Source organism: Tauraco erythrolophus, chromosome 1, assembly GCF_009769465.1.
Source record: "Tauraco erythrolophus isolate bTauEry1 chromosome 1, bTauEry1.pri, whole genome shotgun sequence".
NCBI classification, from domain to species: domain Eukaryota; kingdom Metazoa; phylum Chordata; class Aves; order Musophagiformes; family Musophagidae; genus Tauraco; species Tauraco erythrolophus.
The window spans coordinates 13,182,234-13,326,412 of record NC_141465.1 but is presented as its reverse complement, the minus strand read 5'-3'; the positions used below and the strand labels follow the sequence as shown (position 1 = coordinate 13,326,412).

The window sequence follows — 144,179 nt, the reverse complement described above, 5'->3', positions numbered from 1 at the left end:
AATTTGCTTTTAGCCAAGATTTCTATCCCTCTCTTCCCACTGTAGGGCAGCCTAAAGTGCCTACTTCTGCTTTGACTGATCCAAGGTGTTTAAGAAGAATAACGGTCTTTAGAATACCTGGCATCAGAAGCAAATGTAAATGTAAATACGTTTGAGAGCTCTAGGGTAATTATTGATGCTCTAAGGCAGAAAACTGGCAGCAGATACAAATTTAAATGCAAAAGACTTCATCGATTTAGTGTCTCAAAAGTGGCAATTAAGTTTTGAAGGGCTTATGTACAGTTCTTTTCACAGACTCTGCTTTGTCGGGGGAAATACTTAAAACTTTTAGTAAATGTAAAAGTTAAACAGATCTTTTCAAAACTCGGTTTGTGATTAACAAGCTGAAAGCACTCACTCCCTTCCTGTCTCCAGATAGCCAGCCTTTGTACGCAGTCTTCCAGTGGGGGAAAAAAAAATAAAAAGCAGAACACCACAGCAGACTCAATGGCACCTTGCACCTCTTGTTCACAGCTCTGATCTTTTTGCTAGCCAAGCAACCCACTCATCTTACCACGTGCTGCACATTCTGTGCCACGGAGAGGAATTCTTTCGACTCCTTCTGCCTGTATTCTGGGAGAAACTCTATGTTGGCAACACGAAACAGTCCAACAAAATACAATGCATCTTTGTTTTCTGCCTGAACTGCAAAGAAATAAAGATGACAGTTAGCCTCCAATTACTTTTTTTTTTTTTTAAATGACAGTGAGGATTTTTCCAATTAAATTCTAAACCAAATTAATCTATTCAGCTTTACAGTGGAAAGGACTACCAATGAACACTACATTTTCACAGCCAAACTGTGCTAGATGAGTACCACAATATGGAGGTTAATTAAGCACCTGAGATATCACTGTACAAATGAACCAGTATAACAAAGGCAATATCAACACCCAGATTCTGGAGCATCCCTGAGGAATCTTAGGCAATATTAGCATTGAGGGTTTGAAGAGGAGAACATAGCTTTTGCTGCTCACTTAGACACTTCAAGCAAGAAGGAAACACTCCACAGAAGTGGCAATTTCTTGTCCTGTCCAGTGTTTTTACAGGTCTTAAAATAAATATTTGCTGTCTATATTTTATTCCCCTTTAATTTCTTTAAGTCTATTCTGCATGAGACACGAAGAACTTGCCTGGCCTTCAGCAGGCCAAGAAACACAGTTGAAGACAAACTTTAAGGAATTAAGTTCCTACAAACTGTCAGGTCTGCGCAATTAACTAGCACATGTGAAAAATGTTTTGCATAACACTTAAAATAAAAAGTCACACTCCCTAAAGCAAGTAGCTATGCCTGCTCTTATAACTACTTATAATGGTAGGCCTCATTTAAGTAAGTTTCATGTTTATTTTAGAAACAGCCTTCAGTACAAGTGAGATCCTAAATCCAACTGAAAGAGCTATTGGGGATAGTGATGTATGAAATTCGCATGAGCTTCCAGCAACTCACCAATAAAGAGCCACAGTAATGTCCAGGTTACAACTCCTAAAATAAATAGAATGAGGGTGAAGATAATTATTTTGTTTTGAAAATTCCACAGCAACTTATCTTTTTTCTTCAGTTTCAATTTGCCATGTTTTTTCCTTGCCAGAATCCTCTTCGCCAACTTATCTTCTGCAGCTACCATTTGGACTGAAATGTTGGCTACCTAAAATAAGGTGAAAGACAACAAAAGACGTGGTACATTTCTAACAGCAATTGACTAACCAGCGACTAGAACAGATTCCCACACATATTTGTTTGTTACTGAATATATACAACTATAATTACTTTTGTAGCAGTTTAAAACCCTAGTCAGAAAGTAAAGTCCTTTTTTTTTTTCCAGACACTTGCTGATATAACACAGAGTCAGCCCCTGTTGCATCAGGCTGTAAAAACACAATGTACATTAGGATAACAGTTCACCATGCAATAGCCACTCAGCATTAACCATCGGAATAAACGCTAATATTCTTGTGCGTCCCTCATTAGTGCAAGTTAGCTCTCTTTAGTCCAAAGGGTAGACAACGCTGAATTGCCTTGCACTGTCTGCAGCTGAGAGGTTTACGCAGACAAGTACTGCAGAACAGCAGCTTGGTAACATAACCTAGCAAGGTGTCTCATGACCCAAATAGTTGCTATGCTTATGCAAGTTTGGTGCGGAAGCAGGCACACATTCAGCCATTCATTCCCTTTGTGTGAAATGGGAAGGTTAGCAGGGTATTCAAATAGTCAATCCTTTGCCAATACTACGACTAGTCATTTCCCTGCTAAAGAACCAAGAGACAGGCACATGCACACTATCGATTTTCCCTCTCAGCTCCTGGTCAAGATGTCACTGCTGTTCAAAGAAAAGCCGCTTTCTTCTCAGACCAGAACTATCCAAGTACAACTGGGAGCAACCCATTAATTTATCAGAAAAAAGTCTCTGCTTCCTTTCAAGATGAGAAACAGTGGGTATAGACATCCTCCGCCTGCATATCCAGCTCCCTCTAAGAAATACTCTCCAGTGATCAGGAGGACACAGCACAGGTCTTGCTGGGACAAGATCTGAACAAGGTCATCACTTGGATATCCAGCCCCTTGACAGTTTATTTTGAACTACAGTCCCAGATTTTCTGCAGCTACATTCAAAATAACTCCTGACCATCTTATCTAGGTACAAAAGACTACTGTGTGACTATTTCTGCATTTGCAGGAGCAGTTTCTACTTCCTATAAGTGTCTTATGTATCTACGTCTACTTATGTATCTGTAAGTGTCTTATGTATTTTCTGTTCTGGAAAATCTGTTTGTACCAGACACTCCCCAAGGCATTTTCGTCTGCAGAAGATAATCGACACATTTAAGCATACAAATAATGTCTATCAGTTGCTGCAGAACAGCAAAAGCTGTCTGAGAAAATCTCTGGGACTTCATAAAATTCCCACTTGGTGAGCTCCTGTGTCAGTCAAACACTTCTTGTGAGATCAATAATAGGTTCAATCACCTTTTCTCAAGCCAATTCATTGTCTCATCTATGCAGAGGTTAGCTGGTGAGTTCCTGGACCACTCAGGGTATTAATGACCAAGTGCACCGGGTATGAACACAGGCATAGCTGTGATATCCAGCTGCATCAGAATTAGAACTATAAAAACCCTTGAATTTCCTCCTTTTATCCCAACGATAACAGAAGTTACATAATATTGCCACATCGATGAGGAACACGCAGGAAAAATATTCCAAAACCATGTTGATATGAGTGAGAGGGAAGCTGTCCAAAGGCTGCCTTAGGAAGTTATGGGTTCTCCATGACTGGGGGTGTGGACAAACACCAGTCAGCAATCAGCAGCAAGAGTTTTAGTGAGAAGTCTTCTATGAAGCACAAAATAGCCTTTGAGACAAAAAGACCTGACCCAGGAGCTCATACATACAGACATGGAACTGAACTTTGCCATTCTAAAGATGAAGACCAGACCAAAAAATATCTTCTTCCCTGTCTTTGGAATAGTCAATTCATTTTCAGGGCATTTTCAGAGTGGGTCTCCCCCATCTCACAGCTGATTTTACGCCATTTGTGGGAAACATACTCAGAGGTATATCACCTCTCAGGAAAGCAAATCGAGAATCCCTGACAAAGACCAATGATAACCAGTCTATGACTTGCTCAAAGAAAAGACAGCCTCACTCTGCCAAGGGACAACCCCTCTCCCATCACCTATTTCCTTCTACACCCACACAGAAACACACCGAGGAATTCACAATCGCGCTAGAACAGATGCACATACAACAGCACATACAACGTCTGCCCCCGACTCGGGCAGATCTGGTTGTTCCCAATGATCAATAGACCCTTCTTAGTCTCTGCAGAGCTACAAGGGGTAGGTAGCAAGGAGAAAGGCTGCAACAAGCTGCCAGGCTGTTTGCCATCATTTCATTCTTCGAAGCCTCTCAGAAGGCACACTGCAAGAGCGTGGCCTATCGTAGACTAAAAGCTGTGGGCACAAGGCTCATTTTTCATCCCTACTAACAATATCTCAGTTGAGGAAGGAGAAGACTATGAAAGTTTGGAGTACCCAGCTAAGAACTGCACTCCAAAATATCAATGTGGCATGCTAAGTTTAAGACAGTGGCTACAAAATCTATGTGTTGATGGAGCTTGACACCCAGGAAATGCCAAGCATAGCTAGTAGACGTTTGCAGAAGCAATACTGTGAAATAATCTACAATAAGTAGTTGTTTCCTTCTGCCCAACACTAGTAGGAGCCACATCTGAAGTACTGTGTCCTGTTTTGGACCCATCAGTATTACAGAGGTGTTGATAAACAAGTGATTTCAGGGGAGGCCCACCAAGAGGTGAGGGGCTGGAGAACGTGATGTACAGCAAAAATCTGAGAGCCCTGGGATTGTTTAGCTGAGACAAGGAGGTGAAGTCAGTGTGAGTAAATCTAATTATAGATGTCCCTACCTAAAGTGGGTTATGGAGAAAACAGCCACATTTTTCTCACTGATGCACAGTCAAGAGTCACACGTGGCAGCCAGGAAAAGTCCAGCTGGACATACTGGGGGGCGATGGGGAAAAGAGGGGAAGAGAAAAGTATTTCACTGTGAGGGTCATGCACCTGAGTCATGCCCAGAGAGGTCAGGGAACCTCCATCCTGGAGATATTCAAAACTCAGAGGGACAAGGCACCAAGAAACTGTTCTGGCTTTGACATTAGCTCTGTTTTTAAACAATGGTTGGTAGATCACATTGGTGGGGACTTCTGAAAGTAAGTTTTTCTATGATTCTCTGACATTATGCCCTAGTAACGCTTTCAATAAGAGCTCTGCATATCCTCACAGAGAGAGAAAAAGCAACATCATCACAACTATCCTGCCAGTCTCATAGCCAAATACAATGGCTAGCAACCTTTGACCTCAGAGTTGAGGATGTTCAAATATGACAAAAAAAACCACCAGTAATAAGTAATAATGAGTAGAGTAATAAGACCTGGTAGTACAGTTTACAATTTCCTCAAACAAAACATGAAAGCATTGAACTGGAAGGTTTTAGACTCATATCTTCTTATGTGCATTTGTTTTGCGTGTTCTCAAGAAGGACTCAACTTGCCTGTCTTCCATATTTGTCAAAAACCTTATTGAGTATAATTCTGTTTAAGGATAAAAATCAAATTGCCCATCTCTTTGTTTAAAGCTCTGCTCTGTCACGTAAAGTTCCATTATACTCTCAGGTTTTCAGTAGGACAGCTGACACAGCTGAATGAATGCTCAATTCTGACATCTGAAATTCAGGCCACTTTCATCAAAGTTCCCCCAGGAATATTTTATATTTAAGTGTTCCCATGTCGTACTTTTTTGTAACTGTAGATCTAACCACACAGATTTATTCTTAAAAATTAGATACAAAGTTCCTGTCAAGGATCCTTAAAGATTGCTCAAGATTGACATCACTGGACTGTAAATATGCACTTGAAACAGCTAATGCTTTCATTGCATTCACCACAATTCTAATCTTATTTTTAAAAATGTACTTCTTGTATCAAGGCTTGCATGGGAAAGCTCTCTGTTACACAGGATTCATAGGAATGTTGAATGCTATAGACTACATTTTAAATATTTCTCTATATTGTATTAATTTACCATAAACAATCTATAATAAGAAAAACAAAGGCAGTGTTAAGATGTTCCCTTTCCCCAGTAAGGATCACAACTTTTAATTCAGCTTTCCTCTCCACTGCAACTTAGTTGTTGTATTGTAGAATTGGTTTCTAGCTAAAATTGCAATTTGACTATCCCCGTACACTGAATAATTTAACTGCTTCTTTGTCACGAGCTAACATTCATGCAGTAATCCCTTCCTGTATCTTCTCAGGGAAAAGCAAAATGCATTATCTAGTTTAATGTTGCCTTTCTCACCTAGAAATTGATTTATTTTTGGAAAAACGTGCTGCCATGACACCAATATAAGCTTCTCCTATTTTTCACTGGCATTTTCATTATTTCAGTGGCCTGAAAATACATGTTACTAGCAATCTGAAGGTATACAACATATGCTGGCATTTTCGGATTGAGTTATAAAACAGAAAGTTAAAAGAAATCTAACCGGGATGTGAAGTTTAATACTTGAGAATTAGATCATAAGAGATCTAATAGTGTCAAGTAGGGTATGAAATCAAGAATGCTCAAGTCACCTACTTACACTTAGTTCTTCTTCAGGTTTAGCTGCTGAGTGGTCGTTTTTGTCATCCATTCCAGCAGAATTAATTTTATCGCTTGTCCCAGTTGAAAAAGAGCCTTGCATCTTTTCTCAGGCACCACTTCTTCTGAAGCTGAAGACAGCTAACGGCAACGTCCAGGACCAAGAGAGGCATCAATTTACTTTGATGAGTTTCCAGTTGTAATCTCATCTGCCCTGTTGCTCTTTTGTGAATATCAGAAGGATGCTATCAAGTAACTTTAAACATCAAAGTTGGACTGAATAAATAGACTTTTTGTAGTCTTTTCAAGCTGAAATAGACTCCAATGTGTTAAAACAAAACCAGAGTGCTAAAATCTATATGTCATTAAAACTTCGAAAAACTAGTTGCCATAAACAAGAAAATTAGCAAGTAAAATGTAAATATGAGAGCAAAATCATGAAAGTAAAAGAAGGAAAATAAAGTTAAGCACTTTGAGTAAGAGTGTTGCAAATAGCAGATAATCATTGCAAACCAAGAAGAGCATTTTAACTCTCTTCAGAATGTTGTAATGTGCCTTTGAACATTCAAATTTGGTTATTTTATTATAACTGAGAAATAAGCTGCTACAGGCAACATATTGTATATGGCAAAAATAAATCAAGCTTCGAACTGAGAATCCTTTTTGTAATCAGATGCAGGAAGTCACTTGTACCATAACAGTTCCATCCTATTTTCTTTGATAATTAAATATTTATGGAGGATGTAAAACAGTACTTTCCTCAATGGATGCTAATTATAGAGCTACCTTTACTTTTAAGTGATTAACAATCTCAATGCCTTCCTTGGGTTAGCTTCAGAACTGGCACTGGAGAAATGCCAACCTTTTATAAAAAAAACCCACACATTCTATCAATTTATCTTTTAAGATATAAAACGTAGAGTAACTATCATAAAAGCTTTAACACCACAGTAGTGTAGAGGCATAGAATAGAAAAGATGTATCCAGACCTCGCAACAGGTGACCACCAGATGTGATCTACACTCCATTGGTGTAACCTGCAATAGATGACTTCAATTACAAAGCAGGACATCCTACAGTTAGGTAATATACTTTTAAACTAAAATATTTCTTGTCTGTGTGTTAGTCTTTGGCTTATGTCCTGAAGCACAATATTTATGTCCTCGATTGTTGTTTGTTATTTGTTCTAGAATTGCAACATATTTTAACCCTGTGAAGAAATACTTTAAATTTTGGGCCTTATTAATGCTTTAGTAGCATAGGAGAATCTAATAATTTATTTCATATTATGATACATAATTGCTTCCAACTGCCACTTTTTATTTTTAATTACACTTAATTTTGGGGGGACGACCATGGTCTCTGAAAGTATTTGTGTAATTCCCAAAAGCCTTCCACTATCCTGTGCACAGGGAATTACTATGATACAAACGGTACTTCAGAAGCTGATCCACAGATTAAAAGAGCTTTTTACAGGAAAATACTTTGTCAGTATCAAAGTCTTTTGCCTGTTTATTAAGTCCTTTACACTCTGAGGAAGCAGGGTTATCTCCAGATTTCACTTTTCTTCAGCCATTTAACTTCACATATTTTATCCTGAGAAGATAAAAATAACCATGGTGTTTGTTACTGAAGTAGCAACAAGAGCCAATCAAAAGATATAGCATTAAACGTGTGCTTTAAACCTAGTGTGACAATTATATGCCATTTTCTCTAGATTACACAGAAAGGCTCAGGTGGAAGTTATTTTAATTCCTTCAGTGAGATAAATAACATTATTATGCACCTTTCACATACCAAAGGTGTATATGGGCCGCTTAAATGAAATAAATAAATGAAGCACAAAATAAAATTATGAAGATGGAGGAAGAAGTCCTCCAGGTGTCAGAGCAGAGATCCTTGCTGCAGCCTGTGGAGGAGACCATGCTAGAGCAGATGGATATTCCCAAAGGACTGCAGCACATGGAAAGACCATGCTGGAGCAGAGGAAAACAATGAGAAAGAAGGAACAGCAGAGAGAAACCACTGTATAGTGACCATAGCCCCCCATCCTCACTGCGCTGCTCAGACTTTGGGAGGTGGAGAGAAATGGACAAGTAGAGGAGCCGTGAGGGAATAAATGAAGTTGAGACCGGGAAAGAGGGGAGAGACAGTGTTGCTTCAGTGTTTGCTTTGTTCTTTCCCACTACTCAAATTAGTAGTTACATTTTTATTTTAATTGGCAATAAATTATGTCAGTTTCCCCCCAAGTTGAGTCTGTTTTGCCTGCAACAGTGATTGGCAAGTAATCTTCCTGTCTTCATCTCAGAGCACTATTTTTCTCTCCTTCCTGTTCTTCCTATTTTCAATCCCCATCTTGCTGAAGAGGGGAGGGAGGTACTGAGCAGCTGGGTGGGATGTTGTCTGATGGCCATGACTAACCCACAACAGTGTTGCAGTGCCTGATACTCACTTCCCCTTCTCCTCCTTTTAAAAAGCAAAACTAGGGTTTGAGTATTTTTCAAGATAAGTACATTCTGTTTCCAAGTAAAGCAAAGAATGAAGAGGCTGGCAAACTGAAATAAAATATGAAATACATTAGAAATAAAAAATCTGATGAAAGTGTTTCATTCTGTTTCATTAATTGCAGGTTCCCTATACAAAAAAAGCCTGAAGATTAAAAAAAATCTGAAGCCAATGCAAACCATAGGCTTAGTCTCTCATTTTCACCTGACAGATACCAGTGATTTTACATCAGCTTGAAAAGTTAGTGTGAGTCAATTACACCCCTTCTGAGAAACATACTTTCACACAGGTCCACCTGAAAGGGCCATTGGCTTTAAGCCATTACTTGGTGTCCATGAACTGGTATTGAGCAGCTTAATTTTATCTCCTGCAAGTAATGCATATCAAAACACGCCTCTTACCTCTTTCTGACCCAAATCAACGTGATGCATTGATTAGTTTCAGAAGCATCCTTTTTTCTTGCCCTTGTCATGGCTTCCAGACCAGTTCCACCTCCTCATGCTTTCCTAATACTACAAAACCCACTGTTACAAATCACAGACTTCTCAGTTTATTCACACAATGACAGTGACACTTGGTTTTACTTGTGTTGTTCTCTCTTAGGGCTGTGGTTTCCTCATGCACATCTGTTTGGCAGCCTGATTTTCTATTCCCTCTCTCTCCAAGACCCAGACATAACCAGGGGCACCCTGTTAGTCTAACCTGTGACCACACCCCAGCCCACTGAGTCTCTTGTTAAGGGAAAGGCTGCAGCAGATCTGTGCAAGGGCCTCAAGCCACAGCTGAGATGTCTGCCTGTACTACACAGATATTGTGGAGGAAGCTGGGACACCAACAATTCCGCTCTTTAGGAGAAAAGACTTGTCTTGCACTGCACAAACCTAGTGCTACGGTAGGAGAGAGGGTTCATCTCACCTGACTCAGACTGTCTAGAAGGTAGGCACATAAATCCAAGGTTGTTTTCTAGAGTCAGTCCATACCCACTGGTAAAAGAGAAGCATTGAAGACAGAGAAGAAGAATCACACTTTCACCACTGAGTACAGATAGAAAAGAGGCAATTATCTTAGACTCGAACAAACTTATCATCCACAAAATCCACTCTGTACAATAGAAGCCTTTCCCTTCTGACCAAAGCTTCCCTCATGATCAGTTCAGAAGCAGTCTTTCTTGCTCCTTTAACCGATCGGAGCCTAGAACCAGCTTGGCAGATCAGCCCACTAACATATCAGGGTGCTCTAGGGAGCTACTAACCTCACCATGTCATTTTTTTTCTTAAACTGAACATCAAAAGTGACAGTTTGTTTGTGTTTCAGAATCTCCTTTTGCTAATCAGTGATGTCTAACAAGCTGCACAAAAATGTGGGAGGAAGAATAGTCCATACACCATGCAAAGTTAGTTCTACCAAAAGCTGGCTTTGGTACCTATAAGAATTCTCTAGCGTGTTGGTTGTACCAGTTTTTCTTCAATCAAAACTCAGGCAAAGCACAGGTCTTAACATGTCTGTGAAAACTAAAGAAGGATTTAAATGATGATTTATAATAACATTTGATAAGGCATTCACAAAGCTTAAGTCAATCAATTTTCACCAGAGCTGACACTCTGGTGAAATCAACACTGTACAATTGCACGTTTTGTCCCTTGAATAATTTCTTCAAATTACAACCAAGATCACGTCTAACAAAAGCAGAAAGTTTTGGCTGTCCTTCCTAACAACACAGCTGAATTTGTAATTCAGCTTCAGTTTGAACCTAGGTGTAGGTATTTGACCTTCTCTTCCGTAGACACGTACTAATAATGACTGGTATAGCATTAATAGCCTGCAGAGACTGCATGCACACAGGCAAGTCATTAACATTTTGGATACATCTCTTCCATCACAGGAGACACAATCAGCACAGAGTAGCTGTTTCTTTAATTTTTTTTGAAGTTGAAATTGTGAGCAAGTTGAAATGAGGCTTTTATGAAAGTATGGAAGTGGGCGGCAATTTATTACTAAATGCTAAATTATTAATAGTTTACTACTAATTTATGTTTCAGTATCAACTTTGAACCTCTTTCTACTCCCTCATTGAATGAATACCATACTACCTGCCTTCAATATCTTTGTCATCTGGAGATGCAGCTTCAAATCACAGTGCTCATATGTATTTTTTCTTCTCCTGAGCTCTTACCTAATTTCTGATTCCTGACAATGCTTGACTATGCACTACAGACCTCTGATGTAACAAAATACTTTCCAACAGCCAAAATCATCTTGGAAATTACAGGCAATTGGGCTGTCTTCAAAGACTCAGACACGACACGTAGCTGCCATTGACAGAGCATATCCGAAATGAAGCAGCTGCCCACCTTGTGTGTTAGCCTCCCTGGGCGCTAATAGAGCTGTTTTGCCTCACTTATGCCGAGTGAGAACAATGTCGTTATTTGTATCCCCATCAATTTAAATTGAAACAAAAAGGCTAAGGGAGCACATCTATTGGCCACAGTATCCATTCATCAGTCTGTGGCATTTTAAGGACAGACAAGCCCTGCTATTCCATCAGTTAATGGTCTCGCACCACTCGTCTCTTATTGAGGCCACTAGCTAATTTTAATCTCAATTTCTTTCTTGCTTATACGAAACTGGACAGCTATGTATGGTAGGGAGCAAGGCAAGTAGCGTTGACACAGCGTACACAAATCATCCTACTAGATTAAATATAACTTGTTAGGAGAATCAAAGTGCTATAGGAAGCCTGCTGGGTTTCAAATTAAACAATATTTTTAAAAAGATAGAGTTTCCACAATAATGAGGTGGACCCGGTTGAGCTAGCGCTGAAGTCACTGATAACACCCTCTACAGAAGTCAAGTCACAGCAGCACTTCAGCCAAGCAAAAGCAATGCTTGTGGCTTTTCAGGGGGTGAGATGTGCTGATGTGCAGACTCCCATCTATCGGAATGCTCAGTCACTTGCACTTGGATAGGTCAGGCCTGAGCAGAGTTTGACAAGCCAAACCAAAGCTCTTACTCTTACTGGTGAATGTGTCTGTGCTCCTCCTTGCAAATCACACTTCGGTAGGTGACCTAGTCCTTAACTGATTTCCCATTGAAAGCAAACAAAGATGAAGTTTATAAGCTCCTTAAGGCTTCATCTTACAAACAGTGCTGTGCGAAAGCGTTAGTCCATGAGGCTAAGGCACTCTGAAGCTGTTATGATTAACAGATACCCCATTCTCTATCATCAAACCCTACATGCCACGTGGAATGCAAACAGGAAAACATCTCTCTTCCCACACTCTCTGTCGTGGTTTTAGGCTGATCCAGCAACTAAAACTCACACAGTCTCTCCTTCTCCAGTAAAGTAGAGAGGAGAAGAAAAAAAAACCAAAGGGACTGAGGGTTGAGACAAGAACAGAGGGAGCACCCACCAACCATGGTCCTGGGCAAAACAGGCAGAGCTTTTCTCAAAGCAAAACAGTTTATTAATGATTACTTAGAAGGACAAAGGGAAACAAAAACCGATTACTTGAGAGGACAGAAAGAAACAAAACCAGATCTTAAAACCGACACCTTCCCCCCCCTTCCTTTTCCTCCCGGCTCTACCTCCTCCCCCCAGCAGCACAGGGGGCAGGGACTGGGGGGTGCAGGTCAGTTCATTCCGTGCTGTTACTGCTGCTTCTGTCTTAAAGGAGAAGGAGTCCTTACACCTTTTTCCCCTGCTCCAATGGATCCCCTACCCACGAGGAAAAAATCCACAAACTTCTCCAGCATGAGTCCAGCCCACTGGAAACAATCCTTCCCCACAGATTGCTCCGGTGTGGGCTTTACCACAGTCTCGGGTACTTAGGGAGCTGTAGCCACTCGCTCCGGCGTGGGTCGTCACGCAGACTCCAGATGCCTCTCTGCCGTGTCGTGCACCCCAACACGACCATCCTCGGGCTCAGGCATCTTCTCCCCACGGGCTGCGAGTGGGTCTCTGCTCCACCAAGGCCGTCCTGGTTGCAGGGGGGCCGCCTGCTATCTCACCATCAGCCGCAGGGGAACCTTGGCTCCGGCACACCTCCTCCCGCTCCATCCTCACTGACCTGCTGTCGATGCGGCTGTTTCTCTCAGATCTCAGTCCTCTCCAGGTGAACTCAGCCCAGTGGGCACCCCGGGAGTGGGGTGCCCCCGAGTTCCCCAGCTGGCTCTGCCGCTGCCATTCTCCGTGGGCGGCACCGGCCCGACACAGGCAGCCGCCCGGCCGGGAGCCAGGGAGCGGGGGCAGTGCCCTCCTCCCTTCTCTGCTCGATCCTGGGCAAAGCACCTTTTCCGGTCCCTTTGTCCTGACTTAAATAGGGCAATTCGCAGAGGCGCCCTATTGGCTCAACCCCGAGGGGGATGGCAGTCTGATCTGGTGGCCAGAACTAACCCTAATCCGGTTCCAAAACTGGGGAGGTCACAGGGACCAAAACCCCTCTCCTGCCACCAGAACCACCCCCCCCTCCACATCAAACCATGACACTCTCATAGCAGTCAGTTGCCATAATGGATGCCCAGCTGAAATGGGGCTGCTGTTTAGTGCAAGTGAACCAAAGATATCTCACTCCTGTACCCAGGACTGCAGTGTATCTCCCAGGAAACACCGTGCCCAAGGCCTCCACAAGCCTTGCGACAGCCTAGCCCCAGTGTTTGCCACAAATAAATTTCCCTATAAAATGCTAATGTAATATACTTGTCCTGCCTTTCTATGGTTGAATTTTCCTTGCGATTAAGCAGAGAATATCTTCAATACCCTGGAAGAAAACCAGCACTGGAAGTTTAACTCCTTGTCTTCCCTCTTCTGTCTTTCAAAAACCTGCACACGCTGCTTCCTTTCAGTCTGGACCTTTCATCTTATTTCTATTTCTCTGATCATTTTCTAAGTAGGAGGACAGAACAAAAAAGCTCGGAAAAAAAACCAACTTGCAACTTTTTCTGGCTTCACTACTTCCACCTAAAAGACTTCAGCAGGGCATTCAGGCCTGTGCCACTTTTATTCCCACTTTATCAGGTCTCAGAATCCTGTTGTGTCCATCCAGGCAGTGACAGACTACAGCAAGCACACACAGCTTTAAACTGTTAAGGAGCAGAACAGATTTTTATTTTTTTTTATTTTTGTTTTTAAAACAAGTAACTTGAATTAACCTACTATTAAACAGTTAAGTGCAAATAGTTTAAGAAGTGTTAAACATGGTGTTTCTCTCAGTCTGGTGAATTTGGTGTTTCAGTTTCTTTATTCAGGGGTTATGGGGCAGCTCAATATTCTAACCCCTAGAAATGACTGACGCTGCTGCTGTCATCCCTCAGCCACCAAAAGTTTTGATGAGTATCCAAAAGATCTACAGAGGTTAATTCGAGGACTGAAAAAACAGACTTGACAGCACAGTGAACCAGGAAGTCAGTGCAGTCAATTTGACAAGGAAAAGTTTAAAGCAAAGTATTTTTAGTGTTTGAATTACATATCTCTGTCATTGGCAGGCTCCTCACTAAGACAAAGAAAATGGTAAGTGCCACCAGAGGCAAGGCAGCACAACTAGATAACTTAAAGCAAATCTGGGGTTTAGAATAAAAACCACATGCAAGCACAGACAAACCAGTTGAGGTGAACCACTAGTGAGGGCTGTTAACCATGAATACATCTGACCAAGAATTGCACTGACTCTTGATCACCAAATTGCATGGTCCCCTGTTCAAACTTTGTTTTCAGAGATGCTCCTGATGTTCTAATCAGGGCATGGTAGTCCCCTCTGACCTTGACATCTTTGAGTAAGAGCAGTTGCCTGCAAGATCTCAGCTGCAGAGACCCTAATCTTCATCACCAGCTTGAATATCTGCTCGTGCCTTTGGGCTGAGTGCAGTGAAGTAACAGGCAGAAGTTAAGAGGATCTGGACTGATGAAAACTAAAATGAAAGTCTAAATACAAAACTTGTTACTGTGATCCCCATAAGTTGCATTTGTTTTTCACACCTGCTTCTAGGTTCTGCATTATAAACATCACTGTTTGCACGATGGTTAGAGCAACAGGACTTCAAAGGGCCGGATATGGTTGTGATCTGCATATGGCAGTGTCCTTACACATTCAGTGCCACATGATGAAATTGCAAGAACTAAAGAGCTATTAACAGGAAGGAGCTACAGCTCTGTCCGCTCTCTTTGCAACATCATCACAAGACCCAGATTAAAAAAGTGTTACCATAGTTTGAACTACAGCTGAGGAGGTTTTGTTTTGTTTTTACCATCCGTGTCTGCTGAGTGGAAGTTCAGCATAGAGAAGTACCCTCTCCAGCCCTTGGATCTCCATATAGACTCAACTCAGAGAGCTTGTGAACCTTCCTGCAGCACTGTTACGTTATCCAGCTCCATCAGTTGATATCTCACAGCAACATCACTTGAGCCAGCTCTGTGGACAAAAGCTCTATCTGAGATTTAAAGGCTGCATTTTTTCCACAAGCAAGCCCTGCTCCATATTCTTTCAAATAAACAGTCCTATCTCAGCAGGTTCGAAGGTCTCAGTATTAGAGCCAATCACCTCATAACAGGTAAAATGAAGCTAATCAAGACCATTGGGGAAATCAGTCTGATCAGCAATTTGCCAAACTGGGAAAGCCACCTGAGATTTGTTTAAGGATCAGTACTTGAGGATTAGGAGGATACCACAGCAAACAGAAGCTGATCACGCATATGTAAGTACGGTGCCTAGTAAGGACAGCTGCTCACATAAGCTGCACTCGCCTACTGCAGCAAAATTTCAGTATCCTTTGTTGTCTGGGAAGCACAGGCTAGGATGTCCATGCTAAATCTTTTGTGTACGATAATGTCAGAACTTGCCAAGAGTCTGCACTTCCTCAGTGTAACAGAGCAGAGCTGAACCTCTGTGTGCCTTGACCTTCAGACACAGGGAGCTTCCCGTATCCACTTCCATGTTGGCTGGTCATCTTCCTACCTTTTGCCTGTCCGGACTTGTACTGGATTTATTTTAACAGGTGAGACTGATCTCTCCTGGCATTTTGCTGAGTCAAAAGGAGGAGAGAGCTCATTTCAGATCATCTGAGATGCTGATAGAGCCACCCTCTTAAGAGTTTTTACTGCCATGGCCACATAACAATACAAACAAGACTAAAACACCTGCAGTTTTACATGGACAGCCTGGACCCCTCCTCACACAGCTTAGGATCTTGCGCAGCCTCATGGTGTCTTGTTTCTCAGTCTTTCAAGTGACATGTAGGGCTGTCAGTATTTCTCCTCCAGAGCCATTCCCAGGAGGTGGCTGTAAGGGCCCTGCTACCCTCACACACTTACGCTGAACCCGTCACATTGTCTGGATCCTGTTCGAGAGACCAAATTTCTGAACTCGGCTCAGCCTAATCATTTCTCAAACTTTTCTCTAATAACATTTTCAGAAATGGAACATTTACACTCCAAGTTCCCCATGTTTGTTTGGGGGGAGAGACTCTCTATGTATGACATGATTCGCATGGTTTAAATGGGTTACAGAAATTATCTTTTTCAATGATTCTTCATAATACATTGCATTTTCAGTGCTGCCCTCCTGAGGATTTTAAAGGACTCCCAGACACCATGATAAGTCTCAGAAGTGCTCTGCATTTGTGATGAATTCCAAGAGAGGAAACTGTATTCATCCTGTAAAACACTAAACAAACAGCAATAGCCACAGCCTTTATGGCAAAGGATGAAGTGTAGTTACAAGTGCCCAGCTCATAAGTAATGTTCTATACAGAGCTATTTTTGGAGTTAATTTTCTTCACTCCAAGGAGCAAAACAGTTTAAAAAAAAAAAAAGAATCCTGTTCTTTTGAAGGTCTTGGTTTCCTTTTGATGGATAGACTCTCATCCATCTCAGAATAAAAAGACTTCAGTAGGAACACTGTCTTTTGTTTCTTCAGACCAGTAGCTCCCGGCAGATATAGGAACAGCTTATCCCAGTGCAGCAGCTTTGCCTGTGCAGAGGTGAGGTTCTGGAGAAAGCATGTGCGTTTTGCTGTGTGTTCAGTCTTATTTTTAGACAGCCAAGTAAACAAGTGAATGCCAGTTCTCTTCAGTCAATGCACATTACCGGTCTCCGCTATGAGCAACTTCCCACTAATGTGAATAAAGATCCACCTTCCCTCATTCCCAGCCACGATGACAGGACATTCACCTCACTTGCTATATATAGGTTCTAAATTAGAAATATTAACTTAGAATATACAAAATTTGGTCAAAGGGACAACTAAAATTCGAGACCCTCAGTGACCCGTGGTGACAGAAAGAGTGGTACTGATGACATTAAGTCTGACTGTTTTATGTTTCCATTTATACAGCTCATTCATCGCCTTCTCCTCCCAAATGAGGAGGATCCTCCTTTTTCTAATAGAGCAGCTGATTCCTCTCTTAGGGATCCCCTCTGCTCAAGTCTTTTTTTTTGTTTCTCTGAAAACATATTTTATTCTGTCTATCTTTCCCTGTATTTCTCAGGTTATTTCAAGCCTGGTCACTGGAGAGACAACTTTAAATCCATCTGTTCTTCTCAATCATTTACTTTCTAATTTGCATTTTTTCCTAAAGACCCACCACACGTATAAAACAGGCAAGTCAGTAACAAGCAGAAAATGTTTCCTTTTAGTTTTTCTTTTCTATGAGACTGTATTTTCCCCTTCCCCATCACTCTTTCTAGGTTTAAATATGGAGTCCAAGAATTTAAAAAGTACCTTTCTTTTCTCTGCCCATTACAGGGTGTTGCATGAATCATCCCTCACTTACACCAGTCATGATCATCGCAGTTCAGTCCCTTGCAGACTTTGCTGACCACACAGTGCTCTGTTTGGGGCTCACCTCTCACCACCATGACACCGCAACTGAACAAAGAAATCCAGCTGTTTCCATCCTCCGTTTTCCCATTCTGATACTCTAAATATATCGCTGTAAGGAAAGGTTTTGAAGTTTAAAACGTGCTAACTGTTCTCAGCTGGCCTTAATCATGCATGTTATACCTACAGATTAAATGAACAATATCATTTTAAGAAGATCGTCCTAAATGCAAAGATAAATCGCTCCATTTATTTCAAAATTATTGTGAAGAAAGTAACATTTTCTGAAATTCATTGTCTTCAAAACCAAAGATTCATTCCAGATGAATGTTAAGGTTTATGATTCATCCCATTATAGCTAGCACACAGCCTCTTAAAGAAAGCAGACAGTGTTTGGAACTGAAACCTCCTTCCTCCATACCCCCACTTTTGAAAGATGCAGCATTTATGCTTAGTTGAAGGGCATGAGCATCATTGCTCCTTCAGTTAAGTGCTCCCTGGGCCCATTTATCTCCAGCTAATAATCCAATTTGCCTGGATGTACTTGACTCTAGTGGGAGTGCAATTCACAGAGCAACTGCAGAAGCTAGTTCTTAAGGGACTCATCATATTACACGGAGACAGACATTTTAAATACAGAACATATTCTGCCAAAAGGAGGTTCACGTGTGCAGCCTGCTTCAGTGACACTGCGTTACTATGGCTTGCTTTTGTTTCACAACTCCCACTTCAAAAGCAAACAGCATAAAAACTGTTTAATCATTCACGGATCTGTTTTACAGAGTACAAAGACTGCTGAATCTGGCTGTAAACAATAATTTTGCTTTTGATCCATATCCTACACCAAGTATATAAAAAGAAAGAGAAAAAGACAAAGAAGTAATAGAAAAAAAAAAAGAAAAATAGCAAATTACTACAAATGCACTACTTTTTTCTTCTACTTACTTTGACTTAACTGGAAACAGGTGTTTCACATGCAGAAAACATAGAAACTTACCACAGCAATCACCTTGACTCTTTGTATTCTATCTTGAAAGGTTATGGCAATAGCTTAACTTATTAACACAAAAAGAAATAAAATTGTATCTGTTCCAGCCATTGTATTTGGCACCTCATAAAAAACTTGGATTATGGCAATGCTTCTGGGGGAAGGATTCACATAATTAAACACTTCACAGCAGGAAAAGAAAATAACTTTTGCTTTTAAGTAAGACCTCCAGGGCTAAGTAAATCTCTTACAAAGCACACACTACGATTTCAGTGGGTCTGAAACCCAAGCAGAAATGCTTTTTAATTACACGAAGAAATCCTGAAGAGTAGATCTCCAATACAAAAGGTAGAGATCGAAACTGAACATACAGGAGTCTAAAAAATAATTTCCAGGACTAAGGAACTGCAGGTCAGTTCCTTAAAACTCACTATGTTGACCTTCACGGTGACAGTCAGCACATCTTAGCCACGAGCCTGTCCCAAGGGAGCGAGCTGTCCTCTGTCACCAGCAGCTCCTGCCAGGACCACGGCTGCTCCAGAGGCAGGTGCCTTCACACAGCCACACTCCTACATGGTTCACTTTCAGCTGTAGCCACGCTGCCCCTGGTTCATAACAGCTCCATCAACATCCAGCAATAAAACACACTTAATAGCAAACAGTCAAGAAGGATTAATAACTGCTTTGCTACATTCCCAGCAGCTCCTGCCAATGCTGAGCCACTTTAGGGATGCTGCCTCAGAGCAAAAGCTCCCACAACAGGAAAGCAAAGTAATCTTCATCTTATGCACATAAGTCTGAGCCTTATTTACCTACCTTATCTTTCCTCAGGCAAGGCCTGAACCTTTCACTGCAGTTCCTTCATGCAATCTAGCCACCAAATCCACCTGGCCATAGCTCAAACGCTTGCTTATCAGCAGCAGAACCTTCTCCAACTGCTACTTGTACGGGGACCCAGCTGTAGCCCATCTTCCCAAATACCCTTCTAACGCAGGGGGAATCCAAGAAACGCTGCTTTGATTTACCACCACCACCACCACCAGAACTATGGCACAACATTTGATTCATCTGAACTGTCGTGGCAGTTCAAGGAAAATGGTCTTTCCAGAGGATGCCAGGAGATGATATTTGCTCCTGGCACATGCACAGATTCCCTTGATATCCCACTTGCACCTTCCAAACCGCTGCCTGAAGTATTGATTTTCCCTGCTTGCATCAAGAGCTTTTCTATTCACTTGGAAAACCAATGTTGTCATGGTATCCAAGCACTTTAAAGCCAGATCTGCATTTATGTGACTGTTTTCCTGCAAGATGAGGAAGTATTTTTGTTCCCTGTTTACCAAGAGCTAAACTCACGAAGACCAGGTCCGGTGCTCAGCAGCTCTGGAGGTGCTAAGGCACATCCATGGGGGGAGGCACTCCAGCATCTTTAAGAACATGGCCAAAACATCTCTTGGGTTGCATGTGGGAAGCAGGTGGAAGCAGCAGAGTTACTTTTCCATCAACATTATGTGTGGGAGCTAGCACAAAGAAACTTAGTGTGAAGTGTTGACTCATAACAACACTAATGCAAAACCTGCTCCTAAAAACAATCCCTGCTCATTTTTGTCTTTTTTTTTCTCTGTGCCTTAACACGAAATGAAAGAAGCAGAGCACTTAGCTGATTTATGTGCAAACGCAAAAGCTTTTATCCATCTCACATCTTTATCGACAAGATGACGATGCCTACCCTTTCTTAAAATCCTGTTTGGAAACACCCAACAGTCATCGTTCTCAACTGTGCTGTGCTGCTCCGAGCCCCCCCACACCACGTGCCTGGGGGTACCTGCTCCTTCCCTCTAGCACTGCCTCTTCTCTCGCCAGGAGAGCCTGGCCCTGCACATCCTTGGACCAGAGCAGAGCCCGCTCCTGCGTTTCTTGACATCGCTTCTGCTGAACCTGGACATAAGCATGAACCCTGCCACGCGGTCTGCAGAGCACTCACTCATCAGAGCATGGGATTTACTCCTGCCCAATAATGAAGTAACATTTCTACCAAAGCGAGTCATTTAACAGAAATTTTATTAGGGAGAAAGGTCACCTGTCTAATTTCCTCTATAAATCCAATAGGACTACAGACAAATGTATTTCTGCATCTGAGAAATGGCATTATAACTTTGCTTGAATGTCACAGCATCATGCACTGTGCTGTCACAGGAACTGTGCAAGATGAGAACAGAAAAATTTCCTTCCATCCAAGGCTGTGATTTTCCCCCTATAGAAATAGTTAATCTCTTCGTTTTTTTTTTTTTTTTACTCCTCCTCTCCCATTTCACCTCATGGTTTTCTATTGCTTGACTGTAGTCACGGAACTGTGGTGGTTTTATTTTGGAGATTCAGGTGGGAAGAACAACCTGAGCAAAGTTTAAATAGGTACATCTGTTTGTTAGAGTGGGGACAGCGGCAGCCTGTGTGTGTTTTCTTAGCAGTCACTTGTGCTGTCTTCATGCCCATGTCATTCGCCTTTCTGCAGGACAGCAAGTCCCATAGAGAGGGAAAACAAATCTTTCCAGTCAAGAGCATACTATGCGAAAAACATGTGCTGACAAAATTGTCTGTTCTTCTCCCCGTCTATTTGGGGATCACCCTAAATTTAGGGTGTCACAAATAGTTCGCCTTAGTAGTATGTGCATTACAAAATCAGCTTTTACGTTTCTTCTTAAGTTTATAGAAGACAAAAGAGCTGGAGAGGAGGGTCTGTGTACACATGCTCACCTGCAGCCTTGGTGGCCTCTCCGCCCAAGACTCAGGAACTACCACAGCAGTCACAGAACAGGCTTACAGTAAATGGCTGAATTTCTTTCGTCTGAAGGTGTCACTTCCCTTCTCAAGCTATTTAAAGTTTATTTCTAGTCAGGAGACACTACCATATCACCGATCCTGTCAATGCCTGAGCTGACCAAGCCATCGCTATTAAGTGAGTATTACCCCTTTTTTCATAAAAGAGAAACAGATGGAGGAAATCCAAACAATGCAGCCAGAGCCAAATGCAATCGATTACAGACAAAAATGAACCTCTGAAGTCCTGAGTCCTCACCCTTCCTCCCTGGTGGCTCTGGTTTGGCCTCAGTGGTTAGAAAAACAAGTCAGCTTGGTTTGAATGCACTGGGGCTGGGGCACAAACAGCCCACGGGGGCAGCTGGCAGGTGGAAGGGAAGGGTCTGCTGGTGCCCCTTGCTGCCAGCAGCACCCTCTCCTCGCACCGCTGCTGAGCACAGGGGATGCTGTTCAAAGAGGCATGTTGCAAAGTGATGCTACGGACAAATTTACTGAAGCGCGATGCCTCTTCGTGCCGTTCGCCCTCATTAGCTTTTATTTAAAACACGTCATGTTACGTTAGCCTAATAGTCCTCAAGCTCCAACTGTATTGAACTGGCTGAACTTAATATTGACTTTCTGTGCATTGAGTTTCTTTATGCGCTCCTTATAAATGAGGATAAACTTAGATCCCGCACTCACGTATGTGGTTCTTCCACACTCATACGCCTACTGAGCATCCTTTCAGAAGGCCATTAGATGCCACCTTACTGATAAAAAAAAATTACTAAGCAATTGTTCATAATGAGGTCACGGTCTGAAAACCTTCATGAAGGCAGATAAGTGTCATTTACATTTCTACAGCAAACTGAAGCACAAGGGCTGCAATGTTTAAGGTGCTTCTGGTCCATCTTGCTATGATGGGGCTTTCTCTGCTACAGCTGTTGAGGGAGAGGGTATTTAAAGCACTTTCTCACAAAAATATTTCATTTTGGTTTTAAGGAGGGATAGCTGACCAAGTTACAATCAAGCTTCAAGAAGGGTTACAGGCAGCGTGTGAGGGGTCTTACCTTGGCTCATACTTATTGTCAAACCGAGTTCACAGCCTTAAGTGAGATGTTCATTGTCTGTGGAGAGGAACCTCCCCTAAGCATTAGAGAGCCCAGTATCTAAGTGAGGAAACACACCCACACCCCCTCCCAAGCACACACTTACGCCATACCCTTCAGTACCAAGCTGTGGTATGTCTCTGTTCAGATGTATATCGAGGCTTTTACTAGTGACAACGCAGGAGGTTGTCATAGAAATTAATTAGGCTTCTGGGAGATCTGCATAAGTGTTTTTGACACAGTAGAAGCAAGCTTACAATGGTTTATTGCTAATATAAGAAAAGTGATAATGTTTCCTGCTAACTTGGTTACTAAACTAGCCTGGTACTATGTTAGTTTACTTCTTAGCTTAAGATATTTGTAAACTTGTTAGTAAGGATATTTTCGTAGGAGGACATTAGCAGGCAAGAGTGTGTAAGTATCTAATTAATAATAACATAAATATTTCTATAATCATCATATGAGAACATGGAAAAATAAGGTTAATCCACAGAATAAAGTACACACTGAGCCATCTTCTGCCAGACATTAACAGCTAGATTAGTTCGATGGTTTAAGGTAATGAAAAATTGTGTTGCAAGCTTGGGGAGGGGTTAGCAAAGATAAAATCCTGGGGATTAGTCTTTCTTGTTGTTGCTCCAACACTAACCAGGATCTGTGTCTGCACAGGGTATAGATTTTCCTTCCTGGAGCACTGAGCTGCTGTTGCTAACATCGTTTGCTAAAATTACCACTGCTTTTTTTTTTTTGCTGTGCAAGCACACAACATGTCCTTCACATTCTAACTTCAACAAGGCTATTAGAATGCTAAACCTAATGAAAGCACGTTTACTTAGGGAACATACCTTTGAGGAAAGGAACATTTAACCGGGGCATGACCTTTCTGCTGGGATGCACCCCACTGTGACAGTCATGGATGCTTACAGAGAAGGGAGGGCAGGGACCACGCAAAGCGGCTGGGCCTCTCCAAGTAGCCTCTTCTTTCATCGCTGCCAGAGGCAGAGCACCGGGCTAGATGGACCGTAGGTCTGTCAGCTCTTCTGACTCAGCTGTGCCAGTGGCTAGGACCTGAGTTTGCCCAAGTCCCTTCTGCAGGCTGTAAGGTCAGGGAGAACATTTGGTAGAGAATGGGGGCAGGTGATGCCGCAGCATGGCATCAGGGGTAGAGGAAGTCAGTAACACACCCTGGGGATGCAGTTGGTACGTGGCGCTTAAAAATGGTGTCTCCAGAGAGTAGGACATACAGAATGGCAATTCTGCAGCCAAATGGAGGGGGCAGACCCAGGCCACCAAGCTCAGGCCCAGCTCTTGAGGGCTGTGTTCCCTGTGAGGGTGGTGTGGGGCAGAGGGGTCAGGCTGGGACCTCTCAGCCCTCTTACCTGCAAGACAGCTCTTCCAGCTCCTCTCCTTCTGCCATTTTGTCTGCTGTGGCTGTGACTTTCTGGTTTCTACTTGAGGAAGACGGCTGCCATTCACATTGACAGAGGTGAGATTTCTGGTGGCAGCCATTGGTCTTGCCGTCAGCCCAGATTTTCTCAATTAGCTTGTTTGCTTTTAGTAAGAAAAACTGCTATTCTCTTCACATTACACCTAATGTAATATCTAAGGGGAAGTTACGTGTTACATTTTGCATTGAGCTGATGCCCCACCACAGCTGAAAGGTGAGCTCCTACCCCAGAGGCACCATCTGGTGCGGTCATCTGAGCCTCTGCTGAGCTAATTCACCTCAGCAACAGAAAAACAGGCTTAAAGAGGTGGTAAACACAAAGAAGTGCTTGACAAGAGTGCAGTGGAGGAGCCAGGATGTCCTGGCATGTATAAGAGGAGCTACAAGTGGGGACAGGACCTTTTCAGTGGCAGATGCTTTGGGTTGCCTCAGCTATTTGCTTGCTGTTTTCCACAGCACTTCGGCAAAGCTTGGCTGAAGTGGGGAAGGTGTTATTCCCACCCTTCTCCTGACAAGGAGGATATTCATCTGAGCTGGGGGAATCATCCCTCCAGTTTACTCAGTGGTAGAAACTTTTGAAGCCACATCAACCTGTGTGTCGCTGGCTCCAGGGCTGCCTGGTGGACCATGAGCTGCCACCACGTGCCACGAGGTTCAGACATGGGCAGAAGTCACCCCTACCTATGCGTGTAGGCACTCAGACACCTGTCAGAACAGATTGCTCTTTGTTTGTCACCTGCCAGATATCAGGTTTTCAGGCCTTCTTGGAAGTCTGTCACGAATTAAACAAACAAAAAGCCCACAGAGTTCAAATATCACACTTCCCTGCCTACTTGCTTGTTGGGAAGGAGTGACTGGGCTTTGTGAGTGAAGCTGGCAGAGATGGTTAACAACAGGAAGAAAACCCTGCAGAGAAAATACACGTATGTGCCACAGAGGGTGAGGGGTATAATATCAGCTATCACAAGGCACAGCCTTGTTCTCACCTCTGACTGATAGATTGTCCTTTCATGGTGAAGAATACCCTGAGTTTGAAGACTCACCTGCTGCTGGCTGGGATGGAGTTGGCTTTCTCCCCAGCAACCTGTAGGGAGCTGTGCTTTGGATTTGTGACGAAGGCAGTCTTGGTAACACACTGGTGTGGTGGCTATTGCTAAACAATGTCCACACAGTGCCAAAATCTTCTCCCTTTCTCATTCTGCTCCCACAGCTGGGGGTGGGCAAGAAGTTGGGAGGGAACACAGCTGGGACAGCTGACTGTGATTGACCAAAGGGATACACCATACCATATGGTGTCATAGTCAGCAGCAAAAGCTCAGGGAAAAGGAGGAGAAAGGGAATATGTCTGTGGTAACAAGGAACCATCATGCATGCTGAGGCTCTGCTTTCCAGGAAGTGGCTAAATGCCCTTCTGCCAATGAGAAGTAGTGAATTCCTTATCCTGTGGTTTTGCACACAGCTTTTGCTTTCCCTATTAAACTGATTTTATCTTGATTCACAAGTTTGCCAGCAGCAGTCAACCCAGCACACTAGGTCACGGGAAATCCAAGCTAAATTGGGTGGGACTACATGAATCAGACTCAATGGATAATGTATCTTCTTTTTAGGAAAATATATTGAGTGTGCCTATAGACAAACACTAAATTGAACATGTAACATGGACTGTAAACAACATAGTAAGGAGACACTCAGAGAGGACTCCGGGTTACAGATGAGAGAGATCGACTATTCAAAACATATGACTCCTCAGCACTGTACCATGTGGTCATTTGTTTTAATTCCTTTCACTTCCTTTAAATAACGAGCCTAAGAAGTGTCTTTAATTTGTCTTTATTCTTAGGTCAAACAATATCATCACTGAATTGAAGAACGAGGTTACTGGTTGAAATACAAGTGCGGTGTGAGACAAATGTGGACGATAACACTTTGCAAATAAATTAATACAGAATAATTGTCTTTGCATAGTTCAGAAGTGAAAAGTAGGAGGCAGCAGTGCGCACGTGCTGTGAACTGACACACACCACCACAAAAACCCAAGTTCCTAGATGAACTCTTGCAGCTGCAAACAAAACAAAACAAACCAAAAATACCCCAAACCTTAGAGAGTGCTAACTATTAAAAACCAGGCAGAAAGGGAACTAATGAGCTTTTTTTTCTTTTTTCTTTTCTTTTTTTTTTTTTTAAACAGACATGCTGCAGAAGGAGTGTTTTCTCTACAGACAGCGATCCTTTTAGATAATTTGCCTTGGCATCCCGTAGCCTGTCATACCCGACTGTGATGCTCCTTTGTTGCTGCCCATCTGAAGGCCTATAACGTTCTGTCCCTGACGAAGCTGCTCTTCTGAAAATCCTCGTCGATTTTGCTGTGCTTTCCTGTCCAGATACACACAAAAAAAGCAACATACAGACATACTGTTATTATGTGTATGCCCAGAGGAACACGAAAATCAATCTGAAATTGGCTCATGTCAACAGATGTTCCCTCTGTAATGCAATATTTCATTCGAACCATCCCATGGGCTGGACAATACTGGCTGGGCTAATGGCTTTCCTGCAGTCAGAAGTGACTCTAGTCAAACCTGCAACACTTCAGACTTTCACTGGATCACTTACTCCAGAGTCCCAGGGAATTCGCCAGCAGCTGACAGGTAGAATGTTTATGTAGTGCTGTATATAAGGCTAATGATAGCGTTAATTTGTGTTCAGTCCTATTGCTCTTAGCAGCTGCAGTCCGTGGGATCTGATCAATGAGACGCTTACCTGTGCTGTAATACAAGTTGATACCCATCTAGAGCAACACTACAAATTGGTATAATTTAACTCAGTGGAGTAAATAAGAGCTAAATGTACCCAGAGAAACACTGGGACAGAGAAGCATCTTGTTCATTTTCGCAGAGTGGATGATGGTTGCCTGTAGGACAGAGTAATTGCTCTGTTGCCATTTCCAGATCTCCTCTAAGCAATAGACTTTGCCCTTTGCACCTGTGTCTTAACTGTATGACAGTCCTTTATCTTCTGTCAAAACACACTGACCACTTTTGTTTGGTGTTTCTGGTCTCTAAAGCCCTTTGGATCAATGAACCTTTGTGGGAGTTTAAAAGGAGCCTTTTTTCCCTGAGAATAGCACTGAGGGCCAAAATGGCAGCTAAGAAGAAGCACAAAAGTTTGTACTCTGCTGCCTAGTGAGAAACTGTTCATCTTGGATGAATCTTTCATTTGTATCAGGTAGGGAAAACAAGTCTTTTACAAGGGAGAAGGATCAGTCCATTGCTGCCAAATAAGCCGTAAGAATTGGCAGAGCCCCAGAATGAGGGAGGCTTCGATCAACCAGACTCTACTCCTGCCCAGGTACAATCCTCCTCCCTGCTGTGTCTGTTTGTCCTGGCATTAGGTTACCCTGCAATATTGTGTCGAGTTACAATTCTCCTTTTCTCCCCACCTCACCACCAGATGAGAATGCTAGATTAGGTGCCTGCTGTGATTGAAAACCATCGACTCAATCCCCTCTGTGAGGGTTTGATCCTGTACTGTGCTGAGCACCTTGGCTCGAGTCCAAAAAAGCACTTAAACTCTTTGCTAGGCTCACGGTGTTCAGGACATTGCAGAAGAACCCACGTCTGCATGAAAGCCCAGCAAACCAGATAGGTCTGCAGAAAACTAGTACTGACCTGTCATTTTTCAGAACAGGTCTCTGGTGTTAATGTATAGACTAACAAGAGGGCTTATTGAAGCCCATCACAGGCTTTCAGATCCCAGAGTTCTTGCCAGAAAGCATGCTGGTTTGGAAGGAGGCACACAGAACTTCAGGCACCTCAGAAAGTAACCCCCTCTCACTGCTGCTTAATTTCTTTTCCAGAATCCTTACACAGGCATCCAACTACTGCCAGGATCTCCAAGAGAGGATGTTTTTAGAACTACTCGTATTACCTAATTGAATCTCAGGTTCACTGCATCTGCCTTTATTTTAATTAAAATCCCAGGAACACATTCCATTTTTTTCTTTTTCTCTTTCCTCCTAGAATTTTCAGCTGTGTTGTAGAGAATTCCACAGAAAGTTGAAAAGTTAACTCTGAACAGGGAAAAAAATGAGAACTGCAAAGAAGAAATAAAAAGAGAGACTAAAAGGAAATCTGGATGTGCTAATAAAAGTTGATTACATAGATAGCTTGGATCATTTAGTGTTACGTTACCATCGTAAGCACCACATTTACTGTATGATGGTCTTACAGACAACAACACGTACTTACGATTTGCTTTTACGTTGGTGGAAGTGGCCTTAACTGAGACTGTAGAAAAATTGGTGCGGGCAACTCTATTCCCCTTCATGTCCTACCCTATTTCAAGTTCTGGTTAGCCTGTCTGCCATCACCTGGCATCACCCTTGCTGTGAATTGAGCCCTCCATGCAGATCTGTTAACTTTTGATGCCAACTTTGCACCAGTGCTTGTGGCCACCAAACCCCAAGATAACAAACAGCCATGGTCCATGAACCTTGCTGGGGCATGCTAGGAAGAGGGAATCAGGCCCGGTGGGGCTGGGTATGAGAGACACTAGCAATGGAAAGTTAAACAGCTTAGCTCAAGTGTGGGGGTATCTTAATCACTGTAGATCTCTGCATAGATACTCTCATTCCATTTAATCTTAACCTCTTTCAATTTAACCTAAGGCGATTAAGAATCAGCCTGAAAGCCCTGACTCATGACTTAACACTGGGTGGCAGTAAGGGGGCTCAATCTGCCTGAAAGGATGGGTAAGCTACTCAGAAAACAACCCTTGGTCCACCGTATGTTATTTCCTTATAGAAATAACATCAGTTTTCCTTAAGACAGTGGCTATAAAATGCCATTTTAGGGGCTGCAATAGATATGGATCGGCTATCCAAGCAGCACGGGCAGGACAGACAGCTACAGGAGAAGGGAAGTGATCACATCTTCCTTTATGCCAGTAAAAACTGTTCCCACTTACAATTAAAGAATCCAGATGAAAATTAATTCTTCCATGTAGGACTTTGTTTTAGTTACATAAAACAAATAAGCCTGTCTGGGTCATAGTGATTTCATGTCTGGTTTATATTAAAGCCTGTAACTGGATTTGAATTTTAAACCCAATTATATTTGACAAATACAAATCTCTTTGTGGACTGTATTAAGTTAATTTAAACTAATTTCACATAAAGAACGCATAGGAGTTTGCACTTATTCACCTAAAATTCAAGTCTCCCGTAGCCTCAGTTAACTTAACTTAAGGTTTAAGACAAACCAAGTGAAGTTTGCTTTGCTTTTGCTGAGCCTCACCTAGACACCAGAAAATCAAAGGAAACCGAAGACAAGCAGACAGCACTCTTTTTGCTAACGTGCCTTAGACATTTCAGCACAAGAAATATTCTTGTATGGTAGAATCTCATGGTCAATAGTATGCCTGCGGGGCAGGAGGGCTAACTGTGGGAGGATTTCTTTTTCTTCCTGTCCCTGCTTCTCAGCCTCCCAAGCCAAAACAAATGGAGTTTTAGAATAAATAAATAGCTTTTCCAAGGCAGAGAATTCTTTGCAGATCAGTGGTACTCCCCAAGAAAAAAGGTGGCTAGGAAATTAAATAATTTTTGGATTGGTGAAAAATGGAAAGAGGCTTCATGCCTTCTCTTTGCTCAGTAAAGGTGTTGCTTTAAGAGGGTTTGCTGACATCTATGATGGCCTTGTCTTCATTAGTCTTTCTGGCTGTTATCTGATGTGAGGCAAAAGCCCACCTTTCCTACCAGCTACTCTTATGAGACACATATCTGCATGGCTGCTGCCGTTTTTATTCTCTTTTCTTCATAAATTGATATAGAGGATTAGCTGAAGCTGCTAGATAGATGAACGTCATCAAAACTGGTGGCTGAATATGCTAAGTATTGTTGCTATCCTTCCAAGGAATAAGAGTCAGGGATGACATCAGTGGTCAAGAAAATTTTGTCTCTTCTTCAGTGATCAGTGCGGGCCCCTTGCACAGCAAGAGGGACATGCTACGATGGTGGTTGGATCAGGAACGCTGCCCTCCTCCCTGGGTGTGCTACCAAAAGCCAGCCATCCAGTACAGTCCCCACGCGTGTACACAAGTCCACAACAACACAGCCTGTAGCAGCCTCGTTGGAAAGGGGTGCCTCCAGGAGAAAACCAGACCTGGAGCCATGGGCAACACGCTCCTTAATCCTGGTGGCAGCAGTGCTTTTCCATCTCCAGGGCAGGAAGGATATGTAAAGTGTGGTGAGGAGGGCTGTATAAGAAAAGGCAGCAGCATGGCTGCACTACGCGGCTCCCCCAGGGCTCCTCCCCAGCAGTCCTGGTGTAACTTTCAGCTAACTAGTCCTGGTGAGACATCGACCTTGCAGTGATGCTGATAAAGTCAGGAACCAGTGAAAGGTAGAAAATGCTGCTGCCTGGTTGGGTCTTTGCTTCCCTCATCTAGACTCCAGAGTGAAAATCTCTCCATTACAAGGAAATTTTTGAAAGATTCTTACCTTCCTTTCCCAATAAATTTCCTTAAAGCCTAAAGGCATACAATATTACCAGCTTCCTTGGGAAGACAGCTCTGGGAAACTGTGCTTTGGATTTTACCTGTGAAACCAGGATGGATCCCCTTTGTAGCAGCCGTCGTCCTTGGTGACTGCCAAACTGCCTAGAGCCATTAAGGTTCTCTGCACTGCTGCCATGTCCTTCCCTAGAAAGTCAGACAATAAAATTAATACAAGAAATCCATGCACAACAAATGGCTTGGCACACTGATTAAAACTTTTATCCAATGCATTAACCAATTCCCTCAGCTCCCCTGGAAAAGTCCATTAACAGCATTATAAATGCTACCTTACAGTTGCTGAAACGGAGGTACCGACATGCAAGAGCTTATTAAAAGTCATCAAAGAGACAGTGTTAAAGCAAAACTTAACAACTCAGATATTTCCAGGTTTCCTTTAGCTATTTTAATGCCCTCCCCCACACTATCTTAAGCACTTCTACATAAAAATTTTGGCAAATTTTTCTCCCAAGAAGAGATCATTTTGGTGTACAAAGAACAGTCATATCCACAGTAAAACATGGCTGAAGGAGAACAAGGTGTTAAATTGTGCTGTGTCGCAGTTTCTTCACCTGAAAACTGGTCAGACTGATCCCACCGTTTAAGCCCTGGCATTTCCAGTCAGTCCCTGCGCTAACGGAGCTCACAGCAGTCCTGGAGAGCTCCTGTGCGCATAAATCATATTAGTCCTTCCCAATTTAAGCATCAAATCACCTCCCAAATCCTTCTTACACGTTTCTTTTCTCGGGCTGCCAAAAATGTAAGCTCTGCAGTTTCATACCTTCAGTTCCTGACGTCCAGTTCACCATTGTTTCACTTTCTCCCTCCCTATGTTACCTTGTTTGGTCACTCATTTCAAAAAGTCAGGGCTCATTGCATCTTTGGCCAAGTAAAAGTTACATATTTGGTCATCATTAGTTCTTCAGGCCCTCCGTAAACAACAGAAAGAGAAAAGCTGATCAGGGGATAATTTATCCCATCTGATTAGGGAGGGGTGAACTGGCCTATCACTTGCTTACAGGCACACCTTCCACCCAGTTGAAAATTCACCAGGTTTCCAAGAGGGCACCTTACACCTTTGAAATACAAGGCTCATTTTCAAGAAGTTTGCATTAAAAAAATGGTATCTCCTCCTCCTGTCTCTCCTTCCAAAATTAAGATAATAAATAAATTTTCCTTTCTGGTCAACATCTTTTGTTGATTCTTTCAGTGAATTTGGAAAAAAAAAAGACACGGACAATTTTTAAAAATGTAAGATTACTCTTTTTTTCTTAGTTCTTCACCTGAACTTTGTCACTTGGTGTAAAAAGGGCAGGGAACATAAGGACATCAGAGTCAGATAGACTTGTAACTTATTACCAAATCCAGATACGACAACTTTTGGAAAACTTTCTAGCAAAAATGATTTGCAGGACGTATTTCCAATTGTGTGAGGTGGTTAAGTTGTTGAAAATCTGTCTTTTGCCTCTCCCTTCTTCTGAGATCCTTCTGTAAGTGTTACTGTGACTCCCCTCCCTTTCTTTCTGTTTCAGTTCTTCCTCTTTCTTAAAATAATTCGTGTAGTTAACAGATCAGATTTTGACTGTAGGTTCTTCACATGGGAAAATAAGCAACTCATAAAAACATGAGATGCTAGAGACATGATGGTAACAGACTTCAGAAATACCTCCAGTAGACCAATATTAATGAAAACTGCTGTAACCAGCGGGAGTGTAGAGGGAAGTGAGCGTTGCACATTCTGTGTTTATGCTATGCATCACCCCGATTATAGGCAGGTGACGTTCAGGGCTTCTGTTTACACAAACCTAAATGTGAAACACACTGGCTGAGATGACGAAGACACCCTAAAGCTGAAAACAGCTAGCAGCTTCCAACTGTGGCCATCATACAGTCTATTAAAGTTTATAGCAATCCTATCTGCAGGGGACCGTTTGCTCAGAAAATAAATTGTCAGCCATCCAGAACCCTCCTTTTACTGTATTTGTTAAGGCAAACTGCATCAGACGGGGTCCTTGCTTACGAGGGCAGCTGAGGAGCTGACATCTCACACACGTACACAGGCGCACGCGGAAGAGTGCGAGGCAGAGATGCTCAGAGCTCCCCGAAGCAGCAGATGTACCATATGCTGCGGCAGATGCCGCACACAACGTCCTTGGGATGCCTCTCGTATAATAAGGAGCGCAGCAATGGACTGGGATGAAGAGGGACGTGAAGGAGGATTTAGAAGTGAATGGGCTGCATAATGACGATGAGCGCAGAAAAACAGAAAAAGGAACAAAAGACGGGTAGCGAAATATGATGACGAGCCTCGCGGGGCCATCTGGCAGCCCCCCACGCTCCGTGCTTGGCTCTGCTTTATTTGTCACTGGCGAGTGGGAGACGCCGCGGGGAAAAGCAGAGCGAGTGGGAGCCGAGTGCCACGTGACAAAACAAAGCCACGGCCGCGGCTCTGCTTTGCAGAAAGCCTCTTGCTGCACGTGAGGGGTGCTGCGGGTGAGGGAAGACCCCAAACCCAAATCTGGTGACATTTGTCCCCCTACAGCAAAGGATACAAGGGGCTCGGTGGTCAGCATAAAAAGGGCTGTGAAATCTCCACTGAGAAAGTCACCTTTACAGTGCAGCCACCTGACAGAAGGGATAAGCTGCGTTTTCCCAAGCCAGGCTTGACTGGCATGGCAGAAAATTGCGGTCGTCACTGCCTTCCCTCATCCCCAGGACTCGCTCATCGGAAACCCGGTGGGCCACCTGCCCAGCCCCCAGTCACAGCCGCCCAGAGTCCTGCTGCTGGTACCCACGCCCGTGGCGTTTCTTCTGCTTCTTGAACGTCCTCTGCAGAGTGCTTTGAATAGCACAGCCTCGTAGAGGATCTTGGCACTGCAGGTACAAGGAGAAAGGGGCCTCTGGTCACTCCTGATGCTAAGCCTTTCTCTTTGGGGGGAACCTAGCCGGAGGGCCTTCTCCTCCAGGTCCAGAAAGAGGACGGTTCAGACCCAAAGATGGAGAACTGTTCTGCACAGTATTTCTGAAACACTGTTTTGTAGAGGCTGAACAAGTACCCAGAGGTACAGCTGCCTCTTGCCTGCCTAAAAATATGCTGGGGAGACATCTGTAAAAAACATTGAACATAATAGCTTGGATTAGGGAAAGCTGCTCAGCACAGCACATTTAAGTAAGAAAGGACCGAAAGAGAAGTGATACTTCTCCTGGACTAAGAAGTCGCAGAGATGAAGAAAAATGCAGCAGATGGACTGAGTGAGTTTGGAAAAGCCAACAGCAGATTGCATCCTCAAACATTTTCATTAATCATTACTAAGAATTTCAAAGCAAAAGCTCTCGGAAAACAATTAGTGCCAGAGAAAAGCTGTTTTTCAGTCACACGTACTTTTCTTTCCCTATAAACATACATTGACATCTCCTCTCTTTCCGAAGAGGTTATGGCCTGAAGAGTAGGAACGCTGTAATTACGAAATAATGAAAACGAGACTGTCCTTTCTGTCCAGCTAATGCATCCAGGTTCAGACGATTCAGCCCTGAAGCAGCACAGATGCCAGAGGTCAGAGTTATGGTTAGACACAAAAAGCTTGCAGTGACTCACTGCTGGAGAGACATACTGTTTCATCTCAGCACTGAAATGAGCAGCAGGAGGGATGAAAAGGGAGTGGGAAAGTGAGGAAACACTGATTAGTTTTGGGAAGTCCTAAAATAACAGCGGAGAAAAGTCTTGTATGTCACCCTCCTAGTTTGTGAGTTGTGTTTTGACTTCCTGCCCTCTGGAAGTTACGAGCTTCTTTCCTTATTTCTGTTGAGAAAAGGTGATGAGTGCAAGGAAAAGAAACAAGGAAAGAGCCACCATCATTAGGAGCTGCTTGTCTTCAAAGCAAGTCCTTTTCATCAGAAGGATCAATGTACCTACTTTCATTTGCCTAGTGTGAAGCCGTTATGAGATGCAAAAGACTGCAAAGAACAGCATCTGCAATGAGCTATTATCATCCCTTACAAGATAGATGGAGCTTCTCTTTCAGCAGCCTGCTAGGCTGAGAGGGGGGAGGGTGTTACTTTAGGGAAGTGGAAATCCCTTCCTTTAAGACATTTAAAAGTAGCTTGGATGAAATGCTGAAGACTGAACTGGAAGAAACTAACCTGCCCTTGTGCCCAAAGGCAGGATTTGTCAAGCAAATCTGGCACCCTGGGAACATTACAGATCCCAGCAACTCCAGCTGTCAGTATATTCTTCCCCTCTAACCCATCTGCAAAGACACCCTGTGTCTTTCATTCCTTGAGCTGTCCTTCAGAGGAGTGATCTCTTCCATGTATCCTGACAGCCTGTGAAAAGAGACCCCACTTTTTTCGATCCACATATGTTCCTACACAAACTATATGACCAGCTTTCTCAATGGATTGTTTTCCTCTTTGCACTGATTCATACTCAGGGCAGATTTTTGACCCTTTCACCGCCCCACTGCTGTCCTTGTTTTGAACCCTCACACAAAACATTTTGCATCACCTTGTCTGGAGAGATGCAGGACATACAGTGTATTCAGTTAGAGCACCAGGAAGAGATGCATCACCACAGAAGTGGGCAAAACCAGTCCTACGAATGCACAAATGAGTCAGCTCTTCAGGAACAAGAACACGCAGTTTCTACTCCGAGCATGGGATGGAGACAGCCTTCACCTGGGTTACTGCAAAACCACAAGGGCATTCTGCATTTTTTTTCTGTTGCCATAGTGACCTCTCTAAAAAGACTGTATCCTTACAGAGATATGTTCAGCTAACATGGTGTTAGCAGCGAGTTTTGCATCGTGCTAGTCATGAATGATCCCTCATAAGCTCCACAGAGGTATATATGCTCCTGGGAATGCATTTTATAGCCCTAATTTAAGCTTTGCTTATAATTTGAAAACTGCAATAAAATCCTGACATCAGAAAATAAGGGTTTTCCCTATTTGCTATTAGAAGCTACTTACTTGGAAACAATTAGCATAGAGAACATTCGTTTTATTAGGTCTGTGGATTTCTATCAGAATGATGAGCTCTTGGATAACACATGAGCTTGGAAAGGCTCCGTTATGCCCTCAGGGCGATATAAATCCCTCAGAGGAAACAATGCACCACCGGAAGGACATGGTAATGAGGTAAGGCAAACAGAAACAAAAGATAATTACATTAGAGAATATGCCTTAGACAAAATGCACCATTACAACACATCAAAGAAAAGTAAAATGAAGACTGTAAGCTAACTTCCAGTTTATTATTTTTACCTTCCCATAAATCCACTGTCTGGAAAATATCTGTTGTTCTTACTCCGTAGATTTCAGCAGCTTTTAAGAACTGAGAAATTTGTTCCATCTGCTTGAAAGCCATTTTTGATTCAGAGATCTTTGCAATGGGCTCATTTCCCTTTGGATGTAAACTGTTTATTAGCTTGCATAACAGCTGAGAGATAAATACAGAAACAGAATTAGAAAGCTGTCACCAAACTAGAAGGCAATTTCTGCACATGAAATGATGCTGCAAAATGCTTTTGACCTGGCCAGTTTCTGTCAGGGACATAATTTCTTCAATTAGAAACAAAGAAGGAAGTTGATAATAATCAAAGTGTATTAGAAATGCATCAAAGCTTTCCTTAACTGATGGCAATAGCCTGAACATATAAATCCTAATCTGCTAGAAACAACAAAGCAATCACTGGTAAAGGTTATGTAACAACTGACAGAGAAGAAACCACATGCCCGAGCCAAAAAAATAAGCAATGTCAATTGAAATATTGTTAAAGTCACTTTGGCAGAGATTCAATGATTAGCGTATTCTTACAGCCCACTGCAAACAGCAGCATCTGCCTGTTGTTCAATAAACCAATGGAATACAATGTTTTAGCTACAGAATTATTCCCAAGAAGAAAACAGTTTTGACATAACCTAATCCTTCAATTTTTCTATATCTCTTCACCTTTCCCTGTCAACACTGATTATTTCTTAAAGAGAAAAGCATATATCTGATTTTAAAACAGATCTCATTTAACTGCATGAGAAAAGGTGCTGAGGGAATGAGTCATAGTCATATATAACATGCATGACTCATAAGAATCATAAGTACTGTATTAATCCCAGTGCACTAGTAGAATAATTATCTTCTGAAATGAAGATTCCTGGTCAAAAGGAAATAAATCAGATGCTAAGATACATATTTCTGCACTGCCCATGAGCTTTGACCAAACGAAGACAGAAAATAAGGACACTGTGCATATAAACACATGCAAGTATACAACTGCACAAAACACTTACTGTTCCATCCATCAACCAGGTCTGAAAATGCTGCCTTCCAGGAGGAGGGTGCTCTATCTGCTCTCCACACTGTACAATAATCCAGTTCACCAGCCTAGACTCTAATTCCGGGTCATATTTCTGTTCAATCTTTTCCTGAACTTCTCGGCTTAAGCCATAGCTTGGTCCTCTGTTAGCCATCTCTGGAATCAAAGCAGAACTCACTTAGTGGGTAGAGTCCTGATCTGCGGTTCTGAAGTACGGACCGGAAAATTAAAGAATATAAGAGTGAGCAGCCTGCCCTATACGTTAGACAGTTGAACAGATGTTCATCAACACTGAAAGTAACTGTATGGCACCGGTTATAGCTGTTCTGCAAAACAGGGGAGGGATCAAAGAGGGAATATCCTTTTCCAAAAGCACAAATCAGCTATAACATTATTTTAAAAAAGAAGGGAAAAACAGAACTCCCCCCTGCCCAACCACAAAAACAGAAGAAGAAAAGCAAGATTTAAAACAGAGTAGGTATTAAAGAGAGGCTTCTGCTATGTTTACAGAGAATACAATATAGTTCTCAGATCAATGTTAAAGCTGCCTGCAAATCCAAAAGCACTTTAAAATTGCCTACCTAATACTTGCTAATGAGAAGAAGGTTGTACATGGGAGCTCAAGCAATCCGATTAAAGATGCAGTCAGGGTCTTCCTCAGCAGAGATGCAGGGATGGATATCCAGAGCACAGCGAGCTGAAAAGCCGTGATGAATTTAAGAGACGAAGGCTGCCACAATGCCGTGCTGCTGCTGCAGCATCGTGGTTTGAAGAACGGTGTATTGATTTGATTTTCCTCACATATGAGGAGGGTCAAAGCAGGGGCGTTGCTAAGAGCCATTAAAGAGGCCTGCCTACTCAGTCACAGCCTGGGGATCCTGTTTATCTCGCCCATCTGCAGCCTGTTTTCACGCATGTTTCCTCAGCCTTGCGCTGTTCACCCTCCAGGCTCAGTTTTACTCCACCTAGTCTGCATCAACCCCAACCGCACCAAGCATCCCAGTTAGAAGCCAGGCAGTTAGAAGTACAAACAGAGGGACTTCACCGGACTTCATTCTGCTAAACGAAGGTAACAGAAATTACTACACATCTCGTTTATTTTTAATCACAAAGCAGAAGCAAAACCTTTTTCTCCGTTCTGCATCACGATGTTAACAGGCTTACAGCATGAAAAGCAATTTCTCCTCTTCCTCATTCAAGTGCTGAAAAAAGTTTCAACAAGGGGACAACAGGATGAAATGTCAAGGAAGAGAAGGCAGGTAGTAGAATGGTATTATCACCCTATTGTTAGTATGTATTAGGCTATCAAATAGTGCAATAGTGTCCCGAGAAAACAACTTGAACCACTAAAACCAAGGGGAAATCACTGAAAACTAGGAAACCTACTATAAAGCACAAGGATCGTGTTTTCTGCTGGTATGAGTCAGCATACCTCTGGTGAGAGCACGAGAGCTATACCTGTGCACGGTCGTTTAAATTCTGATTATACCACTGCTGACAGGAGAGGAGAGGGAGAGAGTTAAGACAAGAGACTTCTCTTCTGGTCTCATTTGTATAGATTTATCCTTTACTAAATAAAATCATTTTGCTCCTCTCTTTCATCCATGCTGCAGTATCTACCCTGCTATGAAATAGTTCCCTTTCGGCAAACGATTCATGTGCAGCTTGAAATGCAAGGAAGTCGATGAACCTGAGGTGGATACGCGATCAGCTTTGCCAACAAAAGTCCTCCTGCTGCATTTAAAAAGAAAATAAAAAGGAGTAAAGGAATACAGCTCCTTGTTTATCTGTCTCATAATGGCCTCTTCATCCATTACTTTCTCATTTTAAGACCATGAATTCTCCGATTTATATGGCTTTGGATGCTTCTGGGCTTGAGCAGACTCAAGAGATGAAAAATTTAATAGATGACCCAATTTACTGTTGTCCTCCACAGGCATTTCATTTAGTGCTTTCTCTTCTTTGCACTGGTAGTTTTAAAACTCTATGAAATATTTGATTACATAACTCAGAGCGTGCTACGTGACAGGGCCGTCACTTGAGCACTTTCCATCCCAGCGAACACGCTGTTGAAGGCACAGCAAAATGCGCAGGAACCAAGACTGCGAACCAAGCCTGGAGATCAGAGGAGGAGTAAATTGCAGCTGCAACAGTAAAAGGCAGTACATTAATTTTACATCCTTTCCATTCAAGCAACTGTTAAGGGCCAAGCCTTATGTTCTTCAGCCAGTTCCACAAAGAATAAGCAGCTTTGTTTTGCATTTTCAGATCTTTTTGTGTTCTTCTGTTTAGAAGGGAGCTACCTAGGCTGCTTGGCTGCTTCTGGTCACACTAGGGTGCTCACTAGCAACGAGGTATCATGAAAGCCACCAACCTTTGCATCAGCCTCTGACCCTGTTTCCTAACTTGGGGGCAGGGATGGGTAATTTAACTCTCCTAAGCTGCAGAGCAGAGGTCTCCTCCTTCACAGATGTTGGCTATGCAACCTGTTCTCGAGGGACTGTTCCGTACTGTGAAAGCTGAAAGGCAAGCTTGGTCATCAACATCAATTTTTAATAAGGCCTTGAAAACCAGGAAAGCTGCAGAAGATTGGAAAAATGCCAGCCCCCCACCAATATTTCCAAAGCACAAGTAATCAAATCATAAGCCTGCTTCTGTGCCATCAATCCTGGGAAAAACAATGGAATGAATTTTTTTTTTTTTTAAAGCGATAGTGTTGATGCAATTTACTAAAAGCTCTGTAATATATTAGAGTTGGCTACTGCACGACACGTTGATTAGGGAACTAAACTGATTCCAAAATAACATGACACATTAAAGACATTAAAGCTGGCTAACTAGTAGGTCCTATGACAAAACTAACTGAAAAATCACTACTGATTGTGTATATTTTTATTCCATTTGTGTAAGAATGTGTTCCCAGGCCTGAACTATTTAATAAGTTATCAGAAGTCACAAAAAAAACCACAAGACTCCTAAGCAGATCCCAGCTCATGCAAGCTGTGATGAATAAACAACAAAGATAAAGAAAACTGATTGAAAGCAGTCTACCCAGAAGCAGGCAAAATTGTATCTCATTGCAGCCAAAGTCTAGCCATCGTCGGAAAAGCGCACTCTGCCCTATGAAACAGCAGATGCGAAAAGAATAAATGCAGAAGGTGATGGAAGACAGGCAGGTGGGCACAGATGCTGGATAAAACACTGTGACCAAAGGGCTTGGCTGAATAAAACGTGGGAGGTGCAATAGCAATGGGAATGTCACATCCAGTTCTGACAATCACTCTCCAGAAAAAGTGGTGAAAGAATGAAGTTAATGCAAATAGTCACTCCAGTAACCAGAGGATTGAAAATTAGAGCCTTTACAGTAACCACTTCAGAAGGATTATCTGTTTAGCTCACCAACACCAATGTTAAGAAATGGCAAGCACATGAGGTTACAAAGCAAAGAAGAACTGAAGGAACTCGATGTCCTTCTGCTGGACACAGGCATGTTAAAGCTTGATGACTGGAAATGCGATGTGGAAGAAAGTGGCAGGTTTTCACCAGCAAAGGTACTACCATTAGAACACTGCGCCTTCTGCTTCCAATGGATTTTGTCCTCTCACTCTTCTTGGTAACACAAGATTGGAATTTATGACCAAAAATAGAGGTGAAGCTTGAATACTTGAAGTAGGATTTCATGCTTGTAAGTGCTATAGCTCATCTTATACTTTCAGGTAATCACAATATTGCCCTAAAAATTTTAAAATCTTTGTAAATCTATAAACAAATCCTGCCAACAACAACAAAACCAACATTAATTAGCTCAGTACCTACCTTTAGATCCAGGGTAACTTGACAGCTTTCTATGTCTTCCAACTGCAACACAGAGGGAAAAGTACAATTTATCCTGCTACAGAGCAACCCTTCACCTTTGTTAGATTCACTGTTTGGCAATTCACTCCTCAGAAAGAGCCTGGTATTTCAGCCATCCCAAAGCATTATCTTTCAAAGTATGCGGAGTCAATTCCCATTAGACAAAGCTATCCAGCAATATTAGGAACTCCAGGCTCTGTTTCCCAGGTCTGCCACTGTGCACTAACAAACATTTCATAACTAAGTCAAAAAATAAAAAAAAAATCAGGAAATTTTTCAAAGCTGTAAACCAGTTCACATCACCTGCCTTCACAAGGAAACTTCTGACGGGCTGTTGAAAGGTGGTCCCTGCACACACACCTATGTCACGATGTCGTATTCTCTAGAGTTGCAGAGGACGTCAAGGTTCAGTACAAACTCGGTGCAAGTAGAGGGCCTTCTCCGAGAGCTGCGAGGCCGGGGAAGTGCTCTGCAGACTCCTGGTTTTAATCATGGCCTTGCTTTGTCAAAACGTACCCGGAGATGTTCTACACAGACAGAAGAAGGGGAAAAAAACCCTATTGGAATATTGCCATCTTTTTTAACTGTGCAAAACGGGTGGCAGAGATATCAGAACTGGAGGACAACACTAATTTAAAAAATTCTAACTTCCCCGTTAATTTTAAATCTAAAGTCCAGAGAGCCTCGAAGATAAAAGTGCTAACTTGAGCAATTATCTTGTCTTTCACCTGCGGAAGGGTTTCTTTGCCAGCTCTGAAGATGTTAAGCCCCAAGCAAGTCCGTAGTTTGAACACCTCAAATTTGAGATTAAAAGCAAAGTAATTCAGCAAGGAAAGATGGACCTTCCTATTTGTGGGACAGAACAGAATGCACTGAAACTCTGGTCTGCAGAGCAAGGCAGCTCCTAAGGCTGCCATGACCAGAAGCATTTCTGGGATTTATAAGTCATTAACCACCTCCCAGGCAGCTTGCCAGCAGAAACAGTTACCACTTCCCACTGGAAACCAACTCCTGTGGATGTAATTGCTAGCATTCCTGATATTCAAGATGACCTTGAAGGTAAATTGTGCATTTTAATTCTCAGGATCTTTTAAGTCTTGTGCTGGATTGACAGACTCCTTGAAAGCAAACCAACACATTTCATCCTATCAATTTTTTATCTGTGCCTAACAAAAACAATACCTTCGGAGAGCTACTTTGGTTTGAAAATTACACATTACAATACACATTTACCAGAAGAACAGAAAAGAAGTAACGTCTTTATTTTACTGAAACGTAGGTCAAAACAGACAGCAAGATTTACAAACAAATAAACAAAAGAGATCAAATCCCCTAACTAAATAAATGCTGCTTGTTACGACTAAGGATTCAGCTTAGCTGTCAGGGACTTTTTCAAAATTTACGCTCCTAAGGACCAGCACACCCTGGAACGCTTTCTGCCAGCAAACCATATGCAATACAGAAGCAAAGGAGAGGATTCTCCTAAGGCTCAGACCTGATCCCAGGCAGTCTGTGTCCTTCAGGCATTGCTTTTCCAGGACCAAAGTCTGGGCAGGCCATTCACATCACTCCAAACTTTAAGGGTGCTACTGTTCAGCATACCTTTGCCACCCCGACAGGCAGCAGTGACCTTCTCACATTGCCACGTGGGAGGCAAGTGGACAACATGATGCAGGTCAGAAGGCCCCAAAAGAACACCACCTTTCATGTGCTAGCCTAAAAACATTTTAAATTTGTATTTTAGTATAGAATCAAGTGACTAGAAGTTTTAGCAGCTGTCACTTGCTTGTCATTCCAAATATAAATGCAGAGCTAGCCAAAGCTCCTTGCCAACACATAACGAGACGCTGTAGCAGGCTGAGAACACGTTCCTCACCCCTGAGCAGGTCACAAGCTACAATTACTGCGTCATACGGAGGACACCTATTTCTCTTTAATGGAACAGAAGCATTGGACCATATAACATACATATGCAGGACTTGAATGAGAAATACAAGGTCAAGCCTGCAACTAGACTGCAGTAGGTCCTGTAATTGAGATTTATGTGTAACACGGCCAAGGCTGTAATCAACGTTCTCCTGTTCCAGGCAAATATATATTGAAGAGAGATGAGGTCCTACAGTCACAAAGTAAATCTGAGCTATATAAACTGACCTACGAGCAGTAAATCTGTGAGCAGCATATTTTTGTCCTTCAGCTCTGTCTCTTCTTAACTGTTAATCTCTTCCCATAGAAAACACCTGCCAGGAGAAAAGCAGCAGGCACCATGGCATTAAAACCATGTATGCAGCAAGCTGCCTGCTATTACACAGAATAGCTGCGTTCCCTCTGCCTTTCCTGTCCCTGCTGGGCTTGGGAACGAGGGCAGAAGGGCCAGAGTGCGCACTGATTTTTGGTATTTCTGTATGTGTTCCTTACACAGTTGTTGAATTTTCATCAAGCTTTAGCAAAATTGTACGTTCTCACACATCTGACTGAATTTGTACATCGGCTCAAAGCAGAGACTGCTGATCTTAGAGACAGGTGGAACGCATAACCCTCTTCTATTTCCAAGGAAGTCTTTAACATAATTTTTTAGCACTTTATTTAAAAAAAAAAAATCTGAAATGGTAAGGTAGGCCTCTCTATAAACAGTACAACTGAGTAACTTAAAAACCAAGGAAGTTCAAATCTCATTATTCCCCAGGTCATGATTTTCCTCCCCACTCTTTGTTGGTTTTTTTTTGGTGGGAGAGGTGGCATGTGGTTTTTTTTTTTTTTCCCCAGAGGACTGGACAGGGGTCAAGGAGGAAAGACAAGCACAGACTTATTGTAGCAACTCCGACCTGGTTCAGAAAACCTTGCTCTGGATTGCAGTATGACTCGAGCATTGAAAACATTTTAGCAGCTGCAGACACATAGCTGGTTGAAAGTTTGTCTCTAAGCACGTTTTAATTTGATATGAAAAGTATGGTACCATAAATTTCTTAGCCCCATTGAATAACAGTGTGTCCAAGAGAGCATGTAATCAAAATTAACATAAAAATTAAACAGCAGGAGGCAGTTCTTCTAAGGTCTATCCAGGGAGGGTTTTTTTTGAACACTGCTTTGTTTGTATTTAGTGTTGATGCAAGAGAAAATAAGCCAGATAAATTGAAACTACATGAAACATTTAATACCATTTAACTCAAAAAAAAAAAAAAGAAAAAGCTGAAGTGTGCAATACAAAGCCAAACAACAGAAGAGACAGAAAAAATGGAATACCTGACAAGATTAAAAAAGAGTATGTAAAACTGCATTAGTACAGCTCAATATACACAGAATAAGAACACTTGTTTATTAGAAAACAAGTCAAATAAGCTTTAGAGACTCCTTCAACACATACTGGTCTATTGCAGAGTTTAACCTCAAACACGAGAAAGCATGCCTCACCATGTTCTTCGTTTTTAGAAGGCAATAGTTTGTCTCACAAGGTAGGTCTCAAGGAGTTTGATTTTGAAACAAATCTGAAAAAAAATGATGGTAAGGACTAGGGACAGTTGAGGTCAGCTGGTAATGCTTTTCTTTCTTTTTAATGAAAACTGCTACCTGCTTCTTTGATATTATATACCAATCAAGTTTCCTGCCTATCTATAAAAGCTTTTTGTTATTTACTCATGAAACTTGAATGACTCACTCCTCAGTAGAGTTAATGTTATGTAGTTTAAGCATGACAGGTAAGATAAATACCTTGAGGTACTTATTCAGCTAGTATTGTTTGATCAAAACCAACGCCACAAGCAGCTGAGTTGCTCCGTTAATGCCCAGAGCTTCTCTGTACTGTGACAGCAGTGTCAGCCCCAACATGTCCGTGCTACACTCAGTGACAGATGAGCCCAAAGTCATTTTCAGACCTGCCAAAAGTGAAAGACAACAAGAACGCTAACAACTTAAGCTAAGAGTGCTGCTGAAAAAAATTAAGTATAGGTAATATAATTAAGTATAGGTAGTATAAGGTAATTAAGGTACCACACGACAGAGGTGGTAAATTTGAAAGCATAAAAGACACTGATCATTTAATGCGAGTCCAGCTTATTGTTAAGGAAAGGTATGTTACATATTCACAAAACACACTCTGTATCTGGCAGCAAATTAGAAGACAACAGAAAAAAAAGAAGACAAACAGAACGTAAGAATTCATTACAAAGGATTTAAAAAATTTGCACCATGCAGAGCTTTCCAAATGTGTAACACCCTAGTTTAATATAGTATTTCTACAAAGGAAAGAAATACTTGTTTTTAAACGTGACTAATCCTGAAAATAGTTCACTATCTAGGCATCTACTGGCAAAGACCAAAGAGATGCCACAGGCATTATTCACTCAGGGAACAAAACATAGCACCAAATAAAATCAGACCACCACCAGAATATGTGAATATTACATTACTCAAGATCGTCAAAACTTCCTGACAGGTCAAGAGCTAGTCACGGCTAGGATGTCAATCTCCCTGGTTATCATCTGTCTCCTCCTTTCAGGCAGTTGAAAACGCCAAGTTGACAGTAATCAAAAGGCTGGTAACTTCCAGCATGAACACAGGGAAAAGACTATGCGTGCAAAGAAAAATACTGATGGAACTACCACAGCAAAGTTAGACGAAAATGTTTGTCTGCGCAAGACCTACCTCAATACCACCTCTTCACATTTAAGGAACATAGACTGAATTTAGAACTCGGAAAGCAAACACAGAGAAGGGCACTGGCACTCACTGAATCTCAAAACACTATCCAGAATACTGGCTCTATGAAGGGAGTCTCATCCCTGCCTTTGCATTTATGCTGTATGTAGCAAATTTTGAGCGTACCTGTAACGCAAACGCTACCACTCATCTCCACTTAGCAGAGAAGCAAACCAGAGAGAACTGCAAAACAAGCGGCACGCACAAAACCCCCCTCCCTAGGATTAAGTTTCAGTAATGCTGTGGTTTGAGCAACTGGTGGCTGCAGTTTTGTATCCTCAACAAGTGTGTCAACTGCTATGCTGCCTTCTCCCACCTGATGTTATTTTGGGGGGGGGATGGAATCCACAAAAACCCACCATCAGATGAGAAAAAAACCCACAAACCTCTGAAAACTACTCACACAACTGCTCCCCTTCACCTTTGTTTTCAGTTAGCTTGCTTTAAGGCATTGTAACAAAAAGACCTTACTCATAAAATACCAATTATTTAATAAAGGCTAAAGTGAAGCTTTGAATGAATACAATTCAATTCTTTAAGGAGAAACACGCTGGAGTTTGTGCAGACATGTAAGGCCTTTTCCCTGTCTAAAGTATCACAGTTAAATTGAATGTAAGTGTAACTCCCAGTTCAAAACAATAGCTCAAAACTTTTCAGTTCCTGAAATAATTTTAATACATGTGAACAAAAAGCACATCTATCACAATTGGTAACTTTGGGCCTTAATTAAAATTACTTTGGAATTACTGCAGTCCACTTTTTTCATTTTTTTTTCTTTCATTAAGAGACAGAACAATCTAAAAGATGCGACAAAACTGGATTAAAAAAACCAGTATCATAAGTAAGCTAAGAGCAGAAAGTTTTGAAGTAGCTTGATTTGACTGTGTCTTTAAAACTCGGAAAAATCTATTTTTGAGGTTTTATCAGATGCAAGTCACACGAATACGTATAAAGATGACAACTGTTTAACAATACATAAACATGAGCACAGCTCAGCCTCCAGGAATGGAAGCGGCTGAGATATTTGCATAAATTACCTGAACTGATTTTTCTGAAAAAGTAAAGCACACATTCAAGGTTTTAAAGCTTAAGAAAGCAGTGAATTGCATATTCATACCGAGAGCAAAAAACTCTGCTCCAGAAACAGAAGTACTTGGAAACAAGATTTCATGGAACGTTTTAATTCCTCTAATGAGTATCCTGAGCTACATTAACCGAGGTAGGGAACTGGTATGCTTGACTTAGAAGGTCTTCATGTAAACTAGAGCTCTTTTTTACTCTCATACCAGAATTGGCATTTTTTACATCACAGCTTCTTGGGTTTTGTAGTATTGAAGCCTAAATAAAACTGTACTTCACAGGACTCATCTGAAATTTAATGTTTTTTACATTTTGCTGGTGGGGCTTTTTGTTTGTTTTAGTTGTTTGGTGTGGTGGGGTTTTTTTTTTAAAAAAAATAAAAACCACTACCTCAACAAAGCTCTACATAATATACTTCTACTGACAACATACTTCTACTTACATTGCTAACACTGAAAATGACAAACTCTAGAGAAACACCTTACCCCTAGGAGCTTCAGTCTTTTAAGGTAGCAATAGTGATGCCATTTACTACATAATAAATATTATTAATAATAATAATATAAAGCCAGAAACAACTATGTACTTTTGACTGTTGATTCATATTAAGGCCAGCCTGAACTAAATCCAGCCTCTCACCTAAGTTCCTCTCTCTCAAGTGTATGAATGACACCATATTTTTGGACAAAAAACAGGTAGTAGACACATTTACAATTAATATTAGATTATACAAATTTATATTACATGAATTCTCCAACTACTAAGTTTCATTTACAAGCTTCCAGGCTTGCATTCATGCATCTCAAATTCCTAACTCTGGAAGATGCTGTTCCTAGTAACCTACAGTTCTCAAGTTGTAGAGGAGTCAGTGATGCCCTACGGTGCTGTACTTCCCACTTCAAAGAAGTTACTACGAAAGAGTCACTGTAACAAGCCAGTTTCAGCTTACACCAAGATTATATATTGTTCCCTTAATACAGACCCACAGATGAGCTATTACAAAAAGACAGCCTGGAGACGATGACATGAACCCTACTGCAGACAAGCTGAGAGAGTTGGGGCTGTTCAGCCTAGAGAAGAGAAGACAGCTCCGGGGTGATCTTATTGTAGCCTTTCAGTATCTGAAGGAAGTCTACAAGAAAGCTAGAGAGGGACTTTTTACAAGGGTATATGGTGATAAGACAAGGGGCAATGGCTTTAAACTGAAAGAGGGGAGATTTAGATTAGATCTAAAGAAAAAATTTCTTACATTGAGGGTGCTGAGGCACTGGAATAGGTTGCCCAGAGAAGCTGTGGCTGCCCCACCCCTAGAAGTGTTCAAGGCCAGGTTGGATGAGGCTTTGAGCAACCTGGTGCAGTGTCAGGTGTCCCTGCCCATGGCAGGGGAGTTGGAACAAGATGATCTTTGAGGTCCCTTCCAATCCAAACCATTCTATGATAAGCATAGATAGAAGAGCTCTATTTGCACTTTGAGGTCCTGCTTAGAATTGTTAACTTCTTATGTAGTACCCCAAGCACACCATCAGGGTGTGCCTTCTGCTTTTCAATTTTAACAGTACTTAAGCACGATATAATAATTCATCTGAAATATCTTTATTATGCTTCATGTTAGTCACTATTTCTAATAACAGTAATTTTAGTAAACACTAAAGTTGTATTTTGCCTTGCACAGATGGTTTCAGACATAAGATACGGGAATGTTACAGCAGGACAATACTGAAAAGGTGTCAAAGACATTGGAAATTAAAGTTGTACTGTACAGGCCAAAAGTAACAAAAATAAATCAACTTTTCAGTACAAAAGTGTAGGAAGCTTGCGAGAAAACGTTTAAGTGGTGAAGGAGAGGTTCTGAACACAACAGCAGCACTCCTTCAGGTTTTGGACAGTCTGTGCAAATGCAGCATTGATAAAATACCTGTATTTATGAAACGGAGGTAAGGAAACAGCAGATACAGCTCAGTTCCTACGGTGATAGTCACAGGCCTGGCACTCTCTTGTTAAGAACAGGGTTTCTGCTACTCATGGAAAAGAGTCAGGTACAGAGTTCATGCACTTATGCTACTCTGCAGCTTACGCTAGTGTTGACAGCTTGTCAATTAAATCATCAACAGTATTCACAAGCAGTTTTGTATCCTCACTCTCACTCATTCGATGCTGGCCAACTTTGCGGAGGATAACATCCACGTCTTTGCTCAAAACACGATCAGCAACTTGCATCGAGATCTGCCAAGGGACGTCACCATCTTTCATGCCATGAATAAGTCGCACGGGACATGTTATGGGAATAGGACTGTTGAGCAGACAGTGATTTTCTGCTTCTCTGATAAAGTTGTACGTCAGGGAGTAATATCCTTCCTCATTATGCTTTGTTGGAAACTTCCATTCACCTTTTTCTTCTATTTCTTTTTGTGCCTATGAAAAAAGAGAGCAAAGCACAGACAAGAGAGATGTTACGAGTTCTTTAGAGTGTCTCATCTTACTTCTGTTCTAAATGCAGTCAAACTTTCCCAGGCGTAAAATTTCACTTTGTTCATTTTTATTAGCAGAGAAGGTATATTCCTATTCGCCTTCCTGCATCTGAGAAGCCAAACCAACCCCCTACCATGTCACAAAAGCTGCTCTGCACATCTCTCCTGCAAATTAATCTAGTAAGGATTCACCAATGAAATTCAGTTTTTCAGCCAGAATCTATCAGAAAAAGATGTCTAGCCACCATGAACAGTAAGTCTCTTTGGCTTCAGTCAGTTCACTGGAACTCAAACGAGGAGAATCCTAGGAAAAAGGAACTTTCCAGTGATCAGACTTTTCAGTCTTTTCCATAATAGCTGTGTCTAAATACTGTATTTCCAGAATCTTACCTTAGTCATAATACTGACACTATAAGGTGACTTAGAAAAAAAATTTCAGGAAAATATTTTAATTATTCTAAAGTATGAGTTATTTATTGTCATATTTATTTGTCATATTATAACACCTGATTTACTTTCCTGAAGACTGGACATCATCATCAAGGAATCAACTCAGAAAGATACTTCCCTCTGCCTAAATCTTAGTCTTCACAAACACACTAATATGAAGAATTCCCTTTCTACACACACAACCTGTGTCGGACTCGTCCAATGTCACCTCAACTACTTTCGCAGCTACTTCTCCACCCGTGAAAGCACAAAGATCCAATCTGAAACACTGAAATCTAATGGACTGCCCAACAGCAGGGATCTGACTTCACATCCCATACGCCACAGTAACAAAACACACCCTAGGCAGCACTCACATTAGCTTCATACTAGAAGCACGGTATTTTGCAGACTTTTAGATTAATGTAGATTTTCAGCTTACCTCCTCCACAAACACAGAAAACTTACCAGAAGACTCGCAGGAAAAGTACAGTTTGAACAACAAAATTTCTTAAATGCCTGATAGATTTTCAGATTGCACAAAAGCCAACCACCAACATTTACCTCAATGGGAAGCTTCTTAAAAGTAGTTACGAGATGGTCTGCTGCTACAGCTACTCCAACTAGAGCAGCTACTTTATCTGGGCGTGCTATCGCAGCATGAAGCATCAGCCATCCACCCAAGCTGGAGCCCACCAGAATCTGAAAAAGAAAGAAAACAAGACATTACTTTACAGAAAATGGCTAATAATTTTTTTTCTTCTTTTACAAAGTATCAGTTTTCATTTTGTTTAACTACTTAAACCTTGGGCATAATCCTGCTGTCCTTACCCAGGCAGAACTGCTGTCACCTCCAGTGGAAATTTTGCCTGAGTAAGCACCACAAGATCTGGTATTTTATTATTCTTTTTGTTTGGCATGGCAGGTTATTGCTGTCTGAGACTGAAACACTGCAAACAAAATGAGAGTTGAAACAATTCAGTATCACATGCATACTTGATGTTTCCTTCTTAAAATAAATGCACATAGTAAAGGCTCAGTGCAGTGAAAGAGGTCAACAAAAGTAATTCACAATAGAAAAATGTTTTAAACGCAATACTAGGTATTTCCAGGTTGCAGGAGATTTCAAGTTTCTCAGAGTCATTTCTAAATTAACTGAAGAAGTCAAATGCTGCTTCTGCTGATTTTTTTTAAGCTATTATATAGAGTAGCTTAACTTGTAACATTTCTGCAAATCCTTTAATTAACACATCAGCATGAGACAGTGACACACTTTTTCATTAAGAGGGCTGTGCCACACTGGAACAGTTCCCTGTGAGGTGGATCCTCCACCATGAGGCTTTCTCAGACTCCCCACGATGACAGCCCTGCTCTGAGCAGGAGGCTCTAATAAACCATCTCCGGGAGGTCCTGCCAACCCATGTTTCCAAGATTTTGTGATCTACCTCCTTGCAAAAGAGGTCTTATGAATATGACTTCTCAAATGATTCACTTTGAAAGTGTGCAGGTGTCAGTTGTTAAACAGAAGCAGTTAAAAAGATGACCAGAGCTATTCTGGCATATTTTTGATTTAATGTTCTACCTTGAGGACAAAAAGCATTCTATATTTAAAAACAAAATACAACCTGTGGTCCATCTGTAAGTCCATCCAGTATAGACAGAACATCTTTTCTCCACTTCCCAATTGTACACTCCTCAAATTTACCACCTGAACTTCCACATCCTGTATAATCAAATCTGAAAAAGTAACCATCAGAATGAAAGTCCTAGTACTGTCTACAGCAACACAGAAGCTAACTAAACAGTACTGCTTAATCAAATTAAACAGGGGACAAGATACCACACTGAATATTTTCTTACTTGATCCTGCATACTACTAGCACCAGAAATCACATGAAAAGAAGTTTAAACGCAACATATGCAACTAAGTGATGCGGCGTTATCATTTGATATAGCAATACCCAAATTTACCAAGATATTTCCCAGACAAATAATTTCCCTTACAGACACGAACCCCCAAATACTTCAATTTTAAAGGTATTTTAAAAATGTACTAACTCTCTTTCAAATGTTATACCCAAACACGAGGACTTACGAAACCCAGCATTCAATCTAGTCTATCAAGGCAGAGCATCACCAAGCATGTGCATGTTCTTCTAAAACCACAGAAGACGTTGGGTACCTTAATAAGATCTGGCAGTTAAGAAGCATGCTTATAGTGGTAACTTAAAAAAAATCAGAACTCCATATCTTTCTTTTTCATTTTTGTGCCTATAGCCTTAATGGAACACATAACACTGACTAGACTACAGAAATTTATCAGATAATTTTCTGAATTACTTTTGGAATACATTCTCCTGATTTACCCCAGTCTTGCTGCAGACAGAAATTCTACATTTGAGATGGAAGAAAGATCCTTCTTTGCATAGCACGCATTTCAACCCAAACACCAAAGTTCAGGTATTTTGTTAAAAACCCTTCTCCCAAACCATGATACTAGTTTCATTTTCTCAAGAACAATGCTCTGAATGTACCTGATGAAGGCATGACCTAGAGAGTTGCAGAAATCTTCAAGGGCAGTTGCTTTCTGACCATTCATATTTGAATTCAAGCCTGGAAGGAAAATAACCCCTGGATTCCTGCCTTTTAGTTTATGATAAGCAAGATTTGGTTGATCTGGTCGAGTAAGAAAGCTGACAGATGATTTCAGCCTGCAAACTAATAAAAAGAGCTATTTAGTACATTCATCATGATAACCCTGGCAGAAATATTAGTATTTAATAAAACTAGGATTCGGGAAATATGGACATATTATGTGAAAATAAGATACTTTGGCTCAAGAGAAAATTAAAAGATATCACCTATGTTCTTTAATGACTGACTAATATTGATCAACCTGACCGGGAAAGCTGACTGTGATTCTTTCTTAAATCATTAAATGCCAACCATGTAAGTTCAACTGTTAGCGAAGTGGTTGAAGACAAATGTTAAACATTTCCTACACTTCATTTGTCCTCATGTTTTATACCATTTTGAATATATTTACTTATTCCACATGAACTGGTAAGACTTTTCATCTGCTTAGTTTAACCTCTTCTTTTTCTTTTTTTTTTTTCCCCCAGACTGAATTGCAAAAAATATAATTTTGAGACTAAAGTACTCTGTGCAATGGTAAGTTTACATGTACATGAGGTGACATGATTTTTTTTTTTAATGAAAGTTAAAACTGAAGGACAAAACTGCATCTGCATCAAAACCCCAGATGCACAAGATCTATGAAGGAGATGTACAATGGGGAAGTTCAAAAGCGGGAATTAAGAAAGAATCTTGTAACTAACTTTTTCAACATGATGAACATAAAACAACATTAGCATTGTTTAAAACCAAATGAAATAAATAACATGATATCATCAACAGCTGCTTCTACTTGAGTCAAAGATTATTGCCAAGAACACTGAAAAAACAACTCATTTTAACACTATGCCATCTTAACATCAGTCTTTTTCTCATATACAAATCACAGAAGGTAAAAAACAAAATAAAGCTACTTTTTCTGTAAATATGGAGCAATCCATTAAACATATTCCATAAGAAGAAACAGAGTTGACCACTGTAAAGCTAGGACTTTCTTATGCATCTGCAAAAGAGGCACAGATATTCCATTACATGGTTTGCTGGAGAGATGACTTTATTCCAGTATTCAGATTGTTCTGTTTATCCAGAATGAAACAGCACTTTGCAAACCTAAATATTTTTCAAATGTTTAAAAAATGAAAGACTGTTTAGTGCAACTTCTGTCAAATTGATCTGCAACATATTACATGACAGAAGCATTCCTATCAGCATAAACTTAAATTATTTTATTTTAGCTTGAGATAACAAACCAGACACATTGGGAAAGCAAACACTAGGTTGGACTCTGTTATTCACATAAATAACCACCAGAAAACCGAGCTGGTTTCAAACAAGAAAAAAATATTAACAAAGGAAATGCTAAGTAATTAATAACTATGCTGAATCTCAACAGCTGCTACAGTATTTCTTCTAAGTTTAGCAGTTAACTGTACCTCTACTGTGAGTGAGGGCAAGTGATTCATAGAGAGGTGTTATGGAGACTTAATCCATTCTATGATCCCACTCAGCAAGATAATACGTTAAACTGAAAGCTTGGTTGAGACTCCTAAGACTTTGATACTCCTAATTCTTAGATTAGAAGATGACTGGTTCTTCAATACTGTATCTATAGTGGGGTACAAAACCTACACAACCCCAAGAAATACATCAAGGCTTCCCAGTGGTATAACTACTTGATAAATACTGAAAAAACTGGCTATGACAGTATCACACCACTTAACTGTTCTGCAGCTTGGAGTTCTGTTTTCTCACTATCAGAGAGATTACAGTCAAGGTGTTGTTTGTTTGTTTTTTAAACTTGCGTGTGCATGAGTAAATGCAGACACATAACAGACACAGGATGCAGCTAGTATTCAGCACCTTCCTGCAGTCTAACAGAAATTATACCATTTGAACTGTAGATTAAAATCATTAAATCTTTCCTGAAACTATGGGACAGTTCTTTATCCTATTGATACACCAATTATTACAAAGGGGAAATAAATGCTACAGTAAGGTATATTTACTCAGATGTAGCCATGCTACGATTTTTGGTTTGTGTGTGTCTCTATGAATTATGTCAGACACTTCTTCACCTGCCAGTAACAGAGGAGATACGCCAGGAAGTGCTAAATTCAACAGAAAAAGAATTCGGAGTACTTCTCTCCCCCTTAAGCCCTGACAACCATCTCTGAAGACACTGGTTTTCCATCCTGCAGCACTCTGCAGGTGCCCTCAAACTATTTTGACACTAGGCATGGTTTAAACTGCAGCTACAAGATACAACCACTGTCTAAGCTATTCCACAAACTAGTATTCCACATTTAATGAGTTACTGTTACTGCACCAGCAGCAATCTTAACACAAAACTCTAAAGCAACCACCCCAGCCAATCCAAAACGCAAGGCTCACTAGAGTCAAGCTCTCAGACTTCCCTTTAGACAGACAAAAACATCAGTAACTGAGCAACTACGCAGTAATTTCTCCTCCTGATTTCAGTGAAAGACCTCAGTAAGAGCAGGGAAGCACTTCTGAAGGGTGCAAGGTGGTACTTAGAGATAGAGGGAGCTAGCAACAGGGAGCCCACAGGATCCTTGCCCGATGCTATGGAATTCTCTTCATATCTGAATCACCATGCAACTAAAATTGTGTTATGAACAACAGAAAGTGTGATTGAGACCAGTGCTACATGTCAAAGCCGAAGAAATCCTCCAAACCACCTTCAGAATGCTCCAGCACTGTGACCTATCCACTGCCAACATCATAGAATCATAGAATCATAGAATGGTTAGGGCTGGAAGGGACCTTCAAAGGTCATCTAGTCCAACCCCCCTGCAAGGAACAGGGATATCTCCAACTAGATCAGGTTGCTCAGGGCCTCATCCAACCTGGCCTTGAACGTCTCCAGGGATGGAGCATCCACCACCTCTCTGGGCAACCTGTTCCAGTGTTCTACAACTCTCATGGTAAAAAATTTTTTCCTAATATCCAATCTGAATCTACCTCCCTCTATTTTAAAACCATTACCCCTTGTCCTATCACAACTGGCCCTCCTGAATAGCCTCTCCCCATCTTTCCTGTAGGCCCCCTTGAGGTATTGGAAGACCGCTATAAGGTCACCCCGGAGCCTCCTCTTCTCCAGGCTGAACAGCCCCAACTCTTTCAGCCTGTCCTCATAGGAAAGGTGCTCCAGCCCTCTTATCATCTTCGTGGCCCTCCTCTGGACCCTCTCCAACTGGTCCATGTCCTTCTTATGTTGGGGGCTCCAGAACTGGACGCAGTACTCCAGGTGAGGTCTCACGAGGGCAGAGTAGAGGGGAAGAATCACCTCTCTCGACCTGCTGGCCACGCTCCTCTTGATGCAGCCCAGGACGCGGTTGGCCTTCTGGGCCGCAAGAGCACATTGCCGGCTCATATTGAGCTTCTCGTCCACCAGTACTCCCAAGTCCTTCTCCTCAGGGCTGCTCTCGATCCATTCTCCGCCCAGTCTGTATTTGAGCCTGGGATTGCCATGACCCAGATGTAGGACCTTGCATTTGGCCTGGTTAAACTTCATGAGGTTGGTACGGGCCCACCTCTCCAGCCTGTCGAGGTCCCTCTGGATGGCATCCCTCCCTTCCAGCGTGTCCACAGCACCACACAGCTTGGTGTCATCGGCGAACTTGCTGAGGGTGCACTCCATGCCACTGTCCACGTCACCGACAAAGATGTTGAAGAGGGCCGGGCCCAACACGGACCCCTGAGGGACGCCACTCGTGACCGGTCTCCACTTGGACATTGAGCCGTTGACCACTACTCTCTGAGTGTGGCCATTGAGCCAATTCCTTATCCACCGAGTGGTCCATCCATCAAACCCATGCCTCTCTAGTTTAGAGAGAAGAATGTCGTGTGGGACAGTGTCAAAAGCTTTGCACAAGTCCAGGTAGATGATATCCATTGGTCGACCCTTGTCCACCGATGCTGTCACCCCATCATAAAAGGCCACCAAGTTGGTCAGGCACGATCTGCCTTTGGTGAAGCCATGTTGGCTGTCACCCACCACCTCCTTGCTCTCCATGTGCCTTAGCATGGTTCCCAGGAGAATCTGCTCCATGACCTTGCCAGGCACAGAAGTGAGGCTGACCGGCCTGTAGTTGCCCGGGTCCTCCTTGTTCCCCTTTTTAAAAATGGGGGTTATGTTCCCTCTCTTCCAGTCATCGAGGACCTCACCAGACCGCCACGACTTCTCAAATACAATAGCCAGTGGCTTGGCAACTTCATCCGCCAGTTCCTTTAGGACCTGCGGATGGATCTCATCAGGTCCCATGGACTTGTGCACCTTCAAGTTCCTCAGATGTTCAGAGATAAATGCAGCTCTGGCAGATACTGGATTCAACATTGTCCACACCTCATTTCATGTAATCGCCTACACTACAAGAGTAAGGCAACCACCAGTTCTGCCAACAGAACTGCTGCTTAGCCCAGTCTCAGAGCATCTAATGGCACACTCGATAACGAGCTATTCTGATCACACTATCACTCTAAATGCACAGAAAGAAAAAAAATCAACAAAAATCCACTGCATTCATGTTTTTTATGCAGATACAAAACGTGCACCCTTAGTAGCAAGTAAGTTTTACTCACTCCTACATTGAGCAACTTCAGATGAGGTTCATCACCTCATCAAGAGCAGCCGTCTATCAAATTTAAGGCAACAAATAAACTCGACAAGTCAGACAAGCACTGAGTCTGGAACTGCAAGAAAGGGCACTATGTGTCTGGGCAGAGAATCACCTCCCTCAAAAGTAGATGCCAGCAAAGTTTCCCAGGTGCCTGGTGAAGCCTCACACACAGGCACATTTCACACCCGAGGAAGAGAACTGGCCCGCCTGCTCTTCTTTCCAGCTTCTCAGGAAGCAGCAGCTGCTGCAGGAGGAGCCTACGGCAAACCAAACACAGGCGGGAAGGCAGCTGCTCTGCAGGCATGCACAGGTTTGCGCAATACCCTCACCCGTGCACAGACGCCGAACCACCCCGCTCAGGCTCGGAAGCAGAGGAAAAGTCTGTCAGAAAGCCCGTCCCTCGGAGAGGAGCCACATTTAACGGCCCCATCCCCACCCCCGGGTACGCGCCCTGGCCGCTCCCGAGCCGCTCCCGAGCGAGACATGGCGCTGACGGAGAGGACGGGGTGTCCCTTCCTGCTGCCCGCCCCGCGCTCTGCCGACAGCAAACGCCCCTCCCCGCGGCCACTGCAGATGGCACATACACCCGCCGCGGACGCGTATCCTCTCCCCTCTGACTGACTGACACATCCTTCTCCCGCGGGCTCCCGCGCTGGCGGCAGAGGAGCAGCGCCGGAGCGCCAGCACAGGTGCCCTGGGGCCCTTCCCTTACCCGGGAGCCCCAGGGCCGCCCTCAGCGGCGACAGCCATACCACCACGGCCGAGGCACGGCGGCTGCCGGCCCGCAGCGCGCCCGCCGCCGCCATGGCCACCGCTCGCGGCGGGTAGGCGCCTCGCTGCGCACGCGCTGCCTGTGGCGCGAGGGCCGGGCGCATGCGCCGCGCGGCCTCCCGCCTCCCCGGGCTGGCGTGGCGCCGCCGTGCGCGCGAAGCGGCGCGCGCATGCGCGGCTGCCTCATCGGGGCGCGAGGCGGCCGGGCGTCCCGTTTGGGAGCGGAGCGGTCGGCTGCCGCCTGTGGTCAGTGTAATTGGTGCTGTGTGCTTATTTGTGAACCAGAAAACAAAGTTTTGTCAAGAAAAGCGCTTAATGAGCGCTTCCGTAGGTGCATGTGTATTCGGGAAAGGGGACCGGCCTTGAAGGCGTCCCTGTACCAGACAAAGCTGGTAAGGTTCAGTCAGGAAAGCGCCGCGTTTCAGGTCGGCTGTGGGTACGTGGGAATAAACTTGTTATAAGGTACACATTTTGTAATAATATGTGTAACGTAATGCACGTAACTACCTCTCCCTTACGGATGGCCAGAAAGGACGTTCCAAAAGGCATTGCCCCTCCCTGGGTCACCGCTGCAGCAGGGTCTGGGCTTGGACACTTCTCAGCCTACGGGGCTTTTGAACCAGGTCATACCTCTTTGCTCATCCTTACTTGGCCTTCTTTGCACAGACATGGTAGCTCAAACAAGGTTTTCCTTCCAGATCTTTATGCACTGTACCTTTCATAATACAGGCCACACAAAATGGAAGAAAACAATGCCAAGAGAGGTCAATGCCTGCAAAGGTATTCTCCCAGGCAAGCACCATCCCAGCCAGTGTCAGCAGGTAGGTCACTGGACACAGCAGCTGAGGTTTTTGAGACACAGCCTACACGGTTTGCAGTTGCTTGAGGTCCTTCAGTGTAAACAGGTATTTGACTCCTGTAGGGGTGAGCTCAGAGGGCTTGCAGACTGATAGTAAAAGACAGTTCCTACCAGCATGCTTTGCTTGCATTGTCTTGATGTCCACTACTCCAAAACTCACCACACTTCTCCAATGAGCTAATGCTTCCTGCAATTTGAGTCATGTCTAAGTCAAATATTGGGAAAACCGGGAGACCCTTAAACTTCAGCAATTTCTGTTTTGCAGTTAAAGAAAAAATTTGTCTATATCCAAGACTGGTGATAAATTTTTCAAACAGGGTCATAAAAAATCAGAAAGGTAATATACTATGCACATGCAGTAAAGAGACTATGCTCCTAATTTCACTGCCATCTGAAAGATTATTTTCCATAGCTCTTTTATGGGGAAACATGTGGAATGGTTAGATTAAGCATTACTAAGAAATACAAAATTGCTCGCACAACTGTATTCAGCTATTTAAAAGAGAAGCAGAAATGTATCAAGATGAAGCAGCAAGTGAATATTTAAAACAAGTGTATTTTTAAAAATGTTTATTGAAATGCCTTCATTGCATCATGCAGGATACAAAAAATCATTATTAGAAAACCTTTATAACCATACTTAGGAGTAAAATCAAGATACATCAGGGAAAAAATAATAATTATATAAACCAAAGCAATTTATTTTGGATAGTGTTTTAAATCATTAGATTACAAGCTGTGATCTGCACAGATGATAACAATTATCTTGCAATAACAGTCCCTTCTTTTGTGACTCAAGTCGAAACTGATGTTCGTCATGGTAGAGCAACCATATCACCTGTGTTTACCACAAAGAATTCAACCCTTTCATTACAGATACAGGGTTTAAAAAGTATAACAAAAATGTTCTGCCAGCATACTTCTGTTCTGCTTTCAGTTTTTTATTTGTTCCATCAAAAGCCATTAACTTTTCATCAAGAAGAAAAAAAGGCTAATGTGCTTTCTTCTATTACACAAACCACATAGCATGTAAGTTTGCTGAAATACAAACTCTTTAAAGTCATGTTCTAAGAGACTTTCTTGAAGTTCGGTTCAATTAAATAATTTATGTTTTTGCAATATTACTCAAGGACTTGGAAGTGATTTTAAAATGGGAGACCACTGCACCCTCAGTATTTTTGTAGTTTTAGGAATCTCAATCTCTGCTACTTAAAATTTTCAGAGTTTTTTATTCATACACTGATTAGTGTAAGCTCTTCGAACTTGCATGTCTCTTTCTATTCTATTTGACAGTTTTATTCTGTGCAGATATGTGTTTAAAAAAAAAACAAAACAAAGCTCCAGGGCCAAAACCTCGGCTCCAGAGAATTTGGAAAGGTAGAGAATCTGATGCTGGCTTCAAGGGGGACCAATGTTTGAGAGGTTTCAGTAGAGCGTTCACTTGGCACAGAGTAGGGTTAGAACCACGATGGGACCTTACTACATAAAAGAAAATTGCTGTGGGGTCTAGAATCAGCTCATTCTATTCAACAGGGAAGACTAAAAAATCCCCTCCTTATGAGGAAGTTAATACATGTGTTTCCGTTTCATATCCTTGTGGAAAAATGCATCTTCATAAAGCTATCCTTCTTTTTTTTTTTTGTTGAGCTCCACAGATGCAGACTTTAAATGTACAGTTGGTGTCACTGGGTGTTTGAACACCCTGAATATCGTAACAGTTTAATTACATTAAAAGTCATTAAGAGTTTTGGCACTGTCCCCTTACAGAAAGTTAGGTGCAACTAACAATTTTAAAACATTATGGTAAGGGAATTGTATAACTCTTTGGCTCTGTTGTGATACTTAACTACTAAGGCAGGAACCGTGTGTACCTTAGGGTAGCTTTTTTGTTTATATTTTTACAAAATGCTTGACTAAAAGTTTTAAAAAGTCACCTAATCATCTATAAATGTCAAATGCTGCATATTAAAATATATGCTTATTACACCTTTTGTTCCATGACTAGAATTTTTGCATACTGATGAGAACACACATACTTGTAAACTGTTTAGTATGAGTTTATAAAGACATTCTCCGTGTATGAGAATTTGTAGGAAATTATCATTGAATCAAGATGCTGTAATTTAAATTGCCCGATTATCCATTCCGGAGCTCTACGATTCTCTCTACAGCTCTAGCTCTTTCATTCCTGTACAGATCAACTAAAACAAGTAACGAGCCCCCCCTTTTCAATGCATTTGTCAACCCCTCTCATTCTGAGGTTTCGGGTGCACTTCATAAGGAGGACATTTCAGAGTGTTCACTGGCTTTTCAGATTTCACTTCGTATGGCTAACTTCATATGTTACGTTATTGCAGTATGCCCTGTTGCCCCCTTGTGTTATAACATGAAGTGAGTGTAGCCTTCTGCGCCCGTAACAATAACATCCATCCATATCCTCATGGCTTCTGGCGAAGGAGCAACCATATAGTATATCCGGTCATGTGTTTTAACGCTGAAAGTGAGCAACGGGTTGGGACTCTAAAATAAAGCAGAAGGAAGTATAGCAAAAGAGTAAAAGCCATTTGTTGGTACCAGAAGTGAAATTACTTACAGGGAGATTTATGATGGGGTTAAGGAGAAAGACAAAATGCAACATGGTGTACTGCTGCACCCTACATTGCAGCACTGGAAGCAGAGATGTGTTTAAAGTGTTTGTATCCACCGTAAACACTTTTCACAACACATTTCTGCTAGACACATTTCCACTACACGGTAGTGCAGGGCTCCAAACCGTTGTTTTGTGCCCAAATAACTAACTCTCCCACTCTGCCCAGTGGTCAAAACCACCTTGGCTTTCACAAATCCACATGCCAAGGATAAATTCAGCTTGTTCACAGCTCATTTAAATTACAGAGAGGCAGGGGCTGTCATGAGCTGCCAGCATCAGTTAACTCCCTCCTTGTGACAGATGCTACAGCCATCCCTTGACTTGCCAAAGCCACCAATTTCAGTGGTCTTGCCACTTGACTAAGGAGTTACTTGCAGCAAATCCCACTTGGCGTGTAGGCCCTCTTATGTCTGATCCCATCAGTATAAAAAAAACCCCACAGTCCTAATCACTCAGCTGGCTTCATCTTCCTTTTCCTCCACTCCAGGTTTTTGTTTCTTTTTTTTCTAACAACATCAGCTCTCCCTTTGGCTTTACAGCACCTACCATACTTTGAGTACTGCTATATGATAGTTAGAACAACAATAACAAAGTTCACCTTATATGCGTTCTTCAGATGATCGTAATAGACTTCTTCAATAGCTTGAAAATATATTACACCTTTTAATTTAGTTTCGTGTTTGTCTGAAATGGGAAAGAAAGAATTACTTGAGAACCGAAAAGTACCTCAAGAAGCAAAAGCTTAATTGACATTTCCATATATGTTCAGCTGATAAGTAACTAGATTAACACTTCTGCTTGTGAAATCCCACAGAAATCTTCAACCTTTCTTACTAGTTCATCGGTTTTGCTGAGAGATGCCTTTCCTACTTCCAATATGTTTTCTTTTGCTCCTGGTTTCCAAGTAAATAAAGCTTTTGCAATTTCCTCATCTGTTTCCAAGTCACTCCCTTCATTGTGTCTGAGCATTAGGGCTGGTATTAGCCGGCAGAAGGACAGAGTCTCTGAGATACAGCCAATCTTCCAATTCCATGAAAGCCAGCCAGACTCCACATAACTCGCAGGCTAAGACCTACAGTTTGCCTTCAAAGGGAAACTTATGGTAAGCAAATTTGAAATACAATTTGATAGCAAAAGCTTTATATTAGAACATCATTTGTGCTTGTACTTGTTAGAAAAATGCTTCTTCCCATTTATAATAATCTCCCTCAAGCCTCAAGCTAATATTTATTATTCAAATGTAAGGTTAGCAGATTGTAGGCAAATTTCTACGAGCTCTGGCACACGGAAAAATTGACAGGAGGTTTAAAGTTCCTGGGCACCAGCTGCAGTATCATAACTGCCTGTTTGCACTCTCCTGCTCTGACACCCAAGGTAAAAGCCAAATTAATTAGACGCAGTTTGCCCCTGTTGTGAAAGGGAACTCATTTGCTTCAGAGCACCGGAGGTAAGAACACTGCTATCCAGTGATACTGCATTTCTGGTACCAATATCCCACTGCAGCAAAGCTGAAGTACAGGGTGGGAGTCCTCTCACTTAAGTTTTGATATCTACAGTGGAGACACAGCTGACAATCCCCCTTTATAGGCAATGGAAAGAAGCAGACGCTTGCTGGGGGTCAATTCCAAACTATTTCAGACATCTGAAATTGCCTTCTGTCCCAGCATTAGCTAGGGAATCATTAGGGCAAAGAGGATACAGACTGCGAACTTAACATCTTAACAGTCACAACTATAATGTTTCACAAGAAAAAGGAACAGGGCACATAAGCATCTACAGTACCCTCTGTTGTCCTGCAAAGGAAGAGAAATTGTTAAATAGTCCCAGAGAGTGTTAAGAAGCACCACAACTGCATGTGAGACTGCAGAGCAAACTTCTTCCACTCCCAGTGCTTCTGTATTAGGGGAATATAATGCCTTCTGAGCCCAAGTTAGTATCACCTTAACGCTGGTCAGTCATGCAGAACATCTTTGTCAGTCCCATGAGAGATTCTGCTGTCATTTTAAACACCCACAAAACTCAGCTTACATCCTGTCGGTAGCTGCAGGCAGTTTCGAAAGCTTCATACGATGGCAAAAAGAAATCCCAGAAACCAAACGATACAGCATTGGGAATCTCCCTGCCAGCCCCCAGGGGACAAGTAGAAGTACTGAGGTATAAGATTACGACATAATAGCACACCTTATAGGAAGCTAAATGCAATCCTATACAACATGTACTGTCTACACAGTACAAACAAACCGTGATCCGCTCTCCTTTCGAGCCCCACCTGGGGTCTTGGTTACAAGAGCATTTCGGGTACCCACAAGCTCCCATCCCAACGGTGTTTACAGAGTTCCCTGTGTGCTTCAGGTCAGAAAGTGCAGATGCTTCAGTCGCTGCACTAAATGGTCAGACTTTAGGGTCAGTTCTTTGTTCAGTACACTTGCAGAACTAAAACAATATACTAGTATAGTCAGAGTTCAATTACTCTGAATTTGCAGCATCAATACTTATTTTGGAAGTCTACTATATATTTAAAGATCTAGATGGATCCTCACTCATACAAGCAGCTGCGTTTTTGCGCAGCTGGTACAGAATTCTCATGAAGCTACGTTTGTTAGCTGGAGTCCTCGAGACATTATGAAAAGTTTTCATTGGTAATTGAAATTATATTATGGCAACTGTACTGCACTCAAAACCAAAACTCTTAACTATTAACATGACTACTAAAAAAAAAAAAAATCAGTACCAGCTGGGGACACTACTGGATGTTACAGGCCTTCCTAACCAATAAACCAAATGGTAAGAACAAGATTTAAAAAAATTTGTCACGTTCTTCATAATATTACTGCAACTAGTAAGAAATATTCAGTGGGTATGTAATGAATGAATGTAATGAATTCAAATACATATTTTAAAAAAGATGGACTGAGCAATGCATAACCCTACCATCAATTTTAAGTTCCTTATCAGTTGTTGGAAAGCAGAAACGTCATGAAATGAAATGGAATTGTTTGGGTGGTTTTTGTACTCAATGGTTCTTCTGCTTCTCTGCAATAACCATCCTACATATGCCCCTGCCTGGGCCTCTCCTAACAACAAATATTCAGAACACAAAGTCATTTTTCTGGCTTCCTCTGAAACTTCGAAGTCAAACCATATGTAGATTTGAGCAGCAATTGGAGAGGCATACCTGTTCTTAAATTCCAAATATCTGGGGTTACCCTAAGATGACTAACATAATGCTTATAATGGCTCCAGATAACACAACTTATTGTACAGAAGCCTCTTTAGAGTATTGCACGTTCATTTAAAATTCCGTAGACTCTCAAAATATGGCAAACTGGAAAAGTCTACTCCTGTATATTTAATTTCCTGAAAGACTTTTCAGCACATCAAGCAACGGGACTGCGGAAGCATTCAATTTAATTTTCATGGTAAGTGTAATAAATTATATTCTTGTATGAAGCTTACAAGAAATCATTCTGTCTTTGGGGAAGTATGTAATATTTAAAAATAAAGTATGTGGAGCCATTATTTTGTGTACTAGGAGCCTGATGATCTTCCATTTTTTCCTCTTGCTTATCCATATCTCTCCCTTGGTCTGTTATGCTCATTTCTGCCTTACCTGGCATTAGGACTGAACACTATAGAGAAGGGACTGCACGAGCTCTAAGTGTACATGTAAAACACCTGACGAAATGGAAGTGTTTCATTTAGGACTCCCTTCATGTTCATAACTCAGCTAAGGCTGATAGGAAAATAGAGGGATGCATGTGTCCTAGTAGTGATCCTGCAACCTACCTGCATAATAAGTAAAAGTTCTCTTGTTTCTGTCAAAAACAAACCATCGTTTTTTCCATGTTTTAATTTTTCCTCCCATTTTAATCAGAAAGCCTCGGCAGGTCTTCTCCGTGAGGGAGACATGGTAACAAGTCTCTATGTTGTGACCAGCTGTTTCGATGTGACTTCGTAGGTCAAAGTCTTCCTTTCTAATGGGCAAATAGCGAGTCAAGGGACGAGCCTACAGTAAAGAAAATAAAATTGTGTTATTTTTGACAGAAGCCTTAACTTCTCCTTCACTCTTTCTGCTGCATGGACAAAACTGCAAACTGCCCATTATTTTATTTAAGAGAAAAATCCTTAGAACTTGTAACTTCACAAAGTGTTGGATAACTTTATAAAAGCCAGAAGAGAGCATAGGAGTTTCTTTAAGCCATCAGTTGATAAGCTGGTAAAACAGGGGCCACAGCATAGAAAAGTTGTTGTAGAATTAAAACATTAATTGAATGTAAAGGTGTGCTGCTGCTTTAAATGAAGTGTAAGAACTTCATTTGCATGATGTTAAGCAAACCCTTTATTTCTCTGGGCTAGATCCTCACTACACATCTCACGCACTAATATTTTACTGCTACAGGTATTTTCATGCGAGGTAGGATATAAATAATAACATGCTATCACAGGAAAAATTAATAATGAGAGTGAACTGTAATCACTAGTTAGTTTCACAGAGATTGATGTGAACAAAATATAATTATTTTCTTCTGGACTGATTAAATGTGGTTTCTAGTTCCCAGTGGGGAATACGGAATGGAGAGCGGAAGCGCACCCCTCTGCAAGAGGCAGCAAAGCAGCGCAGGAAACGGTGCCTCATTCTCGATTGAAGTTCAAGACTCTGCATCAAGCCTGGACAGTATCCATTCGGAGAACAAGCAGGAGGAGGTAGTGATTTGGGACCTCTGCCAGCTGAGGGAATATGCTTGTTTTCTGTGCCTGAAGGGTCTATGCAGAACTACCACCCCCCATTTTAAACGCAGAAGACAAGTCTCCCAAGGCTTCTGCTCAGTCAAGGCAGACAGAGGCTACAGCACGGGCGATTCAGAACAGAAGGTGAGCTGAGGTGTTTGAATGACCTATGAAAGGAGCATCTCTCTCCCCTGACTCCAGGGAAGTCAGTGACCTGGAGAATCTCATCTGCCCCTGTTCCATGCCTAAAGTTAGCCTGTTAAATCCCACTGTGAGTCACAAACCAGAGGGACTTTCCTTCACTGCATTCTCAAGAACCTCTTGCCGCAACGGGAGCGTGTTGCCTGCAAGAGCTCTTAGCACCCTTCTAAAATTATGCAGTCCTGTATGATACGAGCTGGCACCAGCTTTGGCAAGTGCAAAGGGGAAGTTCCTTGCCTAGTTTACATTTCTAAGTGTCAGGAAGTGCTGAAAAGAAATTAAAAATTGGGTCTCACTGCACAAAGGAAAGAAAAAAGACAGAAAAAAAATCGTATTTTTGACAGATACATTTTGTCTTCCTGCCAGTCCAGTCTTCAGCCTCTCTGCCAAGTCTGCCAACTAGCAGTAACTGATAGGAAGCTCAAGATACCTCTAAATTCTAACAAGAGGCAAGAAGATGTAGGAGGTAACTCTGTTTTTATTAAATAATGTTTCTCATATTGTATAGTCCCATTAACTTTAAAAAAAAAACACCATTTCCTCTCTACAGCAGATGTGGAGCTAGAAAAGCTTCATCTTTTTTTTCAGTCAAATAACTGCAAGCAACAATTTGCATTCCAAGATATTTTATGTATCAAAAGAAAGTAAAAGCACCAATGGTTTATAAAATTAACACACTCACAAATTTCTGTTGTTCAGGCTAAAAAATTCTGCTTTGCCCATATTCAGTAACAAACCTTAGAGGATTAATAATTATACTTTAGATGTAAGATGCTAAATAGATACCTATGCTATTATTTAACTTTAAATGAATACTCAGACATCTGTCTAAGGCTCCAAGAGCCCGAACACTTTTAGCAGCACAGTTACACCTCAGAAATACTAAATCCATCTATTCAACTGAACACAGTTCTGTTGATCATTGGCAGAAATACACTTAGTCCCTTTTGTATATCAAGGGGAAGTCTTCCACTTAAAACCATTTCATGTCAACATATCTCACCTGTGCTCTTTGTTTTTCACGTATTTTGACTTCCTTTTCAATTAATTTTTGCCGCTGGCTAGTTTCCTCTTCCAATCTTTTCTCTAGTTGCTCTCTGCGGCGCTTCTCTTCTTCTAGAGCTCGTTTTTTAGCTTCCATCTCCCGTTCCTGAATATCACAGCACATGCAGAACTTCAATTATATGTGAAACTATAGTTGGTAATGTAATTTCTAAGCTAGGACTAAATCCCTTTTTGCCTCTTAAGCAGGCAGAAATATAAATCCAGCAAAGCAGACTGAGAATTGGAATCAGAATTGCAAATACTACCACTCTAGAAATGAAGGTGGTTCTTCAGCAGCTCTCCTAGCAGGTGTAGGAGCAATGCTGGCCCAGCTTCTGAGGGGATTCTGCCATCAACTCACCCATTGAGATAGCAGCTATTGCATATAGACTCAAAGATGAAGTATGAGGGTGAAACTAGTCCAAACTAAGGGGGTGGAGGCAATTTTTTAAGTGTGTATTAGGTGCAAAATACTTGGTGTCCAATGTTGCGTTTAGGAGGATATTATCTAACATGTTCACTCTTAGTTTTACTCATAAAATTATGCTTACCCTGGTCTCAAGCAGCCTAGTCTTTTCAGCATGCGCTTGTTTCAAAAGTCTCTCCATCTCTTCTATTCTTGCAACATTTGAAGTGCTAGCACTGCACAAAAAATAATCAGTTATTTAAAAGAATACTTGGCATTTAAAGACATTTTACAGTTCAATATTAGACAGTTTAAGAATGGAGTTGATATTGTTCTGATCCAATTCAGTGCAATAGGCACTAACAAAAAGCGATGTATAAAGTATATGGTACACTCTCAGTGTGTACGTTCCCCACGTAGAGTTGTGAGAAAGGCAGACTCAAGTGCCTAAAAACACATCCTGTCAATCCCCTAAGATCTGTAATCTTCTCCCAGATAACAGAATATGGATGGAGGTGGTTACCATGTCTTAACAGAACACACTACTGATCCTCAGAGCTGGCATTAGTAGCCATCTGAGCATACCAGTCTTTCGAGCTGTAGACTATCTCTGTTTTGTGTCTCACTGAGCTCATCATCATCAAAAAATGCTCAATAGAATAGGGAGGATTAAGAGGTATGCATAAAGGCCATTCAGTGACAGCGTCAGGAAGGATCTACTAGTTAAAGCAAGCAGCAACCCAAAGAAACAAGGGTAATCACGAAGAGTGCTAGATCGTGGCCCAGCACAACAGAGCTATCCCCTTTGCTTGTCCCTTTTTCTTTTGTTTCTTTTCTCTAATACGATTTCTTTTTATCTTTACATCTCAGCCGTTTCAACTGTGGCATTTCCATGGCACACCCTCTGTTTTATTTTTTATCTTATGCTGTTCGAGAACAACAGTTGATGTTAAATATCACTGTATTACCATTAATAATGCCATTAGACTAAAGCACAAAGTGAGGAAATAGAATGGATTTGAATGTTTAGGGCAGAGAGAAACTCAACTTGGGATTGTACTGAAAACACTGTCTGACTGCCCAAGTGGAAGTGGGCACCAGATGGCAGATGTGTTCATGCTACTCAATAGCACACAGACCACCTGTGAAGGGACACAGGTAGAATGGAAGTAGTCCAAGTATGTGTCTTGGACAAGGAAAAGAAAAAAGTAAGAGCAACGTCCTTTGCTTTCTGAGCACACCTCTTGCACTTATGTCTGTAAGACCACGATTTTCGTCAGAAGTGGGACAGTCTGCAGAAGACATTTCTGTGTGTGATACTGGGAATATTTTTCATGAGAGGATAAAATACAATATAAAAGTAACATGCTTTGTTTAACCCAAGCTTGCAGGAAAGGTATAATCCATCTGAAATCTATCTGAACTCTAAACGCTTATTGTCTCTGGAAAAAATGAGGCCGCTGACTTAGATGCCTAAGCCCAGTTTGGCCAAAGCATGTTTCATTGATGGGCCAAAAGAATCTGGGGCCATAAATTAAAAGTAATTTGAGCAACCTGGAAAATAGTTAACTGCAGTAGGTTTTCCCGTATTAAACTGATGAACACATCAGCTTAGTTAAATTCTTTCATCCTTGATTTGCTTATCGTGCGCACAGAAAACAATGCATCGCAGATCACAATCTCTGAAACTTTGGTCACGCAAAATAACTTGCTAATGAACCTTGGAACAACTAGTGTTTGGTGAGTTGATGAATGACTACAGCTGTTCTGTTTCTTCTGTACTTTGAGCACAGACACATTTTATGTGTTTCCAGCAAAAAAAAAGTCTCTCACCTTACACAAGGTAAAATATCTTAAATATTTTAAATATGTCAGAAAAAAGCATCGTAACTTCTTTTCCTTTGAAGTCTGATATGGCTAGAAAAGATTCTCAAACACCATCTAAACCAATTTGAATTGATTTTGCTTAAGGGAAGTTTTATCAAGGAAAATGAACTGCCTATTTTCCAAGTTTTATCAACAAAACCAGCTCATGCTCTTTTCTTCCCTCACCAAAGTTTGCCTTGTAAGAAAGTGAAAGATCTACTGTAATGGGTCTTTTTCTGATTTTTGGATTGGTTTAGGGTTTGGATTTTGTTTTTTAGTTTTGGTTGGTTTTGGGTTTTTTTTGTCCTGGCATTGGCTGGAAGCTGCAGAAGAGTCACAAGGGCAAACAGCACCAGTGACTCCCAACAGCCATCAGGGCTCCCCCACCCTGAGCTGGAGATTCCACTTACGAGATGGCCTCAAGGTAGCTCAGACATATGACATCTTCCTCCAAAATGGTCAGAGCAGCAAGTCAAAGAGAGACAGATTTCATACGACTGCCATGTTAGATCACTGCAGAGAGAAGAGTTAATTCCCAGCCTGTCTCCAGCTATCAGAAACTTGCCAACTGTGTATCTACTTAAAACAGAAATCCTCAAAACCTGAGTCCTAATGTTTTTACTTGAAAAAAAAAAACACAACAAAACCAACCAACCAGCCAAAAAAACCCCAAAACCCAGCCATCAGAATGAGTGCCCCTGGTATTTTTCTGAAACCCTTAACATTACAGTGATAAAGACTACAGAGGAAGTCAGTGGGCTGATACCCTGTTACAGGAAACAGATGCTGAATAAAACACACAACGTGATAGCCAAAAAAGCTGTCCTTGCGTTCACAAGGGATTCTTAATCCCATGACAACATTGTACTTCATTATCAGCCTCCACTAATGCTTGTGAAACTGCTGGGGCAGGACTGTGAGCCGAAATGAAAGCCCTATCATTGAAACCAGACTGTCAGAAGAAAATTGTTTGCACATGATTTTGAGACTCAGCTGGACTTTTCTTTCAGCACAGATTGTTGATGTTCCTTTTATCTGAGCAGTGATGTCTGAGCTGACAGCCTCTGAGGATGAGAAAAGCAGCCAAGGGTTCTAAGCCTTTCAGTGTCATCTCTTTGTTTTTACTGAGCCAGAAAAGGGAGAGGAAAGGGCAAAAAAAAGACGGAGGAGCCCTAAGTGTTTTGGCATAAGACTCTAGTAAGTTAACATGCTGGACTTGCAGAACAAGTGTACTTCATTGCCAGCTGATGCCTTTGAGAAATTTCCTATCACAGGAAATTCCTTCCCTGTAGTGACCAGGGAAGGAAGCTCTGGTATTACCCACTCGGAAAAGAGCATCGACAACTTCATAATTTCAGTTCAGGACTGACACTGATTTCTCTGTGGCCTTAAACATTATCACTTAGCCTCTCCATATTTTTATTTTCCATCTTTAAGTAAACAGGTGAGATGATAGTTAAACCTGATTATGAAGGGCTACACAAATACTAAATATTATGCCTGTCTAATGATCTTCTATTTTCTTAACCACTTAGCAGCATTGATGTTACCATAGCATCAACAGGTACATATTCTCTTTTCTTGTTATAACCCTATGACCATTATAACATCAGAAAGAAAGATGATTTACCTGGAAATGTTATCTGGTGAGCATGCTGATATGCTTGTCTCCATACTGTCAGAACTGTCCAAGCTTAATGTATCAAAGGCATGGTCCTTGTAGCTACGATCTGGGTAATGGAAACTGTTCAAATACACATTCGATTCGGATGCCGTCCTGCTGTAGAATTCGGGAGACTTCTGCCTCTGGCTATCACAGATACGCTGATGGTTATACCCTACAGAGTACGGAGGAAACATATACTTTACACGGACATTTCGTGACCTGCACATAAGGTGTTAGCAGCACAAGCATTTTGAACATCACCTCAGGCTTAACTGCACTGCAACCAAGGCACTGCAATATTATGGTTAATTTCACAAGTTAATCATAACTGAAATAAAGCCTTTAAATACCTGTTTTATCTATGATGGACAAAATATATGCAGATTAGTATGGCTGACTTTTGAGTATATATTCTCGTATGAGTATTATGAAAATTTACTTTGAATGAATGAAATTTTCATTTTAAAAAGAATATTAGGCTTAATCTGGATAGTAATGCAGCTAAATTCAGGGATCTAGAAGAACTGACAGTGATTAAATTAAAGGAAGAGAAAAAGTAGTCCCGATATTCAAGGGCTTTGAGTACTTGTTTACTTGATTTTACTGAATGTGGATTACTTTTTCTTTGTTTGGGGAACTTTGCCTTCTGGTAACTGCATGTTGGGCTTTTAGTTTCAGCTGAACTGATAAAGGCTACTTGTCACATCATCATAGTTGCTAGTGTAGAGGTACTTTCCTGGAGTTTTGAAACTGTAGTTCACTCTGTGTAATTGAAGCAGATCCCTATAGCTAAATAACCATAAAGAAGCAAAAGGTTTATGCAACATTTAAGTTCTTTTTATAACTTGGTGCACTGTTATTTTTGCACAAACTCATCCTTTCTGAAAAGCCATCCTTCTTGAGCACTGGGAACTTTGCCTATGTCTCCTTTAAAAAAATATTTCTTCAGAATTATTTTTATCTCATGTCCCCATTGCTCTTTGTAAATAATGCAGCAGTATTTATACAGCCTTACAGAGAGGTGGTTGAGCTCGCCTGATGAAGAAGAGAGTATAATGACAGTTGTCATTTTAACTGCTGAAGTTATTTTACAGTGCCCTTTTGAGGTTTGTTTAATCTATGTGATTACAAATGCAACTGCACTCCTCATCTTTTCCTTCAGTCAATGCAAGAGAGACTTTCTCACACTTCTGATAATCAAGTTTACAATACTCTCTGCACATTCCTAACCGAAAATCTGAGCTGGTGGCAAAGCTGGAGATTAGGAAGGATTGTTAAAACTACATGAAAACCTCCCATTCGTACAGGAAGGCAGCCACTGGCATTCCACATAATTAAGATAAAAAGGCACAGGAAAAATGCAGACAAATATACAAATGCAGCAAAGTCCAGATAAAAATTTTTACTAGACACCATTAAAACACTGATGTTAGGAAAACATGCTTAAAGTGGGAATATTTTCCTGCCTTATTCTCATTTTCTGTCTGCACATTCAAGGTTACTGTCTGGTATTTTTTGCCATGCCAGAGCGGGGAGAGTCCCAGTTCAGGGAGCCAACAACTGCAGCTCTACCTTGGAAAGGCTATAAAATTCTCCAAAAGGTCTCTGAAAAGCATGACTGAACCTGAATAATTAAAGCATATTATTAAGGAAATCATGCCCTACAAGCATTTCCAAGGCAGATCGTTTCCTTTTTCCTCCTCCCTTCCCTCTGTACCATACAAAGGTTTCTCAAACACAATTAAAGCTGGTTTCTAAGGAGCTAGGAGGACTTCACTTGCCATTTGAAAGAACGCTAAATTTCAATAAAAGTTCAATTGCACCAATTAGTAAAAGAGACAAAAAGGACACAAATGCACCTCAGCAGTCAGAGATAATAGCATCACACACAGGTGTTACTGATTCACACGTGCAGTTCGTTTTTTTCCCCATTGTTATGGCAAATGCTGCTGTTATTGCAGACAAGCAATTACCTTTCATACTCGAACCTTTGGAATGACTAACTGCTCCTGTGAAATGGTTATCAATTATTCATTATGGAAAGAGAGAAGAAAATAAATTACTGAAAGAGCTTTGTTCAAATGCATATTTTTCCACTAAGCTCTTTGCAAAACCTTGCCTACTCAGAAATCTTAATTCCACATCTTATTTTCACTGAAAAATAAATCCATCTAAAAGGCACAGAGAAACATGGCAGTTCTACAAACGCTCTCCTAAAGGAAAGTCAACTTTCCATGAAGATAAAGAAGCCATTTTTAAGCAAAACATTATCAGTTAAATTTACGCAATCATGCAAACGTAACTAAGCACTGCAAGAAATACACAGTTGTTAGGTCACGAAATTGATGCCTTCACAGAAACAAAGCATAACGTGATGTTCTGGTCTTCCACTCGCGCCGTAAGCAACAGGCAGTTCACAGCTCAGGATCGGCTGCGTTCCAACACCGAGAACTCACAACCAGCCTGCCTCCACTACAGCCCCGCTCACACACCGCGCAGGTAAGGTACAACCTGCTGCTTAAGGAAATTTTAACTGCTCAGGAGCCTGTTCACAGAACATGCACTTAAAAATATTAGACTCCTTGTAAGATCCAGCACTTCACTAGATGTTTCCCACAAGCCAAGACTTTTATCAGCCAAATCTAAGCTGATACAAGAGCTAAAATGCTGCGTGTTGCATTGGTTTGCATTCTGTGAAGTAAAACAGTAAACACTGTGAACAGCCATACTGTTAAGCAAAGTATTGCAAATATCCATAAAGCCATATCATTTAAAAAAAAATATTTCCAAAGGAGTTATCGCAGAATCACAAAACTAAGATATACCACTGCAAAATTAAGGTGAGGTCAGAGCTATAAGTGAAAGCTGTTACTGAAGGTGGCACTGTCAAGTATGTTAAAAAAACCCCCAGTATTTAATAAAAAAAAATCACAATACATTTTCTTTTATTTCTATTCTTTCTTTTTTTTTTTTTATTTTAAAGATTGACATTAACATGTCAAGATATATTTTTTTGTATGGAAACATGCCAAAGTAGGAAGCCCAAGTCTGTCTACCTTGTCATTGTCACCCACAGATCTGCAAAGACTTCTAAATTTTCTCCTCTAATTGTATGGCTATCAGCAAAGAAGCAAAAAATTAGGCCTGCATGAAGCTGTAGCTCTGCAGATATTAGCATTAATCAGAAGTTTTGTTGTGACAGGTTATTTGACAGCAGGAAAAAAAGAATTTTTGAAGTGCTATCATTATTTAACAACTATTTTAAAGTTTTCCAAGATGTTGTGAACTACTTGACAGTGCTGATGCAATCGGTACTTCTGCCAAAACACGACAATGATAGACACAGCCAGGTAAAGGGATGTTTTCATACCTTTTCTGGCTTTTCCTTAGATCAGTAAGAGAAAGAGTGAAAAAAAAAAAGCAAACTGGTTTGAAAAGCTTAGATAATTTGTTTGTGCATATATACCTTGCCCTCAATATAGTGTTTTTCTGTAGAGCTTAGAAAGAATACAAATAATCATCTTGCTGGCACCTAAATTTGCTGTCTCAATAGCTTTGTTCCCAGTGCTGTGTCTGGTCTTACATCTTAACTCCCAGCTGCCCATTCCCACTTCCCTTCTGGAGTCCATCTTGCGATCAACGGGACTGAACTGGCTAACCCTCCCTCCTCCATCCTGCCTGTCCTTCCACAGGCTTCTGGCACCCAGCACCCCACGGGAGCTTCCTGAGGCCAAGTTTCAACCTGCACAGTGAGATCTGTAGATTGTACCGAATAGCAGCTTAATTCTATTTTTTTTTTGGTTTGCTTACAAAGGCATGTACACAGAAGGTGCAATTTATAAATACAGTCCTTCAAAAATACCTCATGAGTGGCTGCTAAGAAACAGCTTTTTCCACTAGTGATTTATAGCAAAGATGCGTCCTCTTAAACATTTTATCAGTTGCTCTTAACTCAGGCTATGATTACTGACATGAATGTTTCTTTCAAGAAAAATTCTTGAACACACAGGACTGACTAAACACAGTTTTGGTAATCCTGGAATAAAAACTATTTAGTACTTAAAAATCTATGAAAATATCTCCTACTGGATGCAGCCTAAAATTTATTCATAGACATTACTTGTTCCTGCATAAAGAAAATGAGGTTGAAATCCATGTTCAAACTCAAGTGGCTGTTCTTCATTCCCTGCCTTCATTTTTAACTTGGCATTTTTCATCTCAGACTTTTATGTTTCCCCTATTGGACTAAAATAAGAAAAACTGGAGAAAGCATATTAGAGAAAATTCATTTTAGACCATTACTACTTTAGTGATAATTCTCAGATAATATCTGAGCCCAGCTGCCACTTTCTCCAGGCACCCTTGAGTATACTTGTTTTCAGATCTATACGAACATGCCAAAACATCTGTTCTAGAAGTTTGCTCAATGCTTTCAAGCCCTGAGGAACGCAGTAAGCTACTAACACCGCTTCAGGAGCGCATCATCCTCTTTGTAGAGCAGTTTGTGGGACACTGCGTAACAGCCAGTGCTCCAAACTGAGCGGATGAAGCAGCATTTCTCACGTGAGACCCTGGCTCTGCGCTGAGCCGAGCACACCCAGCTCCAGTGCACTTGGTGCACCTGTGTGCTCCAGGTACCAGTGACCCGAGACCCCCACGTCGTCTGCAATACATCACCTTGAACACAGAAACCTGACAGAGTGGAAAACCTGTCAAGTAGGAAGAGAAACGCAAGGAAAGCAAAGCAGTGGCTCAGTGCACATGACAAGTCAAGAAGACTTTTTGTCTATTCATCACCTATTTTCGGTGAACAGCTATTTCTGGAGTGGGAAGAGAAGTGAGCATGTATATATCAGTATAAGCAGCACCTATACATTTGCAGAGTTCCACTGATTTGGTAGAGAATCTTACTCCTCCAAAATATTCACTTAGTCTGAAAAGGCAAACCTGATGTACCTCAAGAATGTTTTTGTAAGAAATACAGAGTATTTATTATATAAAAAACATTTATCGCAAAGTGATGGAATAAAAGACCATTGCAAAGGATGTCCACTGACATGACATTTGGCTTGGTTTTCAATGATGCACTTAAGGATGTCTGCTGAAATTAATCTTAGTTACATGGACTCAAGTCCCGCTGATTTTAGTGGAAGCCATATAAGATTTCAGAATTTTAACTGACAATAGCATTCCATTTCAGTTGTACTGTGTGACATGCTTAAATACACCCTGTTCAAAACATTTCACGAACCTCACTGTCCCACAGAAATGCACCTTCTTTACTCATGACATTGAAGAAAAGCTTGGTTTTCCTCCGTGTGCTGAGCATGGCTATGAGGTGCTAGGGGAAAACAGACATCACACCAAATTGAACCGAGTCCCTTCCCTGCCCGTACCATGACACTCATTAAGGCTCTGCCTGTAAGGCTGAATGAAAGGTGCCTGAGGACTGTTTCTCTGGCCCTTCTGTACAGCTGCACAGAAACACTCTAGGATTGGACTCTAGCCACCTGACCTGGACATCTCCGTCCTTGCGGAGTTCTGCACTGCAGTGCAGAAAGAGCCCTTCAAAAATTTTCGTAGTGTGTCACCAAGACGAAGGAGCTTTCCCCAACCTAGAAACACAGCACTGAAAACAAGAGAAAGTGGTTATGCTCTTCAAGCTCCTCCAACAGCAATAAATTCAGGGAGTTCCGTGTTGAACACAAAGGGAATAAACCCTTCTTTAACTACTAAGAGAGGCAGCCAAGCCACAAACAATCCCTGTGTTTCTTTATCCTTTGTGTTTTGACTCTGTCTCTTACTTTGCAAAACCTACGACAGTTCAAGTAAAGCACCTGTCAGCAGCAGTTTGCCTTTGGCAAAGTTGATGTTTCAGAAAAAGACATCTAGAACCGTTGTCTTTCCTCGTACAAATTAATCCCTTAGGGCTCTCTTTATAATTTAGTATTTCCATTCAAACTGTTGGATCTTTCAAAAAATAACGGTCAACTGGTACGGCAGGCAGTACAGCACACAATTCCTCACGGCATACGGCAAGTATTGTGCCAAGTGCCTTAACGAATACATCTCTGTCATTCTCTCCTGCCTCTCTTCTTTGTCAGGACATAATTCAGTTTTGGTTTGTGAGGTTTCTTTCTTTCTCACTCTTAGGATGAGAAAACTGACTCTATGCTTAGAATTGTCTTAGTTCACGGTGACAAAAAATTAAACATTAAAACTGAGAGATTTATGTTTAAAACTCTTATCTTCGCTTGTATTAGATTTGGTAACTTTGTAATTGTGTTTTAGGTCACACACTAATGCTCTTTTGCAACCATTTTATAGAAATATTTCCAATTTTAAACACTTGATCTCTTGTTAAAGTTTAGCCCAAACATCCTTTCTGATTTTCAAACCAAAACAAAGTGTTTTTTGCACAACGATGACGAGTCTGAACATACTTGCAAGCTATTTGACCCTTGCACACACATTACATCAAAGAAGCCTTCCACGCTGAGTGTGAAACTCCTTTTGTATCACATCTGAAATACTTCAAGATAAGTTAGCCACAACACAGTAGGCTTGTGGGAGGCCTGCTGCATAACTAAAGCTCAAAACCAACAAATCGCAACTGGATCAGCTCTATAAAGTGAATGTAGTAAGTTGTGACCCTTTCTCAGCAAGCTTGTTCCGTCCCTGTACTGAGTCATCTTGGTGCGTATGGCTGACCTCAGTCATCCTCTTTGACCTTTAACAGCTGCCAGCTCTGACAAGTCCTGTAACAACAGGATGGATCCCATCTCAGCTCAGGTTTAGTCAGTGCAATTCTACATGAGGACCTCCTGCACTTATAGTGATAATGATGCAGACGCCGGAAAGAAAATAAACTGACAGATGGCACTGAGGACCAACTCCATTTGAAGATGGGACACTCATGAATAATGCATCTCCTTAAAGCAGAAATTAAGTGTATCGACTCAAGTCAACAAACAACAGACACAAAACCCCATAGCCTACAAGATCAGGTGTCAAAGATGTAACTTTCTTTTGGATCTCAAATTGCCATGTCCCTAGTGCAAAAATTCAGCTATCTATCCATGATAAAACACCTCTCTCCTTTCCTATTTTGTAGCCAAAATATTTGAGACCACTTGCAATACTGCAGTTACAGATTCTCAAAGGCGTCTCTGTCTGAGGAATTTGTCCATGCAAAAATATATGCCTGTGAAAAACAATTTTTAAGATCACAACATGAAAAATAATTATTTTAAAAAAAGGAAGACAAAAGAAAGCTATATGTAATATGTTGCCTCAAAATCACTCACAGAAATTACCCAGTTAACCCAACGTGTATTTTTCAATATGTTCTTGTTTACTGGATTATATTTGGTGACCATGTGCTTCAAAACTACATGTGCACCTATGTCATAATCTTAACATCTTACTTTGCTGATATCTGAAAACTAAATTTAGAGCTTGCTTTTTTCACCAAGAAGTGAACTTTTATTTTACAGTCCTCTTGATTATAGCAACACCAGTTTCAGGCTTATTTCCTGAAAAACTGAACACTGACTTTAAACACAAGTGAATCCAATAAAAAAAGTCTTACCTTTGTGCATCCTTCTGGACTCTGACTCTTTGGTCATGGTTGCCAGGCAGTGAGGAAGCACGCTGCCACAGCTGTTGCTCTGTCCTAATGGTAAATGTCCCTGCAGGAAATTTTGTAAATATGTGCTTAAAACTACACTTCAAGGCTTTTTTTTTTGTATCAGCAACTAATGGTAAAATGACTTGCTTTGTCATGAGTATTGACATCATGTCATATCGATCAACCATGGATATTTAAGTTGTGCACAGTCTCTATTAGGCCAAAACGTTTTCAAAGTAGTATCTCCGCCTTTCTGCTGCTTGTCGATTTACCACGTCACAAATAAAGAGTATTTTCACTTTATGCATAACCTTATCTCTACCATTTAGAGGCCTGAGGTAGGAAGGAAAACAACCTGTTGTGTCTCTATTGTCTCAATTTAAACTAGCCAGAACCTGTTGTGTCTCTATTGTCTCAATTTAAACTAGCCAGAAAACACATTCCTTGAGATCATAATCATGCATTTGTGATTAAAGTACTACAGCATGGCATTTCCACAGGTCAGAATAAAGGCTGGAAGTACGGATGGCTTCACGTATATTCCCATATGTTAATAAACCTGAAGTTCTTTCAAAGTCAATTTCCAATGTGAATTTTGGGGGATTACATACTGCTTACCGTGCTACCCAACCTTATCTCTAACATAACATAGGATTTTTTATATAGACACTGTAAGGCTACTAGTAGCCTGCAACTACGTACTTTAGATGCAACGCTTCGTCCGAGCGTAGAGCTGCTGAAGTGGGGTGATACAGACGGGGCCGTTTTCTTGCGAGGTAAAGTATCACTCATGTACATGCACTCCCTGTGCTGCTTCTTGCGCTCCTCCAGATTTCTGAAATGCTTCAAATGTAATTTGTTACAGTTTTGACAAAATGAATTGACCCGCTGGCTCAGTTATGCACTATACGGAATATACTGAAGGTGATAGTCTGGGAACTTCCCTGGAAAGAACGAAATCTAAAATACAGAGTACCTCCTGCTTTACAATGCGTTCCAGGATTTCTACAAATAGCACATTAAAATCATGCTGATTAAGAAAATACATTAAATTCACTTACACATTTTGTGTATATGTCTCCATACCTATATTTTTTTAAAAAAAAACCCTCAAATCTAATGTACAAGTGGAATCCAATGACAAACATTTATTTATAAGTTATTCTAATGAATTGGTGGCTTAAAACCAATGCAGCTTTTGAGAGGCATTGTTCACATGTATATGAAAAATTAATTCTGGGTTTCAAATGTAGCCACTTGTACTTTATTGCTGCAAGTCTTCTGACAGTTACAGTGGCTCCTAAATATTAGTATGTGCCTCTGGATTGTTTATATAAGGAGAATCTTTGTTCAGTAACATTCTGTAATGCATTGTGTTGATTTTTAAATGAGCAGTGCCTGTAAGTGCGACACTGCAAGCACCATCAACTTATGATCTATCGTATCACTCCAAAAACTTCCCATGTAAATCAACTTCATGGCCACCATAACAAAAAACAAGCAAACAAAATAATCCCAAGTTATCAGCTTTGAATCTGTTACCTGTTGTTGCCTGCGGTGTTTCTTAGCTGGCAGAGGTGGAGGTGTATCAGATAAAGGAATAGGATCTACATGAGTAGCCATGACCTCAGGCCAATGGACTGATGGAAGTTGAGCAATAGAGCGAGGAGAAAGAGAGTGAGGAAACACAAATCCAGAACAGAGAGGTGATCTTAGCTTTATAGAAAAAAGAGAAATTACACACAGAGTTTTCTTTTTGGAATTGCTCAAAAGATACGGCACATACAAGCTGCAGTTTTAGCACTGTGTTTGTTGGAGCATTTAGCAGGAAAGGAGATGTGTTCTATTGCAACTCTCACGGCATACTGCACTACCAGAAGCAGCACAGAAATGCCAAATTCTAAAGCAGTTGCTGCCTTATTGCAACACAAAGTTAGGTGGCTTTACATTCATAAGGTTATTCCACTCCTTTAAAAGGGGATTTATTCAAAATTTGCTACGGTCATTACAAAGGCCAAAACATCACACAGAATGAGGAAAAGAGAGAGTAAGCTAGAAAACAGAGACTGGACAGACTCCGTGGAACAGCTAAGATAAGTAGAAGCTACCCATCTCCCACAAATATTCAAGATACACTGCTATCACCTCGCAGGGAAAAGAAAAAAAAAGAAGCTACAACACATACCAAATGAACACCTAAGCACCATTGATCAAGTAATCATTCAGCGTGTCCACAGACCGTTTACCAAAGGTGCGTTACATTAGAGTGTCTGACAGGCAAAGATTGTCACTTATCACTGCTTGGGTCATAAGCATTCAGGTTTTTGGCCTTCACAGTCCCATTTACATCATCAAAGACACTACAACTGGAGCAGTCCTTCAGCTCCACTATTAAACTGTTACCTGACTCGGTAACTGGCAGATGGCAGTTTGCCTTAGGGTCAATTTGTTACATGTTGAATTACAAAAAAAGAAAAAAAAGAAAAAAAAAGGCAAAAAAAAAGGCAGTCATGAAAGAACAATGCAAACAAAGGAAAATGTCTCTCAAACAAACCTCTTTATTTTGTGGCTGGCTCATCAGCACAGCCGTGGAAGGCTCAGTGGCAACTGCTTCAGCATCTGTGGGGGGCTGAGTGGAAGGGGATATATTCGTGGAATTGCCATACAGCTCACTAATTTCACTTACACTGATATAGCCCTAAAAGGAGGAATTCAGAAGTTAAAAGGAGCAAAAGCCAAAAGACGTGCAAGAGTATTAATGTATCCAGTACGATGAAAGTTAGTTTAGAGTGATACAGCCAAATATTTGTTATCATTGAAATACTTCATCATAAATAAAATAAAATTATCATCAAGCTTTTCAAATGTTGAATACTTGGATTCTGAAAATTGTTCTTCATTTAATTCCAAAAACATTTGTGTAATCAAAAAGCAAATGTACATTAAGTGACCAAAAGACTTTACTAACATGTAAACATGCTTGAGAAATTACGTAGCTCTTTCCTGGGAAAACAGATTGGGAGAAAAAGAAGAACAAATCTCATTCATGTATCTTTTTATTTCTTAATATTTTTTTTGTCCATGTTTAAATGAAATAACTTACCCTGATTTGTTCCTTGCCTACATATTAAGTTAGTTTGAGTAAACTAAATGACTAACAGAACTGGGAAGAACTTACGTAAAGACAAGCCATTGCTAACTCTATAAATTATGCTGATAGAACACCTTCCATTTGCGTTGTCTGGAAGTCGCTTCTAACTTCTAGGTGTTACCAGGACACCCGTCAAGATGCTGTCAGCGTTATCCCCATAGCCATCCCATAGCCACTACAATTTACCTTTTTTTCTTTTTTTTTTTAAACAATCGTAGAGGAGGTGACAGACTGAGGAAAGGCACAGATATCAGTGTGCTTCTGCCTGCAGAGAAGATTTATGCAGGCAGATTTGACAGATTTGACATATAATGGCAGAATACAATTATTGCATGTGTTTTGGTATTAACTGAACAAACGTTATTTAAAAAATAAAATATGGATTCTAATCCAGACTGTAAAAAGTTAACTGTCCTAACTTCTTAACCATAGAAAACAAGGCTATACAAAAGCATAAATCACTGTTGAAGCAATGTCATATGAATGAGATAGAAATATGCTTGTTTTTTAAATCAAGATGGTAAACTTGCTTTTGAATTGAGGAGGTGTCGAAGGGGCTATGTTTCCATTACTGTGCCAGCACACTGACATGCTCTTATGTATACTGCAGCAATTCAGCACGAGAAGCCACAGGCTGCTATGGTATTTCTTCTTCTTAAAAACGCATAAATTTAGCAATGATCATAGAAGGTAAGTTGAAGAAAATACCAACCATACTATCTATTAGCACAATTTTCAATGTATTTTATCAGTTATTTCAAGCAGATACCCAAGTCTGGAAAATTAAGTATCATACTTGAACATAGCACCCTAGAAATATGAGGCAAATCTTAACTCTGATATTATTTGATGAATTATTAAATGAGAAGGAGACTGGGTAAGATACTAGAGTTTACCTCTCAAAACACATGGCCATATTACAGTAAAATAGAGCCCAGTATGAATAAACTAGAACTTGCTTAACCATCTTGTAGTAGCAGTAGATCAGTAACCAAAACTTGGCGAGTCTATGAGGGCGACATTGTATTCATTTTTATAGAGGATAAAAGCACTTTCATAATTATATGAAAAACATTCAGTTCAGACTCACAACCCCAATGGGGATTCACCACGGGGTTAAAAAAAAAAAAGCAAACAACAAATGACTGTGCTGTGCATTAGCTCAGGCCCCCATTACATTAGATTAAATAAATGGTTTCAAGTCAGGTTAGGCGCCCAAGTCATTCTGTCAACGCTGAACTTCTAAACAGCACTGATTTTCCTCGCTTATTTAAGTACTGGGATAAGCATCCTGCCTCTTTACGTGAGGTCGCATTACTCGATTGCTGTGCGTGCAGGGAGCAGGCTTCACGATGGATGGAAGAGAGTGACAAATGTGTGGAGCGGCTGGGAAACGTTGGACCACAGACTCGATGGATATGTGAACAACCACGTGGTGAAATTAACTTCTGTGTGCAGGCAGTCTGTTTAAGCCTGCGTACTGTTTGGTGCCTCATTTTTAATGGTGCCAGAACAGCCAGAGAAAAATTAAACTGGACTGAGACAAACATAACATCTGACAAGGAAAGGCATTTCTTTTACAGGACAGAGCCTACAGGGACACTGAGTGTGAAAGAGATAACCCATGCTGTTCCTTCTCTCATTTGCCTTGGAGTAAGCCCTAACTGACTTCCCTGCAGCGAAAAGAATGACCCTGCTGAATAATCCATTGCAATAAAGAGTGCGTCAGGCTCACTTAATGTAGTTGCATTTTGAAATACCTGTGATTAAACAAACGATTATGTGGATATGAAGATAAAAATCAGAGATAGTACCCCCTCTCTATTGAGAGAATGAACAGATCATTTCAAAAATTAAAAAAAAGCCGCTTAGACTTGCCAGGTGTCCTGGCTGGAGGTCAGATGTCCAGGTCACAACACAGCCTAGGACACAAAGTCTAAGCATCTGCAACACGGCTTGCAGTGAGGAAGGGTGCTCAATCCCACTGGCATGTGGCTGGAGGCCACCCAGGTTCACCAGGAACCTGGAGGCCAAATAAGCCACATCACATTTCCCAGGTGCTGAAAGGACACGTGGTTGCTTTAGACTTCAAGAGCCCGACTTCCCGCAGTGACACGTTCATCATTAGATGTGGCACACCTTGTTCAGGGCTTTGATATACGCAGATCCAGCAAGTCCAGTCAGACCTCTTAAGCAGAAGTTAATGAAGCAGCCATAGATACCTCTCAGCGTATTTTAAATGCTAGATTTTCCACTTCTCCAATTATAACTTCATGTTTACCTGCAATTTGCAGATTCCTCAAGTCAGGAAGATAAATCTGGGGAGTTAATGCTAATATTGTACGTGCTGTCTGAACCTTTGCAATGGGCTGTGGCTTACCTTACGCTGACCTTGCTCACGGACCTTGAGGCTTAAGGCAGCACCCTCAAAGCTATGAAGTCTTGACAGCTGCAGGTAAGCTCTGGATCTCATTGTGCATTGCCCAAACTCACTCATTTTTTTTCAGCAAAAATATATTTGACACCTTTGCTCTAACTATTCGAAACAGTTAAATAAATAACTCAATAGGTATCTTACAACCACAACAGCTTGAAGTCTTCAATTCAATGCTTTTTAAAAAGATCAAAATGTACACTTGTTATGCTTTTCAGCAGAGCCTTAGAATAAAGGGAGAGGAGGCAATGATAAAATCTACAGTGCAAAAATGAGACCGAACTGTATTCGTACTTGAACAGAGTTATTCCTGGATCTCATTCTTCTTCACTTCAATGAGGTTTAATTGTCTATTTTGAGAAAATTAGACACCCCCTCCCCCCCACACATAAAAATGATCATTTTTCCAGAGCAAGAGATTAAGGCAATACCAGTCACGTCTGGGAAAATGTCAAGAGAAGCTATTTTTGCTCACCCATGCATTTGGACTTCCACGAATAGCTTTAGAGAGTAATTTCATCACATCGCAAAAAAAATTATATGAATAGGACTTCACTAAATACTAAAGTGCTTTTGTATGAAGTGTTATTAAAAGTTACTTATGGTAAAGTCAAAAGCAGTGAATCTCTTTACCTCTTTTAGACTATTGGGACTGACAGGAAATCCCTTTCCTCCAGAAAGCGTGGAATATTTCTTTTCCAGATTACAAAGATTCTCTTTTTCCTGTTAAAACCAGACATTTTACATTAAATACCAACAGCCACGTAACAAAAATAAATGCTAGCCATTTTCTTAACCATGTAAAGAACCACGCTGGGATAGAAGGCTAGAAACTGCACAGCAGAACTTCAACTTCATCCGTTTATAGCAGAACTAAACAAAAAACGGAGGAACGGAATGAAAAGCTATTGAAAGATTGTATTTAATCAGCCAAAACAAATAGGTCTTCCTTCAGCATTTTGAAAATGTTGATTCTGCTCTAATGAACGAAACACGATTTCTCTCATGATTAAAAGCAAAATACAAAACTGATGCTAAGGGTCCATGTCAGTTTCTTAATAACCAGATATCAGCTGAGGTTAAGCAGCTCATCTCCAGGCCTAGTATGGGCTATTACAAGCCAAAAATCTGAGCACTCTGTGCACAGTTCCAGCAGCCACACAGGGAGCACAGGCTTCTGGCTTTGGCACCCAGGTGGGTGCCTCTGGTTGAGTCCTCTGGAAGGGGCCACCTCTAAAACCCTCTTGAGTATCAAATGCCACTAGCGTTTCCTCTTAGGAAATCTGCTGATTAAATACAAAAAATTTCTTTTTCTTTTTGAAAAGTTTAATGGATACAAACGATGTCTATCACATTATTATCTACTTGCTGAATTCTGCACAACTGATGCTTTTCTTGTGCTCTGCGTTCTTTTTCCTATGAAACGCTCTGTTAATACACGCTAAAAATACTTGAAAGACAATAAATACTTACCCTTTGCAGCATCATTATTAAGTTGTTTTTCTCCTTTACAAAATGATCTTGCTCTCTTTGTGCTTGTTGGACAATATGATTGGCTTGTTTTTTGAGAGCAGAAATCTTTTCCTAATGTGAAAAGAAAATAATCACAATTCACGTGTTTTATTTTCAAAGCACACGACAACCTGCAGCCAAGATCCTATTTATGAGAGTTCAGTCATTCATATGAGCGAAGCAGTAGGAGAAGTAGTTTTTACAAGACAGCTCACTGCTCTGGAGGAGATAATTAAATAAGATTTAGACAGTAAAGAGATAATGTATTCAAGAGACAAAACGAAAGAACAATTGCACATATTCTTTGATAATATGGTGATTAGAATCCATATACTGAACAGAACTGGTTTAGAATCATAGAATGGTTAGGGCTGGAAGGGACCTTCAAAGGTCATCTAGTCCAACCCCCCTGCAAGGAACAGGGATATCTCCAACTAGATCAGGTTGCTCAGGGCCTTGTCCAACCTGGCCTTGAACGTCTCCAGGGATGGAGCATCCACCACCTCTCTGTTTAGAGATGCAACTTCTGATCTCTGAAAAAATGGTATTTCGTTGGTTGAGGTAGGACCTTCACACTGATTTTAAAAATTAAGGCATTTTCTTAATTTGGTGTTCTATTATTATTTTAACAAAATCATTTAACATCAACATCAATCATGAGCATAAAATAACTGTAGTTTTGTCCAGAGTGTACAAATCTCCTTTCTCGAAGAGGACACAACAACGCTTTAGTACTTTTTGTAGCAAATTAGTTTAATTTTCATACGCAAATACGCAAATGGGGCATGGAATTTTATTGATGTATTTCCTTTTGGAGAAGTGCATGATTTGATTTGTGTGGGATGTTACTGGGCCACCATCTTTGCTCTGCTTCAAAGCTTTTTCAAAGAGGAAAGTTTTGCATTATTTCTTACAGATGGGCAGGTTGTAGGTCCACTTCATCTCCTTTATGCTCAACAACAAAGAACAAGTGAATCGTGTTAGCGCTTTTACCTTTCTACTGACAATGCTGCGCTGATATTCAGCTACTTCACGCAGGAGCTGTTGTGTGAGGTTTTCCTTCTCTTCATCTAACCTGCTTTCATGTTCAAGCTGCTGAAATTCCAAATCTTCAAAATGTTTGCTTTCTATGTCCAAAAGATCAGCATCCTTAAGAAAAAAAAAAAAAAGAAGAAAAAAGAACAGTAATCATGCTTTCACTGATACCAGAGTAGAGATACTTACAAACAAACACAAAAATCAGTCTAAAATGGTATTTATGTATCTCATACAACATGTTCAAACAGGAGCTCAATGCTTTTAATGACCTACTGTCATAACAAGAGAGCAAATAGGCCTAATCATTATTTTGATGTTGTTTTCTCCATTGCTCCTACTGTGTCCCCCCCTAGCTGAGAAAGACAAAGCACCTGCACGGTGAGGGAGCTATTTTGCAGTGTTCAGAGCAAGCTGGAGCCTCCTAAGCACCAAGCATGCCCCGGCTGGGCAGATCGCTCTTCTGTAGCCTAGCTGTGACACCACCAAAGCCTGAACCCATTTGGTGAGGTTATACGTGTCAAAGTGGGCGAGCATCTGCTTACCAACCAAAAAGGACAGAAAGTATCATCCCCATAACGCTGGAGAACTGCACACCGAATTAACTGATGATGGGAACACATGCTCAAACGGAGGAGTCTGAACCGCAGTTAGAATTTCTTCAGGTGTAGCCCAAGTACCAGCACTGGTTTTATTAACAGTCAAACAGTCAGATAAGACAAAAGATATGCAGAGTTGCGTGCCATCAGAACGCTGCCATCACCTCAGCAGTGATGTCCAACTATGCAAGTTTCTCAGCCAGAGGCTGATGGTGGACCACCGAGTTGAAGGTGACAATTGCTCCCTGTGTGAACACGCAACTAAGGACTCTAGTCATCCACGTTAGCCAGGACGTGTATTACTTCAGAAAAGGTATCAGCCCACTTTCATGCATTCCCCTGGACAAACACCAGGTTTTGCCAGGAAAAAGAAGTTGAATGCTGCAGAAAAGACTCAAGAAACAAGAACATACCTGCCTTCTGCTTAGGGATGACAAGATAAAACTTACGGTGCTTTTGAGCAAAAGAACTGAATGCTAATCTATCTCCTGCATCCGCTGTGTATTCATAACATGAATTCCTATTTACAAGTTCCACACTTCTGAAGAAAAGGGTGTTTTTAATAATCACAGTATTATTAGATGCGAAGGCTCTCTAAAATAGACACATTGTACACAACTTGTTACGTGAGAAAACCTAGGTCCTGTGAGAAATTTCTCATTTTAGAGAAATGCAAACTTACTCCTTTTCTTATTTTGACCTAAGGCAAAGGTTAGTGATCGAGATAAGCAAGTAGGTCTCCATAAAGGCATAGGGATGGGGTCAGGAAGGCCAAGGCGTGGATGGAATTGAACTTGGCAAGGGATGCAAAGAATAATAAGAAGAGCTTCTACAGATACGTCAGCCAGAAAAGGAAGGTCAAAGAAAGTGCACTCTCCCTGATGAGCAAGACTGGCAAACTGATAACAACAGACGATGAGAGGGCTGAGGTATTCAACAACATTTTTGCCTCAGTGAAGACAACCTCTGGCAACCTCTCTTCCCACACCTCCTGAGTGGATGGACTGCAAGGTAGGGACTGGGGGGAGCAAAATCTCTCCCTGTGCAAGAGAAGATCAGGTTCATGACCACCTGAGGAACCAGAACATACATAAGTCTATGGGACCTGATGAGATGCATCCCAGAGTCCTGAGGGAATTGGCTGATGTAGTTGCCAAGCCACTGCCCATGGTATTTGAAAAGCCATGGCAGGTGGGTGAAGTCCCTGGTGACCAGAAAAAGGGAAATATTGCACCTATTTTTAAAAAGGGTAGAAAGGAGGACCCTGGAAACTATAGACCCGTCAGCCTCACCTCTGTGCCTGAGAAGGTCGTGGAACAGATCCTCCTAGAGGATAGGGAGGTGATTTGAGACAACCAGCATGGCTTCACCAAGGGCAAGTCCTGCCTGACCAACCTAGTGGCCTTCTATGACAGAGTGACTACATCAGCAGATAAGGGACTATCTGACTTCTGTAAGGTCTTTGACATGGTCCCCCACAACATCCTTCTCTCTAAATTAGAGAGATATGGATTTGATGGGTGGACTATTTGGTGGATGAGGAATTGGTTGGATGGTCACATCCAGAGGGTGGTGGTCAACAGCTCAATGTCCAGATGGAGATCAGGACAAGTGGTGTCCTTCAGGGGTCTATACTGGGACAAGTACTGTTTAATATCATCAGTGACATAGACAGTGGGATCGAGTGCACCCTCAGCAAGTTTGCAGACGACACCAAGCTGAGTGGTGCAGTTGACACATCTGAGGGAAGGGATGCCATCCAGAGGGACCTGGACAAGCTCAAGAAGTGGGCCCATGAGAACCTCATGAGGTTCACCAAGGCCAAGCGCAAGGTCCTGCACATGGGTTGGGGCAACCCCCAATATCAATACAGGCTGGGGGATGACGGGATTGAGAGCAGCCCTGCGGAGAAGGACTTGAGGATACTGGCAGATGAAAAGCTGGACATGAGCCAGCAACGTCCACTCGCAGCCCAGAAAGCCAACCGTATCCTGGAGCGCATCCAAAGAAGTGTGGCCAGCAGGTCGAGGGAGGTGATTCTGCCCCTCCGCTCTCATGAGACCCCACCTGGAACACGGCATTCAGCTCTGGAGTCCCCAGCACAGGAAAGACATTGATCTGTTGAAGTGGGCCCAGAGAAGGGCCACAAAAACGATCGGAGGGCTGGAACACCTCTCCTATGAAGACAGGCTAAGATTGTTGGGGCTGTTTGGCCTGGAGAAGGCTTTGGGGAGACCTTATTGCGGCCTTTCAGAACTTAAAGGAGGTCTGTGTAAGAAAGATAGGGACAAACTTTTTAGCAGTGTCTGCTGTGATAGCACGAGGGGTAATGATTTTAAACTAAAGAGGGCAGATTCAGAGTAGATATAATGAAGAAATTTTTTACAATGAGGGTGGTAAAATACTGGAACAAGTTGCCCAGAGAGGTGGTAGATGCCCCATCCCTGGAAACATTCAACATCAGGTTGGATGGGGTTCTAAGCAACCTGATCTAATGGAAGATGTCCCTGCTCACAGCAGGGGATTAGATTAGATGACCTTTAAAGATCCCTTCCAATCCAAACTATTCTGTGATTCTGTGATCTTCCCATTATTTTCCAAAGATGTGCCCTTCACTTGTAGGAGATAGTTAAGAGATCAACAGCAAAGGTGTGGGCTAAAAATTACAAGAAAGCAGTTACCTACAATACAGAAATGCTTCATTCCAACCAGTCATCCATCTTTAGCATTCAAAACAAACAGAAGGGCTTTGCCTGGACCATGAAAGTCAATAAATTCAGCCTATTTCATACTGCATTAATTGCTACTGAGGCAGAACAGACTTCAGAAAAGGCAACCGATAGCCAGAAAGGCAACTGGTAGCCAGCTGAGCTCAGAAAACGCTATATTCTTTGTGAGACGTGCTATGGAACAAGTTTCACCATATTCTGTTTCACTGTGTGCACTGGGGAAAGAGAAACGTACCTAATTCAAAACCAAGTCCATTTTCAAATTAAAAACCCTCCAAAGGGTAAGTGGCAGTAGCTTATCTCTACTAGTGGTTGCAAGCATGTTGCAGCGAGGTCACCAGATCCAGACCCCGGGCAGCCTGCGGGAGCAGGGCACAGCAGCAGGGGCACAAGATCTGGCTCTGAGATGTGCCCACAGTCCTCGCCATAACGTTCACAAGGATCCTGCTTGGCAGCGTAGGATTTGTAGGAGGATGATTGCTTTTGTAGGAGGATGATTGTCCTTGCTGTAGGTAATGGCCTCCTGAACCAAGTCGCGAGTGTACTCCCTCCCTTTTATTAAAACAATTTATATCAAACCATTGTAACTTTTAATCTATTATCAAACAACAGACACAATGTTTCCATATAAGATTTCCAAACCGTCCATTTCTCCTGCATCTCTATTACTTCACTAACGACACGGGAGAAAATTCAATGGGCGAGAACTTGGCCCTTACTTCAGATGTAGTGGGAGCTCCATGGGCTCCTATCATCTGTAAAAATTAGGAGAATTTTATCTGAAGAGTAAGGTATTTCCTACCAGTGAACAGTGTCTTTTCAGATAGCCACAGTAATCCAGGCACCTATTCCCATTCTCCCTTTACACCTATTTCTCTAAACCCCAGCACGTGAGAACGAGCAAGCTTTGGGGCTTTCATACTAGCAGTGAAGGATGAAGCGTGCTAACTAACTTTAAACAAGCCATCAGGAAGATCGATGCTTTCCCTCAGTGTCTTCCACAAACCCTCGGGTTCTGCCAGTCTCCGACGAAGCGTCCTTCCTGCCCAACAGGGACAGCAGCTAGTGGTGACGGACACTGGGAAGTGTACAGAGGTGCCAGCTGCCCGCTGCCAACCCCAGCCCCAACTCCGGACCCACAGCTGCTCCAGTGGAATTGGCTGCCCGCTCCCCTGGCCACAAATTATGAAGTGACTGAAGTCCCAGAGATGAAGTAATAAGGGAATTCATCACCTTCACACCTTCCGTGTTGGCAGTAAAGTAGCACCACAGAACCTGCTGCAGGATCAGGTATTTAATCCTGTACCGGGCTTATTTTGGGGGAAGAAGATATTTTCTCTGTTTTGGGTACACCACTTACTGTAACTTCGTAACCGCTCTCACACTTGATACGCATTTGAGAACTACTGCGCACTAATTCAGTGATAACTTCTGCTGCTTCGACCACAGCAGCCACAGCCAACTTTCACTACAACTGGCCTGGAATAACATGCAATAGGACTAACTGGACATTTAACTGCACCCCCACGTTTCAACTTTTGTCCCACTTTCAAATCCAAAATAGTTATTAAGCCAACATGGAAGAAACAAACAAATTTTAAAATAATTGACCAAACAGATTTCTAGAAGCCTCTCAGTGGTCAATAGTGAAAAAGGATTTACAGAACTGCGACTTCACGTGAATTAATACCTTCAAGTATTGTGACTGCACAGGAAAGGATTCCTTTCCTTTTAATATGTATGAGATATTGCATAATACTGCTTTTTTTTTTAAGATAACTTACAGAAATCCTTACATGCCTCAAAACCAGCAAACTTCTCAGTTACTACAGAAGAATTTAACATTGTTATTTCCAAAGCCGGACTTTCTTGCTCTTCGAAAAAACAAAATAGAATTCTGCAAGTAAACCAAAATCTAAAAAATATTTCCTATAAAGCAGAAAATCCCTTTTTTGGTCACTGCTATCACAGTCCTTATTCCTCATAAACACTCAAATCGGAATTATTTTTTTTTCTAAAAAAAAACATCAAGTTTGACTTCCAGGTGGCCTCTTGAGTTTGCCATACTGATGCTTTGAAAATTATTCCCCCTCTCCCCCCCAAAGCTAACTATATGTGCTGTAGAACCCGCTTAACATTAATGAATAACCGTACCTTCACAAGCAATATTGTAGCTCTTTCGGTTACAAATAGCACAAAATAAAATCAAGTTGCAATTAGACTTTATGCAAAGGTTATTATATGAACTTGCAACTGTTGAAAACGCAGGAAAAAAAAAGCTATTTTAGTAAGTGGTATAATCCTCAAAACGAATTTTTGAAAGTACAGTTCAGGCTAAGAGCTAAGTTATACACTGAAAAAAAGGAGTGATCCATGGCCTCGCTGGGACAGCTATTTACAGCATTGCAAAGGAGGAATATACAAGAGGATCAAACAATAGCAGCAGGAAAGCGCTGCTAAAATGGCTGATCCCTCTGACCAAAGTTCAGTTCCTGTCTTTGCTCACACAGGTAAGGAGCGATGCTCCACCACCCATCCAAACATCACAACAGCCTCCACACCGCCCAGCAGGCCTAAGGTGCTAATTACAGGCAACTAGCTCAAAGCTTTAAAAACATTCAACACAAAATGATTTCTAATCTGCCCGTTTGCAGTCTACTCGTTTGCTACTGTGCACGTTACCTAGCACAAACATTCCACAAAAAAACATAACCCTCGTGACTATTAACAATTATAAGTTGCAAATATGTTCAGACACTGGATACTTGAAACAGAATATGTTACACAACTCTAAATAAAATAAAATAAAATAAAATAAAAAAAAGTTAGTGCAATCTTGAAACTTGCTACTGACCCTCTTCAGCTGCTGCTGTAATTGTTCCCTCATGGACTCAGGGCAATTATCAAGCTGCGTCTTCTGCTCGGAGTAAAGCTCCTGAAGCCTCTCTAGTTTTTCCCTCTCAGCATCAAGTTTTAATTTTTCCTGAAGCATGAACCAGAAAATAAACACAATTACCTTCAAACCCAAGCAGTTGTTAGTGATTATGACAGTGTGTGGCAAAACTTTAAATGAACAGTTGAAGCACGTAGGTCAAAGACAGAAACTTCTTGTTAGTTGAAATGCAACGGTGGGATGGGAAATGATCAAAACAAAAACATTAATCGTTTTAGTGCGGTGATTAATTCTCTCCCTCGTCACTGTGTTTTGTAACCGTGCCTGGATGATGCGGTTAAAGCCCAATGCCCAAACACTTGTCTCACCTAATAAAAAAACAAACAAACAAACAAACAAACAAAAACAAACAAGGAGATAGTAGCCATGTTAGTGAGGTGACTGATGGAGGAGAGAGGAGAGTAGCTTTTAGAAAGCAAAATGGATGGAAAATGACTGTAGTCTGGCAGTGAGGGGAAAATAGATCTTCCCAGGAGAATGAATTCCATGCCTGTGTGCCTTTGTACAGATAAGTACATTTAGCAAGCAGTGAAAAACCAGAAAGAGACAGAGCTTTATAAAGAAATAACTCTGGGCCAGGAAATCCTGTGTCAGCAGAAACACCAAGTGATTTAGCAAATTTGCTTCAAGATACAGGAACTGTAACCTGTTCTTGGGGATCAAAGGGGACTGCTCCACCTCCCTGGTCTCCTCCAACTAGTTCAGCTTTCCTCTCGTTCCACTCGAGCAGCAGTACTCGCCATACTCCTTCTCACCCTCAAAAGCCTTTAACCTTTAAATCTTTGTAATAAAACACAACATGATTTACTGTGCAGCACTGCTCCAACAACTGGTTGCAGATCACTTGGAGCTACCTTGTAGAGTATTATTTATCTATGGACCAGAGCTTGGGAACCAATAAATCAGAGTGCAGAGAATTTTTTCAATGCCTTTTACTTGCATCTACACTAGTCAACATAGCAGATGCATTTTTTTTTTTCAACTGAGCAATTAATAACTGGAAAAAACAATACGCCTGATATGCCAGGCATAAATAATCAAGTAAGTCCCTGAAGCCCAGCTCTCTGCTACCTTCTAGAGTCACACTGGTATAGTTCCCTCTTCCTACTTCTTGTTCTACATTTATGCATCTCTTCTCAGATGGTCTCTAACTTTCCTTAATACTCAAAAATTAACAGTATCAGCCCCAAAATTTCAGCTTCCTCTTTTGGATGCTCCAAGAACAATTGCATTCTGTCACAGCATCCACTTATTTGTCCTCTTTCTGGTCCCAACTATTATTTAATTTTAAAATCAAATGCATGCCTCAGCAGGTGCTATATCATCAGATACTCTGCAGCAGCCTTATGGCACATGCCATAGAGAAGAAACTTCTTTTAGCATACAATACCTGTCATTTCAAACTGTGGGATGGCCTTTCCCCAAAACCCTCTCTTTGTTGTTCCCGACACGGTTCTCAAACTCTCACGCACAGTAGAGGCACCATAACAAACACGCGTTAGCTGCCTACTTTCTTTTTGGTTTTATCTCTAAATCTGAGTGGGATGAGGGGCTGGAATTTCATTTTCCCAGTATTTAAAAACAACAACAGGAAGTATTCTCATTCAAGCCCAATGTCGATCAAATTCCCAACTCTGTTATTTTAATTTACACGTGCAGCTTCTCAGCTCATACGATCAGATGAACAAAATGCTGAAGACAAAATATTTTTTTTTTTTTTAAGCTTGTAAAAATGAGCAACTGATCCAGCATGTTCAGTTACCTGTACCTTGTGTACTAGCCTCTGTCTTACAGCAGCAGCAGGGCTCAGAAATATGGAGGATGTAGTGCGTGCCAGCTGCACAACGAGGGAGAAGCATGCAACTCTTGAAAGGTCACCTGTAGACCTCTGTCCCCAAGGAACCCCGTTTGCTGAATCATCCTTACTTCCAGCACGGAAGGAAATCTATGAATAAACTGGTAGTTCCCCTCCTCACAAACTTTGCTGTCCATTTAACATTCAACCTACGGTCTGCTGCATCGTTTCTCGCTTTCCTTTTCTGCCCACCAAGCAACCTAAAGCAGCAAGGACTTCTCTGTCCTTAGCTGCAGTATCGTACCTCTGAAGCTATTAATAGCTCACTAAATGTCTATGCGCTGCAACAAGCTCGCTCATTCATTAATGAGCAAGTCAAATCTCGAGCGTGAGGAGACATCATCAGCAAGTATAAAACTCCCCGAGCATCCTGCCAGAGATACTGTTACTTCCCTCAAGAAATTAGAAATGTATTCCTCCGAGATTGAAAGCGATACTCATCTGGCCTATTTATAGCATAGGAAGTGCTAACATCCCACCAAACTGGCTCCCTTCAAGATGTGCACAGTCTTAACAGGAAATACCCCTTTCAGCAGCGAGAGGCATTACACGCTCTGCAGCTGTGGAGTGCAGTTCGCTGACGTCTCTGGCTGTGTGCTGGTGAAGTCCGCTTAATTCGCAGAAAGTAATTTGATAAAGAAAAGAATAACCAGAATTTGTTCATACAGCCTCTTCTACAAACGGATGGAGGCAAGTTCTTTTAAAGGGGAAAAGATGAACACCTTTGCAGGCTCAGTGCAGGACACAGCTGCGGCAGGCTCTGTGGCTGACTCTGCGAGATGTTTGCTCGAGAGGAGACGGGGCAGAGCTGTGAACAGAGCCTGTGCACTCCAGCTGCTCATCCTCATTTAACCACAGGAGCTTGTACTTGTTAAACGTTTCTCTGCAGACAACTGCTTCCCAGAACCAGCGTGGACTCTGGAGTCACGCTAATTGCAGTCTGGTTGAATTCTTAACATCCTGTTTCCGAGAAAAGAAGTACATCTCAGTGAAGTGTAACATCTGGTCTGAGCCTACTGCCCAACTTGCTCTATGGTCTGTCTCTAGATACGCGTTAAATGAACTTGGGGTCTGCCAGGATACAGAGCAGGACTGACTTGTTTTTTGACAATGCTGAGGCACGGCTTGGATCATAGAATCATAGAATGGGTTGGGTTGGAAGGGACCTCAAAGACTATCTAGTTCCAACTCCCCTGCCATGGGCAGGGACACCCTCCACTACACCAGGTTGCTCAAAGCCTCATCCAACCTGGCCTTGAACACTTCCAGGGATGAGGCATCCACAACTTCTCCGGGCAACCTGTTCCAGTGCCTCACCAGGCACTGGATCAGTTTTGGAGGATACCAGAATAGCATGAGGGATGGCAGTAGAAAGAATTGACATGTGACACTGTCCCCTAAGAGCACCGATGTAGGATGGCATCAGAATGCCCATGGTATGAACACAGACCATAAGCGATCAACATGGGTCACAAAAGGAAATCAACCTTTAGATCCAGTAGAATTGACTTTAGGGAAAAGAGAGAGAAAAAAAAAGAATACATATCCAGCACATCTCATAGATGATGAGGACACAGAGGAGATTAAAGGACAATCGTAGCCCCTAGAAGAATGGGAACAACAGGAAAAAAGAGACAGACCAATCGCATCAGTGTTGTTTCCTGTGGTTAAGGATGTCCTATGCCTGATCAATACTGCTACTTAAAACCCCAGCAGGTCCCCACACCCCTCTGCAGAGAAATTATCCTGCTTTTCAATTTGTCATTCATCACATTCTGCTACTGCAGGCAGGCAGGCTAAAATTGTAGAGGCGTGTGTCTGGATGTGTATGTGTCTTCTGAATCAACCTTCCTGCATAAACTGGTAGACTCTGCAGAAATGAGTCAGAGTCAACGCGGATGAAACAGAGAAAGCTTGTCAAAAATCCATATTAAAACTGGAAAAAAACAAAGCAAGAAATCTATGATTTTTACCAGGTCACTGTGAAATGGATTGTATGGCTAGGTGAACTGGGCTCACTCTAAAACCTTTCACTTCACACTCCCCCAAAAAAAAACCCTCAAGAAAAAACCCCAAGGTATGTGTCTTTTTCGGAGAGAAAGAGAAACTGTAAAGAAACCCACAAGCCATAAATGAAGGGGAAAAAAAAATAAATACTGAATGCGTTCCCATCTCTTATACTTCAAAAGTTCTGGTCTGAAGTATTCCAGGATCTTCCTCAGTCCAACTCACCTGCAACTCATCATGTTTTAAGGTAGCAACATCTCATTACCCACACCAAGCTTCAGACACACATGCCCTGTCTCTCAGTATGGAATCTGCCAGTCTCACAACTCTCAGCTTTCTGAGAAATAAGGAGAAGCACGTGCAGTTCTTTGCTCTGAAAAGCTTCTCCATCTCATCTTCGTGCTTTCACCTCTAGCTAAACTTTATTCTTTTACACTCTGAAAGAACATCCCTTCCCTTCTCCAAAATAATCTACTGCAAAAGCCAGGAATGGAGGAGAAAGGAATCATTTCTGTGGTTTGCTCTTTCTACTTGGAAGTGGCGTGATGCTACAGAGTTTGTCTATTCAGTAAAACATTTTGGAGAATACGTGGGAGAGCAGGACAATTTGACTTTAACAACTCATTGACAAAATTGGCCTAACCCTTGCCATGAATTTGTAAGAAAACAGTCTAGTCCCTAACAGAAATCAGGCTAGGAAATGCGATCTGCTCTTCAGTGGTGACCCGTTTAAAGGGGCAAATGGTACATTTGGGGAAAGTGTTAAACCTGAGGTCTACCGACTCTTCCAGCACTCTTGCAAATTGAAAGCATTTCTAACACTATGGCTGATACAAATCATACCGCACACAACTTTGATTAAATAAATACTGTTGAAATGAAACAGATCCTCCTGTGCACAAACTGTACGTGCTCCTCTTCTATATATTTCAGACTACTCCTTCCTGCATTCATTGATCTCTTTCAGGATAGAAGAATGAAAGTTGTCAGGATTTAGTTACGTGTCGCTAAATCCCTGTGGGTTTCATGAAAGAAGTAGTTAATGGGGGGGGGGAAATGCATGCCAGGCATGTGAAAAGGAGTGTAATATGGTAGAAGAAGGTATTTCACAATAGTTCTTTGCACTGTATGAGTGGTAACTAATTCATTATATAATAACAGACTGTATACAATGATGGCACCTGTATGAGAGATTTCAATGATTTTGTTTCACAAGCATGTGTAAAGCTAATGCTAAAAAGCATTTTAAATTAAAGGAAGCCCTCTGCTGTAAGTTAAAAAATCGCAATAGTTGCATATATCAATTTGCTCCTAAGACAACTCAAGTTTTTTTTTTAAATTCTAAGCTCATTCTCCAACCGTTGCAACGTGTTGTCCTAGTGAGCAGATGGGGAGGCAAAAGAAAACCCCTGTTTCTAAGGCACTGTTCCTTCATGAATGTAGAATAGGAAATAATAATCCAAATCAGAAAAAAAAATTTCAAGTGAGAAAATTAAAATTCTGTATAGCCTTCAACATCTAGATGACAATAAGAGGACTTCCTTTAGTGGTACAATCCATTCTGCTATTTCCCTGACTGCTTTAAAAGAAAGCTTGTGAATTCAGATTTTTCTCCTTGAGTCTTCATAATCACCTTTTTCGTCATTAGCATTCTCTCTACAGGATATGCTTACATGGATATATCCAGTGGATGCAAGTATTCCTCATATTACTTCATCTTGTGTATTGTTTCTTATGGAGATTCATAATGTCATAGACACAGTAACGCATCCCTTTAAAACACTTGCTTCCATCTTGCTGTACTGGAATCTGACCAGGAAAGATTTAAAAGGCTATGCTATGAGGCATAAATTTGTCAGATTCATCAGGATAATAAACAATAGCAGGAATTTTGATTCCAGAAGAGAAAGGATTGAGCAGAGATCACCAGTATATTTAACTTCGGTTGCTGATGGCTCATCAGACAGCTGCTCTTTCCTGGCCTCAATTCTTAAAAGTCTTTGCAGTACTAATTCAGCAAAGAGGCTAAGCTTCAAACGTTTTGGCATGTCTGGGATATCCGTTAATGACTGAAAAATATTTCCACAAAAGCATGAGGACAGAATTAAATGTATTCCAAAACAAGACAAGTTATCCACTGCCAGCTGCTCCCAGTTTCTGCTCCTGAAGAGGGACAGGAAAATCGGGCTGATAAAAGAGTCCCAGAGTATGTATTTTCAGTTATTCCTGTTTATTCATACTCGCTGATCTATTATTTCTTTCCCCAGCTATGTTACTACTTTCAACTTGATGCTTTAACTTGGAGACCTCAGGCATGGCAAATCATTAAGCATCCTTCTCCAAATATGCTGGACTGCATGTTTTAAAACTACACAGACTAAGGAAGCACCATAAAAAAAGAAAGTACTTTGCAAATCTGGATTACATCCAATTGGGCAAATACAATTTTCACCAGTTTCCTTACAGACAAATGTCAATCCTGAACTAAGTCTCATGAGCGAAGGGTCATCGCAAGGAAGTCGTAATTGTAAATAGCACGGCGGACCTGAGGGGCTGTTCCGCTTGAAACAATAGCATCATTATTGTACACTCACAGGACAGTAACAGGAATGACTGCTGCGGTAATTACAGGGAGCCGGGCCCGGATGGCAGGGAAAAGGGACATTGGCCCACCTACTTGCTTGTTTCTGGGTACTGGACAGCTTGGCATTCTCCAGAGCAGGCTGCACTCAAAGTAGTTTTGTCAACATTCTATGATTCTATGAACATTTTGTCAACCATTTTGTCAACCATTCTATGATTCTATCAACATTTTGTCAACCAATTCTATGATTCTATGACCATCTGTAGCAAAGCTCTTTCCTGAGAGCTTCAAGCTGTATCTGTCAATCTGTGTTACTAGTGACTTATCAGGGCTGTCCCTGCATAAATGGAACTTGCAATTAATAGCTTAAATACTGCTATTCAAATATGTAGTTGGTCATCTTTTTCTGTGGAAAAATCAAGTATGTAGTGCATGGTAGTTAAAAAAAAAAACAAAACAAACAAAAAAACCCTAAAGAATGAGAACTGTAAGCTGTGCCATGGAGGCAAAGTCAGACCTTCCTCCACACACTAGCATGATTTCCAGCATAGGTGAAAGCTCAGGCCATGTCCAACAGCTCTGGAAGTAGCTACCCCAGCCAGGACAACTGAGTGCTGTCAGCCCTCGTACCTAGCAGAGATGCTCAACAGCCAGAACTACGCCGAGTCCTGCAACAGTGCTGAAAGGCTCTGTCATCTTCTTTTCAAAATGCCAACCACTCATAGCTCTTATTTCCAAAACCTATGTAAATCAACGCTAATTGCTTCGTTCCTTACAATGTGTGTGATGGCATATTCGCAAAAGCCAGGGAAATGCTTTCAACTCACCCCAGGGTGCCTGCGGCACAATCTTCCCCACCGATTCATCCGCCCTTCCTCACCATTAGCCCCACCACGTGTTCAGGTAGGGCTGTGCACAGGACTCCAACGAGACCAGAACGCAGCGTACCATGTAACGTACAAACCCTCATGCAAAACACGTTCCTGATTTACAAGCAAGGTGCTGGGACGCAGACACGCAGTACCCCAGCAAAGAGCACACTGGCACAGCCTGAAACTGAACTCACAACTCTCCTGCCTTCCCATACGTGTTCCAGTTGGTTCTCTTGCCTCGCAAGGGGTGGAAACTGTAGCTTTAAAACTCTGCAAAACGTTGGCCAAACTTTTATGTCCTCATCTAAATGAACTATGCACAGCGTATTAAAAAAAAATAAAAAAAAAAAAAAAATCAAAGAATTGGGTAGAAAGTAGTACAGGAGCTTCCATCTACAGTCTATTTCAAGTACATAACATGGCCCAATAATTACGTTGTAGTTTATGATCTCTCTTTTTAAGAATTTCACAAGTTTTTCAAACAGGTGCACGAGTAAGGATGAAACACAACCAGGCAGGGGTTTCCTGTCCAACAGGTGCCGAGATCAGCGGCAAATTCCTGGAGACGCTCAAATCGCTCCAGAGACAAGTGCCATGGTGTGTGGCACTAACACCTCACCATCATTTCGGCAGTGACATTAACTCTCAGAGGTGAGAACCTCAAGCCGACACCATGTGGTGTGTTCAGATGTCACTCCCTTACCCTGACAGAAACATAACCGCTGTCCAAGCGGTGGGACCCGACGGCTTCTTGCCAGGAAGCACCAGCAAAACCAGTACCACCAGTATTATTAGGAGTGAAATATTCAGGCAACTGGAAGAAATCATGACCACTGTGCGGACACTAGGACACTCGTTCTTGCAAGAAACAACACAAAAAGTACCAGCAGCAGGGTGAAAACTACCGGCCAAAACTCGAGCCTTAATTCTGTCGAGGAGGTCAGAAGCTTCACATTATTTCAGCAAAAAAGGACCACCTACCACCTCACCTGAGTGCCCCTTTTCTGGGGGGTTGATTGTGTACCACTACAGAACCGAGACACCTGCCTATCTTGCATCAGATCTGCAGGGCTACAGCCTTAAGCGTACAGACACACAAATCAAGCTTTAAAAAAACCACTGTTGTTTCAAGTCAGCCAGAACTTTTATTTGTTGGCGCGATCAGTGCCATCTATTTTGCTGGCTGACACTACTTTGTCCAGAACACTTCAGCTGTCAGTTCATATTTCGCCTGTTTGCAGAAGCTTGTCTCCCGTTTCTTTTTTAAACTTTTGCCTTTATTCAATGCTTTCAGACATCTTCTAGAACAAAACCTGTGAGTTCTCTTAGAGTTTATTTCTACAAAGATAATTTCAGTATTAACTGAGCCATGGCTTTAAGTCTAGAGCATACGCTCACAGCTGGGTTCTTTGTTTCTTTGTTTAAAAAAAAAGGAACACAAAAGAAAAGACAAATAAAACATTGTAATTGATCTGACTAGCAGTGTGCCTCATACTGAAAAAAAATGTCTTGAGCGAACTTGCCTTTTAAATAACAAGAGTTCTTTTTCTAGGCTGCTTTCCATGTGTTAGTTCAACTGAAAATTTAAACTAGACTTGGCATTTTAATATTCTGACTGCTACACCCTAATGTTCCATTATAGGATTGCAAGGAAATTTAAATAACCTACAGGTTTTAGAATGATTTCTATTAGTTTCATTGGACTTTGAGGCTACTAGAGAATAAATACAAAAGGCAAAAGATGTCTTGAATTTCTAGGTATGTTATTTGTTACCACCTACCAACCAAAACTTCTAGCAGCATCCTTTTGGAGGGCATCTGCTTGCACCACCCCATCCACTGTTACCAACTCCAAACTCATCTTTATACTAAAAAGCAAGTACGAAACTTGGACTTCCACGCACAACTTAAAATGTGACCACAGGCAACACGAAAGCTGAAGGATCACTGAGGGGTACAAAAGAACAAGGAAAAGCACAGGCAGGGAAGTCCACAAAAGTCCAAGCCTAAACTGGACGTGCGCTGTCACTCCACAGGGCAGAGAGGTGGGAGCACCGTTGTTCTTCTCAGACACAGGTTTGATGAGCGCAGCCACAGAACAGCATTCAGGCTCATGACAGGGTAGGCAGAAATTGAAGACAAAAAAAGCTCAGAATAAAACCATGCAAGCTGTAAGGTGTGAATTAAATGAGAACTGCAAAAGATCTAACAACATGCAGCTTGTCTACGCAAAAGCAAATAATGCAGAAGACTTCCAGATATTTCTGGAAAGCTTAAAAAAAGAGGGGGAGAGACTAGCTAGAGCATTTCCACAAGTGACAGTTTTAAATTATGAGGTGGAGGATGAAATTTAAAAAGGAAACATTACTGGGTGAAAGCCTTGGAAGAACTTCCTGACCTTGAGATATTATCGGCCGTGGCACGTCCCCGTGGAGAAGGGAGCTGCCTGCCTGGAGAGCCCAGCAGAGAGCCTGCTGGAGGGACCCAGGGCTCCCCGGGGTGAGGGGGACAGCTTCGTCTTGCAGGTCCTTTCCACTTCTGTACTTAAAATCTTATAGTGCTATCCTGTTTTGCCAATATATGCTTATACATATTTGCTGTGTGTTTGAGAGCAATTCAGTGTCTGACTGTATAGAAGAACAAACTAATTTTTTAGACTTAATCGCAGAGAATGTTCTACAGTACTAAAACTGTCAGTCAGTCAGCAAACAAAATAAGCCAACATAATTGCTTTAAAATTACGTACTTGACAGATGACTTACATATCATTCTACATAATAACAGATAAAGCCACCTTCTGAAACCGCAGCCTTCTTACATAGTTTCTTTGCTGAGAAAGGATTCTTTCTTTTTTTTTGTTATTTCGAAATACATAATCTACAATAGCAAGTAGTGGAACAGTTCCATTAATACTGTGCTTTTAAACAACATATGACCCAAGTCCAAGCCCTACATAGATTTTTTTATTAATCAAAAAAAATCTTCACAGTAAGTCAGGTCTTTTTACTTAAGCATAGTATATTTTGCTTGTCAAGCATACCTTGGGAAACAAGATTGTTACAGGGAGATGATGATGAGACAACTATTTTTTTCTTCCATATTTATCAAGTAAATTTACTTATAGACAGTACTTAATAAAATAACCTCTATCAACATGTTAATCATATAAATGTATTTTGAAGGTCATGGGGAACAGAGCACACAGTCAGCTAAGATGACTCAATTACCTTTGTCTTTTCACCAATAACATTTCTTTCCAGCTCAGCTATTTTTCTGTTTAGATGGTCCAATATTTCCTTCTCTTTCAGCAGCTCTGTTGTTTCAGATTTCTGTTCCCCATCCAAAAGGGCACATTCCATATCCAACTAGGAACACAAAACACTTTTCAGAAGCAGTCCAGATTAAGAAGAAATCTTGATAAACATCATTTTCTGGGGGAAGGGGAGTGAGTTGGTGATTATTCACAAGAGAGAAACATTTTAAAAAGAGGGGGAAAAAAAGTTTTACTGCCACAAAAGTAAGCTAAAAAGAGATCACAAATCTGAGAAAAAGAAAAACTGCAACATAAAATACTGCAAAATAAAGTCCAAACCAACTTTAGATTGAAGATTCTTTTTTCCAAAACTTTTTCTTTTCTCTCTCTTCTCTGTGCTTCCTCCTGTTATGATACTGTACCGACTCCCTGTGCCCAGGCTCCGCAGGAAACTCTTCTGGAACAGCTGTTTCTTTCCTGTCTCTGATAATTGGAGCAAGCACAACCCAAATGCTTGGCCAGCTTAGTCTGTGACTGTGAGATTCCAGAAGTCAAGAGGGTGCCAACATACCCTTGCCACCGTAAAGCCGAGGAGGTCTGAAAGGAAGTTGTCTCACTTCCTTTCTCTTTAAACAGTCACAGAAGATACTACCATAAAACTCCCAAGTGACACAAGGTATTTAGATCAATTGAGTGACCATTAAACAAGCAAGATGATTCTAATTCCACATAGGACTATAGCGGTTACAGCTGGGAAAGGCTAATCTGAGTGTCACATCCATCTCCCAGCCAGGGAAAAAATAACCCTCCTAGTAGGAGACTACCAGGTCTGTGATTCTGTGCCTGATTCTGGTGAAAATGCTCAGAATACGGAGGCTGCATACGTCCATGAGTTCCCTATGTACTTGCTGAACCCATCAGACTTATGCTATGTAGACACACTTAACAAACAAGACATTTAAAACCAAGACATATTTCATACCTCTCTCGAGGATTCATCCATCTGGTCATTTAAATCTTTGATCTTCTGCTCAAGTTCTTCCAAGTTATTTAGTATTACTATGCGCTCCTCCTCCAGCCGACCAAGCTCCTGCCCTCTTTGCTCATCACTGGTGCATTCTGGTATCTGCAGTTGCACGTTACAAGAGGTTATTAGAAAAAGAGTTAAACACTGTGTTTCCTTCCCCCTTTCATATTTGTGTTCATTTTAGACAAGTACGGTACTGCTGATTTTGAACCCGTTACATATTTCAGATCTACTATATGGCTAGTTCTATATTTAGAAGGTGTACAAGAGACACAAACATGATACTTTACTTCCAATGCCTGGAAGTAAATACCATACTTAACAGTAAATACTATTCATTCTACTGGAATTATTAAAATCTAACCTTTGAGAATACTTTACATGCTGTGCTATTTAAGTCATAAAAAACCAATTTTTCCCTTATAAAAATAACACAGATAGATGAAGGTGCTTTTATGTAAATTTCAGCTGTTCATTTCAGCCAGGAGGTAGGGTAGGACATTTTTGTAACCAGCCATTAAGATGGGCAGCTTCTGTAAAATAAGGGCAAAAGTTGGTTCTATCTCTCCAGTTAGCACTGAGGAAGCAGCACCCTTAACATTGCTCTTTTCGTTGCCATTTACTTACGAGACAACTGTGGCAAGAATTAAACAATGTTACTAAGAAAATACCTGTGGTCTCATTCCAGCAAAGGCTAGATCAAAGAGTATCGAGTTTCAAATGTATTCTTCATGTTCATTTGACCCCAGGAGCTTGTGATCCAATTACTTTGGTAAGGCTGCTCATTCATTGTCCCCAATCGGAATTAGAAGTGGGCTGCACGCAGGGCTTCACGTTAACCACTGGACCACACAGCCTTGCTCAAGGGAGGCTCAGCTCAGCTACTGAATGGCTATTCTGAGAGCAGGCATTTTATCCTGAACAAATCTGATCTCGATATTTTAAAACAACGAGCTGTGTTTCATTAACACAGTTGCTTGTTACTGCTTTTCTCAGGGCTTAGCAGAACACCCTTTACAATGAACGAATGAACGGTATTCCTTGATTAGCATTAGTAATCCTAACAGGAAAGCCTCTTTTTGTCCGGTATCCTATTCGGATAATGCTGACATAACATCTTCGATTTCAGCTTCCTAATAAGGATTTAAAATAGGATCTCTGACATGCACAAAGAAAGCAATAAATGGGAAAGAAATGCAAGACCACAGTAACTTTTAAGTGAAACGTCTTACTACCTCTCAGCACAGAAAGATAAAGTAAAGCTATAATAGCACGTTTCTGTTCAACGTAATTTCACACCAACTCAGCAGACAGATTTCCAGAGAGATACCCCTTCATAAGATAAAATGGTTTTGTATCATATCTCTCTCTTCTTCTACACATACAGACTTCTATCGACTACAAAGACTTAAGTAAGTTAAGCAGAGGTTAAATACAATTCACCAATTAGGCGTACAACCTTACTGAAGCGCATACAGTGTGTAAATAAGAGTAAAAAGGAGAGACGTGTGTCTTAAAGCATTTTGAAGGTGTGAATTTGTTAAACAGAAACCTGCTTTTATGGCTTTGCTTGGTCTTAACTATGCTCCTGATTCTAACCCTTGAATATAGTTATTTAACACACCGCCTGTCACCAGGATTCGCTGCGGCACTGGTCTGGCACGCCAGAGGGGTGCCAAATGGCACTGACCCACGACGACAACGGGCCCCTGCCCCAGCCTGGAGGAGGCTGCTGCTGCCCTAGCTGAAGGAAATTGTTAGGAATGCTGTTAGCTCGTCTTTTAAAGGACAGTTTCCCCATCAGCAACAAAACACCAGTGCAAAGTACACAGGAAAGGAGCTGCAGCTTATTAAACGCCGGCGTTGGGTCAGAGAGGCAGGAGGCTGGCTGCCGCCGCACGCCCTGCGGAAGGCAACAGCTGATCTGACAAGTGGCTCAGGTCCAACCCCGGGAAAGGAGACAGGACAGTAAATTCGGCTCAGGCAACTCTTCTTCACCTCCCGTGCGACTGTTGTGGTTTGCCCATGAGAAAACATCCTCCTCTTACAGAAGACACGAGCCTCAGGCTGGGAGAAGACGGCAGAGCTTCCCTTCCCTCCTACAGCCCAGCACGGTGCTAAGCAGGGTTCCTGAAACCTTCCTTATTTAAGCAGCTATAATTGTTCAAGCAAATCCTTCTCTCTCAGAAAAAAAAATCTTAAAACTCTTCCTGAACTGTACATCCCTCTGAAAAAAAAACCCAAACAACACAAAACCAAAAAACCCACCAAAAATTCTAGTACTAATAGCTTCCACAGAAAATGAAATAATCATTTGCTGGCTGCTAAGTGGTATGAGCACTGAGACCAACTCTCACACCTGAGCCATCCTAACTGCGGCCCCTGCCAGGACAGCCAACTCCTAGAGAGGACTTCCAGCAGTGGAACCGGGATCGTACTCCTTCCTCCTGCAGAGTATTACCTTTGGCGTGATGCTTAGGTAGGACGACTCAGTGGCATCCTTCAGGAAGGTGGGAGCAGCAAAAGGCGGAGGCTTCACGCTTTCGTTGAAGTGCTCGTCGGCTCTCGACCCTCTGGAGGAGAGGAAAGCAGCAGTGCTGCGGCTGTGGCTGCTCAGCTCCGAGAAATCCGAGTCGCTCGCAGATGATTTCAAGTGGCTCCTGAACCTCGCTTCCAGATTCATCTGGGAGTCTTCGAACACCGAATCCTCGTCGGAGAGCTGAAGTTTTTCGAGTTCTTTGTTAATTTTCTGAACATCAGCAACTGTTGTAGCTGCAGCGGGGTCGCTGTCAGATTTGGAGTATTCTGCACACAGGTTGAGGATTGTCTCCAGCCGCTGTCGTTCCTAGATTAAGAAAAGATAATAGCACTAAGTGTCACTCACCTGTGAGTTAAAGCAAAGATGAAGTTTAAAAAAGTTTGCTGGTTTTTTTTTTGCTTGTTTGTTTTTCTCCTGGAGTGAAGGATTAAATTCCTCCAGTTCCACGTACGTCTCTAGTGCTTAGAGATAATAAACAGATATACATAAATTAATTACAGTGCAAGATGAAGAATCAAACTTAACATGGAAGAACTTGAAAAATCAAAAGTACATTACACAGAAATGAATAGCTACTTAAATAAGATGTCCTAACATTTATCTTTCCAATGCAGAAATTTTAATATTGTTTATTCAGGTCGTCGTAACCATACCCCATTTATATGTACATATGTCTAGTGAGCACTTCATAAATCACTAATTGTTCCACTTCACACTTAACGCTATACTCCTACTAAGCTGCAAAATATCACACAGATTTTCCACGAACTCACTCATTCCTGACTTTTTTGAATTTTCTGTTTTGTTAACTTCGATTTCTTGTTTTGGGAGAGAATTAGTCCACATTTTGCAACACAGAGTGTTAGCCGCATTAACGAGGCATCCCGTCTAAAATACAGATGTCAAATGCACAGAAGTGGGGGAAATCTTTATTTACAAGTAAAGTCAAATTCCCTATGGATTTATACTAACATTTCAAAATTGAGAATCTGAATAGCTGTGCCAGTTTCACCTGATGTGCTTCAAGTTGCTATAAACATTGACCTCCCAAAGGATTTCTAGATCTCTATGATACTTCATTAAAAGTATCAGAAAGCTATATTTGTTTTATTTTGCTATATGCATAGCTTCCTGTAACTTCTATTTCAGAAAAACTTTTTTTACCTTTTCATTTTTAAGAGGTAATGCTTTTCTGTAATTTCATGTTTCTTTTGCTAAAGAAGAAAAAGAACATAAATAAAATATTGCTTACCATAAGCCTATTGAAAATTCTGCTGGAAAAGAGACCACTGTGAGAGTTCCATACTTGGCATTAATATCTGTACTAATGACCTCATTTGTGATTTCTAGGAAATCCTTCTTATTTTTAGTAGTATTTAAAATGAAAGCCAAAAACCAAAAATCCTCAGCCTCCTTCCCCAGGAACCACTGTAGACATATTGGCTTTCCAAGCTCTACCTGGCATTACACTTGCAAACAGGATTTGCAAAGCAACTATTTCTGACAGTCCTAACACTCCCTGTGCCCAACAGCAAGTGATAACAAGGATCAAGCAAAGCAGTTGGGGCAACCCGTTGCCTGCCCTTTCCCTGCAGCCAGCCATTGGAGTTTTATGAAAATTTAGCACCGGTTTACAAGCACCCAGCTCTTTACATAGCTACCAAGAGATTAGCTGGTTGTATGCGCTACACGTTCACATCACCCCGCACCACCCGCAGTTAAAAGCCGCATTTCTGAGCTGGAGAACCCATTCGAACCCATCTGTTTCCAAGCACTACCCAACCGAGAGAGCGCTGCGAGACAGGAATTTTGCCTTCAGGTAGCTTATTCCCAGGTTCCCACTGCAGGTTTCCTCCCAAGCCTCCTGTAACAGCACTGGCGGAGATGAGCCACTGAAATAACAGAGCACAGGGCAGCAATTGCAAGCTTGTATTTTCCATAAAATGGGTCCAACGGATTCTGCAGACATCCTTCAACCCCGAACGATCGACATAATTATAACTCCTCAAAAGCCTTCTTCCCTCCAGGCAACCACTGCCAGACCCTAAGCCTCTTCCCTTACCCCTCCAATGCCGCTATCCTCCCTATAACTAAGTCTTTTGGCCGCACAACCCAATTCCTAAAGGGCTGTGCAAGCGCTGGCGGGGATCACCGGTGATGACGCTGCTCTCCCTGCTGTGATGGCACCGGGCTTGGCCCTTTCATACAGTTGTTGTAACGGTTATGGGATGAGAAACACGGCATCAGGACATAAAGTCCCATCCTTCCCTGCAACAGCAGTGTATATTAAGTTACCCCGTGCCAAGCGTCCACCCCTTCAATAATAATAGGAAATGGCAAATTGCAAAGTGCAGCCACTGCTCAGCCTAAGAGCTCAGGGAAGGAGCTCTCGCTGCAAACCTGCCCTTTGCTGAGCAGTCAGGGGTTAAATTAAAAAAAAAAAAAAAGGGATTCTTCTTTCTCCAAGTCTCAGACACTCAGGAAAGCCTAAAAATTGCAGCAAAACCACTGCCAGTCTTCAAAAAATTCCTGATGAACTTTCAGACACATGACAGAAATACCGATATCTCTCACTTCTATTTTGACATGTGCTGAGAGGCTTACGGACAGGAAGCTCTGTGGTTATTTTATACACTCTATTCTCATCATTTCATCTCGGCCAACTCATTCCAGTTCCAGCACACCTGCATTTAACTGTTTCCAGCACAAATTTCCAAGTCAACTAGCGAGCTAGGAAAGCACCACTGCAATGAAAAGTGTAAAAGCAGCAGCACATGGAAAATCCAGTCAATAATTTTGCAAGAAATACCACACAAGTTACTTATTTATGATGCTGAACACAGCAGAGAGGAAAAAAAGGTACATCAAAAGAAGGAAACTAGCATAAAATTGGCTGTGGCAGGAGGGAGGGGTGTTGAATCAAGCCTTGCAAGCCTGTCATTGTATTTCCCCGTAAAATGACCTTTCTAACAGACTAAAACATCCTTGTATATATTCAGTGGGTCTCTTACCTGCTACGAAAGGGGTACGTAGGTCTTGTGCACTTTCTGTCTGAGCAGTTTTACCACTCCTGGCTTTGACAAAACTACACACTGTCTACAGATGGCTGCAAATTTAGGTGCTGGAGGAGAAGGGTGGCATAAGGGAACAATAACCCTCCTCTGATATTGATTAACAGTGACATTAAGAGACATCCCTGACACACAAGAAAAAAATATATTTCAAAATAGCAGAGGTAAATACCTCCCACTTTATTAACAGCAACCACATCAGCAAGTCCTGGATTTGTTCATCTGCTGCATGTCATGTATATGAATTTCACAAATGCATAGAGGTGATGCTATATCTAGGTATCAAGTCAAGACTTGGTTAATCAGCTGTGGCAAGCAGAAAGCTTTTTAGATAAGTGCCATTAGCAACTGGATAACCCCAGATTTCATTAAAAATACATGTACGGTTTCTCTTTTGTGACCGACGCTAATGAGAATTATGGCTAGTCTGTGCAGCCAGGGACCCCTTTGCCCGAAGAAGAGGCTGCTGGTCTCTTCAGCTACCAAAACCCAGCACTTTTCCACGGTTGCTCTTTAAAAACCTCGCAGGCAGGCAAATAACCAGCTTCACCTCAAAAGCTCGGAGCAGCGCTTGGTAAAAAGGATGAAGGGGGAAGAGGCAGAGAGACTGGGAAAGAGAGCAGCAGAAACTCTCCGCTCTTACTTTCTTACAAACACATTCAGTACCCCACAGGCAAGAGTCAGGAGAAAGGTTTCTCTTTCCTTCCTGCATTTCTAAGGAGCTGGTGATTTCACACCTGTCGGATACAGAGCAGCTTATTTCAAAGCTAGACTTTAACTGGGTCCAAGAGCAGCTCACTAACTGCTCTTCCCTTTCCCTCCAGTTTGCACCGATTTCTCACTGCAGCCTCATTTTTTTTTCCCCTCCTTTTCAGTCCTTATTTTTCTGTAGTTAATCTCTTGGCTCTAAGGTTACCGTGAGCAGCGCAGAATTCAGAAAAATCGCCCGTATTCCGCATCCGTGTCTCACAGGCGACGGGCCGGAAGCCTCCCACAGCAGAGGCACCTGCACGGAGCAGCGCTGCGGAGGGACCACGGGATCGGCTCAGAGCAGGGCAGAGGACCGGGCACAGGGACCAGGCTGGGACGCCTCATCCTTACCTTCCCGCTACAGGCACGGAAGAAACGGAGCAGCAACAGCAGAAGAGCTGGGCGGCACGGAGCAGGGCCAGCCGCCGAAGAGGGACTGAGCAGACAACTTTCTGCAGAATTAGCTCCTGTATCTGCAGGCATGTATTTGGCTCCTGAGGCAAGTGTCCAAAATAACAGCATTGTTCAGACCAGTGCCCTTTTGCCCCTACACTACCTATGCAGATGCTCCTTTTCAAATTATGCTGAGGACAGGAGCCTGGAGGAGCTCCAGTGCAGTACTTAAGTTCTGTAAACGAAAAAAGGTCTCTTGAAATTGATTTCTGCCTGGCCCGTATTGTTCATTGGCATAAAACATATAGCTGCAAAAATTAAGTATGTGTAATCCGCACTTTGGATTATTAAAAAGCCCACAGAAATGTTTTGAAAACCAATTAAAACTGAATGCTCCTGAAAGTTGTCAGTATTAATTATATGCTTCAAGGGTTTCTTTATCCTATTTTCATTTAGTGAACTAAATTGATGTTAAATAGCTATTCTGTAACACTACAGAGACTGCCAAATACTAGCGGTTGTAAAAATTACCTTGATCTAGCCTTTTGTCTACTTGGCTGGGCTTCCTATAAGAGGTGAGTCACACACTTTTATGTATGGCTTGGGTACTTTATGTTTAAAGGATCTATAAAAGATACAGTGCCAAAATAAATTAATAAAACATGTATATGAGATTTTTCCAAGCTGTATGGGAGGTTTAAATAAGCTCTACTAACCCTAATTTTAAAGCAGTACCATCTTGAAAATTCTAAAATATTTTCATTTAATTTTCCCTCACATGAGCACATCTTACTAAATTGTAATGCATCAATGCAAACCAGGCACAGGCATGTACTTTATTATAATTTCCTACTTGCTGAATAAACTTAATGAAATTCAACGCTCTTCTGACTGTGAAAAAGTGGTCTATGGAATAAGCTCCTTGAATTTTATTATTGCTCGTTCAGGCATCAGTCGTATAAGCTGAAATCTCTGCCAGCACAATTCCTGCATCTAGTAAAACTTCATTAAAAAGCACATGTTTACGGATCCGTACAGACAGCTGGACTATGGAAGGTATCACGCAGATACTGCACATGTAATTTTTAAGTACCTACCACCATCTAGAGGAAATACATTGTACTGCCTAAAAACAAGCACTAGAAAAAAATCAAGTTCAGTGCTATTCAAATGAGCGACTATCAAACAAAACAGATGGCCTTAATATCTGTCTGACTATGTTGCCCATGCTGTTCCACCCCTGACCTCCCCACCAGCAGAAGAGAAAGACTGCCTTTCAGCTCCAGCAGCTACCACAGCTGGGCTTTTATCTCAGAGAGGAAACAAAGAGTGAGATTTCCTCTTTAAAAAAAAAAAAATAAATAAAAAATCAATAGCTAACTGAATCTTATCGAATATTCTTAGCTTACAGTGATGAATGATAAGGCTTATAAGGCTGTTGGGCTAGCTTCAGCAATAGCTAACTCTGACTTGCTTGTGTAAAGCTTGTATAAACATCCCTACACCAAGATGCAGGTCCGGTCAGCCGGGCTGGAGAGGAAGCGGAAGCAGATTCTGACCCACCAGCCCCTGCCGCCTGTCCAAGCTCCCGGAGCAATCTCACGCCGTCCCACAGGCTCCCACAGCGCACCCATCCCCAGTGCACAGCAGGAACGCCGGAGGGATGGCGGCAACGGGACCTCCGGTTCCTCCTTCTCCTCGAGACGCAGAGGAACGGGCTGGCAAAACAGAAGCAGCAGCACTCTTCAGCTGGTTTGGGTGAACCTGGCCACAAAAGGCAAATCAATAGAAAGAGAGAGGGAGAAACACCAAATCCTGCACAAGTACACACACGTCTTTTCTGTTTGGTGCACGGGAACAAATCAAAACTCAGACTTTTAAATAATTCAAAGTCTTAAAAATAATTCAAATTCAAAAAAAACCCAAGCCCTGCAATGCGTATTTTCACAACTTTTTAAAATTATCTGCTTATTTCTTTGGGCAATGACAGCAGACCGTTTGGTTTCATGCGCAGGTCATGGCAGCAGCTCAAAATGCAAACTTCCAGAGGAGCCTCTGTCACTTAAAACACAAACTAAGCACAAGTAAAACTCATAGAATAATTTATACAGGAAAGAAAAAGAAAAAAGTGAAAGCAAATAGAAGAGACCATGGGCAGATACAAGGTCGGATTGCAATGTGTGCATAGATTTTTAGTAAAAACAAATCCAGATGTGAACAGCAGCTATCAAACACAACACCCCAAAACCACTTCGTGTCAGCAGGGTAGCTACAGGAGCAGTGCTGGTGCAAAGAAAGATGCTCTCCACTTCGTATCTGGGCCATAGAGCCCTCTAAACCTCTAAAAAGGAGGCTTATGTTTCTGATTAAGTTCTCTGAGTAGTCCTACCTTTTTCTTCTGCCTACCTTGTTCCAAAAACACAGTATGGAAGAATCTGACACTTGTGCATGGCGGGGCTACATATCCCCTGCCATTTACCTACCAGCTACTCAATCTAAACTTTTATTCAGCACTGAAAACCCAAAGCACACAGTTTTGCTATCCATGGGTGCTTGCTTGGTTGGGGTTTTTTTATTCAACCCTTCCCCTACCCCCAAAAAAACAGAAACCTGAGCAGATCTCTATCTCTAACCTTTGTCCTTCTCGTGGTACACAAGATTGGACAAAACTGCTCTTTGGAAGCTCAGGCTGGATATATAAAGACCTTGTTTGGACAGCCCATGACTAGATCCACACAGAAGGACAAAAATAAACAAAAACTAACACAAAACAAGATAGATCCTAATGTACAAAGAGCTGGCGTGTGGATTTTTTTTTTTTAATACATTCCTTCTTCCTAGAGATCTAAAAATCTATTTATGGCATTTTTCAGACTCTCAAACCATTGGAAGGAGGCACTCTCCTGATATTCAACCCTTCTACCAGATAGCTCTAACAAGGAGAAAAAAAATATCAAGCAGGATCCTGAAGAGAAGATGAACTCAAGCAGGAGGAAGTTCCTTCATGTTCAAATCATATGCAATGCACAAAACATCATCTTTTTTTCAAAAACGCTAACATGCTTGCAAAAACAGTAGGCAAACTCTCTTTTTAAAGAATCAGGACTTGAAGGAAGTATTGTCCAGTAAGAAAAGACATGGGGGGTGGGGGTGGGAATGTAGTCATTACATTCAAATATAAACCCAGAACAATGTTTAGCATTACCAAATACTGAAACAATGCCCTATCTTCCATCTCCCCCCCCCCCAAAAAAAAGCACTGTTCTCTTTGAAATATAAATACCCTCTACTACGTTGTCTTTTATGACTGATTATCTCAGGTTTTACAGCATGGCTGTCTGGAAAACCCTCTGATAAGCAGCAAACACTACTTTGCACACAGAAAACATCGGGACTAAGGAGAAGGGAGGAGATTCCCGAAAGGAGTGGAGGAACAGCAGGGAGAAGGCAGCAAGAAGAGAGAGACAAGACCCACCAGTGTTTCTGCTCATGCTTCTCACTTTTGTGTGCACAAGCATAACAAACCGTTCCTAAGCCACCAGCCATCGCCACTCGCAGTTGGCCCCTCTGGCCCGGGGCAGCCTGGCCACTGCTCCTGAGAAACCACAGCTTTGAGGGCAGCTGGTGGAGGTTTTGGGGAGCAAAGAGGGCAAGGCAGGGCAGAAGAACCACCCGCCGCTCACCGAGGGGGGAGAGGGGCAGTGCCTGCCACCCCTTCACGCCCACGCCCCGACTTTACAGCCCTGGCTCTAAGCAGGTGAAGATGGACATCTTCACACCTTGCAAACCAATAGCGTGTGTCTTGTAGACTACAGTGCTGAGTGGGTTCAGGATGCAAAGGCAGGCTCCTGTCCACGCAGCGGGCTCCTCGCCAACCTGCACCAAGGATGGAGGTGAGACAGGAGGGAGACGTGAATGGGTTACAATCCTTCAGCTGAACCTGATTGCAGGTGCGGCTCGAAACGGGAGCCGTGGCCCTGCGCAGGCATCGGGCCATTGCTAGCGGTCCCTGATGGGCAGCCCCTGCTCCCGCATCCCACTGCTCCCGCATCCCACCTCCCCACGGCTTTCACCCTGGCCTCTCCGGGAAGTGAAATCCCCCGTAGGCTCACTGTCTGGATGCAAACTAGACAGGCTTAAGAGTATCCTATTCCCACTTTGCTCAAATCCATAAAGATTTGAATTAAAACACACAAACGTAAAGTTAATGTCTCAAATCTAAGAGTCAGTAATACAAATTGGCCCACCTAACGACCTCAGTTTCTACGTGGACGATAAAATCAGTACAATGTGAATGTATGTTAATAGGGTCAGAGACTCTTGTAGCCACTGAGAACTTTTTCCTAAGAAATACTAAGCATCCCTTCAGAGACAGCTTCATTAAGGAACTGTTTCAATCATCTCTGTCTGTTCTGAGCACTTTTTTCTTTTTCTTACCCAAAAGTTGTTTCAATAATACATAAATTACATTTTATTACCACATTTAATCCCAAGATGAAGCAGTATGCACTGCTTTACGTTGACCAGAGACAAAGAGAGAAGCTCTGTCCCCCTCTGCTGCTTTCCATTTTGGGACGGGGAGAAACAAGGAAGCCTATTATTTTAATGAAAACACTCAGAAGGAAAAAACACAACTGATGATGGATGTTGAACCCACACCAATGTATACCTGACTCCACAGCACACGCAGAGCACAGCTCAGCTTATAGCAGAGTCTCACATTTTTACCCACTTACCACAAAACACTGCCATCATCTAAACCAAAAAGCGCCATTCGAGGGTTTGACGTACGTAGACATTTTAACAGAGCCCACAGGATGACTGAATGCAACTTAGACGGGTTCCAACATTTTTCTAAGAAGGCTGGATGGTACCGTCTATCCGAGCTGTTACAGCAGCACACCATTTATGCATTAGTTTCGTGGACTGCAGTAACAAACAAGGCATCTGAAGCAGGCAACATTTGAATTTCAAAACACAGCAGCCGATGCTTTGCTGTACGCTCCTGACGGCTAGGTCTGGGATGGACATTTTGCAAACGCTAACTGCCCCGAAACACTAAGAGGAAGTGAAAAAATTACCAGCCGTTCCATCTCCTGTTCTCGAAGCCGCTCTTCCCTCTGCCTCCTGTGATAGTCCATGAGGTCTTCTCTTCCCGAAACGGAGCTAATGCTGTTCTTCCGCTCCCGCATGGATGTTTGCAGGGAGTTTGGCGTCTGTCTGTAACTTTCCAGATCTGGGTCGTCAAGTTCAACGGAACTGGTGGAAAGGTTTCTTCGGATAGAGAACGACCTGTCAAAATCCACAGGGGAGAAAGAACTACTGGGACTTGTTCCTGAGAGTCCAAGTCTATCAAAATCATCAGAAAGATATGGGGAAGAAGGTGCTAAAAGCATTTTTTTAGCAATTCGAGGGCTTGCAGGAACACTAAGAGTTGAGCTGACGTAGGGATTATTCCCAGAGAGAGAGTTTGCATGTGGTGAAACCCCTGAGCTGCAAGAAGAAAAATTCAGGTAATTATCAGCGTCCAAAGCATTCTGAGGTAGATCTTTTTCTCCAAGTTTTTTCCTTTTAGTATTACCCAGAGAGCTTCTGGGGGGCAAACTTAATGGCACCAGCTGGCTTTCTGTTGATTTATAAAGTCTAGGTAGGGAACGGCTGTACATTCCCATATGACTTAGAGATCCACCAGAGTATTTCCTAGGCCGTGAACCCAGAGCCTCCATCATCACATCCTCGTGCTTAACTGGTTTTATGTGATGGGCCAGGCTGTCTTCAATATTCATCCTCCTGCCTTGCTTTGGGCTAGAAGGCATGCTGGCCGCCCCTGAATTGCTAGCAGGTGAAAGCATCAGCTCCTTCCCCGAGCTTCCATTCCACATAGTTAGAAGAGAGCCCGAGATCTTCCTCGTCTCCAGCATTCCTGGGAAGTAGACATTGTCATACGATTTGTTTTTCTGACTGTACTTTGAGTAGTGAAACTTATCCATGTGTCCAAGGGATTTTTCATTTTCTCTGCTGGCATGAATATCAAAGTCTGTCCTTCCTAAACCGTACCCGCTGAGTGATGAAGATGTGCCCGATACAGAAGCCAAATGCTTTACAGAGATGCTTTTATCTGGAAGATATGGGCTTTCACAGGGGAACTGCTTGCCTCCTTGAATTTTGGTAATAGAGTGTGTATTTTTAACACTGGAGGAAGGATTGGGTTTAACTGGCATAGGTTGTGAAAGGGTTAAATACGAGCCAGCATAGTCCCCATTTGTTTTAAATTTGAGACTTGAGGAATATTTCTTCTGGCTGAGGTTTTCCATAATATCCTGGAGACCATTTTCAAGGGAATTTGCCACAGAACTCTTTCCCAAACTAGCATTTTGTAATTCCATCTGGTTTTGTGTGTGGCTATACTCTGCCATAATCTTACTGGAATCTGTAAGGAAGAGAAAACAAGCAGAAAAAAAATGTTTTTAACAAGTAAGTAGCCTCTTACATGCCTGCACAATAACTTGAAAAGAACACTTTTTGTAATAATTACTGGGCTTGTAATAAACGCGTCTCAGATCATTAAGCAAAGAAGGGGATGCACAACTTTCCCGTCTCTGCTTTTGCAAAAGACGGAGACTGAAAAAGGAGTAGAGGGACATCATCAAATTCATACTACAAATCAGCAACACAGTTGGAAAGAGGCTGGACTCTTTCTTTGGTATCCCATCCATTTCAGGAGTCTGTGGCTCAGCCTTTATAATCCTGAGCCTCCTAAGATATCCACGAAGTAAGGAAGCACCACTGTCCTGATGCTTTACAGCTGAGGAACTGCGGTGTTGGCAGAAAAAGTAAAGCAGATAGCGGGGTAAAGAACTGAACGCAGGGCTCCCAGGGCTCAGGATACAGAACATAAGACACTGCTTTGGACCACCTCTTCTTTTAACGCTTGTTCAGCATTATAATTGATATTCTGGAACAGGACACTGACCAAAAAAGCCTTTGCCGTGTTGGACATTAATGTTCAACGATGCATCAAGCTCCAGCCCACAGTTCTGAGCCCCACTTTGCTGAAAGCAAAGAAAGGAATTCAGCTCCTGACAGTGTCAGTCACTGCCAGAGATAAACAGGACCCCCAGCGAGACTGCACTTCAACCTCAGCTGATGTAGAAACGGCACCATTAACATTTACAGCAGCTCCTTGGATGTGCTAGGCTGTGCTTCGAACTAAAAGCACTCTTCAGTGTCAGTTCCTGCAGCGCCAGCGAGTGTTGCTTCTGAAAATAAGGCTCAAATCTGGGATTTACTCTTGGCTCAGTCACATTTCACCTGTGACTTCAGCCACCTCGTGAGAAACCTAATCTCAGCTTGTCACTCGGCAGGCAAACCTAACACCTAAACGTGTGAAGTGCCTTTAAAATCCTTGGAGGCAAGACTTTAATCCTCTTCCAAGTACCACTTCAGACGATTACATGAACCTAGGCACAAAACTTGGATTCCTGACCTCACCAGAGTTGATATGATATAGTTTCACTGAGGATCAGTAGGTTCAGACATCTAGTGGAAGGTTGAGCAGGTCCTTGTTTCTGGGACCTTCCTTGCTAACAAGGCAAAAAAAAACGGAATTCATTACCGTCCAGGGCACTGTTCAGTACACCTCTGTTGCACAGGCTTCCTCTATGCAAACTGTGGTAAATCTAAGTGTACAACAATATATTCTCCTTGATTCTTAAGGAACAAACCAATAAGTTTAAGGGCAAAGGTAACTATCATCAATAATTTAACTGAATAGGCAGAAGATAAAAGGAGTCAGAGGGGGTGGGCGAGAGGTGACAAAAAATCGGAACCAAACGAAAAAAATCAAACATCTTCTTGAGCATAGTGGACCTGGCTAAGCACATGTTAATTACAAGCTCTGGTAGTGGCCAAAAACATTAACTTGCAGCTTTAAAATCAAGCCTCACGTTTACTACTACACAGAATTTAATATTTTTATTCTGAGTGTGATTTTATTTGTGGAAATTTTAACACATTTGTTTTGATGATACAACAAACCCGTTGCCTTTGAACCAGTAAGTTCACAGAGCTCTCTGTCAGATCATCACCACTGTGAGAGGTGAAACTGCGGTTTCTCAAAATTTAGCATTTTTCTTGACATTTTTTAGCTATTTTCACAACTTTTGATCAACAGCAATGATGAAATTCAAATGAACAAAAGGAGGAACATGACCCACGTTCAACAGAACTCTTGTCCAGAGAAGACAAAATCATTGGGAAATGATCAAGTATTCATCATATCAGTGGTGTTACAAGGAAGGAGATGATGACATAAAAGTTATTTAAGAGCATAGATATAAACCACAACCTATATGCCTTGTATACTTAGCCTTCTGTTGTGGAACAGATCCTAATCTCCATCCTTGCCTCTCTTTCCCTTCCCTCTTTCAAATCTCTCTTAAAATTGAAAGCTAATCTCACATAAAATTGTACTCTCCAAATCATAACTTGAACACAGCTGAAGTTCAAATGTTTTTGCACAAATTCCACCAGCTCCTATATAAATAGCTTAGCAGGCACATTAATGGGACGTTAATAATTGTTTATTACTCCCTTGCAACACCAGTAGGGCACATTTAATCCTACAAAGACTGAATGCTTTTGCCAAAAAACAAGTTAGCTCATGGAAACTTTCAGGCCTGTTCACCCCAGCAATGAAGGGTTCATTGTACTTGAAATCTAAACAAGTACAGTAAGAAAAAGTCACGGTACCTTTGTGTAGCCACTCGGATTCAACTTTTTTCTACTATACCTTCTGTCAGTTCTTCTGTGTTTTCGGTTCCAGCACCACAGTGCCCGCAATCATACGGTTAAATCCCAAGTGGACAACAGCATGTGTTTAACTGAACCCTAGCTGCTTCCCACAAACCAGATCTTGTTTGTTTTGTTTATTTTTGGGGTAACGTTTGGGATGAGACATTATGAGCATGCCTTGATGCATTACACATCCTGGCCGACGCTGCCTTCACGTACAGTTATAGGGACCAGGTTCATGGCGTGTCCTGAGTCCATCCTGCCTCCATGTCACCCCAAGCTTTCGCTTGGTAACGTTCAGCGTACAGTGCAAGGCTGCTCTGTTTAGCAAAGTATTTGCTGCCTGAAGCTATACAGAAGTAAGTTTTTCCATTTTTTTCTTTCTTTTTTTTCCCTCTCCTTTCTCCTTCATTCCTTTTCGTTTCTTCCTTTCCCGAGTTGTATAGCTAGGGGTCACTGATATCTGTTCCAGCCAGGCATTAAACTGATGAGGAAGGGCTGGCTGGCTGCAGTGTATCCAGCTGTGGCCTTATTTTGGCTGGTGAAAGGAGTCAGACATGGAATAAGAACAGAGCGCTGATCTTATCCACACGTCAGGAGCATTAAAGGACCAAAATCGGTAACAAATTCTGAAAGATCTCAGTATATCACAAACAAACTTCATTTTTATTAATTGATTACCTGATCCAACATTCTGAAAGGATGAGAGGTTACTTCTGTTTGGCATCATATTTGTCTTCTACGAGATGGTTAAAACAAAACTAATTTGAGTGAACCAGATAAATATTGACCTGCAAATAAAGTAAGAAAAGTAAAGAAATGTTGCATTAAGAAGTGTCTTCTAAGAACATTTTTCAAGTGTATAATATAGACTAAAATTGGCTTTTCTTACGGTAAAATTTCAATAGACAACTCAAAAAGAAATATGTTAAAAGATACTTGGAAAAGGCATCCGTGTTTAATGTGGAGACTATGAACAAAACTGACTGCAGTTGTTTTATCAGTTTGAAAGTCCGTATCATTTGATTTGATAATTGGCTATTATCTATTATCTATTCAGCTAATTCCTGAATCTGCAGACAGTTACTAGTCACAGCTCCCAAGTCTTGTCTGCATTCCTGTGGCTTCTTTAAGAAATCATTAATGAGGCTGAACTTTCCTGCAGAAGGTTTTATTTTTGAAAGCCCATAGCCCGATTTCAGCCCACGCAACACCAGTATCCTGCAATCATGAAGAAACCTATGCAAAAACAGGTATGAGATCCACAACACAGAAAATGTTTTGGCATGCCACGATTTCTCAAGTTCCAAAGAAACCAGACTAGAATGCAAGGAGATTTTTTAAAGTTTATTAAAAATTAAAAATTTGATATGGCTACAACAGAGTCTTGGCTTAAAAGAAACACCAAAATTAAAACCCAGCTACTAAAGACTAAAATTAAATCTAAATCTAAACAGAAGATCTCTAGTGAGTTGCTCTATAAAAAGATTAGTTGAGCTTTTTTATATACACACATCTGTTTTTAAAAGGTCGACAAAAAAGCTTTAAAAAAAAATGTAGCAAGTGACAAAATTAATGGTGACCATCTGTAGGTCCTCTGGGCTTTAGCTCTGGACAAGCAAATAGAAATGTGGCAGAAAAACAAGCGAAGAATGGAGACAGATGTCTGGGGCTGTCTAGAGATGGAGTCACCTATTTAATTAACCGCAGCTGCCACGGCCGCAACGTTCCAGGTCTCCGTTGCGCAGACCTTCCTTGCCATGCTTTGTCACGTCATTCTCTGGGAGGACAGCCCTGGGAGAGGGGAGACGGCTGATAATCCCTGCAGAGAGGGGCTCCTTCACCGTGACCTCTGGGCTTTTCCCTCACCTGCTCCCCCCAAGGTGCTCTCCCACAGGGAGGGGGCAGCCCCAGTCCCTTCCCTCTGCTCCCCCAAGAATCCCGCTGCGCTGGTCTCACTTCGCAGTGCTTTTTCTTTCTCTGCAGAGGTCACTTCTCACTCCTAAGGAGAGAGTTCCCACCCCATCGGGCACCTCTCCTCACCTCACAGCCAGAGTTGGCCTTCACCCTGATGGCCTCCTCCCAAGAGCACACCATCTACCATTCCCCAAAATGGTGCTGTTCTCCAAGAGAGCCAGGGTGAGGAAGGAGACCTCCCAGGGGGACGCACCCACCCCGTCTGCCCTCTCCAGCAGTGTCCTTCACAGGACTGAAGTTCTCCAGAGTGGGCAAACATCCTGGACAGCAGATAGTTTTTCAACCCAAGTTTCTTGCTCGACAGGTTATTTTGTTGACGTGAAACGTTTACCATCCTTTTCACCCCATCGAGTCTTCCACCCCACAGAGAGACTCCTTCTCTAATTCTTTCCAGCTTGCCTTGCACCCTCCCAACTCGACATCTGCGTAGCATCCCAGGTACCTTCCTCGCCAGGGCTGGGGGGCTGTCTGCGGACCCCGGCAAGAGTTAACAGCGGTTCTCCCACTGGTCAAAGCGGCTCTCTGCCTTCTGCCTGCCTAGGAAATGTGAAGGACTAGGGCAGAAATCCTGTTAAAACCACTGCTACATTGCCATCTTGGCATTTCGCTTGTGTAATCGCTATTAAAAACACTGGACATGAAGCCCAGAGCTCTCCAGGAAAGAACCAAAATATTTAACTTTTCAGGAGGTGTTCAGCTTGACACAGAAAACTAGTGACTCTCAACATTTCACACTGTTCTGTAACAAAAGTATAATTATATCGTCAAACAGAAAACTAAAATATGAACAACTTGGAATTAAAAGAAAGAGGAAAGAGTTGCCTTAAAAGAAAGGAAAAGATATGATTATATTTCCTGTACCTCTAACATTGCTGCTTTATGGTTAAAATTATTGGTAAAATCACACACAAAAAAACATCCTCTCTGTCTCATGAGATGATGGCTACCACTTAATCAATGTGACAAACAGTAAAGAGAACAGCTGAGAGAGACGGGTTTCTCTGTAATTGAAAATCCAATCTTCAGTTCAGTTTGGTGAATACCTGGTTTGCTAATAGCCAAAAGGAAGGATGTCTTTTTTACGGTTAAATATTGATATGGCTTGAGTTCAAGTTTGAGAACTTGTTACCCATCTCTCTTCTTGGAGGATGAGAGATCAGAGGATTCGTCATCTAGCAATAATTGGATTTTGGAGGGGGAAGAACTTTCTAAAACTCAGCTGTGAGCATAAGCCAGAAACAATTAATGAACTAATGAATTAATGAGCTAGGCAAATTAACAGCTCAAAATCAACAGTTTATCTGCTCACATGAAATCATATTCTTTCAGATGAGGGTTATAAAGGGCCTCATCCAACTAGTGAGGCTGACTCTCGTTACAGAGCACATGCCGCGCTCTGCCTTGGCTGGAACGAAGCAAAATGATTTCATCTGGGATTTATAAAGTCATCTGAAGTGAATGTATACAGCATTACCAATCATGTTTCATCTCTACAGTGCCCAGGCCAAATTAAGTTCTGTTTCACTAACGACCAGAAGAAACAGTGATTCACGACTCAAGCAGGCGGCGAGTCAAACAAAGGATTCCAGTTTTAAGATATTGTAACACAGGGTGGCTTGACAGGAAAAATTTCTCTCCCTCGGCAGAGGAGCCTCGAGCTGCAGCTCAGCCAAGCCACAGGTACAGCTCTACCCAGCACTTAACCCACAGGTTTGGGGCAACATTTTCTCGGCACATGGTTTCTCACCTCTGCCTTTACTTCTGCCTGGGCTGAGACCCATCTCCCTTCAGCAGATGGGTCTTACCTTACCACCCCAGTCGGCTGCAACGCCTCAGGCATTGCTTAAGTGCTCCTCTGACTAAAAATAAACAATTTTAAACAAAGCTCTCAAATTTGGCCATCGCCCCTTTAAGGCTTTTCTGCTCTTCGCTGTTTCTTCTTTTTCAGTTTCTTGCAAAACCAAACTAGTGGCTCCCGGTAGCTCCTGTCCCCTCTCCTGTCTCTGACACCTTTTCAGAGACCCCTACAGCAGCATATGGCCACCCACGGAAAACAAATGAAACCAAGTGATGGAGGGCAAGGACAAAAATCCATCATCGCCACCATCCACAAAGCATCATTAGACTTTAATTTGTTCTGAAACAAGAAGGTTTCCAAAAGATTAGGGCTCGTTTCAACTGTTCCAGTAAAACACAGGCTGTTCTGGAGGCAAGAAAGCCTCCTAAATTTTTCCACTCTGAACTAAATTTGGTGAATGAGGGCTGATGGCTTCGGTGCCTGGAGATTTAACTTTCCCACGGTGTAACACACCTACGTGCGTGAATGAACTGCTCCATTACCAAGCTGATTTACTTTTTCCCTGCATAACTGAGGACAATGTACTTGCTCCTGATTAAATCAAGCCTGCTTTTTCCCCTGACCTCTTTGTTTATTTACTAACAAAAGTCCTGATAGGCTTGAACCGATGGGAAAGTAAAACTCACCTAGATCTATAGTTTACCTCCAAAAACATTCAAGTGTAAACCCATCTTTCCCTAACTCCTCAAAGCCTACTGCCAAACCAAAGCAATATATTCACAGAAAGGCACCTTCGCAGTTTGGTGGAGATTGTACACCTGTAAACTAGCAAATGGACACAACCTTAAGAGAGAGCATGGCCACCTCTGCCAAAAACTGGACAACTCTGCAAGGCTGTTATCTAAAGGTCACCTTAAACATCCTTCTTCATTTCCTCCTCTTCCTCCTCCTCCCTCGCAAAACAATATACTAGACTCTCAGCTACAGCTAATTTCCTGCCAGCATAGCCCTGAATTGTATTGAGGGACCTATATCATGAAAAAGCTCAGTCCCTGGCTTTTCACAATCTAGGTCCCTCAATACATTGGTTCCCGTGGTGCAAGTGAGCGCACGGTCTAGCTGCAGGCACAGGGAGTGTTAGTTCCCAAAGCTCACAGGCTGGCACCTTCGCTGATATTAAATAAATTAAAAAATCAAGTATCTGTGAATCACATTTGACTAAGTCACTCCCTCGTAATCCTGCAGGTTTTCAATGTGGAAAAGGGAGCGGCAGAGGAAGTCGCTCTTACGGCTTATCTCTTCCTCTGAGAAATTATCGTGTTGGATATTGGAGAAGGTGCAGAAAACGAGAAATGCAACAACAGAAAATACCCTAAATAAGTTTATTCCCCTCATAAACCACATCTATTTCACTGGAATAACTACTCCAACTACTCCAAAAATTGCATCCAAATGTGACATTTTTAATCACTCTGTCCTACTGTCTGAGCGTGATTCTCTCCTACTTGATAAGAATTGATGTTGTAGACATTGTCAAATCAATTGCTCTTTGCAGTAGAAGGAAACGACATAATCATTTTAATCAGGTCATGACAACGACAATTTCAAATGTGCATCAAAAATTAAAACATTCATTACCAGGTAAATACCATAGTTTGGTGGCCACAAATTGAGGTTTTAAAACATTGACATAAGAGACATCGACTGCTGAGTGCGTTTAACTGAAAATGACAGTGAAAAATGTTGAAGCTTTATAATTTTAGTGCCATAATAGCTACTCTTACCTGAAACCAAAGTGTCAAAGTACACGTTTTGATAACTCTAATCTCATTCTTATGCATTTGATAGGACAAGAGATTAAACCACTTAAACTGAGTTATTTTAGCAGACATGATTGCCTCCTCCTTATTTTGCGGTCACACAAACCACTGTTTCGTCTGGACTAGTTCACTGAGATGAAGTGAGGTTAGAAGGACAGTTAATTCTTTCCTGCCCTAACAAAATCCACCAATAGGTAGAAATAACTTAGAAGAGAGTGCTGTTAGAACAATGAGCTCCTTTTTTTCATACAAAAAGACAGAGCTGGCAACCTCAAGTCATACTTCTCTTTGCTATCTTGGTACCTCCCAGGTATCATTCTGACACTATTTCATTAATTCCTTTCCTATTAAAAATTCGAATATGCTCAAAATATTTGCAAATCAACACTTAAAAAATTCAAACAGATGTAGCAAATAGAAAGCTCGGCTGGTGGACCAAGATTGCTTACACCTTATTGTGCAGCCTAACAAAACCGAAACGAACAACATATCTGGTGTAGCAGTAAAAGTACATAAATATTCTGAACCAATATAATTCTCACTCCTGAAGCCCAGGAAGCACAGTATTTCTTCATCTAAAATTTCAGGAAGGAGGCTGAGTGAAGAACAATTATGAATCCATATTTGTACACTGTACGAGAGCAGAAAGACCCTAAAGTAAAGTTTCTCCTTTTCCATCCTACCTGACATGATAAACTTGCCTCTAGGATGCCCCTAACAAATTCAATGAGAGCTTGCCATACACAGCAGGTAGGCAAGCCCCAGAAAATCTAAGCCACTAGAAAAACTAATCAAAACAGCTTCAAAGTTCATCTACTCCTTTTTTTTTTTTTTTGCCTTCTTGGATGTCCTTACCATTTTTTTTCCTATCTGCCTCTTGCACTTTCCCACTCTCTCAGGCAAACCTTTGCCCATGATCTGCTTTCCTCTGTGCTGATTTCTTTCACTGCCACTTTGTGCCTGTCACTTCCATTCCTTAATCAGTTCCCTCCAGTGCCCACTTATTCTGACAGTTTCTGTCTCTCTTATTTCATTTGTCCATTTCTCCACAATTTGCCTCCTTCCTGAGATGCTTGCCCCATATTTCTAAATGTCCCCTCCAGCTCTTTAATGCTTCTTCATTTTCCAGCGCTCTCGGGGCCGTGAGCATGCCCCCAGACTAAACGCTTCTCGTCACACTTGCCTGGCAAACCACATCATGACAGCGACAGCTCAAGTGGCATCCACCCTGGCTGCTGTGCTACCAAACCACGGGCCTGCCTGTACGAATACAGGGCAGTGTTTATCAGCAAGTCCCAGGACTGCACTCCCTTGAGCAAGGAATAAATCATAGAATGGTTTGGGTTGGAAGGGACCTTAAAGATCACCTAGTTCCAAACCCCCTGCCATGGGCAAGGACACCTTCCCCTAGATCAGGTTGCTCAAAGCCTCATATAGTACCATAAAGGTACTATACCTGCAGTTACACCATTTAATATAATTAAGGCAGTTAAATAAAACGGTTCACTTAAAGACTGATCCCACCTGCATGAAATTTGAGTAAGAAAAAACAAGCCTGGTCACATCTATGGAGTTGATGCCTACATTGCAGTCTCTGGAGACCTTCTACAGGGGAAAACTCCTGTTGGATTTCCATGGCATCTTGGATGTGCCCCACTAGCCCAAAACAAAACCTAAATGAACAGTGTCTCCTCTGAACATCTGGAACAGGGCACCATCTTACAGCTGTTTAGTTAATGCAAAGGGGAGCATCATTTACTATTCTGGCAGTCACTACCCGTCAGAATTAATTGATTGTTTTAACAAGTGAAAATGGAAAGAACACATTCCATGTGCAGTAAACACAGCACTAATTTCTTCATAAACAATCACCAACACTTCCCACACACACACACTTTCAGTATTTCGGCTTCTCTCTGCATTTTCAAGCAGAAAAGACAGGTGAGATCTTCCCATTCAAACTCCTTCAGTCCTTCTGATCCAACTTCAGCCTCAAGGCAGACCTGCAATCTTTACCTCATCCATCCTCTGCTTCCTATCTAAAACCAGAACACTCCAAATTTTTCATGATGGACTTTGTTCCTTCCCAACAATGGTCAACTGGTGTCTTTGCATGCTTTCAAGGAGCTACTTACTAATTGCATCTGATAAGCACAGACAGTGGCTGATATGGAAAAAATAGCAAAAAATGACTATTCTTCCTGTCCTGGTTGCTGCCAAAGATATCCATTCCCTCAGTAAAAACATGGACTCACAAAAGAGTCAATTTAGCATCTGTCAAAAAGCAAGGGCAATAAATTTCTGGTGTGGAAGAGGAACTGCGTAAAACGACCAAAAATGGTACTATTGGTTCTGGAAGTGATACGGTGTTACTGTTTGGCCACCCTAAAAGTGTCTCTTTCTCGGTTAGCCCCTTAGCTCAGCCTGCCCCTCCCCTTGACATGGAGATAGGCACTCTTCCATGTTCTGATAACTTCACCTCCTTTCTTTCCTACATCGCTTTCTTCTGCTGTGGGAAAGCAAGCCCATCCTCCTCCTCTGCGAATACATTTGGCACTACCACACCTCACCTCCTCCCATCTCTCTTCCTTCCCCATGTTACTACCTTATCTTTGGGGACCATATCTGTGAGAATATAGAGAAAGAAAAAAAAAAATCGAGAAGTTTACTAAACGTGAGAACTTGCAAAACTGCCTCTCTCATCCGCCTCTTCCCCCAAAAAGGGAGGCAACGTGTGGCACAAAGATGGAATATGCACCATGTTCTGACTGGCAACGTGTCCACCCAGACATGGGAGGATTCGGGCACGTGCAGAATCGAGGAGCATAGATGAGACGACACGTTGACAAGATGAGCATTTGGGGGGAAAGGAACTGGTGACAAAAGCCATGTGTTTAAGATCACACAAGCACTCAGCGGCAGGAGCGGAAAGCCCATCTCTTGAGCCTTTATGTAAGCACAGCCAGTCTATTTACACTTCTGCACATGGGGAAATTCCTCAGGCAGCTTTTGGAAGGAGCAGAAGGAGCGGGGACTGTTAGTTTCCAGCCCGGTCCTCCTCTTGCCGGCGGGCAGCAGGTACCTTTCCGAAAAGGCTCCGATCTCCGAGCTGAATTTACCACCGGGCGGGCGGCTCCGGAACACAGCCCGGCTGCTGACAGGGCTACACGAGGGGCGAGTTACGAGCTCGAAATCTGTCAGGGGAGACCGAGCCCCAAAACCCCTTGATTTCCTCAAGCCAATCAGCCGTCATGCCGGATTCTCCTTGCTAAACTCCAGCGATGCCGAGCCGGCATCCATCAGCGGCTCAGCCCCGGGAGAAACCCATCCCCGCCGGGCACAGCAGCCTCCGCACAGCCGCAGGAGGCTTTAAAAGCCACCAGCCTAACAAAGAAGCGCGGACAAAGAGCCCCGTCCTACGTCTTCCCCTCCACCAGGTAGATTATTGACGACGGAAAACCAAACCAAGCCAAGCCCCGCCGTTCCTGCCTCTCCTCCTCGGCCCACGGACGCCGGCAGGGACGGACTCCCCCGCCGCCCGGCGGGGCAGAGGCTTTGTTCGCCGGCGGGGACGCGGCAGCGCCCGCCAGCACCGGGGGGAAACACCCGGACAAAGCCGGAGAGGCGACCGGCGCCGAAAGGGACACGGCGGGGAGCCGCAGGGTCTCTGCCGAACCGGGCGGCAAGGGAGGGGACACCCCGCCGCCCCCACCCGTCAGAAACGCGAGGGGAGCCGCGGGGGTGTTGGCACAAACTCCCCTAAAAGTAGCCAAAAACCGGGGACAGCTGTGAGCAGCTGAGCTCCCATCAGCCCAGGCTCTGCATGCCCGGTGGCGACCCTCTCCCCATCCCCGCGGGCATCCCCCGCAGGACTCCGCCGCCGAAAGCGGAGCCGCCGCAGCCCGGGAGAGCTACACGCACCCCGCGGGACGGCGCTGCCCCCGGCCCCGCACTCACCGCCGCCTCCTGCCGCCGCTGCCCCCCGCGCATCCCGCTGCCCGCCCGGCCGCTGCTGCGAGCGCCGCCGCCTTCCCCCGCCGCCGGGAGCCGCCCCCCGCGCGGCAACCAGCGCCGCCCCGCGCAGGGGCGCGCCCGCCTCCAGCGGGGCCGGGGCGTGGGGCACCCCCGCGGGCGGAATGGTTCGCTCCCCTCAGGCCGGGGTCGCGGGAGCGGGGCGGCCGAAGGGAAGCCGGAATAGGGGTGAGGGGCGGAAGGGGGGGGGGCGAAGAGAGGGAAAGGCGCGCAGGGACACCCATAGCGGGGGGTGGCCCGGCCGGGGAGGCGGCGGGGTGTTGTCGGGGCCGCGCCGGGGAGGGGGGCAGCCGGCGGAGGGGCGGCTGCGGGCGCTGTGCGACCCGCAATTTTGAATCGCGAGTCGATTTCCTGCCCGCGAGATGAGCTGAGCAAACAGGGCGGCGCTGGGAGGGCGCCGGCCCAGTTTTCCTTGCCTGGGGCTGGGGGTGCCTTTACCTGCGCCCGCTCTCCTTTTCATCCTCCTCCTCCTCCTCCTCTTAGGAACCGTGTAGGAGAGGGGACTGCCCTCCGCCCTCCCAACTGCGGAGGCGAGCCGGCTTGCCTCCCTGCCCTGGTGGGGTGTCCATGCTGCTCACCCCAGCCCCGGGGTCAGACCCTGCTGCTGCCTGCCAGAAGCCTTCCTGCAATTTAGTCTTACCTGAAAAAAATACACACGTGCATGTATGTATGTATACCTGTTTACATATAAATATATGTGTATACACACATAGGGCCCCCAAAAGACTCTTCTGTCCAGGCCCCATCAGCCAAGGATGCACACAGGTGGCAGGTGCCACCACCACTGTTTCCCCTGTCCCAAAGCAGCGAGGGGTCCAGTGAGCCCAGCCATGCCTGGCTGGCAGGACTTTCAAACCAAAGCAAAGGTACAGACCAACCCCGGCCCTGCAAATCCTATTTTCCCAAGCGGCATGCCCCGTCTGCCCCATGACGGGCAGGCTGCTGCGGGCGCCAATCCAGCCACCTTCAGGGGTTCCCACCCAGGAGGCTGCTCAGTGAAGGAGGCAGTGGGACAAACCGCTGGGCTGCAGGTGTTACCAAGGAAAACGAGAAGGGCAAAGAGCCTCCAGTGAGATGTCATCCCACACCAGGATTGGTGGGAGCTGGGAGCCCAGCACATATAACGAACCAAACCTTCGCTTTCCAAACGCACGTGTAGCATCAGCTTGGTAAGGAAAGTGCCAGTGATGAGAGACGAGAGCCAGCCTGGAGGATTGTGCTTAGGGCAGCGAGCCAGAGTATCCTGGACAGCGATCCTCTTTTGTGCTGTGTGGCCTTGTCACTCTACCTTTCCTCTTTTGTTTCCCAAAGAGGAAATTTGGGAATCGCACACGTACCTGCTGCGCAGGGGTCCTGCAAGTCTAGTCGAAGCTCACATGGCACTCAGCAGATGTCAACTGCTACTGCTGACTGTTCCCGTCCACCTTGGGAAACAGGGTTCGTTGTGATCCGGTTCCTGCCTTGCGTATTCCAGGGGATGTTTTACTTGGCTAAAACTGTTACTTTACCACGATATAAACTTTGCAATAACTCATTAAAATCTGGAATCTGTAGAGTAACGCCCACAGTACCAGAGAATTTGGAGGGGGGGTGGGGGGGGGGGAAGCCTTGGCTGTCCTGGTGTCCTAGTTTATGTATAAAAAGACAAGCTTTTAAGACTAATTCCTCTGATAGACCAGGACCTAGATAAGCTCTTCTTGTGTGATGCCGCCACAGATGTCCAAGTTCTTAATTTACTACTAATGTTGAACCTGGCTCTTCTATTTTGTTCATTGGACAAGCAAGAGGGAATACATGCAGTTAAAAAAATAAAGGCATATACGTGTAACTAATGCAGAGTTAAGGACATGCTCACAGCTGGAAAGAGGCGAAAACGACTTTTAACTCTGCCACAGCCAGAGGCAAAAGCAGCCAGCCTTCCCTTTGTCTCACGTGATCTTCCTTTTCCTTTTAAGTAGGAAAACTGTAAGTAATAGTCTGCAAAAATCTCCCTAGGGAAAGTGATGCCTAATAGCACGGCAAGGAGTAACTTTGCACTTGCGGTTAAACTGTTAGTCTGAAGGACTTTCTATATGCTGGCTGAAACGTTCCTTTAGTTAGTTCATATGCAGTAGGTGAGGTGGCACCAAAGCTGGATCAGGCAGAACATGTGTTTCCCCTCATACATGTATGCTGGGAAAATTTTATCTGAGTCAGCGTCATCTGTTTCTTGGCAGCAAAGGAGAGAAAAATAAGGAATAAAGCTTATTTCTAAAATAACAAGAGGTACTCAAAACCAGCCATAGCTGAGGCCCTAAAATAACTTGATAAGTTGGAATGTCTAACAGGCAAGAGTCTGGCAATTTAAAAACAAACAAAAAATTGCTCTCTTGGACATTTTATGAGTTTTTAATACTTTAAAATTAGCGAAGAAGTGAAACTCCAAGAACTAAAGAGGTGAAAAATCTTGTTGGAACAAAAGCAACACCACTACTGTTAAAGAAAGTAATGAAAAAGGGTATGGAAACTTGCAAGGGATCTACAAGTCTTGGATGGGCTGACCAGTCTGTCTAGCTAGCTTTGACTGTTTTCATGGCTACATCAACTGTATTGCGTATCATAGCAGCTTTTAAAATTCTCTGCCCCTGAGTATGCAAGCATGCCCAGTAAAAGTTTAGTTTCCATGGTAATTCATATAAGTAGAAATCAAATGTTGGAATGTCTGCAAGAAGTATGCTTTAATCAGAAGCATTGAAAATGGTAATAAAATACTCAGTGCCATGCTTCTGTAACAAGGAAGGAGAGGTCTCTTCAGCCACTTCCGAACTGATGTCACCTCTGAGCAGGCACCCACAACAACAACCTCTGCATCACCTGGTCCCTCACCTTTACAGATTTTATCCACATCAGGTGTGGACGTGACTGCATTTCTGTCAAATGAGCCAGAGCCCACAGCGGGGAGTTGGTTCAGGCTTTATGCTGCCTGCAAGAGGAGAGACAGTACCCAGCCTGACCAAGTCAGCTGAGATAAAGCTATCTATCCATTCATGACTGGGTCTAGTTACACCCAGTCTTTGGTAGCAAAACTGGTCTGGTTTCTTCCCTTTCCTGCCTTAACTATTAATTTGGGTTCCCAATCTATAGTTTCTGACCTTCTTTGGTGGGCTGACGCAGTTATTTGTGAAAAGACAGATCCAGAAAATGATCCTGGCGAAACCTCTTCCTTCCTTGCACCTCTCTACCTTCTGAAAAAGGTCCAACAAGTAGTTGAGTGGTTGAAGAGAAGAGAAACAACACAGGTCTGAGCAGCTGTGCTTGAGATCGAGCCTCTGTTTCTTGAACCAGCATCACCAATACACCAATGGATTATTAAATCACACTCTTTTTGAACAAACGTGGCAACAATTGAGGTTGTAAGGAGTGAGTGCTTTGCAGCATGTAACCTGAGCATTTTGAACCACTGCCTCAATGAAGAAACCCAGCTGTTGCTTGCTGCTGCAGAATAAAGCTACATAATTGTTTATAGCTTGAAAATAATAACAATGGTCACAACTAGATCTTCTGGTGAAACTTCAAAACAAGCGATGATTCTTCTGTTGTAACTTCATCAAAGGCATTTTGAGGCTGGATTCTAGGTACTGAAAGAAACTTGGTTTTTAAGGCTCATTGGGAATCTCTGCAAAATAAAAAGTCAGTCTGGAGCATGACTGCATTCATTGGTACCATTCCTGTGAAAAATCTCAAACCCGATAGTTACACTGGTCGTCCAAGTTAAAATCTAAAGATCTACTAATGCAGCACACAGAACAAAGGTATATCAGGCAATAATAAAATAACCTAAGCTAAGGTTCAACCAGTGGAGTGTTCTTATGACTTGGCCTGAAACTTTCTTAAATTGTCACACAAGCGCTATCAAGAAGAAACTGCCTGGGGAAAATAAGTTACATGAGTAATCAAATCTCATGCTCCAGGGCACAAGTCAATTGCTGGAAGGGTCAAGAAAGGAATTTCCTCACTCTCTTCCTTTGCACAGTTGTACACAATTAACTAGGTTGTAATTGCGAGGCAGGAAAGCGGTTAGGCTTTGCATTCCTCTGAACCATCAAGTGCCGGCTGCTTTTGCCGCTGAATTTGGAGCTTAAGGGATGGTCTAGCATGGCACATACTTCTGTGTGGTCGTCAGGTCTGCTCCTCCTTCGAGGCTGGCTGCCTAGCTCAGAGTACGGCTGCACTGCAGAACTGCTGTTAAAGTGAGGACTTGACTGATTTAAGTGGCTAGTTTTCTGTTAATAATAAGTAGTTACCTTAAAAATGTCTCTATCAATAAACGGTGCAACTCATAATGACTCATTTGAGCAGTAGCAATGTTGCAGCCGAAGATATAAACAAGATAGGATTCCATGGAAAGGTAACCATTTATACTAAAGCAACTAGACCATTTAGTGCTATAAAAGATTATACTATTTCTTTTTTAAATAGAACATTTTAGTAATCAAAAGGATTTTTGCTAACACAGGCCAGACATCACACTGCTTCGAATCACAAGAGCACTACCCTTTTAGCTTGTGTATGGCTATCTGTCTTTGCAGCTGATTAATTGCTTCCCTTTGCTAGAATCAGCGTGCTTCTGTGAATGGGGGTGGCTCAGGGCTTAATTAGCCAACTCTGACACTGCAGCTAGGCTCACTGCAGTGTTTACTAAAGTTTTTCTGTACACAAGTACATTTTTGGTATATGATCTGTGAGCAAATGTGTTGAAAACTCCAAGCTCCAGGTCTATGGGCAAAACCTTGGTCCGCATTCCTCATAGGTGTTAAGTCAGTAGGCAAACGGTTGGCAGAAGACATGGTGCAAATGCCATAGCTACGTAGGGTACAATTACAGCCACAGATTAGGGCAGCAACTCATTTTGTACTCAATGATTGGATACAAGGGTATCTTCATCCTACAGTTGCCCCTTCTAGACTTATCTTTTTCCCGGCAAGCAATAAGCTGATTTGTATGTTCCTATGTGCACCTTAGTTTGAGACCTTATGACTTGCCTCTGATGCCAAACCAGGGAAGTCTTCTGTTCTCCTTTGGTCTGTATCAAATCCAGATGCAGAAGCCCTTTATATGTCTAACAACGTGGTGGATCATATCAGTGAGATAGTACCTTCTTTAGTAGGAAATTAGAAGACATCTAAAAGCATTTAAGCTGCTTGTCCAAGGTCATACAAGGTATCTCAGCAGGAGCAAGGCATTGCATTAACTCAAGAACCCAATGATACCAAGAAGCCAAGATACTCCTTTAATTTCACAGTTAACTTGTGTAAAGATAGACCTCTGTGTTGAAATAAATGCTCATTTGGTTTCTTCCTTCTGCAAAAAATATTCTTCCCCTTCAGGTGAAACTCAATTAATTAGTACAGAGTCAAAAGAGGTAAAACAATGCATTTGTACCAAAATGAAAGACGGTTGCCCAAACTTACTTCATTCTGTTTGGAGTCATTTGGGCTGGAACTGATGTAGTGGCTTTCATAAAGGAAAAAGCTCCACCTAACAAAGCTTAGATAAAATATACCCTTGCAACTGATTCATGAAGCTGCCTTTGCTGACAAGTTCTTCTATCTGTATTGAGAAGGGTTGTAGAGGTTTTTTCTCAGCAGATGGCCCCCAAATGTGGAATTAAGTCCCATTAGCAGCACAAAAGATGACACGATATCTCTACTACTTCCCCGCACTAACAGGGGCAGAATAAGATGCAGAGATATATTTTAGCCTCAGCTTTCTGGGGTTTTTCTCTAAACAGGGGCAGGATTAAAAGTAACTGAAAAATATAAGTTATAACCATTTTTCCCGCTATGTAACCCTTACTCAAAGCTACCTTACATGCTTAGACAAAATATACAAACTCCAGAGACAAACATCCTGAAGATGCACTGCTGCCCAACGCAAAATCAACCTAAACCAAAATAGTAGTCAAGTGAAAACCCACCATCTAACCTCCCCACTGCACTTCACCTCCTTCAACAAAATCCTAAAAATACTGCAGAATGGGGAAGAGGGTCGTAGAATCAAATACGTTCGTGTCGTGTCAGAATGTGCAGGGGAAGGAGGGAGATGGACCAGTATCTCCCCGCAGGCTTTTAACTGATGGATGCTGTAGGAATCTGGCTCCTGAGGCCATGACAGCATCTGTACCAGGCAGCTTGTTGGTGTGCAAGGCATAATACAGCACATACACCTTGCATATGCCCAGTGCCAGACTAATCCATATCTTATTCTTCCCTTTCTTTCTTACACCAGATCCAATTTGGGTTACCCTGGGGAATAACGGGGGACCATGCCTTGCCATCCTGCTGGTAACACTGCTTCCGTGTGCCCACTGTCGGATGTGCCACCTTCCTCACGGGATCTGTCAGCATGCTGGTAACAGGGTTGGCCTCCAGCAGGCAGGGCAGGGGGTGAAACCTTGGGAAGGCTCTGGATGACCTTGGCCTCCACATCTGCAAGGAGGCTGCAAGCTGCTGGAAAAGCTGTTGACACCAAGAGCTTACTCTAAAGAACATAAAGCAGTTGCATACTTCAGCTTCAAAGCTCCCCATCTGTGCACGTGCCCAGCCTGCGGTGGCTAGGGCCCCTGCCTTTTGACCAGAACCTGAAGCTCTATGGGCCAACACCTCAGCTCATGGCACAATAGTAAACTGAAAAGCAAACTCAGCTATTTGGGGAACATGGAAAGTTTGGAAATGCTATTTTACAGAGTCTGGGCAGTGTAAAGCCTGCTGATCTATGTGTGTATTCTTGTCTGTGCTGCTCACCTGAGAGCATCCGTCTGCGTCCCAGCATGGCTCCTGCCAGCCTGGGTAGGCTGTTGGAGGAGAAGCCCAAGGCATGCTCCTCAGCCTGGCCCTCCACTACTGCGGCCACGGCACCACGCACTTCCAGTGACATTCCCACCGACTGATGTAGTTGGGCCCACGGGAAGCAATAAAATACACTCGCTGATCCCAGAGTATCACAGGAAATTAATATATGACAATCTTTAACACGTTGTTTTAATAAATTACAATTTTGTTCTGTTGTTTAAAGACCACTGTGAAATCTGAGATAGGAAGCTGGGGGTGGTCTCGCTTCTTTGTCATAATGCCTTGTTTGCACGTTTCTTTTTTTTTTTTTTTTCTCCTTCCTCTTTGTACTGCTGAAACCTTCAAACAGTCAGGGAGGCACCCTAGCATTTGTGACCTTCATTTTGGTTGCAAGCTCCCCGGACCGTCCTGTAAACTAGAAACCCCTTCTAACCAAGAAGAGCAACACACTTAGTGATACGCTTGGCTGACAGGACATAGATTAGGTAGCAATATGAAATGGGGACACAAAAGTAGCCCGTAGGAGCCAGGCGATGAATGCGTAAAGAGAGGGAAGGGCTGACAGCGGACCCTCGTTCGGCTGAGGAACGGTTTGTCATGAGTGTGCTTTTTTAAAGCTCAGAAGTTCAATGGGAGAAAAATTGTTCTTAATTCCTCCTGCCTCACATCTCCTCTTTAGCAAACGGAGGTTTCAGGTTGCCCCTCCTCCCTCCATTTCTGGAGAGGCTGCCAAGTTTTCCCAGAGCTTAAAGCAACAACTTTCTGTTAAACGTTACTTCATGCTTCTGGTATTAATCTAATAGGAGGCTAGATGGGGAGGAGGGGGAAGCAGCAATGAAAGCTGATTTCCTGCCATGCAGTGGGAAATCCATAGAAAATTCAGATCTAACACTAATTTTAACAGCTGGATGACTGCTTTGGCTTTTACTTGCCATAGGAACATGCAACGGCATACTTTTTTTTCTGTTATAAAAAGGAAACAGACGTCAAACAAAAGGCAAAATAAAAAGAAGGCTTGCAGTTGTAAGTACCCTGACTAAACCATCCTATTCAACTATTCTAGAAATATCAACACATTTTGCAAATCACCTCTCATTTCAGTTAACATTTCTAATAAGAATGTTCATGGAAACAGAAAATATACAAGGAAATTGTCTTGCTAATAAGCACTTCAACAAATATTTACTTGGGAAGTGCTCCAGCAACCACTTTCAAAAGAGTCTTAGCGGGTTCAAGAATCATGCAATCGGGACACTGAAATAAAACTCCCTGATGGAGGTAAAAATATTGTAGCAAAAAGAGCAGATTGCGAACACTCAACATATAAGTGAGAGTCAACAGTCCTGTAGTAGTTCATGGCCATATATAAAATACACCAAAGAACTGTTAGCAGCACCTCTCTCGAGCATGCAGCATGCTGGTAGATAACTTCTTGTGTTCAGCCTCCAGTCTCTGGGCAAGTTCTTGATTGGGAAGGGCTTGCCTATTTATTCTGATAATAATTGCTGGGAAGATGACAGCCACAAGTGTAATCCTTTATTTTGACTATTTTAAAAAAATGGGTTTTTTTCCTTCCTTCATGCTTGTTGCTCAGCCTTTGCTCCACCTGTTTCTCGCACACCATATGGCTCAAATCACGACATATTGCAGAAGTCAAGATTTTTTTGTGTCTGTGTAAAGGAAGCTTAGTGCAGTACGCACGCTGAAACCGAACGCTGTTTTGTAGATAAAGCAGGGCTGTAGCTTGTTTGTGCATGCTGTGTGTACTCGGAAGGATCCTTACCACAGATTATCTTGATTATAAAGCTTTACCTGCCCACTGATGCATGTGATCAACAGAGCGAACGTGGCAGCTGGTTTTTATGTCACTAGCTGCAGCCAGCTGTTAGACTGAAAGTGTTAATAACCGTTTTCATCGGTCCCAGGCTTGCATTAAGCAAACGGGAAGACTCAAAAGACTCTCGGGGTAGCAATAGCTGAAAAATGCCAGAAGCTAACTCCCAAAACACGCGGTAGAAGCTACGCTGTGTGAGCAGGGAGGCTTCTCGCGGGGCAGATAAACACAAGGCTGGAACATTTGATAGCCTGGAGTACTGATGGGCAGGGGAGATGAAAAATAAAAGCCTCAAAAAGAAGTGAGACAATGAGAAAAGTTGCAGTGGATGTCACATTAGAAAGAAGTTTAAAAAGATGGAGCTTCCTAGGGGTGCAGTACTGCTGAAAAGGCAGAGACGCCTAAAAAGAAAACTGTTTCCAGTTTCTTTATTCTATGTTCAGAAAAAACCAGGACATTATGCACAGTTTTTAAGTCAATAGGATCATTGCCATCACTCCCTCTGTACTCCAAAAATTCCAGCTGGTATCAGGTTTTCCTTGTAATGGAAACAAGCTGGCAGAACTTCAAAGACTTGATAACAGCTTATACAGAGAAAGGACAGCAATAGTTTGCTGTACTTCGCTATTAAAAATGTTGTTTTCACTTCCTTTTTGCTTTTTTTTTTTTTAAGAGAATTTGGATAGAATTTGACAATGTTCGAAACGGTGCCACTTGTATCCGGTAGCAGCTCAGGAAGAGAGTGTGAAAACGTAGCTATACTAGAATTTGTTTGGGAAAGGCTATCTACCAGCTCAACTTTCGTCAAATATGCTGTGTCCAAAGGCTACGAGCACCGTGAAATCACTAAGCTCAGTTGAACAGTTTTTAAATGACTCAAAAACTGAAATGGAAGTTTTGGAAAATAAGGATATATGAGTATGCTCTTTATTTCTTTGTTTGAAGGCACAGAGATCACCCAAGCCTGATAAACATTGTCTTAAGAGCACAAACACTCCAAAGAACCTAGGAAACCACGTGAAAAAAATATTGAATAAGTAGAAATAACCCTTTAATTTATAATTTGATATACCAATTTGATTTACATTCAATGGACAAATCCAGTTCAAATAATTCCCTCTCAGTCTTAACATTGCATCTTTTTTTTTCTTTTCTGATTTTTGACCACAGTGGGATTGTAGGTTCAGTTTCGAGATTGTCATAACTCTGCAAGTAGTGCGAAATGGCATCTGTACTACGTTAAAGCAATGTGATCTGTGCCAGATTGCAGACATCTAAGAGAAGCTGGGGCTCACAGTAACCAGAGGATTGGTCTCTATATAAATAAGACATTTTTACTTCTCTGGAAAAAATATTTCTCTGTTAAAAATACTACAGTCCCTCATTTTTTTCCCCTCCTCCTCGCCTTCTTCCCTGATCATATGCAACTGAAGAAACAGCCTTTGTTGTTTTTTTCTGGGCTGGCAAGAAGCCCAAAGATCCAGCTGACAAAAACCTCAAGTCAGCAAATCCAATGGGAAGAATGTCCTTTTCACAGTCCCCCTTTCACAGTCTCCCTGTCACAGAGCATATCAATAGCTCCACACACAAGAGCCTTGCGTGGCCCTTCATTACAAGGCGAATCATCCTTACTCTGTTCCTCGTGCTTAAGTCATGAGCTCTCCTCAGCCACCCATTGCTGCCCAGCGTTTGCACGCTGAGCTTTGGGGGAAAGCTCGATGTGACAGCATCAGTCCAAAACGAAGCTCCCATCGGCGGGCTCAGGGAGCCATCACAAGGCTCAGTGGGTGGGCTTCTGTCTCTCTTACCTGCGTTACGCCTGTAACGTGGCGTCACATACTCGTGGGAAAGCAGCCAGAGAGGGCTGTGTTAGCCTGGACAACACACGGTCAGCAAAAGGTCCACGAGTTAAATATACGTGTGCTGCTGGTAAGTCCTCGCCTGCTACCGGATTGAGATTTCTAACATGAAGAAGTCAAGGACTTCACAGAAGCTGCTGGATCACAGTAGTCAGAAAAACAGGTGCTGCGAACGAACTCGAGGGTCTATCTCGTGTGTTAGTTGGATAAGATGAATTTTGAAAGTTTTTCCCCCAAAGGAATTCAGTGCTTTTTAAGGAAATAAAGAGCACAGTAAATAAAGGCTTCACCAGGTGGCACGGCAATCCGCACTACGGCTCCGCGGCACCGAAGTGGCTCATCCTGCAATCAGAGCACTTCACAGAACATCAAAATAAGCACTTATTTCTCACGCAGTTTTCTTTCCTGAGCCTTTCCTTAGCTGACACAACAAGCAAACACTGCTCTTTCTGTTCTTTCTCCTCCCCTTTCCTCAGCGGTCCTTTGGTATTTACCTCCTCTTATTTTGGATTTCCTGTCTGTTCCCTCGGGAAAGGATTTTCCTGTGAGAAACAAATGTCAAACGGCTGATCTGTTCGGATGCCAATAGACGAAGTCTATCCTGCATGCGAAGCAAAGCTCTCATCTACCTGCATCAGAACAGTACTGCCTTCAGTTTAGTTTCTATTTGGAACTAGCTTTGGAGAATTAGCTTTCTGGTCTCTAGCAGAGCTGCTACTTCCATGTATTAAATTAAGATGGATGCAACTGGTTTGGGTAAACGAAGACCTAAACCAGACTAAATCTCAAAATGAAAACCAAACACTATACATTTTAAAAACATACCAACTTTCTATAGGGTCCTGCATAGCATGTATCATTTTGATTACTGTATTTGACATTTTGGTCTGAGAGAAGAGAAAAGCGAGGAAGAATACTCCATATCTCTCCTGCATATGTACAGAGAGCAGGGCACAGCAACTCTGCCAGAAGCATCCAGGTATGGTGATACTAAACATATGCAGTTGTTTCTGAAATTACAGAAGATGTTTTTTCATGGGGGGAGGGCAGTTTTCCTGGCAATTCACACCTAATTATTCATGGAAATGAAGACGAGGAGCAGGACATGGGAAGAACAAAAGCTCTACATCTGAGCAGCAAAAGACTCCCAGGAGATGTGTCTGCTCAGATGGTTGAGACCTAAAACTTGCTTCACCTCAAAGACAGATTAGAGCTTTTGTCTTTCCCCATCGACCAAAGAGACCAGTAAACCTTTAGCCTCTGGACTGGATGAGGGCCAAGGCTGCCGAGCCCTCAAGCAGTTTGCTGACAGGCTTTGGAAGTGCTTGGGAAGGACGGAGGTGCCACCTGTCTTCTCTGGCTCTGTAGAGGCCAGAAGATGCAATGCGATTGTTCTGTAAAGATAGAGGAGTAATTTCTGGAAGCTCACCAGGGAATGTGTTTATGCACATGTATGCTCAAGTAGAAGGTGCGCATGCTATATTGAGCATACGTAATGGCAGTGGAGTGCAAAAGTCTGGCTAAAGAATGTGGTAGGATAAATTGCTTAGCATGTTTTCATTTAGAGGTCTTCAGGGTGTTTGGTGCTTAGGATGCTGAAAACGCCTTAGACCTCTTTGCTGTCCTCTTGTGCGTTATAAGAGATGCTACATCGCCATGATTGCCACAGCCCGACTGTGGCAAACAGCAGCCTGTGGCTTTGAATAGGTTGGACTCTATTTCTTCAAGCTGCTGTAGAGCATCAGGGAGTGCTTTGTGGCTTGTGGTATATGCAGAATGGGTGATTTGTAGACCTTTTGGGTCTAACCAGCTATTACGCCTGTACTTGTGAGGCACTGGATTGGATGACTTTGGTGGTTTATTCCATGTACGGTGCATGGTGTCTCACTCTGCTCGCTATTTTGTAAGAAATAAATAATTGCCTTCATTGTGTTCTCATTTTGAAAGTTGATAGAAAACTTCTTTATTACATATGAAAGGATTTTTGCGTACAAAAGTCTAGAGGTTGAACTCTGGGTAATGCATTCTGGAAAGCTCAGAAATGCCATTGCTCCAGCCAGTGCATCACCAGAGAGCTAGCTGGAGTTCAGAAGAATGCAACAGAATTACGTGCAGCCTTGCTTCAGTTTTACCTTAAGCCTGTTTGCTTTGCATTTTCTGCAATGTGAGCGTAAGAAGAATCTAAATCTACAGTTAGCGATCATTCATGGGACTAATGAAAGTCAGATTGAGACAGTGTTTGATAAAAATCAGACTTAGTCGTACGGGAAATTACGCGGAGCCTGCAGACACTTTAAAACCAGGCGAACTATCTGTGGAAGGCACCGTGTAAATAGTCTTGAACTTTGTCTCAGTTACAGGCCAAACTCATAATGTTAGAAATCTCTTAAAATCATGCTTATAAAATTGACTGTCAAGTCTTTTTCAGATAAAGACACAAGGGACAACCTTTCTGTCAGAGCCAGACAACCCATTGACATGCTAAACCTAGTCAACAAAGCAAACATTGTGCAAAAACTCTGGTTTCTTCTAAGTGATGAGGTAGGTGAATAATGAAGTAGAGCTCATTCAAGAGAGAAAGAGTGGGGACACCGTAGTAATCAGAAAGACGAGCAAAGGTTAACTGTGATCAAGCTGACTGTACAATGAAGAGAAAAAGCAAACCTCCAAACCTAAGTGCAAGTCTCACTTTGCCACATTCAGCTCTGTAGAAAGTAAATATTCCTACATGGAAAGCTCTGGTAGAATCTGCTTAAGGCAAGTGGGCCTGGTTTGTGTTTTACTCTGACCTGACCTTTCCCTTCTAATTGATGTTCGTTTATATTTTCCACGCTGAAACCTGAAGTTGCATTCCCTATAAAAGATTCACTTGCTTAACAACAGCTAGAAGCGGAGATACCAGATGCTTTCCCACTGCAATAATGAGGAGATCCATCAGAGCGTTAACGCCTTCTGAGCTGGTCAATACTTCTGCATCATTTCTCTCTGGCAGATAGACAGATGTTGGAACCTGGTACTGTGTTTTTCTGACAGAAAGCCTTCTGATTTCAGAGAAACTCCTTAAACCCAAGTTCTCACGTATCAGTGAGAACTTCAGAGCAGGCAACACCTTGCTTGCTCGGAGCTCCAGGTGCCTGACTTCTGAAAACTCATCTTTTATTCAGTTGAGCAGCAAGTATTTATTTTGCTGGAACTTTCTTGAAGTCTTCTCTGCGTGCTGCTCTGATGTCTTTCTGGTTTCTCTTCCACATGAACAATATTCAGCCACCTGCATGTTAACTCAGCCTGTTATCAAACCCTCCACCTACACAACACATTGTTAAACAGCTTTGTACATACCCTCATTTTTGGGGTGATGGCTCCTATTGTTTCAGCTATTTGTTCCATAAAACTTAATTGCACTTTGCAGTTGACTCAAATGAAGGGTGGTTGTTACACCCACTACCTTCAGCAAGACTTCATGCAGCTGCCATTATCACAAGATGTGCATTTTTAGTACCCAGGCAAGCCATTGCATTTTTACCCCTCAGAACTATTCAACCGGACACTAACCACTGACAACAAGTTCTCAGACACACAGATCTCTTCCCATAAAATGTTTGGAGCTGCAGACCACCACCTTCTATCTTCCTACAGTAAAGAAGCCCTGTATTTAGATGCAGCAACTCCCTTTTCCTTGACAAAGGTAGTATCTCAGTGCTACAGGAAAACAGCCTCTTCCACTCTTCCTCCTGCCCTTTAAATCACTCTCCTCTCCACAGCTAATCCACTTTTCCAATTAAATCTGCCAACGGGCTGTTCTCTTTGCTGCAAGAGCTGGATTTTCCCTTACTGTAGATTCATAAATTTGTGAAACACAACCCTACACACTTCAGAATTAACCTGTATTGTCAGCTAGCCTCAATGTGGTGGGAGACAGCGTAGCCAGAATCTTAGAAAAAAGAAGAATATCTTAGAAAAAAGAAGGAATTTTTACCTTTCAAAGTCGGCATTTTTGGCGATGAGTAGAAGCTGTTTTCGTACTGTGGAGAGCTCTTGGCAACGTGACACCCATGTTCAAGTTCCTGCTCTGTTCATCTGAGAAGGTCTGGGGTTAAAAACTCTGCTCCACTGCTCCAAGTTCAGCAGAACTACCACTTTA

The 144,179-nt window shown here is 42.3% G+C and overlaps 4 protein-coding genes across 7 annotated transcripts in view; all 4 read right to left on the bottom strand.

Annotated features, from left to right (window-relative positions):
- TMPRSS7 (transmembrane serine protease 7) overlaps positions 1–6,298 on the bottom strand; it is a 31,589-nt gene extending 25,291 nt beyond the window's left edge. The window contains exons 1-3 of the mRNA XM_009977821.2: positions 6,197–6,298; positions 1,487–1,685; positions 554–684 (exon numbers count right to left, since the gene is read on the bottom strand). Of these exons, the coding sequence (XP_009976123.2) occupies positions 554–684; positions 1,487–1,685; positions 6,197–6,298 (432 nt within the window). The remainder of the gene's footprint in view (positions 1–553; positions 685–1,486; positions 1,686–6,196) is intronic.
- Positions 6,299–26,076: 19,778 nt separating this feature from the next.
- On the bottom strand, positions 26,077–36,863 carry TAGLN3 (transgelin 3). The gene is made up of 4 exons (XM_009993162.2): positions 36,684–36,863; positions 35,661–35,835; positions 30,444–30,546; positions 26,077–26,223 (listed from the first exon to the last, which is right to left on the bottom strand). The coding sequence occupies exons 1-4, from the start codon at positions 36,861–36,863 to the stop codon at positions 26,082–26,084; spliced, it is 600 nt and encodes a 199-aa protein (XP_009991464.1). The 3' UTR covers positions 26,077–26,081.
- Positions 36,864–47,911: 11,048 nt separating this feature from the next.
- Positions 47,912–57,316, bottom strand: ABHD10 (abhydrolase domain containing 10, depalmitoylase). The gene is made up of 5 exons (XM_086627903.1): positions 57,223–57,316; positions 51,771–51,954; positions 50,862–50,973; positions 49,801–49,938; positions 47,912–48,751 (listed from the first exon to the last, which is right to left on the bottom strand). The coding sequence occupies exons 1-5, from the start codon at positions 57,314–57,316 to the stop codon at positions 48,410–48,412; spliced, it is 870 nt and encodes a 289-aa protein (XP_086484029.1). The 3' UTR covers positions 47,912–48,409.
- Positions 57,317–60,519: 3,203 nt separating this feature from the next.
- On the bottom strand, positions 60,520–120,618 carry PHLDB2 (pleckstrin homology like domain family B member 2). 4 transcript variants are annotated; one of them, XM_086627639.1, is made up of 19 exons: positions 120,570–120,618; positions 116,177–117,525; positions 106,804–107,187; positions 104,298–104,441; positions 103,290–103,427; positions 92,646–92,774; positions 86,422–86,577; positions 85,390–85,500; positions 84,550–84,639; positions 80,886–81,029; positions 79,874–80,047; positions 79,034–79,174; positions 78,293–78,392; positions 70,666–70,873; positions 67,315–67,405; positions 66,723–66,869; positions 64,577–64,796; positions 61,389–61,474; positions 60,520–60,660 (listed from the first exon to the last, which is right to left on the bottom strand). In XM_086627639.1, exons 1-19 carry the CDS (start codon positions 120,616–120,618, stop codon positions 60,520–60,522), a joined length of 4,002 nt encoding a protein of 1,333 aa, XP_086483765.1. The 4 variants fall into 4 exon arrangements, with proteins under 4 accessions (XP_086483765.1, XP_086483682.1, XP_086483843.1 ...); XM_086627556.1 differs by having other exon boundaries at positions 104,298–104,449; positions 106,806–107,187; XM_086627717.1 differs by lacking the exon at positions 79,874–80,047 and having other exon boundaries at positions 120,570–120,615.
- Positions 120,619–144,179: the final 23,561 nt, after the last annotated feature.

Coding starts and splice junctions, on each gene's coding strand:
- PHLDB2 (XM_086627556.1), bottom strand. CDS start 120,618: ATGATGCCAAACAGAAGTAACCTCTCATCCTTTCAGAATGTTGGATCA. Junction 104,450..106,805: donor CTACCTAAGCATCACGCCAA/AGGTAATACTCT, acceptor CTTGTAACGTGC/AACTGCAGATACCAGAATGC. Junction 92,775..103,289: donor TTATTGGTGAAAAGACAAAG/GTAATTGAGTCA, acceptor TTCATGCTTCAG/GAAAAATTAAAACTTGATGC.
- TAGLN3 (XM_009993162.2), bottom strand. CDS start 36,863: ATGGCTAACAGAGGACCAAGCTATGGCTTAAGCCGAGAAGTTCAGGAA. Junction 35,836..36,683: donor CCTGGTTGATGGATGGAACA/GTAAGTGTTTTG, acceptor TTTATCTCTCAG/CTGTTATGCAAGCTAATAAA. Junction 30,547..35,660: donor GACAGTGGATTTATGGGAAG/GTAAAAATAATA, acceptor CTGACTTTCTAG/GGAAGGACATGGCAGCAGTG.
- ABHD10 (XM_086627903.1), bottom strand. CDS start 57,316: ATGGCGGCGGCGGGCGCGCTGCGGGCCGGCAGCCGCCGTGCCTCGGCC. Junction 51,955..57,222: donor GGCGGCCCTGGGGCTCCCGG/GTAAGGGAAGGG, acceptor TCTTTTTATTAG/TTTGCAGGCTGAAATCATCT. Junction 50,974..51,770: donor CTAGGTCATGCCTTCATCAG/GTACATTCAGAG, acceptor TTACTTTTTCAG/ATTTGATTATACAGGATGTG.